The sequence below is a fragment of the Vicia villosa genome, unplaced genomic scaffold, assembly GCF_029867415.1.
Source record: "Vicia villosa cultivar HV-30 ecotype Madison, WI unplaced genomic scaffold, Vvil1.0 ctg.000894F_1_1, whole genome shotgun sequence".
NCBI classification, from domain to species: domain Eukaryota; kingdom Viridiplantae; phylum Streptophyta; class Magnoliopsida; order Fabales; family Fabaceae; genus Vicia; species Vicia villosa.
In genome coordinates this window covers 17,401-161,579 of record NW_026705403.1, presented here as the reverse complement: position 1 = coordinate 161,579, position 144,179 = coordinate 17,401, and the positions used below count along the sequence as shown (strand labels likewise).

The 144,179-nt window shown below is 33.8% G+C and overlaps 8 protein-coding genes and 3 pseudogenes across 17 annotated transcripts; 6 read left to right on the top strand and 5 right to left on the bottom strand.

Annotated features, from left to right (window-relative positions):
• The first annotated feature begins 31,644 nt into the window (after nt 1–31,644).
• LOC131632037 (uncharacterized) lies at nt 31,645–32,731 on the top strand. Its single transcript, XM_058902802.1, has 4 exons — nt 31,645–32,009; nt 32,100–32,220; nt 32,336–32,610; nt 32,704–32,731. The coding sequence occupies exons 1-4, from the start codon at nt 31,645–31,647 to the stop codon at nt 32,729–32,731; spliced, it is 789 nt and encodes a 262-aa protein (XP_058758785.1).
• An 18,449-nt stretch (nt 32,732–51,180) lies between these two features.
• LOC131632031 (putative disease resistance RPP13-like protein 1) lies at nt 51,181–56,168 on the top strand. The gene is made up of 3 exons (XM_058902799.1): nt 51,181–54,884; nt 54,988–55,059; nt 55,159–56,168. The coding sequence occupies exon 1, from the start codon at nt 51,287–51,289 to the stop codon at nt 54,872–54,874; it is 3,588 nt and encodes a 1,195-aa protein (XP_058758782.1). The 5' UTR covers nt 51,181–51,286; the 3' UTR covers nt 54,875–54,884; nt 54,988–55,059; nt 55,159–56,168.
• A 646-nt stretch (nt 56,169–56,814) lies between these two features.
• On the bottom strand, nt 56,815–57,490 carry LOC131632033 (toll/interleukin-1 receptor-like protein; annotated as a pseudogene).
• A 3,312-nt stretch (nt 57,491–60,802) lies between these two features.
• Nucleotides 60,803–67,840, top strand: LOC131632027 (putative disease resistance protein At3g14460). 6 transcript variants are annotated; one of them, XM_058902793.1, is made up of 6 exons: nt 60,803–63,486; nt 64,718–64,841; nt 65,333–65,492; nt 65,653–65,676; nt 65,781–66,089; nt 66,729–67,840. In XM_058902793.1, exon 1 carries the CDS (start codon nt 60,818–60,820, stop codon nt 62,330–62,332), a length of 1,515 nt encoding a protein of 504 aa, XP_058758776.1. In that variant the 5' UTR covers nt 60,803–60,817; the 3' UTR covers nt 62,333–63,486; nt 64,718–64,841; nt 65,333–65,492; nt 65,653–65,676; nt 65,781–66,089; nt 66,729–67,840. The 6 variants fall into 6 exon arrangements, with proteins under 6 accessions (XP_058758776.1, XP_058758773.1, XP_058758771.1 ...); XM_058902790.1 differs by having other exon boundaries at nt 60,803–62,343; nt 63,371–63,486; nt 65,653–66,089; nt 66,729–67,838; XM_058902788.1 differs by having other exon boundaries at nt 65,653–66,089; nt 66,729–67,839.
• A 6,752-nt stretch (nt 67,841–74,592) lies between these two features.
• On the top strand, nt 74,593–78,485 carry LOC131632025 (putative disease resistance protein At3g14460). Its single transcript, XM_058902787.1, has 2 exons — nt 74,593–78,221; nt 78,345–78,485. Exon 1 carries the CDS (start codon nt 74,653–74,655, stop codon nt 78,208–78,210), a length of 3,558 nt encoding a protein of 1,185 aa, XP_058758770.1. The 5' UTR covers nt 74,593–74,652; the 3' UTR covers nt 78,211–78,221; nt 78,345–78,485.
• A 6,322-nt stretch (nt 78,486–84,807) lies between these two features.
• Nucleotides 84,808–88,793, bottom strand: LOC131632026 (putative disease resistance RPP13-like protein 1; annotated as a pseudogene).
• A 679-nt stretch (nt 88,794–89,472) lies between these two features.
• LOC131632024 (putative disease resistance protein At3g14460) lies at nt 89,473–97,443 on the top strand. Of its 5 annotated transcripts, none has more exons than XR_009292892.1 (5): nt 89,473–93,363; nt 94,229–94,349; nt 94,555–95,320; nt 95,470–95,865; nt 96,537–97,437. XR_009292892.1 is itself a non-coding variant. In XM_058902786.1 (2 exons), the coding sequence occupies exon 1, from the start codon at nt 89,741–89,743 to the stop codon at nt 93,350–93,352; it is 3,612 nt and encodes a 1,203-aa protein (XP_058758769.1). In that variant the 5' UTR covers nt 89,473–89,740; the 3' UTR covers nt 93,353–93,363; nt 94,229–94,536. The 5 variants fall into 5 exon arrangements, 1 of the variants encoding a protein (XP_058758769.1); XR_009292893.1 differs by having other exon boundaries at nt 94,545–95,320; XR_009292891.1 differs by having other exon boundaries at nt 95,206–95,320; nt 96,537–97,434.
• Nucleotides 97,444–102,241: 4,798 nt separating this feature from the next.
• On the top strand, nt 102,242–107,511 carry LOC131632029 (putative disease resistance protein At3g14460). The gene is made up of 4 exons (XM_058902794.1): nt 102,242–105,818; nt 105,942–106,091; nt 106,541–106,656; nt 107,339–107,511. Exon 1 carries the CDS (start codon nt 102,250–102,252, stop codon nt 105,805–105,807), a length of 3,558 nt encoding a protein of 1,185 aa, XP_058758777.1. The 5' UTR covers nt 102,242–102,249; the 3' UTR covers nt 105,808–105,818; nt 105,942–106,091; nt 106,541–106,656; nt 107,339–107,511.
• A 6,334-nt stretch (nt 107,512–113,845) lies between these two features.
• Nucleotides 113,846–115,438, bottom strand: LOC131632032 (putative disease resistance protein At3g14460). The gene is made up of 3 exons (XM_058902800.1): nt 114,417–115,438; nt 114,076–114,137; nt 113,846–113,956 (listed from the first exon to the last, which is right to left on the bottom strand). Exon 1 carries the CDS (start codon nt 115,384–115,386, stop codon nt 114,430–114,432), a length of 957 nt encoding a protein of 318 aa, XP_058758783.1. The 5' UTR covers nt 115,387–115,438; the 3' UTR covers nt 113,846–113,956; nt 114,076–114,137; nt 114,417–114,429.
• Nucleotides 115,439–124,826: 9,388 nt separating this feature from the next.
• Nucleotides 124,827–126,536, bottom strand: LOC131632035 (putative disease resistance RPP13-like protein 1). Its single transcript, XM_058902801.1, has one exon. The coding sequence runs from the start codon at nt 126,534–126,536 to the stop codon at nt 124,827–124,829; it is 1,710 nt and encodes a 569-aa protein (XP_058758784.1).
• A 3,236-nt stretch (nt 126,537–129,772) lies between these two features.
• Nucleotides 129,773–133,462, bottom strand: LOC131632034 (putative disease resistance protein At3g14460; annotated as a pseudogene).
• Between the last annotated feature and the right edge of the window lie 10,717 nt (nt 133,463–144,179).

The following is a 144,179-nucleotide window of genomic DNA, read 5'->3' as shown; positions in this document are numbered from 1 at the left end:
CCTGGTAGAGTTAACTGGCTACAGGTTGAAAAACAAATCTCGCTTGTTACTGGTATTGAATCACATAAAACCGGTACATTAAGGGCGTTTTATCAAGTGTGGGCTGAAATTATTCTGGGTTCTCTCCATCACAGAAGGCAATCGTTCTCCTCCTCCTACATCAGTCCTGATCACAAATACACTCTCTTCTGCATTGGAAGAAGAATTGAACTCAACATCTCCAACATTCTCTTTCAGAATCTGAAGTTGGCTATTGAAGAGTCAAGGGATGAAGAACGTGAGAAGTATCCTCATCTTCAAAGAAATATTATTCCTTTCGCCAGAATGATCTCAGATATTCTGATAGAAAGTAATTTGATGGACTCCCTAAGGACTATTGGAACGCCTAGGTTCTTTGAAATTATTCAAGGTCCTGTCTTCAATGGTGTTGATTTGTTAAGGATGCAACTTATCAGAGATGTAACTTCTGCTCCTGCAAGCTTCCCATATATTATGTATAGAAGAACTCCTGCGGAAGGCTTTGCTACATTGTTCCAAGCATAACTTCACAAGGTCGTTAAGCGTTACTTGGAAGCTTCTGTTAGAACTCAATCTTCTGTTGATCCTGCGTGGATTCGTGGAAGAGTGCTTCCTTCTCAAGCTGATCTTCAGAAGAAGGCTCAGAGGAAGCAAGAAGCTAGGCTGAAGAGAAAGGCTGCAGAAGAAGATGCTAGAGAAGCTAAGAGGCAGAAGGTCACTTATGACCCTCTTAAAGTAGATTCTTTTGAAGCAATAAGAACGGGTAACTTCTCCAGGCAATTATATCAACCACCTCCTTCTGAACCTCAATCTTCTATCCAACCTCCTCCCTCTGAACCACAAAACACCTTTACCATACCAAATCCTCCTCCACCATCTCTTTCTACACCAGTTTTGAACCCCACTCCACTAAATGTTTATCCTTCCACACCTTCTGATATCCCATCATCATCATCAATCCTCCCCACTGACATACCATCCTCATCAACCATCTCCACAGATATTCCATCTTCTTCAACCACAGCACCTCCACCTTCTATATCCCATCTCCTTCCTACCAGAAAATCCAACCCATACTGCCTTCTCTACCCTGACTACAAATTCACCTTCAACCCTCCTGAACCTGAACCTCATATTTACCTGGAGTTGTTCAGAAATGAAGTTATCAGTAGGCTAGATCTCTTGAAGGATGCCTTCTTCAATAACCTTGATGATGTTTCTACTAGAAACCTCTGGAGAAGCTTTTGCCAGGTTTTTCAAGTTGGAGCTATGGCTGTTCAGAAGAGACTAGTGGCTGCTGCTCCTGGTTATGCTGGTTATCTTCTTGAGGTTCATAATGGTGTCTATTATCATCCCATCAGAAACAGGAGAGTTCTTGAGGAGAATATATTTGTTGATGAGCTTGTGGAAGCAAGGATTGCTGCGGCAATGGAAGCTAACCCTTGCAGGGAGATTGTGGTATGGAGACCTAAGTATCCAGTTCTGACTGGAGACTTCAAATCTTTGTTTGACTTTCTGAGGGAAAATCCTTCTGAGAAAGACCCCAATTTGGTCATTCCAGAAGTTGTTGACCCACCAGAAGTTGAAGGTCCTTCTGCCCCTAGGAATCTTGCTGCCATTCTTCAGGCTCTTGAGAATGGAGATTCTGATCTTCCTGCTGCAGAATATGAAGGAGATGCTTCTATGGAAGAAGCTGATGCTGAAGATCATCTTGCTGAGTCTGTTCCTGTTGAGGAAAATCAAGATGATGATCTGATTATGGAAGATGCAGTTCAGAATGCTGTCCCTCTGGACAGAAGTTGTGAAGCTTCATCTGATGAACCCTCTCTTCTGGTGAAGACTCTAGAGGTTATTCAGAAGAACCAAGCTGAGCTATCTTCTCGCATGGACGCGCAAGATACTACCAATGCTGAGTTCCGCACTTTCATGGAGAGGCAGACTGAGAGCAATGCTGTGGATTCATGACATGCTGGCAGAGATTATGTCTAAGCTAGGGTCGTCTTAGTCTTTGTGTCTTAGTAGTTTCTCTTTGTTTTTGCATCTGCTTCCTATGCATTCTCCTTGTACTTCTGACATTTATCCTTTTGCTAATCAATGAAAATTATCCTTCCTTCTCTCATATTGTTTGTTTTTCATCTGAATCTTTTATGTCTTTTTTGATGTTATGACAAAAAGGGGGAGAAAATGTGATAAATGATCTGATTTATATTATCAGTTGCTGGGAGAAAGTCTCCACATTTCTAACAAGAATTTGCAAGTTCTATGTCTTTGAGTGTTTTGCAGGAATTGAAGATATTCTTAAAAGCTCAACATGAGAAGCAAAGACATGGGAAAAAGCAATTTTGTATAGAATCAAGCTCATCGAATTTGAAGCAAGCTGAGTGCTGTAAAGCTTCAAGATCAGAAGCAAGAAGGAAGAATGTTCTGATATTCTGATGATAGAATATGCTCTAACACATTCTTATTCCTTATATGTTCTGATGCATGTTTTTAGTTCTAAAATATGCTCTGAAACATTATTGTTTGCTCTGATACATAATTATATGTTCTGATACATATTTTATGTTCTGATTCATTCATGCTCAGACTGTTGTCGTTTAGTTTGTTCTGTAACATTTCAGGATGTAGAGATGCTCTGATGATGCTCTGGTACATTCAACAATGTTCTGATACAATCTAGCATGCAATGATTCAAGAAGAAATTCAAGCTCTGAAGCTGTCCTATGGAAGCAAGAATCAGAAGCTGTGAATGTTCTGAAGATCTAAGCATATGTGATCGTCTCAACTGAAATGGAAAATACTCAGGGAAGTCCTTTATGTACAAATTTCTTCCAGTATTTATTTCAGGGGGAGATTATTTATCTCAGGGGGAGACATATTCACACACTATGTTTATATGCTTATGCTATAGCTGTGTAATTGTCTTTAGCCGTCTGATATTCTGATCGCAAATTCATATCATTTATATATGTTTTTGTCATCATCAAAAAGGGGGAGATTGTTAGAACAAGATTTGTTCTGATCAATATTCTTAGTTTTGATGATAACAATGTATATGAATTTTGTATGAGATAATGTGGTACTCTAATACTATGCAATTTCCATTTCAGGAATTATATAAAGAGTATGCACAAAATCAGCGCAAGAAGCACTGACTCAGAAGGTTCAGAATGCAACATCAGAACATGGTATGGCAAGACATCAGAAGATGGTCAAGCAGAATCAGAACATGGGTCTATGGAAGCATCAGAAGGACTTGAGATCAGAAGCAGAAGCACTGAAGTTCTCATGGTATCACGCTCAGAAGCACTTCAAGGTCAGAAGACAAGAAGATGCTCTGCACCAAGCTGTTTGACTCTGATGATATTCAAACGTTGTTCACACAAACATCAGATCAGAAGCAAGTACTAGCTGGCAGGCTACGCTGACTGACAAAAGGAACGTTGAAAGCTATGAAAGGCAATGTCAGTAGACACAGCGAAAGCAAGGCTCGAGGTAGTTGACAAAAGAGTGAAACATTAAATGCAATGTTGTACGGAATACGTAAAGCATTAAATGATCCCAACGGTCATCTTCTCAAACGCCTATAAATATGAAGTTCTGATGAGAAGCAAAAAAAAACGAACTCTGAACCAACTTGCTGAAACGCTGTTCAAATCAAAAGCTCTCAAACTTCATCATCAACCTCACTATATTGCTGTTGAATACTTTAGTGAGATTAAGCTTAAACTTAAGAGAAAATCACAGTTGTGATAATAGCTTTATAAGAAGCATTGTAACTCTTAGAATTTGTTTACATTAAGTTGTAAGAACTAGAGTGATCAGGTTGTTGATCAGTATACTCTAGAAAGTCTTAGAGGGTATCTAAGCAGATTGTTCCTAGAGTGATCAGGTTGTGATCAGTATACTCTAGAAGACTTAGAAGTTGTCTAAGTGGAAAACCATTGTAATCTCGTGTGATTAGTGGATTAAATCCTCAGGTGAGGTAAATCACTCCAAGGGGGTGGACTAGAGTAGTTTAGTTAACAACAAACCAGGATAAAAATAATTGTGCAAATTGTTTTTTATCTTACAAGTTTTAAAGCTACACTTATTCAAACCCCCCCCCCCTATCTAAGTGTTTTTCTATCCTTCAATAGCTAGATAAATAATTCTTCATTAATAAATTACATCGATAGCCTCACTAGATTCCCTCGATTATATGACTTTACATACCGATAATGTTTATTTAGCCGGACATTATTTTGATAGACTAATCAGAACAGATATAGTAGATATAAATTGATCCGGACATAAATTGATAAATTAACATAAACAGTAAATAATAATAAATGCTAATAAATAAACCTGAATTAAATTGCAGACTGAAAAATGTAATCTTGCAGCACTGGTTCTTGAATCCGGGACTTGAAATAAATTCTGGAATTAAATCTAATCCTAAAAACTGAAACTAAATTTGAAGCTTAAAAAGAAAATTGAATTTGCAATAGTGTTTCCGGTGTGGAAATCTATTGCAGAAGAATGGTTTGGAAATAGACTGAAATTGAAGATGCGGAGAATAAACTGACGACACTAGGGTAAAAGTTTGTAACCCTTTCAATTAGTCTTGAGGGGTATTTATAGAGCTGCTTCAGATTCTTTGTCTTGAATTTGTTTCGTCTCAGTAGCAGGTTTTACAGAGGAGAAAATGACGGAGAGAAACTGGACTTTGACGAACGTCTCTTCTGGGCGTGAGTGTGTGACTTACGTCACACACTAGAAAAATGGGGAGATGCCGACCGGAAGGGAGGGGGGCGTGACGGACGGCTGGGCCTCCTTTGCGCCAATCGTCACGTGCCTTCCTTCTTGTTCTTTTGGGCTTTGCTTGCAGCTTTGACTGTGGGCCTTTCCTTATTATTTGCACCCCCATTAATTAATTCAAGCATCCTTTTAGCATTTTCCACTTCATTTTGGCTCCTTTAATTGATTATTTCTTTTGCGAGCCCTAATTTAATAAATACCTGAAACAAATACAAAATACCGGCATAACACGAAATAAAGTAATAAAATTGAAATAAAATAAGATAATAATACATATAAATTAAGCTAAATATACGATATGTTTTCGTGTTATCAGAAATCAAAGACTGTAACCTCTGAAAAAAGTGATCAACATGGGTAAGTATCTATCATCACCTTATATCTTTGCAATTTATATTTATATATTAGAAACCCATTTTTGTAACAAACAGGTTATGCTTTAAACCACCCAACATTTCACTACTACCGAAATGAAATTGGCATGGCTAATGGTGATGCTTTAAGGTGGTTAGATAATATTACTGTGGAAAAGTGGATGAGGGAATTTGATGGAGGTCGGCGTTGGGGATACATGACAATAAACTGAGTTGAATCGATGAACTCAGTCTTCAAAGGCACGCGTAATCTACCCATTACAGTGTTGGTACGTGCAACATACTATAGGATGGGATCACTATTTGCTGAAAGGGGTGCTAAGTGGAGTGCAATTTTGAATTCTGGACAAACATTTACAGAAAGATGCATGAAGGTGATGAAAGAAGAAACAACAAAATCCAGCATGCATCAGGTAAGAATATTTGACTACAATCATAACACTTTCAGTGTGAAGGAGACAATGGACCATGGTGAGGGAAAGCCTATGGGATATTACAAGGTAAACCTAAGAGATATTTGGTGTGACTGTGGAAAGTATCAATCATACCGTGTTCCTTGTTCACACATTATTGCTGCATGTTCTGTGGTGCGCCAAGACGCATATGCTCTTTTGTCCGACGTTTACAGGGTCGCAAACTTATTCGGTGTTTACAACACAAGTTTTCCCGTTCTACCATTAGATGAGTATTGGCCATCTTTTGATGAAGATCAAATTTTCCATAACCCAATAATGCGGAGGAACAAGAAAGGCCGCCCAGTGAGCTCACGTATTAGAAAGGAAATGGACAGATATGATAAGATGGAGTGAAAATGTGCGTTGTGTCGTCTTCCTAGTCACAAGCAAACTCATTATCCAAAGGTTGGAACTAGTAATAACTAGTATTTTATTTTGGTGTTAAGCTTCTCAATTGTATGCACCATTACTAATTCAGTGTTTTACATAATTTAAGACCACAAAGATCTTTCGAATTTAATATAAATAACAATATTACAATTATGACAGAACGAACTACAACAAGGTAAAAAAACAACACATACAACATATATCAAAACATATACAAACACTTAACATCAACATTTAACCTCAACAACATTAACTGATCCAAACAAATATAATTACCAAACACAACAACATATCTAGGAGATTACAACCGTCAACACAATATCATCTGGTTCTAGCCTCATCATGAGGATACAAGCATCATTTGTCACAGGATTTCAGAAACGAGTTGCTCCATTTGGGCCGGACACTTTAACTTGCTTATCAATTCTCCTTATCTTTTCACCCTCTTGGATGTGCTCATCTAACCAGCGAAGAAAATGCCTTTGAAAATGCTCGAAGGTCTGCCTGTTCCAGAGTGTGATCTTCATCGGAGGCTTTACTGGCGAAATTATAACATGCGCATCTCTTTTCATCATTGGAAACATTATTGCAGAAAGAATTAAGACTGAAATGAAGAGATGAGTGGTAAGTGTTATGAGTACGAACTGAGGAAGGGAATCTTACTTATAAGGACAACATTAAAATATAAAAATAATAAAATAATCAAAGGCTCCGCCAATTGCAGTGGCGGATCTGAAATTAAATAATAAAATAATCAAAAGCTCTGCCAATTATAGTGGCGGATCTGAAATTAAATAATGAAATAATCAAAAACTCCGCCAATTACAGTGGCGTATCTGAAATTAAATAGTAAAATATTCAAAAACTCTGCCAATTGTAGCGACGAATCTGAAATTAAATAATAAAATATTCAAAAGCTCCGCCAATTGCAGTGACAAATCTGATCTTAAATAATAAAATCAACCAATGCACTTTGTCAATTGTAGTGATATACCTGTATTTAAATATTAAAGTTAATAATAAAACATTAATATATATATTAATATAAATATATTAAATTATCTAAATATTTATAAACATATTATAAAATTTAAATTATATATTATTATAACATTTTTAATATATATTAATGTTTTATTATTGATTATAATATTAAAATTTAATATTTATTATTGTTAAAAAAGGGGGGGAATAACACTACTCCACCCATTCATTGAGCGAATGTTCCATGGAAATTGAAGGCTCCACCCATTCAAAGGACGGAGGTACCATAATCAATTTTTTTTGAAAAGATGATATATTGAGAATATGGGTGAAAGGTGTGGTATATCGTGTAATATTTTCTAAAAAGATGGTACATTGGTAAAAGAATTCAAAAATGATTACTAAAAACATTTCTCTTCTTCTTTCTGAGGCGCCACCACCATTTTCAGTCTCATAACTTTCTCCTTTATTTCTTCTTTTCTCCACTCATCATCACCATCACCCAAACAACTTCTCCTTTAAATTCTATTTTCCATCATTATTAATATTTGATTTTAGTGTTTCTATATACCTCTTCTTATATATACATAATCAATATTTAAATATTTTCATTACTTCTTCCCTCTCATTCTCTGGTTTTGTGTGTGGCTTTGTTTCACAACCGAGTTATTAGAACCGTTCAAACCGTCAATCGACGAATTGACCACCTGACCTAACCGCAGAAGAAAACGGTCGAAATTGAGTTTTTGTTAACCAATCACGGTTGTCCATCGGATTGGAATTTTCAAATCGAAGCCGACCGAAGCCGATCCGTGTCCACCCCTAGTAGATGTTGTAGAAATTTGACCACCACTATAACTCGATCATCTCTTCTCAGAATAAGAACCATTGAACCTGCAAAATAATAAGTCATTACGTAAACCCGAGGTGTGTAAGTACACTGTTCTTAAGGATTTATCCGCCTCATAAGCGCAAATCCCCCAGAATTCAACAGGTTCTTCTCAGATTCTTAATAAGACTCCGAGGCATCAAAACAACAAGAAATATTATTTGCCATGAGATGTAACCAAAAAAACAAAGAAGAAAGGGAAGACAAAATGTCTTTTTACGTTCTATTTTTCTGTTTTTCTGTCTCATTTTTGTAAATGGTAGGTGACTTTATATAAGAAAGAGAAAGTTGGAGTAATGAATTTGACTCATTCAAATCAAACTTATTAAATTATTTGACCAATTTAAAATCATCATAAAACAAAATTAATAATAAAAATATTTTTTTATATTTATCAGTTAAAGATGAGATTAAATTATTTAAAACTTTTGAAATATATTCAAAATTTACAACAGTAGATACCACCAAGTCACTCTCATGTTAAATTCATAAATATTCACCATCCACTACAATAAACTGCATCTCTCACCACGAGTAACCACCTCAATGGAAGTTGGCTTTAACCAATATCTTTATTTTTGTAAATAATATATATAAAACTTTAATTCATATTTTCAACACTATTAGTAACATTTACCATCTATTATCTCTCAATCATTTTCTTTATGTTATGTAGATTGATTCTTCACTATTTCTTTCTTTGATTATCCAAATTGCATTTTCAACACAACTAAAAAACATCTATTGTTCTTAGTATGTTTACCATATATTATTTATAACATTTTTGTAATTGTTGATGTGCAGTTTCACTCTTCAGTTTTTTATTTTTAATTTTCGATGTGCAGGTTCATTCTCCACTTTGTTTTATAATATTATGATTGTAAAACTCTCTTTTATAATTATATATTTTTCTTTTTCTTTTCATTGTTTTTCTATTCACTTCTCCATGTTGATTTTCTCTATGTAACAATTTTGATGTGTTGTTTTTGCGTTTCTTTGTTAGTATTATTTACTTTTATGATGTTTTTTATATTTTGATCAAATTGCATATTTTTTTTCTCGATTTTTCATAAATATAAATTGAATTTAATTGGAGTGCACTAACAGTATAAAGATTTTACACTGTTAATGAATAGTAACCGTCAGATCTTAAATTATGTTCGACTTTTATTTTAAATATATTTAAAGCAATGATTATGAATGAATGTGAAGGATTGATTGCGTAAATTTTTTTACGTTGATAGTGCATAACAATTAATCTCATATAAATATATAATAATAATGATTTGGAGGTTGAGGATTTATATTATTTGTTATTTTTACTTTATTTTTATTATTCAATATTATAGTATTTTGGTTTACAAAATAACTACTTATTATGGTTTACAATAAATAACTAAGTTGTAGCTTATTATTTTCAATTGTGGGTTATGAACTGTAATACATATTAAATCTGTTCCAGAATTCATTTAGAGGTTAAAGGTAGTGCACGTAAAATCACTACAAAAAAACTCCTCCCCAGCGACATAGGTAGCGACGTGGTTAACACGTGGGTAGTTGCGACGTGTTTCCCACGTCACAACAAACTTTTATAATTAAAAAATCAATCCAACGTTATAATCAGACGTGTCAGAGGTTGCTTTTTTTAAAAAAATGTTGCGACATGTGAAACACGTCGCTAATAAAAAGTAAAAAATAAAAAAATACAAACTTTAACGTTGTAGTTGGTGGGAGATTTGAAATTTTTTGAATTTTAGTAGTGACGTTACTCCCACGTCGCAACGTATTACTTGGGAATATAACTCTGTCACTTTTACAGATGTGTCATTATTATTATGACCGTTTAAGTGTAGCGACGTGGGAACCACCTGGCAAAGTAGCGACGTGGTCATCACGTCGCTGATGTCCTTATATATTTTTTCACAAAACCAAAACCCTTGCGTTCCAGATTCAGAAACAGAAACAGAATAGAAAGCAAAAGCCTTCCTCCCCTTTCTTCTTCCTCCACTCCACGCATCTCCCCTTTCTTCCTCCCTCCATTGCTCCAACTCCCCCTCCCCTTTTCTTCCCCATTGTTGTCTTAACTCTCTCTCAAATATCAATCAAAGGTAACTAATTTTATTTTTTATTTGTATAATTTTATTTTTTTAGAACTTTTAAATTTCTGAATTTAATTTAGAGTTTTTTTTGAAGGATTGAAGTTTGAAGATTGAAGAATTGTGAAGAAGAGGTACTACAAGAGTGAAGGAGATTTGAAGAAGAGGTATTTTAGTAATTTTTTATATTTTATTTTTATTGTGATATACTGAAATAAATTTATTTTGTATATTTGTGAATTTATATGTGTGGAATAAATCTGTGAATAAATTTATATGTGTGGAATAAATTTATTTTGTATATTTGTGAATGTATATTTGTGAATTTATACTGAAATAAATTTTATTTCACAATATCTAAGTTTAATATATATATATATATATATATATATATATATATATATATATATATATATATATATATATATATATATATATATATATATTCTGTTTTTTATAACTAAATAAATTTATTTGGTCTAAGTTTAATAAATTAAATTTGTATATATTCTGTTTTTTGTCTAAATATATTCTAAGTTTATATATTTTAAGTTTAATTTTTATATATACGAAAATGTATAAATATATAAATAAAAAACAGAATTATGAAAATTATGAAAATATTTTTAAAACAGAATTATTTTTGCATATATAGAAATTAAATTTTTTATGTTTATAATAAAAAGATAATATATTTATATTATGAATTATGAAAATAAAATATTAAAAAGAGAATATTTTTATACATATAAGTTATAAATGTTTTATGTTTATATAAAATAAGTTATTTTTTTGAAAAATAGAAATATAAACAAACTACAATTAAAAGTATATAGAAAATATTTTTAAAACAGAATTATTTTTGCATATATAGAAATTAAATTTTTTATGTTTATAATAAAAAGATAATATATTTATATTATAATGAAAATAAAATATTAAAAAGAGAATATTTTTATACATATAAGTTTTGAATTTTTTATGTTTATATAAAATAAGTTATTTTTTGAAAAATAGAAATATAAACAAACTACAATTAAAAGTACATTATTGTTGTATATATTTGATAAAAATAGTTTTATTAAAAAAAATCTAATAGACTATGTTTTATATGTAATATATATTATTGTTTTTTAAAATAGAAATTATTACTAAAAATAAGATACATATTAATCTTAATGAATGTATAGAAGTTATGTTTGAAAAATATTATTAATATTTAAAAATTAAAAATAAAATATTATAAATTTACATTTTGTATATAATATTTATTATATATTTAATAAAAAATTATATTTATCATCTTTATGAACTATGGTGTTACATGAGTAGTACTTTTTAGTAGATAATATTTATTTATCTGGTACATGTTTAATAGTTGAATCAAAAATAATATTTTTAATAATAGTAAATATTTATTAGTAGTATTTTTATTAAATAATATTTTTAATATATGTAGTTAATAAAAAAGTAATTTTATGGTTAACATAGGTTCAATATAACATGTGTAGTTAAAAATATTAGTAGTATTGTTATTAAATAATATTTTTAAGAATAGTAAATATTAACTAGTATACGTCTAAGAATAATATTAACTTGTATAATATTACTAACTCAAAATGACAATGATTGTATAAATGTGCAGTATGGAATATTATCGGTATTATCGTAGTTGGATGTACGATAGAACATTTCCAGGAAGAATGGGACTTAAACCCAATTTTATAGTAGGAGTTGAAGGGTTTATCAGTTGGGCGTTTGCTCAGGAATTATGTTGAAGCGAAGGAGGAGTTAGGTGTCCCTGTCTTAAATGTGAATGTAGACCAATAATTAGTGACCCACAGGAAATAACAGCTCATTTGCATAGAAGGGGTTTCATAGCAAATTATTGGGTTTGGACGTTTAACGGTGAAGAACTGCCTAGTAACGTACCAGAGACTAGCAACTCTCATGCTTCAAGTAGTCGGCCGCCTGTGGAATATGAGGAAAACTTTAATCTGATTGGTGACATGGTTGAGGATGCTTTTGGTGTGAACGTGACTTATGATGAGCCTGAAGATTTTGGTGGGGAAGAGATGCCGAATGAGGAAGCGCAGAAATTTTATCAGTTGTTGAATGAGATGAATACGCCGTTGTTTGATGGATCGTCTGACTCAAAGTTATCAATGTGTGTGAGATTGTTGGCCGCCAAGGCAAATTGGAATGTTCCTGATAAGTGTTTGGAATTCTTCGTAAAGATGATGTTGGACTCAACTGCAATGAAAGACAACTTGCCAACAACATTTTATGAAGCAAAGAAGTTGGTGTCGAAGTTGGGCTTAAGAGTAAGAAAGATTGATTGTTGCATTAATGGCTGTATGTTGTTCTACGACAATGAGTTTGGTACTCAAGATGGGTTGTTGGAGGAATGTAAGTTTTGTATGAGTCCAAGATATAAAGTTCCAAGTAGAGCCGTTAACACTAATCAAGACCGTGTAGCAGTAAAGTCCATGTTTTATCTTCCGATAATACCAAGGTTAAAAAGAATGTTTGCTTCAATGCACAATGCAAGTCAAATGACATGGCATCACACAAATAACACAAGTCCAGGCACTATGCGGCATCCATCTGATGGCGAGGCATGGAAGCACTTTGATCGGATGCATCCTGATTTTGCCGCAGAACCTAGAAATGTCAGGTTGGGATTATGCTCTGATGGATTTACTCCATATGTCCAAGGGTCGGGAACTGCATATTCTTGTTGGCCAGTTATTGTAACCCCTTACAACCTCCCTCCTGAGATGTGCATGACAAAACCATACATGTTTTTGACGTGCGTCATTCCAGGACCTTCGAGTCCAAAAGCAGGAATTGATGTGTATTTACAACCTTTAATTGATGATTTGAAGAGATTGTGGATTGGAGAATGGACTTATGATATATCACGTAAAGAAAACTTTACAATGCGAGCTTCATTGATGTGGACCATCAACGACTTTCCAGCATATGGCATGTTGTCTGGTTGGGGTACGCATGGCAAAATGGGTTGTCCGCATTGCATGGGAAACAACAAAGGGTTCACGTTGGATAAAGGTGGGAAAAGCTCGTGGTTTGACTGTCACCGCAGATTCCTACCACGAAATCACTCCTATAGAAGAAACATGACAAACTTTAAAAAAGATGTACGAGTGAAAGATGCGCCTCCGCCTCGATTGTCACCATGGGCTATATGGGAACAAGTTAGTGAGCTACCAAAATTTACAGATACTGGCAAAGAATGCCGAATTGAAGGATACGGAGTCACGCACAATTGGACAAAAAGAAGTATATTTTGGGACCTCCCGTATTGGAAGGATAACTTGTTGCGCCATAATCTAGATGTTATGCATATTGAGAAGAATTTTTTTGATAATGTATTTAACACAGTGATGGATGTGAAAGGCAAAACGAAAGATAATGAAAAGGCCAGACAAGACATGGAAAAATGGTGTAACAGAAGAGAGTTGGAGTTGAGGCCTCTACCGAATGGAAAGTTATTAAAACCCAAGGCTTGTTTCACTCTGACTTCCCAAGAAGCTAAAGCTGTTTGTCGATGGCTAAAAGATTTGAGAATGCCCGATGGCTATTCATCAAATTTATCAAGGTGTGCTGACCCTAACACTGGGAAGTTGCATGGAATGAAAAGTCACGATTGTCACATTTTCATGGAACAATTGTTACCAATTGCATTTGGCTCGCTACCCAAACATGTTCTTGATCCACTAACTGAAATTAGTCAGTTTTTTAGAGATATTTGTGCGTCATCTTTAAAAGTGGAAGACATCATGAAGTTGGACCAAAACATTGCAATCATTCTTTGTAAGTTGGAACAAGTATTTCCGCCTGGTTTCTTTGACTCCATGGAACATTTACCTGTGCATCTTGCATATGAAGCTTTTCTTGGTGGACCAGTTCAATATAGGTGGATGTATCCGTTTGAAAGGTTCATGGGTGATTCAAAGCGATCAGTGAAGAATAAAGCAAGAGTTGAAGGTTCTATATGTGCACATTACCTGCATCGAGAAACATCACATTTTTGCAGTCATTATTTCAATCACTTGATGTTAACTCCTAGAACCATACGGAATCCGGTAAATGTCAACCAGAGGAGTCAATTCACCTTATCGGTATTCGGTCTTCCAGGTCGACCTTCTGGAAAGAAGAGTGTGCATTGGTTGACCCAGAAAGAAATGCAATCCGCACATGTCCATGTCTTGATCAACTGCGTTGAAGTTAAACAATACCTTGAGTAAGTTTACCCAATAGTTTTTTTACCTTTGTTGACAATGTCTGTATACCAAACTTATTTAACTTATGCTGTATATTTTGTAGGGAATTTAACAATGCCTATTTTCATAGTACCGGTGTACAGTCAACATCCGGCGTCATTCATGCTCAATTTCCCTTATGGTTCAAGCAAAGATTGTCTACCGTGTTTCCACCAACTCCAGAAATACTCCATTTGAGAAACTTAGCAGAAGGCCCTATCCAAAGCGCAAATGATTGGCACACATACTTCGTGAACGGATATAAGTTTCACACTGAGGCATGGACTGAAGGGAAAAAAACCATAAACAGTGGTGTATTTGTAAAAGGAGTTACAGATGGTGGTGAAGATGACTTTTATGGAGTTATTAAACATATCTACGAGTTGGTATACCATTACTTGGATTCAGAAAATAAAGTTGTCTTGTTTTATTGTGAATGGTATGATCCAAGTAGAGGCACCAAAATAGACAGGTCATACGGTACTGTTGAGATTCAAATGAACCGGAAATACAAAGAGTATGATCCTTTCATAATGTCAAATATTGTTAGGCAAGTTTATTATGTACCTTATCCTTCATTTGTGACACGTAAAAGAGGATGGTGTGTTGTAATAAAAACAAAACCCCAAGGTCATATTGAAAACGGAGATCAAGTAGAAGATGTTGCCTATCAAGTTGATGATGTTGATCAAATTAATGAAGTGGTTGCAGCTGAAGACATTACAAGTTTGAATGACACAACTGTTGAGGGACATCAAGTTGATGCATCTATATTGTTGGTTGAAAATAATGTGGATGAAGAGAATGATGAAGAGTTTGAATCCGATGACAATAATGAAGAGAATGATGAAGAGAATGATGAAGAGAATGACGAAGAGAATGACGAAGAGAATGATGAAGAGAATGATGAAGAGAATGATATGGATAGCGAAGATGAAGAATAACTAAACATTGAATGTAATATCTAATTATGTGTTAAGTAATATCTAATTATGTGTTAAAGAATAACTATTTATGTGTTAATGAATATCTATTTATGTGTTAATGAATATCTATTTATGTGTTAATGAATATATATTGATCTTAATGAATTTATTATCTTTGTTGGTGAATAATAAAATAGGTAACATGCCACCTAAGAGTAAAGATAGTGGTAGGAAGTCCCATCGTCCGAGGATAGTAGTATGTGACGCGCCTCACACAGCAGCGTGTCCCCGCCCTCAGAGTCATGTTGATCCTATGTCTCTAGCCAGTACTCAGGCTTTTACCCCATTACTCTCCTCCCACACATTCCCGTCTGGGGTACCTGCATCTTTCCAGTACTCAGCGGTACCTCCATCCTTCCAGCATCCTGGTGTGCCATCGTCCTTCCAGCAGGCAGCAGGACCTAGCTTTCCATTCACACATACTGGTGTGCCCCCTCCCAGCTTTCCATTCTCCCATACTGGCATGCCTTCATCCTTCCAGCAGACTGGAGGATCTGGTTTTTCATATCCCATCCTGATGACTTCATCCTTCCAGCAGACGGGAGGGTCCAGCAGTACATGTCCGACACAGGCTGGACGATCTCCTAGTCCACGCCCCACACAGGCTGGACAATCTCCCCGTCCACGTCCCACACAGGCTGGACGATCTCCTAGTCCACGCCCCACACAGGTTGGAGGCTCACGCACCCCACATCCCACACATGTACCAGCACGTGAGGTTGATGAGGCAGTTGATGAGATAGATGGAGCTGATCTTCGTGGGAGGGATGATCCTGATGAGATTCATGTGATTGACGGCAGATTTTGGATTCAGCCCGAAGGAAGCAAGTAAGTTTCCTATTTAAAGACTTTTATAGTATGTATACTTTTTCATTTTTTTTATAAATTTATATCTAACATTTTCATTTTTTGTTTCAGTTTTACGCCGAGTCGGACAGCTGCTAGGGTTGTTAGCTATATAATTCAGCAGATGTATAAATCAGCTTTTAAGAGCTATGGGGACGTCAAAAATAAAGATGAATGGTTTAGAATGTTTAAGGTATTGTTATTTATATATGTTATGCATTTAATTTATTGTTTTAGTTATAGTTATTTAAATAAAATTCTCATTATAATTACTTAACATTTTATTTTAATGTCATACATTATTGCAGGAGAAATGTGTGTGGGATCCTTTGAGTGAAAAAAGTGTTCAGAAAGTTTTCAACACCAGATGCTCTAAAAGAATGTCTGATATGCTGCGGCGAGTAAGGGAGAATCATGAGCTTCATGGCATCCGTCCTAACTGGATAGGCGAGGAGGTTTTTCATGATCTTGTTACATATTGGAGGAGTCCAGAATTCCGGGCTAAATCAGAAACTTTTAAGAAGATGAGGGCATCTGAAAAGGGCGGTTGTGTCAACACAGTTGGAAGTATTAGCACCGCCGAGCATGCCCGACGATTGGTAAAAATTTTAAATTTTTTAAGTTACATCTTTATTCATAATATATTTTACTAATTATTTTTAATTATATTATTTAGGCTAAGGAGTTGGGGAGAAAACCATTGATGCCCGAGCTGATTTCGAGGACCCGGACAAGGAGATCGGGAGGTTTTGTCGACGAGCGCACGAAGTTGTATCTTGTAAGTGAAATTTACGTTGTTTATTTTTTTTAAATTAATACAAAATTTGTGACGTGAATTTCATGTGGCAATTGATAAATTGCCACATTAAAATCATGTGGCAAATCATAAGTTGTGGCGTGAAAATCACGTGGCAACTTTTTAATATATTTTAATTGACTAATTAAATATGCATTTAAATATTTAACTTACATTTTTTATTGAATATCTGTGCAGGAAGATTATGATAGGCGACTTGCCATTTTTCTGGAAAATAATCCTCAATTCATGCCAGCAGAGGGGGAGCCGCTAAATGCGGATGTTGATCACTATATCTGGTGTGAGGTTATTAAAGAAAAAGGACCTAATGGTTGCTTTTTTGGTGCTGGAAATTTGGCGGCCAGCTATAGACGTGGTGACCGCAATCTGTTTCAAAGACTTCAGGATGGAGAGGGTGGATCGCGTCAACCAAATCTGACACAGGAACAAACTGAATTAGTAAGGCAATTGGCGAGACGCGAAAGTGAGGCCCAGATCGAGATGATGCGGAAGAAGCAGGCTGATATGGAGGAGCAGCATGCGCGACAGATGGAGGGCATTATGAAGAAGCAAGCTGAGATGGAGGAGCAGATGAGACGGTTTATGCAAGGAGGTGGAAATTACAGTAATGCTCCTCCTCAAGAGCCGGAGGATGACGGGGTGGCTGATGATTTTAATCCGGATAATTATTTTCCGGATGATGCCTCTTGAAAACATTTTGTATTTTATTTATTTTTAATTTATTTTTATGTAAAATATTCTACATTTTAATTCATTAAAGTATTAGTTTAAAATTTTTAGTTTTAATTAATTGAATTTATTATATAATGTTTATTATATGAATTTATTTTATACAAATTTATTATATAAATTAGTTTTTATAGATTTTAATATATAAATTTTATTTTATAGGTTTTATTATATAAATTTTATTTTATAAATTTTATTATATAAATTTTATTATATAAATTTTATTATATATATTTTATTATATATATTTTATTATATATATTTTATTATATATTAATTAATTATAAAAAATATATAAAACAAAACAACTAGCGTGAATAAATTTAAAAAAAAAAGCATTTAATGTAGCGATGTGGTAAACACGTCGCTACATTGGTCAGCAAACACACTGTCCCACACCTGCCACGCCTGTTGTGTGTGCAGATGGATGTTCCCCATGTTTCCTTGTTGCGACGTGGGAGTCACGTCGCTACTTTCTGACGTGGTCTCCACGTCGCTACAAGTTGCCACTTTGTCTCCTGCGACGTAGTGGCTCACGTCGCTACTTTTTTGTTGCCACGTGATATTTCATGTTGCGACGTGTTTCCCACGTCGCTGCAGAGCATATTTTTTGTAGTGAATAATTTTACACTGCCATCTAATTGAGTTTCATCTATCAGCCATGTCACATAATTTTTATAAAAATAATAGTGTGACTTAGCACTTAACATGATTGTGATTGGTTGACAGTGTAAATTTATCTTTTTAAACCAAAGAGGACAAAGCCCTTTAAATATTAGAAAGAAGAAATATGGCACAAAATGAAGGGGGCAAGAACTTGACCTCAAACAAAGCATCACTGTGGACAACATTCCACCAAGTAAAACTAGAAACCTTTAAACCTAACCCCAAATTTCAATTTATTTGTATAAAATCTCTTATTTAAAAATTTATATTAAATAATAATAATTAAAATAATAAAAAATTAATTAAAAGTTTTATTGAATAAAAAAATAACTTTCCATTAAAAAAAGGATAATACATATTCACCCCCTGCCAATAGGGCGAGTTTTGGATTCGCCCGCTATTAGATTTTTTTTAAAGATTCCCCCCTTATCACTCTCAGATTCCAATTCCACTCCCCCCTAAACTCATGTTTTGCTGACTAGGTAAGATGCAATCCTTGCTGGCAGCTTGTGAAACGTTGAGTTGGATTTAATTATTGCCAAGTCATTTTGAAATAAAAAAATAAACCAATTTTTAGGGTTACTACTTTAAACATTGCGTCCCCCCCCCCCCCCCCCCCCCCCCCCCCGTGAATGTTAGGGTTAGGATTTGGGGCAAGAGAAGATAGGTGGCAAAGACGATTCAGACGGTGACGATGGCTGAGAACGGTGGAGATGATGGCGATGTCACTCAGGTTAGCTTCTATATCCATTTATACTGGTTGTATTGCATGTAAATGTGCAAAATATTTCTTAGTTTCGTTATTCATTTCATCAACTGCAATCCTTCAATGTCATCTTCCACCATGGAGGCAAGTTTGTAAGGATGGCTAAGGGTGAAATTGTATACATGGGTGGTAGTTCAACAACTGTTTATAAGCAAGTAATGGATAACTGGAACATCAGTTTGATTCGTAGTCTGATTAATGAGTGGGGTTATGTAGATGGTTCCTATAGAGTGTGGACGAAAATCACTGACATAAATGATGATTTTTTTCAAATTAAAAATGATGATGATGCTTATGATTTTTCTGCTTATTCTACTGCTATGCAAACAAATGGGGATATGTATGTTGAACATATTGTAAGTGGTTTAGAATTAAGTGGTAGGACCCCTAGGTGTGTGAATGATTTTGCTGGGTTAGATGCAACTGATGAAGATGCAGTTGAAGGCTTTAATGATAGTGAGGATGAAAGGACCACTGCTATTGCAGATGGATTTGAAGAAATTGATGTGACTGTACCTATTAGGGAGGGTCTAGAAATAGCTGGTTTCTTGCCTTGTCCAAGTAAGAAGAAATTGGAAGATGAAGATTATGTTAGTGAGGATTTAAACAGTTCAGACCCAGATAAGTCTGAAGATGAAAAAGGGCCTAAGTTTGAGAAGTTTAGGAAAGAGCAATTTAATAAGAATTTTAAGTTTAAGTGGGGTATGCAATTCAATTCCCTAGACGACTTTATGTAACGCCCCAGATTGCTTTCGGGATGATCGACTGACCCTACGAACCAACACGGGTCTTTTCAGCATGTTTTGACTTCTCTCACACGCTTTATGGGAAACTTCCCAGAAGGTCACCCATCCCAATACTACTCCAAGTCAAGCATGCTTAACTGTGGAGTTCTTATGGAATGAGCTACCGAAAAGAAGATGCATCTTGTTGGTATAGGTAGTACCCATCAATCCTTATAAGCTTTCCTTCAACCATGCAGTCCCATACCTGCACGGCCTTAGGATCCCTCTCATTCCGATGTGGCGACCACTCCTTGCCATATTCGGCCTCGAGTGTTACATGCGGTGTAACTACCCCTCGCCTTTTTCGGCCTCGGGTGTTACACTTTAGGGAGGCAATTCGTGAGTGGACAGTATTAAATGGAAGGGAGATAACTTTTGTGAAAAATGAGGGGTATAGAGTAAGGGTAGAGTGCAAGGCTAAATGTGGGTTTTCCATGCTTTGCTCAAGGGGTTGGTAGCAGTTTTTGAAGAGATGTTTGAAAGAATTGAGCATAGGCTATGCTTGAGACACTTGTATGCCAACTTCAAGAAAAAGTTTGGAGGAGATGCATTGATAAGGGACATAATGATGGGAGCTGCCAAATCAACTTACCAACAAGGGTGGTTGCAAAAGATGAATGAGCTAAAGGGAGTAGATCCAAAGGCTTGGGCATGGCTCATGGCAGTACCTCCTAAGTGTTGGTGTAAGCATGCTTTCAGTTTCTATCCTAAGTGTGATGTATTAATGAATAACATTGTTGAGTCTTTTAATGCAACCATATTAGTAGCTAGAGACAAACCTATATTAACAATGTGTGAATGGATTAGAAAATACCTGATTAATAGGTGTAGCAGCTCTGCCTTGAAACTTGAAAAATGGCCCCATAAGATCATACCAATTCCTAGGAAGAGATTGGATACTGAGGTGGCTATGAGTGGACATTGGTTACCAAATTAGGCTATGGATGAAAAATTCCAAGTCACACATTCTTATAACAAACAACAATTTATTATTGATATAGCCAAAAAATCATGCACTTGTAACTTTTGGGAATTAGTAGGCATTCCATGTAGGCATGCTGTTGCTGCACTGAGTTTTAGACAACAAAATCCAGAAGAGTTTGTAGATGAGTCTGACCCAAGACTGTAGTGGATCTCAAAGTGGGAAGAAGGCTCCAAAGAAGGCCAAGAAGAAATCAATTTACAAACTTTAGGATTTCAATTAACTGTTATTTTGTAATGCACTTAACTGATATGTTGTGATGTCATTTTGATACTATTATGTGATGCACACTTTTGGTGCCTTTTTTGGTATGCCAATTGCACACTATTAGTGATATGCTGTAATGACAATTGCACAATTTTGGTGCTTATGATTATGAATATTAAGACTATTTGGTACCTACAAATTGTTTGACATAAAGTAGTATAATCTGATACAAACCATTACATTTTCTTCAACATTCAAAATACATTACATTAAGAATAATAAGAACATTACATGTACTTCAACATACAAGAGACCAATTGTTTGGTATAAACCATTTCATATACTTCAAAATACATAAGAACATTACATTAATATGTACATCAATGCAAAAAAAAAAAACCAACACAGAATAAGTGCCAACTTCATAATAAAATTTGTCTTCCTCTCAACTTCAACCTTCACTTTTGCTTTCTCTAATTTCTTCAAAACACTTTGTAGCTGCATTTCTGTCTTGTCACACAATATGCAGAACCCTTGAAAGTTGTCCTGTTTCTGATTTATTGAGTCACCATATTCATCATCCCATAGAAACAAGTCGCAACTATTTTCATTCTACAAACACAAATTACAAACTTTTTACCAAGAAGTTTGGGGTAGAAGGAAGAATATATGGGAAATTTTGGATATTCAACAACAAACTTACCCCAGCATTGCGACTTTCCAAAACTTGCGATTACGATTTAGAGCCGTGTTCGATACCCACATCTTCAAAGGACGCTCACATCCGCATCTGGGTGGACATGAATACAATTGGCTTGTACTGCTGCCTCCAATCGAGTTTTTAGCTGACATGGTTACTCGCGTGTGATGAGAAGTAGAAGAAAGAGCAGGAACGATGACGATGAACAATGGAGGGAAGAAAACGATAATTATGATTTCTGAATAATGAACCCTAATTTATAAATGAGTTGGCACTGGGTAAAATCCAACTCAACGTTTCACTAGCTGCCAGCAAGGATTGTGACTTACCCAGTCAGCAAAACATAAGTTTACAGGGGAGTGGAATTGGAATCTGAGATTGATAAGGGAGAAATCTTTAAAAAAAATCTAATAGGGGGCGAATCCAAAACACGCCCTATTGACAGGGGGTGAATATGTATTACCCCTTAAAAAAATAGAAAAGAAATAGCCACTTAAACTCACCTTTTGTTTAATTTTAATTTGTAATAGTTAATATAAGTCAAAGTTTATCATAAATAAAAATAACTATATAATGCCACAGTATATTATAAATAAAATCAAATAAATAAATAAATAAATAAATAATATAGAGCACATTTTTCCAATCAAAATGATTTCAAATCAAAATGATTTCAAATAGCTACATTATATCAAACTCAATCATAAATAATAATAATAATAATAATAATAATAAATAGATATATAAATAAATAAAATTAAATAGAACATATATTAACCTTCTATTACTAATTTTCTTTATAAAAATCTTTTATTACTAATTTAAAAATGTATTCTATAACTCTCCACTAACACACTTATAAAAATTAAGGATTGCATATTATTATTAAAATTTAGTTGATGTAATTAGATATTTTTTAAAAATATTTGTGCACATTTAATTTTAGTGTTTTGGGGACTAAGCCATTAAATGAAATAATCAAAAACTCCGCCAATTACAGTGGCGTATCTGAAATTAAATAGTAAAATATTCAAAAACTCTGCCAATTGTAGCGACGAATCTGAAATTAAATAATAAAATATTCAAAAGCTCCGCCAATTGCAGTGACAAATCTGATCTTAAATAATAAAATCAACCAATGCACTTTGTCAATTGTAGTGATATACCTGTATTTAAATATTAAAGTTAATAATAAAACATTAATATATATATTAATATAAATATATTAAATTATCTAAATATTTTAAATTATATATTATTATAACATTTTTAATATATATTAATGTTTTATTATTGATTATAATATTAAAATTTAATATTTATTATTGTTAAAAAAGGGGGGGAATAACACTACTCCACCCATTCATTGAGCGAATGTTCCATGGAAATTGAAGGCTCCACCCATTCAAAGGACGGAGGTACCATAATCAATTTTTTTTGAAAAGATGATATATTGAGAATATGGGTGAAAGGTGTGGTATATCGTGTAATATTTTCTAAAAAGATGGTACATTGGTAAAAGAATTCGAAAATGATTACTAAAAACATTTCTCTTCTTCTTTCTGAGGCGCCACCACCATTTTCAGTCTCATAACTTTCTCCTTTATTTCTTCTTTTCTCCACTCATCATCACCATCACCCAAACAACTTCTCCTTTAAATTCTATTTTCCATCATTATTAATATTTGATTTTAGTGTTTCTATATACCTCTTCTTATATATACATAATCAATATTTAAATATTTCCATTACTTCTTCCCTCTCATTCTCTGGTTTTGTGTGTGGCTTTGTTTCACAACCGAGTTATTAGAACCGTTCAAACCGTCAATCGACGAATTGACCACCTGACCTAACCGCAGAAGAAAACGGTCGAAATTGGGTTTTTGTTAACCAATCACGGTTGTCCATCGGATTGGAATTTTCAAATCGAAGCCGACCGAAGCCGATCCGTGTCCACCCCTAGTAGATGTTGTAGAAATTTGACCACCACTATAACTCGATCATCTCTTCTCAAAATAAGAACCATTGAACCTGCAAAATAATAAGTCATTACGTAAACCCGAGGTGTGTAAGTACACGTAAACCCGAGGTGTGTAAGTACACTGTTCTTAAGGATTTATCCGCCTCATAAGCGCAAATCCCCCAGAATTCAACATGTTCTTCTCAGATTCTTAATAAGACTCCGAGGCATCAAAACAACAAGAAATATTATTTGCCATGAGATGTAACCAAAAAAACAAAGAAGAAAGGGAAGACAAAATATTTTTTTACGTTCTATTTTTCTGTTTTTCTGTCTCATTTTTGTAAATGGTAGGTGACTTTATATAAGAAAGAGAAAGTTGGAGTAATGAATTTGACTCATTCAAATCAAACTTATTAAATTATTTGACCAATTTAAAACCATCACAAAACAAAATTAATAATAAAAATATTTTTTTATATTTATCAGTTAAAGATGAGATTAAATTATTTAAAACTTTTGAAATATATTCAAAATTTACAACAGTAGATACCACCAAGTCACTCTCATGTTAAATTCATAAATATTCACCATCCACTACAATAAACTGCATCTCTCACCACGAGTAACCACCTCAATGGAAGTTGGCTTTAACCAATATCTTTATTTTTGTAAATAATATATATAAAACTTTAATTCATATTTTCAACACTATTAGTAACATTTACCATCTATTATCTCTCAATCATTTTCTTTATGTTATGTAGATTGATTCTTCACTATTTCTTTCTTTGATTATCCAAATTGCATTTTCAACACAACTAAAAAACATCTATTGTTCTTAGTATGTTTACCATATATTATTTATAACATTTTTGTAATTGTTGATGTGCAGTTTCACTCTTCAGTTTTTTATTTTTAATTTTCGATGTGCAGGTTCATTCTCCACTTTGTTTTATAATATTATGATTGTAAAACTCTCTTTTATAATTATATATTTTTCTTTTTCTTTTCATTGTTTTTCTATTCACTTCTCCATGTTGATTTTCTCTATGTAACAATTTTGATGTGTTGTTTTTGCGTTTCTTTGTTAGTATTATTTACTTTTATGATGTTTTTTATATTTTGATCAAATTGCATATTTTTTTTCTCGATTTTTCATAAATATAAATTGAATTTAATTGGAGTGCACTAACAGTATAAAGATTTTACACTGTTAATGAATAGTAACCGTCAGATCTTAAATTATGTTCGACTTTTATTTTAAATATATTTAAAGCAATGATTATGAATGAATGTGAAGGATTGATTGCGTAAATTTTTTTACGTTGATAGTGCATAACAATTAATCTCATATAAATATATAATAATAATGATTTGGAGGTTGAGGATTTATATTATTTGTTATTTTTACTTTATTTTTATTATTCAATATTATAGTATTTTGGTTTACAAAATAACTACTTATTATGGTTTACAATAAATAACTAAGTTGTAGCTTATTATTTTCAATTGTGGGTTATGAACTGTAATACATATTAAATCTGTTCCAGAATTCATTTAGAGGTTAAAGGTAGTGCACGTAAAATCACTACAAAAAAACTCCTCCCCAGCGACATAGGTAGCGACGTGGTTAACACGTGGGTAGTTGCGACGTGTTTCCCACGTCACAACAAACTTTTATAATTAAAAAATCAATCCAACGTTATAATCAGACGTGTCAGAGGTTGCTTTTTTTAAAAAAATGTTGCGACATGTGAAACACGTCGCTAATAAAAAGTAAAAAATAAAAAAATACAAACTTTAACGTTGTAGTTGGTGGGAGATTTGAAATTTTTTGAATTTTAGTAGTGACGTTACTCCCACGTCGCAACGTATTACTTGGGAATATAACTCTGTCACTTTTACAGATGTGTCATTATTATTATGACCGTTTAAGTGTAGCGACGTGGGAACCACCTGGCAAAGTAGCGACGTGGTCATCACGTCGCTGATGTCCTTATATATTTTTTCACAAAACCAAAACCCTTGCGTTCCAGATTCAGAAACAGAAACAGAATAGAAAGCAAAAGCCTTCCTCCCCTTTCTTCTTCCTCCACTCCACGCATCTCCCCTTTCTTCCTCCCTCCATTGCTCCAACTCCCCCTCCCCTTTTCTTCCCCATTGTTGTCTTAACTCTCTCTCAAATATCAATCAAAGGTAACTAATTTTATTTTTTATTTGTATAATTTTATTTTTTTAGAACTTTTAAATTTCTGAATTTAATTTAGAGTTTTTTTTGAAGGATTGAAGTTTGAAGATTGAAGAATTGTGAAGAAGAGGTACTACAAGAGTGAAGGAGATTTGAAGAAGAGGTATTTTAGTAATTTTTTATATTTTATTTTTATTGTGATATACTGAAATAAATTTATTTTGTATATTTGTGAATTTATATGTGTGGAATAAATCTGTGAATAAATTTATATGTGTGGAATAAATTTATTTTGTATATTTGTGAATGTATATTTGTGAATTTATACTGAAATAAATTTTATTTCACAATATCTAAGTTTAATATATATATATATATATATATATATATATATATATATATATATATATATATATATATATATATATTCTGTTTTTTATAACTAAATAAATTTATTTGGTCTAAGTTTAATAAATTAAATTTGTATATATTCTGTTTTTTGTCTAAATATATTCTAAGTTTATATATTTTAAGTTTAATTTTTATATATACGAAAATGTATAAATATATAAATAAAAAACAGAATTATGAAAATTATGAAAATATTTTTAAAACAGAATTATTTTTGCATATATAGAAATTAAATTTTTTATGTTTATAATAAAAAGATAATATATTTATATTATGAATTATGAAAATAAAATATTAAAAAGAGAATATTTTTATACATATAAGTTATAAATGTTTTATGTTTATATAAAATAAGTTATTTTTTTGAAAAATAGAAATATAAACAAACTACAATTAAAAGTATATAGAAAATATTTTTAAAACAGAATTATTTTTGCATATATAGAAATTAAATTTTTTATGTTTATAATAAAAAGATAATATATTTATATTATAATGAAAATAAAATATTAAAAAGAGAATATTTTTATACATATAAGTTTTGAATTTTTTATGTTTATATAAAATAAGTTATTTTTTGAAAAATAGAAATATAAACAAACTATAATTAAAAGTACATTATTGTTGTATATATTTGATAAAAATAGTTTTATTAAAAAAAATCTAATAGACTATGTTTTATATGTAATATATATTATTGTTTTTTAAAATAGAAATTATTACTAAAAATAAGATACATATTAATCTTAATGAATGTATAGAAGTTATGTTTGAAAAATATTATTAATATTTAAAAATTAAAAATAAAATATTATAAATTTACATTTTGTATATAATATTTATTATATATTTAATAAAAAATTATATTTATCATCTTTATGAACTATGGTGTTACATGAGTAGTACTTTTTAATAGATAATATTTATTTATCTGGTACATGTTTAATAGTTGAATCAAAAATAATATTTTTAATAATAGTAAATATTTATTAGTAGTATTTTTATTAAATAATATTTTTAATATATGTAGTTAATAAAAAAGTAATTTTATGGTTAACATAGGTTCAATATAACATGTGTAGTTAAAAATATTAGTAGTATTGTTATTAAATAATATTTTTAAGAATAGTAAATATTAACTAGTATACGTCTAAGAATAATATTAACTTGTATAATATTACTAACTCAAAATGACAATGATTGTATAAATGTGCAGTATGGAATATTATCGGTATTATTGTAGTTGGATGTACGATAGAACATTTCCAAGAAGAATGGGACTTAAACCCAATTTTATAGTAGGAGTTGAAGGGTTTATCAGTTGGGCGTTTGCTCAGGAATTATGTTGAAGCGAAGGAGGAGTTAGGTGTCCCTGTCTTAAATGTGAATGTAGACCAATAATTAGTGACCCACAGGAAATAACAGCTCATTTGCATAGAAGGGGTTTCATAGCAAATTATTGGGTTTGGACGTTTAACGGTGAAGAACTGCCTAGTAACGTACCAGAGACTAGCAACTCTCATGCTTCAAGTAGTCGGCCGCCTGTGGAATATGAGGAAAACTTTAATCTGATTGGTGACATGGTTGAGGATGCTTTTGGTGTGAACGTGACTTATGATGAGCCTGAAGATTTTGGTGGGGAAGAGATGCCGAATGAGGAAGCGCAGAAATTTTATCAGTTGTTGAATGAGATGAATACGCCGTTGTTTGATGGATCGTCTGACTCAAAGTTATCAATGTGTGTGAGATTGTTGGCCGCCAAGGCAAATTGGAATGTTCCTGATAAGTGTTTGGAATTCTTCGTAAAGATGATGTTGGACTCAACTGCAATGAAAGACAACTTGCCAACAACATTTTATGAAGCAAAGAAGTTGGTGTCGAAGTTGGGCTTAAGAGTAAGAAAGATTGATTGTTGCATTAATGGCTGTATGTTGTTCTACGACAATGAGTTTGGTACTCAAGATGGGTTGTTGGAGGAATGTAAGTTTTGTATGAGTCCAAGATATAAAGTTCCAAGTAGAGCCGTTAACACTAATCAAGACCGTGTAGCAGTAAAGTCCATGTTTTATCTTCCGATAATACCAAGGTTAAAAAGAATGTTTGCTTCAATGCACAATGCAAGTCAAATGACATGGCATCACACAAATAACACAAGTCCAGGCACTATGCGGCATCCATCTGATGGCGAGGCATGGAAGCACTTTGATCGGATGCATCCTGATTTTGCCGCAGAACCTAGAAATGTCAGGTTGGGATTATGCTCTGATGGATTTACTCCATATGTCCAAGGGTCGGGAACTGCATATTCTTGTTGGCCAGTTATTGTAACCCCTTACAACCTCCCTCCTGAGATGTGCATGACAAAACCATACATGTTTTTGACGTGCGTCATTCCAGGACCTTCGAGTCCAAAAGCAGGAATTGATGTGTATTTACAACCTTTAATTGATGATTTGAAGAGATTGTGGATTGGAGAATGGACTTATGATATATCACGTAAAGAAAACTTTACAATGCGAGCTTCATTGATGTGGACCATCAACGACTTTCCAGCATATGGCATGTTGTCTGGTTGGGGTACGCATGGCAAAATGGGTTGTCCGCATTGCATGGGAAACAACAAAGGGTTCACGTTGGATAAAGGTGGGAAAAGCTCGTGGTTTGACTGTCACCGCAGATTCCTACCACGAAATCACTCCTATAGAAGAAACATGACAAACTTTAAAAAAGATGTACGAGTGAAAGATGCGCCTCCGCCTCGATTGTCACCATGGGCTATATGGGAACAAGTTAGTGAGCTACCAAAATTTACAGATACTGGCAAAGAATGCCGAATTGAAGGATACGGAGTCACGCACAATTGGACAAAAAGAAGTATATTTTGGGACCTCCCGTATTGGAAGGATAACTTGTTGCGCCATAATCTAGATGTTATGCATATTGAGAAGAATTTTTTTGATAATGTATTTAACACAGTGATGGATGTGAAAGGCAAAACGAAAGATAATGAAAAGGCCAGACAAGACATGGAAAAATGGTGTAACAGAAGAGAGTTGGAGTTGAGGCCTCTACCGAATGGAAAGTTATTAAAACCCAAGGCTTGTTTCACTCTGACTTCCCAAGAAGCTAAAGCTGTTTGTCGATGGCTAAAAGATTTGAGAATGCCCGATGGCTATTCATCAAATTTATCAAGGTGTGCTGACCCTAACACTGGGAAGTTGCATGGAATGAAAAGTCACGATTGTCACATTTTCATGGAACAATTGTTACCAATTGCATTTGGCTCGCTACCCAAACATGTTCTTGATCCACTAACTGAAATTAGTCAGTTTTTTAGAGATATTTGTGCGTCATCTTTAAAAGTGGAAGACATCATGAAGTTGGACCAAAACATTGCAATCATTCTTTGTAAGTTGGAACAAGTATTTCCGCCTGGTTTCTTTGACTCCATGGAACATTTACCTGTGCATCTTGCATATGAAGCTTTTCTTGGTGGACCAGTTCAATATAGGTGGATGTATCCGTTTGAAAGGTTCATGGGTGATTCAAAGCGATCAGTGAAGAATAAAGCAAGAGTTGAAGGTTCTATATGTGCACATTACCTGCATCGAGAAACATCACATTTTTGCAGTCATTATTTCAATCACTTGATGTTAACTCCTAGAACCATACGGAATCCGGTAAATGTCAACCAGAGGAGTCAATTCACCTTATCGGTATTCGGTCTTCCAGGTCGACCTTCTGGAAAGAAGAGTGTGCATTGGTTGACCCAGAAAGAAATGCAATCCGCACATGTCCATGTCTTGATCAACTGCGTTGAAGTTAAACAATACCTTGAGTAAGTTTACCCAATAGTTTTTTTACCTTTGTTGACAATGTCTGTATACCAAACTTATTTAACTTATGCTGTATATTTTGTAGGGAATTTAACAATGCCTATTTTCATAGTACCGGTGTACAGTCAACATTCGGCGTCATTCATGCTCAATTTCCCTTATGGTTCAAGCAAAGATTGTCTACCGTGTTTCCACCAACTCCAGAAATACTCCATTTGAGAAACTTAGCAGAAGGCCCTATCCAAAGCGCAAATGATTGGCACACATACTTCGTGAACGGATATAAGTTTCACACTGAGGCATGGACTGAAGGGAAAAAAACCATAAACAGTGGTGTATTTGTAAAAGGAGTTACAGATGGTGGTGAAGATGACTTTTATGGAGTTATTAAACATATCTACGAGTTGGTATACCATTACTTGGATTCAGAAAATAAAGTTGTCTTGTTTTATTGTGAATGGTATGATCCAAGTAGAGGCACCAAAATAGACAGGTCATACGGTACTGTTGAGATTCAAATGAACCGGAAATACAAAGAGTATGATCCTTTCATAATGTCAAATATTGTTAGGCAAGTTTATTATGTACCTTATCCTTCATTTGTGACACGTAAAAGAGGATGGTGTGTTGTAATAAAAACAAAACCCCAAGGTCATATTGAAAACAGAGATCAAGTAGAAGATGTTGCCTATCAAGTTGATGATGTTGATCAAATTAATGAAGTGGTTGCAGCTGAAGACATTACAAGTTTGAATGACACAACTGTTGAGGGACATCAAGTTGATGCATCTATATTGTTGGTTGAAAATAATGTGGATGAAGAGAATGATGAAGAGTTTGAATCCGATGACAATAATGAAGAGAATGATGAAGAGAATGATGAAGAGAATGACGAAGAGAATGACGAAGAGAATGATGAAGAGAATGATGAAGAGAATGATATGGATAGCGAAGATGAAGAATAACTAAACATTGAATGTAATATCTAATTATGTGTTAAGTAATATCTAATTATGTGTTAAAGAATAACTATTTATGTGTTAATGAATATCTATTTATGTGTTAATGAATATCTATTTATGTGTTAATGAATATATATTGATCTTAATGAATTTATTATCTTTGTTGGTGAGTAATAAAATAGGTAACATGCCACCTAAGAGTAAAGATAGTGGTAGGAAGTCCCAACGTCCGAGGATAGTAGTATGTGACGCGCCTCACACAGCAGCGTGTCCCCGCCCTCAGAGTCATGTTGATCCTATGTCTCTAGCCAGTACTCAGGCTTTTACCCCATTACTCTCCTCCCACACATTCCCGTCTGGGGTACCTGCATCTTTCCAGTACTCAGCGGTACCTCCATCCTTCCAGCATCCTGGTGTGCCATCGTCCTTCCAGCAGGCAGCAGGACCTAGCTTTCCATTCACACATACTGGTGTGCCCCCTCCCAGCTTTCCATTCTCCCATACTGGCATGCCTTCATCCTTCCAGCAGACTGGAGGATCTGGTTTTTCATATCCCATCCTGATGACTTCATCCTTCCAGCAGACGGGAGGGTCCAGCAGTACATGTCCGACACAGGCTGGACGATCTCCTAGTCCACGCCCCACACAGGCTGGACAATCTCCCCGTCCACGTCCCACACAGGCTGGACGATCTCCTAGTCCACGCCCCACACAGGTTGGAGGCTCACGCACCCCACATCCCACACATGTACCAGCACGTGAGGTTGATGAGGCAGTTGATGAGATAGATGGAGCTGATCTTCGTGGGAGGGATGATCCTGATGAGATTCATGTGATTGACGGCAGATTTTGGATTCAGCCCGAAGGAAGCAAGTAAGTTTCCTATTTAAAAACTTTTATAGTATGTATACTTTTTCATTTTTTTTATAAATTTATATCTAACATTTTCATTTTTTGTTTCAGTTTTACGCCGAGTCGGACAGCTGCTAGGGTTGTTAGCTATATAATTCAGCAGATGTATAAATCAGCTTTTAAGAGCTATGGGGACGTCAAAAATAAAGATGAATGGTTTAGAATGTTTAAGGTATTGTTATTTATATATGTTATGCATTTAATTTATTGTTTTAGTTATAGTTATTTAAATAAAATTCTCATTATAATTACTTAACATTTTATTTTAATGTCATACATTATTGCAGGAGAAATGTGTGTGGGATCCTTTGAGTGAAAAAAGTGTTCAGAAAGTTTTCAACACCAGATGCTCTAAAAGAATGTCTGATATGCTGCGGCGAGTAAGGGAGAATCATGAGCTTCATGGCATCCGTCCTAACTGGATAGGCGAGGAGGTTTTTCATGATCTTGTTACATATTGGAGGAGTCCAGAATTCCGGGCTAAATCAGAAACTTTTAAGAAGATGAGGGCATCTGAAAAGGGCGGTTGTGTCAACACAGTTGGAAGTATTAGCACCGCCGAGCATGCCCGACGATTGGTAAAAATTTTAAATTTTTTAAGTTACATCTTTATTCATAATATATTTTACTAATTATTTTTAATTATATTATTTAGGCTAAGGAGTTGGGGAGAAAACCATTAATGCCCGAGCTGATTTCGAGGACCCGGACAAGGAGATCGGGAGGTTTTGTCGACGAGCGCACGAAGTTGTATCTTGTAAGTGAAATTTACGTTGTTTATTTTTTTTAAATTAATACAAAATTTGTGACGTGAATTTCATGTGGCAATTGATAAATTGCCACATTAAAATCATGTGGCAAATCATAAGTTGTGGCGTGAAAATCACGTGGCAACTTTTTAATATATTTTAATTGACTAATTAAATATGCATTTAAATATTTAACTTACATTTTTTATTGAATATCTGTGCAGGAAGATTATGATAGGCGACTTGCCATTTTTCTGGAAAATAATCCTCAATTCATGCCAGCAGAGGGGGAGCCGCTAAATGCGGATGTTGATCACTATATCTGGTGTGAGGTTATTAAAGAAAAAGGACCTAATGGTTGCTTTTTTGGTGCTGGAAATTTGGCGGCCAGCTATAGACGTGGTGACCGCAATCTGTTTCAAAGACTTCAGGATGGAGAGGGTGGATCGCGTCAACCAAATCTGACACAGGAACAAACTGAATTAGTAAGGCAATTGGCGAGACGCGAAAGTGAGGCCCAGATCGAGATGATGCGGAAGAAGCAGGCTGATATGGAGGAGCAGCATGCGCGACAGATGGAGGGCATTATGAAGAAGCAAGCTGAGATGGAGGAGCAGATGAGACGGTTTATGCAAGGAGGTGGAAATTACAGTAATGCTCCTCCTCAAGAGCCGGAGGATGACGGGGTGGCTGATGATTTTAATCCGGATAATTATTTTCCGGATGATGCCTCTTGAAAACATTTTGTATTTTATTTATTTTTAATTTATTTTTATGTAAAATATTCTACATTTTAATTCATTAAAGTATTAGTTTAAAATTTTTAGTTTTAATTAATTGAATTTATTATATAATGTTTATTATATGAATTTATTTTATACAAATTTATTATATAAATTAGTTTTTATAGATTTTAATATATAAATTTTATTTTATAGGTTTTATTATATAAATTTTATTTTATAAATTTTATTATATAAATTTTATTATATAAATTTTATTATATATATTTTATTATATATATTTTATTATATATATTTTATTATATATTAATTAATTATAAAAAATATATAAAACAAAACAACTAGCGTGAATAAATTTAAAAAAAAAAAAGCATTTAATGTAGCGATGTGGTAAACACGTCGCTACATTGGTCAGCAAACACACTGTCCCACACCTGCCACGCCTGTTGTGTGTGCAGATGGATGTTCCCCATGTTTCCTTGTTGCGACGTGGGAGTCACGTCGCTACTTTCTGACGTGGTCTCCACGTCGCTACAAGTTGCCACTTTGTCTCCTGCGACGTAGTGGCTCACGTCGCTACTTTTTTGTTGCCACGTGATATTTCATGTTGCGACGTGTTTCCCACGTCGCTGCAGAGCATATTTTTTGTAGTGAATAATTTTACACTGCCATCTAATTGAGTTTCATCTATCAGCCATGTCACATAATTTTTATAAAAATAATAGTGTGACTTAGCACTTAACATGATTGTGATTGGTTGACAGTGTAAATTTATCTTTTTAAACCAAAGAGGACAAAGCCCTTTAAATATTAGAAAGAAGAAATATGGCACAAAATGAAGGGGGCAAGAACTTGACCTCAAACAAAGCATCACTGTGGACAACATTCCACCAAGTAAAACTAGAAACCTTTAAACCTAACCCCAAATTTCAATTTATTTGTATAAAATCTCTTATTTAAAAATTTATATTAAATAATAATAATTAAAATAATAAAAAATTAATTAAAAGTTTTATTGAATAAAAAAATAACTTTCCATTAAAAAAAGGATAATACATATTCACCCCCTGCCAATAGGGCGAGTTTTGGATTCGCCCGCTATTAGATTTTTTTTAAAGATTCCCCCCTTATCACTCTCAGATTCCAATTCCACTCCCCCCTAAACTCATGTTTTGCTGACTAGGTAAGATGCAATCCTTGCTGGCAGCTTGTGAAACGTTGAGTTGGATTTAATTATTGCCAAGTCATTTTGAAATAAAAAAATAAACCAATTTTTAGGGTTACTACTTTAAACATTGCGTCCCCCCCCCCCCCCCCCCCCCCCCCCCCGTGAATGTTAGGGTTAGGATTTGGGGCAAGAGAAGATATGTGGCAAAGACGATTCAGACGGTGACGATGGCTGAGAACGGTGGAGATGATGGCGATGTCACTCAGGTTAGCTTCTATATCCATTTATACTGGTTGTATTGCATGTAAATGTGCAAAATATTTCTTAGTTTCGTTATTCATTTCATCAACTGCAATCCTTCAATGTCATCTTCCACCATGGAGGCAAGTTTGTAAGGATGGCTAAGGGTGAAATTGTATACATGGGTGGTAGTTCAACAACTGTTTATAAGCAAGTAATGGATAACTGGAACATCAGTTTGATTCGTAGTCTGATTAATGAGTGGGGTTATGTAGATGGTTCCTATAGAGTGTGGACGAAAATCACTGACATAAATGATGATTTTTTTCAAATTAAAAATGATGATGATGCTTATGATTTTTCTGCTTATTCTACTGCTATGCAAACAAATGGGGATATGTATGTTGAACATATTGTAAGTGGTTTAGAATTAAGTGGTAGGACCCCTAGGTGTGTGAATGATTTTGCTGGGTTAGATGCAACTGATGAAGATGCAGTTGAAGGCTTTAATGATAGTGAGGATGAAAGGACCACTGCTATTGCAGATGGATTTGAAGAAATTGATGTGACTGTACCTATTAGGGAGGGTCTAGAAATAGCTGGTTTCTTGCCTTGTCCAAGTAAGAAGAAATTGGAAGATGAAGATTATGTTAGTGAGGATTTAAACAGTTCAGACCCAGATAAGTCTGAAGATGAAAAAGGGCCTAAGTTTGAGAAGTTTAGGAAAGAGCAATTTAATAAGAATTTTAAGTTTAAGTGGGGTATGCAATTCAATTCCCTAGACGACTTTATGTAACGCCCCAGATTGCTTTCGGGATGATCGACTGACCCTACGAACCAACACGGGTCTTTTCAGCATGTTTTGACTTCTCTCACACGCTTTATGGGAAACTTCCCAGAAGGTCACCCATCCCAATACTACTCCAAGTCAAGCATGCTTAACTGTGGAGTTCTTATGGAATGAGCTACCGAAAAGAAGATGCATCTTGTTGGTATAGGTAGTACCCATCAATCCTTATAAGCTTTCCTTCAACCATGCAGTCCCATACCTGCACGGCCTTAGGATCCCTCTCATTCCGATGTGGCGACCACTCCTTGCCATATTCGGCCTCGAGTGTTACATGCGGTGTAACTACCCCTCGCCTTTTTCGGCCTCGGGTGTTACACTTTAGGGAGGCAATTCGTGAGTGGACAGTATTAAATGGAAGGGAGATAACTTTTGTGAAAAATGAGGGGTATAGAGTAAGGGTAGAGTGCAAGGCTAAATGTGGGTTTTCCATGCTTTGCTCAAGGGGTTGGTAGCAGTTTTTGAAGAGATGTTTGAAAGAATTGAGCATAGGCTATGCTTGAGACACTTGTATGCCAACTTCAAGAAAAAGTTTGGAGGAGATGCATTGATAAGGGACATAATGATGGGAGCTGCCAAATCAACTTACCAACAAGGGTGGTTGCAAAAGATGAATGAGCTAAAGGGAGTAGATCCAAAGGCTTGGGCATGGCTCATGGCAGTACCTCCTAAGTGTTGGTGTAAGCATGCTTTCAGTTTCTATCCTAAGTGTGATGTATTAATGAATAACATTGTTGAGTCTTTTAATGCAACCATATTAGTAGCTAGAGACAAACCTATATTAACAATGTGTGAATGGATTAGAAAATACCTGATTAATAGGTGTAGCAGCTCTGCCTTGAAACTTGAAAAATGGCCCCATAAGATCATACCAATTCCTAGGAAGAGATTGGATACTGAGGTGGCTATGAGTGGACATTGGTTACCAAATTAGGCTATGGATGAAAAATTCCAAGTCACACATTCTTATAACAAACAACAATTTATTATTGATATAGCCAAAAAATCATGCACTTGTAACTTTTGGGAATTAGTAGGCATTCCATGTAGGCATGCTGTTGCTGCACTGAGTTTTAGACAACAAAATCCAGAAGAGTTTGTAGATGAGTCTGACCCAAGACTGTAGTGGATCTCAAAGTGGGAATAAGGCTCCAAAGAAGGCCAAGAAGAAATCAATTTACAAACTTTAGGATTTCAATTAACTGTTATTTTGTAATGCACTTAACTGATATGTTGTGATGTCATTTTGATACTATTATGTGATGCACACTTTTGGTGCCTTTTTTGGTATGCCAATTGCACACTATTAGTGATATGCTGTAATGACAATTGCACAATTTTGGTGCTTATGATTATGAATATTAAGACTATTTGGTACCTACAAATTGTTTGACATAAAGTAGTATAATCTGATACAAACCATTACATTTTCTTCAACATTCAAAATACATTACATTAAGAATAATAAGAACATTACATGTACTTCAACATACAAGAGACCAATTGTTTGGTATAAACCATTTCATATACTTCAAAATACATAAGAACATTACATTAATATGTACATCAATGCAAAAAAAAAAAACCAAGACAGAATAAGTGCCAACTTCATAATAAAATTTGTCTTCCTCTCAACTTCAACCTTCACTTTTGCTTTCTCTAATTTCTTCAAAACACTTTGTAGCTGCATTTCTGTCTTGTCACACAATATGCAGAACCCTTGAAAGTTGTCCTGTTTCTGATTTATTGAGTCACCATATTCATCATCCCATAGAAACAAGTCGCAACTATTTTCATTCTACAAACACAAATTACAAACTTTTTACCAAGAAGTTTGGGGTAGAAGGAAGAATATATGGGAAATTTTGGATATTCAACAACAAACTTACCCCAGCATTGCGACTTTCCAAAACTTGCGATTACGATTTAGAGCCGTGTTCGATACCCACATCTTCAAAGGACGCTCACATCCGCATCTGGGTGGACATGAATACAATTGGCTTGTACTGCTGCCTCCAATCGAGTTTTTAGCTGACATGGTTACTCGCGTGTGATGAGAAGTAGAAGAAAGAGCAGGAACGATGACGATGAACAATGGAGGGAAGAAAACGATAATTATGATTTCTGAATAATGAACCCTAATTTATAAATGAGTTGGCACTGGGTAAAATCCAACTCAACGTTTCACTAGCTGCCAGCAAGGATTGTGACTTACCCAGTCAGCAAAACATAAGTTTACAGGGGAGTGGAATTGGAATCTGAGATTGATAAGGGAGAAATCTTTAAAAAAAATCTAATAGGGGGCGAATCCAAAACACGCCCTATTGACAGGGGGTGAATATGTATTACCCCTTAAAAAAATAGAAAAGAAATAGCCACTTAAACTCACCTTTTGTTTAATTTTAATTTGTAATAGTTAATATAAGTCAAAGTTTATCATAAATAAAAATAACTATATAATGCCACAGTATATTATAAATAAAATCAAATAAATAAATAAATAAATAAATAATATAGAGCACATTTTTCCAATCAAAATGATTTCAAATAAAAATGATTTCAAATAGCTACATTATATCAAACTCAATCATAAATAATAATAATAATAATAATAATAATAATAATAAATAGATATATAAATAAATAAAATTAAATAGAACATATATTAACCTTCTATTACTAATTTTCTTTATAAAAATCTTTTATTACTAATTTAAAAATGTATTCTATAACTCTCCACTAACACACTTATAAAAATTAAGGATTGCATATTATTATTAAAATTTAGTTGATGTAATTAGATATTTTTTAAAAATATTTGTGCACATTTAATTTTAGTGTTTTGGGGACTAAGCCATTAAATGAAATAATCAAAAACTCCGCCAATTACAGTGGCGTATCTGAAATTAAATAGTAAAATATTCAAAAACTCTGCCAATTGTAGCGACGAATCTGAAATTAAATAATAAAATATTCAAAAGCTCCGCCAATTGCAGTGACAAATCTGATCTTAAATAATAAAATCAACCAATGCACTTTGTCAATTGTAGTGATATACCTGTATTTAAATATTAAAGTTAATAATAAAACATTAATATATATATATTAATATAAATATATTAAATTATCTAAATATTTATAAACATATTATAAAATTTAAATTATATATTATTATAACATTTTTAATATATATTAATGTTTTATTATTGATTATAATATTAAAATTTAATATTTATTATTGTTAAAAAAGGGGGGGAATAACACTACTCCACCCATTCATTGAGCGAATGTTCCATGGAAATTGAAGGCTCCACCCATTCAAAGGACGGAGGTACCATAATCAATTTTTTTTGAAAAGATGATATATTGAGAATATGGGTGACAGGTGTGGTATATCGTGTAATATTTTCTAAAAAGATGGTACATTGGTAAAAGAATTCGAAAATGATTACTAAAAACATTTCTCTTCTTCTTTCTGAGGCGCCACCACCATTTTCAGTCTCATAACTTTCTCCTTTATTTCTTCTTTTCTCCACTCATCATCACCATCACCCAAACAACTTCTCCTTTAAATTCTATTTTCCATCATTATTAATATTTGATTTTAGTGTTTCTATATACCTCTTCTTATATATACATAATCAATATTTAAATATTTCCATTACTTCTTCCCTCTCATTCTCTGGTTTTGTGTGTGGCTTTGTTTCACAACCGAGTTATTAGAACCGTTCAAACCGTCAATCGACGAATTGACCACCTGACCTAACCGCAGAAGAAAACGGTCGAAATTGGGTTTTTGTTAACCAATCACGGTTGTCCATCGGATTGGAATTTTCAAATCGAAGCCGACCAAAGCCGATCCGTGTCCACCCCTAGTAGATGTTGTAGAAATTTGACCACCACTATAACTCGATCATCTCTTCTCAAAATAAGAACCATTGAACCTGCAAAATAATAAGTCATTACGTAAACCCGAGGTGTGTAAGTACACGTAAACCCGAGGTGTGTAAGTACACTGTTCTTGAGGATTTATCCGCCTCATAAGCGCAAATCCCCCAGAATTCAACATGTTCTTCTCAGATTCTTAATAAGACTCCGAGGCATCAAAACAACAAGAAATATTATTTGCCATGAGATGTAACCAAAAAAACAAAGAAGAAAGGGAAGACAAAATATTTTTTTACGTTCTATTTTTCTGTTTTTCTGTCTCATTTTTGTAAATGGTAGGTGACTTTATATAAGAAAGAGAAAGTTGGAGTAATGAATTTGACTCATTCAAATCAAACTTATTAAATTATTTGACCAATTTAAAACCATCACAAAACAAAATTAATAATAAAAATATTTTTTTATATTTATCAGTTAAAGATGAGATTAAATTATTTAAAACTTTTGAAATATATTCAAAATTTACAACAGTAGATACCACCAAGTCACTCTCATGTTAAATTCATAAATATTCACCATCCACTACAATAAACTGCATCTCTCACCACGAGTAACCACCTCAATGGAAGTTGGCTTTAACCAATATCTTTATTTTTGTAAATAATATATATAAAACTTTAATTCATATTTTCAACACTATTAGTAACATTTACCATCTATTATCTCTCAATCATTTTCTTTATGTTATGTAGATTGATTCTTCACTATTTCTTTCTTTGATTATCCAAATTGCATTTTCAACACAACTAAAAAACATCTATTGTTCTTAGTATGTTTACCATATATTATTTATAACATTTTTGTAATTGTTGATGTGCAGTTTCACTCTTCAGTTTTTTATTTTTAATTTTCGATGTGCAGGTTCATTCTCCACTTTGTTTTATAATATTATGATTGTAAAACTCTCTTTTATAATTATATATTTTTCTTTTTCTTTTCATTGTTTTTCTATTCACTTCTCCATGTTGATTTTCTCTATGTAACAATTTTGATGTGTTGTTTTTGCGTTTCTTTGTTAGTATTATTTACTTTTATGATGTTTTTTATATTTTGATCAAATTGCATATTTTTTTCTCGATTTTTCATAAATATAAATTGAATTTAATTGGAGTGCACTAACAGTATAAAGATTTTACACTGTTAATGAATAGTAACCGTCAGATCTTAAATTATGTTTGACTTTTATTTTAAATATATTTAAAGCAATGATTATGAATGAATGTGAAGGATTGATTGCGTAAATTTTTTTACGTTGAGGACAGTGCATAACAATTAATCTCATATAAATATATAATAATAATGATTTGGAGGTTGAGGATTTATATTATTTGTTATTTTTACTTTATTTTTATTATTCAATATTATAATATTTTGGTTTACAAAATAACTACATATTATGGTTTATAATAAATAACTAAGTTGTAGCTTATTATTTTCAATTGTGGGTTATGTACTGTAATACATATTAAATCTGTTCCAGAATTCATTTAGAGGTTAAAGGTAGTGCACGTAAAATAATTTTACACTGCCATCTATAAATGAGTTGGCACTGGGTAAAATCCAACTCAACGTTTCACTAGCTGCCAGCAAGGATTGTGACTTACCCAGTCAGCAAAACATAAGTTTACGGGGGAGTGGAATTGGAATCTGAGATTGATAAGGGAGAAATCTTTAAAAAAAATCTAATAGGGGGCGAATCCAAAACACGCCCTATTGACAGGGGTGAATATGTATTACCCCTTAAAAAAATAGAAAAGAAATAGCCACTTAAACTCACCTTTTGTTTAATTTTAATTTGTAATAGTTATATAAGTCAAAGTTTATCATAAATAAAAATAACTATATAATGCCACAGTATATTATAAATATAATTAAATAAATAAATAAATAAATAATATAGAGCACATTTTTCAAATCAAAATGATTTCAAATCAAAATGATTTCAAATAGCTACATTATATCAAACTCAATCATAAATAATAATAATAATAATAATAATAATAATAATAATAATAATAAATAGATATATAAATAAATAAAATTAAATAGAACATATATTAACCTTCTATTACTAATTTTCTTTATAAAAATCTTTTATTACTAATTTAAAAATGTATTCTATAACTCTCCACTAACACACTTATAAAAATTAAGGATGGCATATTATTATTAAAATTTAGTTGATGTAATTAGATATTTTTTAAAAATATTTGTGCACATTTAATTTTAGTGTTTTGTGCACATTTATTTTTTAAAAATATTTGTGCACATTTAATTTTTAAAAATTTAGTTGATGTAATTAGATATTTGGGGACTAAGCCTTCCAAATGTAGAAGAAACATGAAGAAATAATACACACTAGTAGTTGGTTAAAAGTTTTTTATTTACATTTCTTTGATTTGCTTATACATATGAATTTTGCATTAAAAAGCCACCTTACTTGTACTTTGCAGTGCAGTCAGATGCGAGCCAATGAAGCCAATGAAGGCAAAAAATGAAGCAGGTAAAGATATGCAAAAGGAATTGGAAGATTTTAAACAAAGATGTAAAAAAATTGAAATTGAAGGTTTGTGCTTGGATTTGATTCCCTCCTCTATTAGTGTTTTTGCCTATATTTTTATTTGGTTGTAATTCATCATACCATGTGTTGATGACTTTTTTGATCAATTTTTGTAGACATTGATGGAAGGTGAACTAGAAAATACCAAACTCTTTCAATATACAAGGAAACTTTACAAGAAGGTTCACTATTCGTGTAGATCCCTCAATAAGGAAGATTAGAAGATTAGAGAATATTGTTGGGATGTATAGTTTTTTTTATGTGAAACTGATTTACTTTTTCAAAATTGCAGGAGGATATCCATTAAATGTTTTAAACGCATGGAATGGCACAAAGTGGAATGGAATTAAAAGAGAAATATATAGTTTGCTTCTATATCCTTAGAACTGCATTATATGTTCTGAAATTTAATCAATCTATGTATCAATCCATCTTAAGTTGATGGAACAAATAATTCTCGATTTTCTGAATTGTTGAATTGTTGAGAAATACGAGGGATTTAAATCGATTTCTTTCATTTAATGAGAGATTTTGCAAATATTTTGTTTCCTTTTACATTTAATTGAAAATGAAAATATAATCTATTTTTCTGATTTTATGGATATATTTGACTTTTTTGTTTTCATTGCTATTAAAATATCTTTTTAATTTTTCAATTGAAATTTAATTTTTCGTTGTTCAATGCAATTAATTTGAAGGGAGGTCATGTATAAAGTTCACTGTTGAATGCAATTAATTTGAAAGATTGAAAGGTCACAAGGGAGATAAAAAGTTTTTTTAATTAATTTTTACAATTAATTTGAAAATTAAGTTAAAAGGTTGAGAAGATAAAAAGTTTTTTTTAATAAAGATACGGGACATCTTAAGTTGATGGAACAAATAATTCTCGATTTTCTGAATTGTTGAGAAATACGAGGGATTGACATCTTAAGTTGATGGAACAAATAATTCTCGATTTTCTGAATTGTTGAGAAATACGAGGGATTTAAATCGATTTTGAGAGCGATGAAGATTTTGATGTTCAGTTTTTTTTCTTTCATTTAATGAGAGATTTTGCGAATATTTTGTTTCCTTTTACATTTAATTGAAAATGAAAATATAATCTATTTTTCTGATTTTATGGATATATTTGATTTTTTTGTTTTCATTGCTATTAAAATATCTTTTTAATTTTTCAATTGAAATTTAATTTTTCGTTGTTCAGTGCAATTAATTTGAAGGGAGGTCATGTATAAAGTTCACTGTTGAATGCAATTAATTTGAAATATTGAAATGTCACAAGGGAGATAAAAAGTTTTTTTAATTAATTTTTACAATTAATTTGAAAATTAAGTTAAAAGGTTGAGAAGATAAAAAGTTTTTTTTAATAAAGATACGGGATACCAGTTGTTTAGTTTGAAATTCAATTTTGTTAATTATTTAGTTTTTCAGGAAAAAGTTAATAAAAAAACAAAATCAATAGAGATATTTGTAATTTTTTTTTAAACTTATAAATTACTAAAATAAATAATTTTATAAATTCAAATATTAATACAATTTTTTTAGCATGAATTAGTTAAAATATTTTTAACATGAAAAGTTGTTTTAAATGCATACACGTGAATGTAATTTTTTAAGCTTTAAATTCAATTTTTTGATTTCCTTAAATATTTTAGGTAATTAAATGATAATTACAATAATGTCAAATTATCATTTAACCTATACTTTATGAAATTTAATTATTTAGTGAAATCATTATTATTGAATTACAAATTATCATTCTAAAAATATAAGAATAAAAATTATTTTATAATTAGTTAGTTCCTTATTTAAAATAAAATATATTTTAAAATTATTTAAATTTTTATAGAAATGGTAATCAAATAAAATAAAATCAATTGAAATTTAGTAATTATTTTAGACTTATGAAATAACTAAAATATGTAAGAATTTTTACAAATTAACTTTATAATTGTTATCATGATAAAAAATGTTAAATAGTATTCATAAAAATTTAATGATAAATGTTAATCATAAAACTTTAATGATAATAGCTAGAAACTTATGAGACACATATTTACCACTATTGAATAAATAAATTTAAGATGATACGATAAATATTTATTTTCACAATTATTTTTATTAGAAACATAAATAACTTACAAATATGTTTATAAACGGTAAAAATTCAACTATTTATTCAATTATTTTTAACAAGAATAAGTTAAAACTATATTTATAAATAGTCACACGAGTTCAAATCACTTACGAGAAAAATTGCATGTGTTGATATAATTATTCGTAGAATTAAAAATAAGTTAGAATAACTTTTATAAATAAGAATAAGTTACAAATATTTGTATAAACGAAAAAAAAAATTCAACTATTGATGCATTTGTTTTCAACATGAATAAGTTAAAATATTTTTTATAAATTGTCATAGTTTCGAGACACTTATAAACGAGAACATATCTAAATATTGATATAATTACTCTTACAAACGAAAGTAAGTTACAATAATTTTTATAAACTCATGATTATATATTATAAGTATACGTATGTTAACCAAATGAATGCATGAAATATAATTACTCTTACAAACGAAAGTAAGTTACAATAATTTTTATAAACTCATGATTATATATTATAAGTATGCGTATGTTAACCAAATGAATGCATGAAATGAATTAACGGGTATATGTGACCGCATCTATGAGATAGCAGTTGCAGACTGTTCATTTTAATGTCCATCTGTTAAATCTTTCTTTTGCTACTATTTTATATAATTGAAGTTAGAGAATCAATTGTACGGTTTATTATATACTGATCAATGCTTAAAAGTTGGTGCATGTTATTAACCTATATTTCGTAATTAATGAAGCTCATCTCGACTTTTTTTGGTTAATATACTATTTATATCAGATTTTAATACATTTTAATTGTTTGTTATTATCTTAATATTGACATAAGATAGAACTATACGAAACATTATTAGATCATGCGGTATGAGAACCATACGAGACCCGTGCGACAACAAGGGTTTGTTACTAGCTTATAACTTCATACTCTTCCTTGGTCCAGTTGATTCACAAATTAAAATAACGTTGATACAGTTGATTTTATAAACCGGAATAAATTACAAATATTTGCATAAACGGGAATAGTCAACTATTGATACAATTGATATAATAAACGGGAATAAGTTACAAATATTTTTATAAACAAAAATAGTCTATTGTTGATACAATTTATTGACATTTATTGAGCCACCATTTAATTTCTTTTTTCAAATTTAAATTATTCTTAGCCACCATTTAATTGAGCCATTCTAAATTATACTACAATCAATGTGAAAAATTGAGCCACTATTTAGTTGAGCCATTCTAAATTACACTACAAATAAATTGTCAAATTAAATAAATTAAATAAAGAAGAAATAATAAAATATTATTAAGAATAAAAACTTAGTAATCAATAAAAACGATTTGACTCTCTCTTTTCTTTCATTTTCTCTTTCGATATTCTTAGATCTACTTTGTGATTTTTCTACTAATATCTACAATAATAAATGTTAAATTATTATCTAATATTATAATTTATTTCTTGACATTCTTATATATAAATTTTTATTTTTTTCGTATTGATATCTACAATAATAAATATTATACTATTATTTAATAATGTAATTTTTTATTATCTATAATAAATTTATATTAAAGCAAAACTGAATGTATTATTAAAATTATTATTAAATATTATAATTTATTTTTTGACATTCTTATATCTAATTTTTTATTTTTTCGTACTGATATCTACAATAATAAATATTATATTATTATTTAATAAGGTAATTTTTTATATCTATAATAAATTTATATTAAAGCAAAACTAAATGTATTATTAAAATTATTATTCTCCAATATTAATCATAATTTCACAATAAATAAATGTATTCCCAAATTAAAATAATGTTGATACAAATGATTTTATAAACCGGAATAAATTACAAATATTTGCATGAATGGGAAGAGTCAATTATTGATACAATGATATTTTTATAAACCAAAATAGTGTATTGTTGATACAATTTATTGACATTTATTGAGCCACCATTTAATTTATTTTTTCAAATTCAAATTATTCTGACATTTATTGAGCCACCAATTAATTGAGTCATTCTAAATTACACTACAATCAATGTAAAAAATTGAGCCACTATTTAGTTGAGCCATTCTAAATTACACTACAAATAAATTGTCAAATTAAATAAATTAAATAAAGAAGAAATAATAAAAATATTATTAAGAATAAAAACTTAGTAATCAATAAAAACGATTTGACTCTCTCTTTTCTTTCGTTTTCTCTTTTGATATTCTTAGATCTACTTTGTTATTTTTCTACTAATATCTACAATAATAAATGTTAAATTATTATTTAATATTATAATTTATTTTTTAACATTCTTATATCTAATTTTTTATTTTTTCGTACTGGTATCTACAATAATAAATATTATACTATTATTTAATAATGTAATTTTTTATTATCTATAATAAATTTATATTAAAGCAAAACTGAATGTATTATTAAAATTAATATTTAATATTATAATTTATTTTTTGTCATTCTTATATCTAATTTTTTATTTTTTTCGTAATGATATCTACAATAATAAATATTATATTATTATTTAATAATATAGTTTTTTATTATCTATAATAAATTTATATTAAAGCAAAACTGAATGTATTATTAAAATTATTATTCTCCAATATTAAATAATAATTTCTCAATAGATAAATGTATTCACAAATTAAAATAATGTTGATACAGTTGATTTTGTAAACCGGAATAAATTACAAATATTTGCATAAATGGGAATAGTCAATTATTGATACAATTGATGATAAACGGGAATAAGTTACAAATATTTTTATAAACCAAAATAGTGTATTGTTGATACAATTTATTGACATTTATTGAGCCACCATTTAATTTATTGACAAATATGCTCCCGATTTCTTGCATAAAAGATATTCAGCGTGTCCAACGAAATTTCATATGGGGGGACACAAGTACAAAGAAGAAGATGCATATGGTGAATTGGGATACGATTACGAATCCGAAAGATCGTGGTGGCCTAGGTTTGAGGAAGCTTGAAATTATGAATAAAGCTTGTCTCATGAAACTTAATAATGGTCTGCTTAATAATTCTAATGAATTATGGTGTAAGGTGCTTAGAGGTATTTATCTTGGTAATGATAAGCAAGATATGAGTAAGTATAAAAGTCAGGACTCAAGCCTCTGGAGGGCTTTGTATAATTTAATGCCAGAGATTATCGATACTGGTATGTGGTGTTTGGGATCAGGAGAGAAGGTTGATGCCTGGGATGATAGTTGGTTAGCTCCGGGGTTGCGTATAACTGACATGGTGAGCTCGATACCTGAAGAGTTGCAGGGCATGAAAGTTAATCAGTTGGTGCACACTGTGGGTGAGTGGGACTGGTCCAGGCTGAATGGGTGGCTGCCAGATGACATAGTCAACAGAATGAAGGCTATCATGCCGCCGTCGCAGGATGGTGGGGAAGACAAGTTTATGATTGCTGGCTCCGGTGAGGGTGTGTTTTCGGTTAAAGAAATGTACCAGGCGCTTGCAGGGATAACAAGTGGGAGAGATGACAATCAATGGGAGCATATTTGGAAGTTGAGAGTTCCTGAAAGAATAAGGAGTTTTTTATGGTTGGGCTACCATGAGAAGCTGCTGACTAATATGCTTAAGCATAGTCGAGGGTTAGGTACTGCAGCTTGTATTTTGTGTGGGAATGCTCTTGAGAGTAATATGCATGTTCTTAGAGATTGTTGGAAGGCTCGTCAGGTTTGGAGTAGTTTGAAGCCTACTGAGTATGTTAGGAATTTTTACTTACAGCAAGACTTTAAGGCGTGGATTGAAGTTAATCTCAAGATGGACCGAAAGCATCACAATCTTTGGTCTCAGATTTTTGCTACAGGTTGTTATTTCATTTGGATGTGGAGAAACTTGGAGGTGCATGGTGGTAATGGTAACCGGCCTTATGATCCTGGCGTTTTCATTGCTCAAAAGGTTCAGGAGTACGAGGAAGCTAGTGAAATGAGGACTTGCGGTTTTGGTAATATGAATAGCGCGAGGAACTCCCCTTGGTGCCCACCGAGAAAAGACTGGGTGAAGATGAATTCTGATGGTGCTTGTAGGGGTAATTCGGTGGCTGGCTGCGGAGGTGTTATTCGGAATTATCTTGGAGATTGGTTGGGAGGTTTCTCAAAAAGTTTGGGAATCTGTAACCCTTTTATAGCAGAGTTATGGGGTGTGTTTGAGGGTCTTAAACTCGCTATAGATCTTGGCTACTGTAATGTGGAAATCAATGTTGATTCAATTTTGGTGGTAGAAGCTGTTGATAAAGGCAGTGCGAATCATATTGGGAGCCTTGTGATTCTCGACAAGATCAAATTACTTATGGCCAAGCTGGATGGTGTTTGCATTGCTCACTCGGTTAGAGAAACGAATAAGTGTGCTGACACTCTTGCCTCTATTGGGTGTAACCAAGATTCGGAGATGATGATTTATAGTTCGCCTCCTACTTGTATTTCTAGTTTTTTAGCTGAGGATGCCCTTGGGCTTTCTCCTGCTAGGCACTCTCCTTCTTAGTCTTTTTCCTCTTTTGGGCCTTTGGCCCTCTGTGTAATCAAAAAAAAAAAAAAAAAAAAAAATTATTCTGACATTTATTGAGTCACCATTTAATTGAGTCATTCTAAATTACACTACAATCAATGTAAAAAATTGAGCCACTATTTAGTAGAGCCATTCTAAATTACACTACAAATAAATTGTCAAATTAAATAAATTAAATAAAGAAGAAATAATAAAAATATTATTAAGAATAAAAACTTAGTAATCAATAAAAACGATTTGACTCTCTCTTTTCTTTCGTTTTCTCTTTTGATATTCTTAGATCTACTTTGTGATTTTTCTACTAATATCTACAATAATAAATGTTAAATTATTATTTAATATTATAATTTATTTTTTGACATTCTTATATCTAATTTTTTATTTTTTTCGTACTGATATCTACAATAATAAATATTATACTATTATTTAATAATGTAATTTTTTTTTTATCTATAATAAATTTATATTAAAGCAAAACTGAATGTATTATTAAAATTAATATTTAATATTATAATTTATTTTTTGTCATTCTTATATCTAATTTTTTATTTTTTTCGTAATGATATCTACAATAGTAAATATTATATTATTATTTAATAATATAGTTTTTTATTATCTATAATAAATTTATATTAAAGCAAAATTGAATGTATTATTAAAATTATTATTCTCCAATATTAAATAATAATTTCTCAATAGATAAATGTATTCACAAATTAAAATAATGTTGATACAGTTGATTTTGTAAACCGGAATAAATTACAAATATTTGCATAAACGAGAATAATCATCTATAGATACAATTGATGTAATAAACGGGAATAAGTTACAAATATTTTTATAAACAAAAATAGTCTATTGTTGATACAAGTTTTTTTTATAAACGAAAAAAAGACTATTGTTGATACAATTATTTTTATAAATGAAAATAAATATCAAATAACTTTATAAACTGGAAAAGTCTACTATTAATACAATATATTTATTAACGTGAATAAGTTAAAAATATTTTTATAAATGCGAAAAAGTATATTGGTGATACAATTATTTTTATAAACGAAAACAAGTTACAAATATTTTAATAAACAAGTAAAATCTACTAATTATTTTTATAAAATTATTTTACCCAGCGTTGGATCAAATAAGTGTTTTATAAACGGGTTCTAAGTATTTTTATATTGGATCAAATAAGTATAGTGTTGTTATATTACTTTAATCAATGCATAAAGGTTGCTACATATTTTTTGTTTATATTTGTGATTATGTGAATGTTTATAACCCGTAAAACAAATTTAAAAACTGACAAATGACATATTGCGACGTGTAATTATTGTTTTAGTTAAGGAGCTAAAATTTGGATGTATTATTAGCTCTTAGATCGTTAACTATTATTTAACATACTAGCACGGGTATCCCGCTAGTTTTCTTTATAAAAATCTTTTATTACTAATTTAAAAATGTATTCTATAACTCTCCACTAACACACTTATAAAAATTAAGGATTGCATATTATTATTAAAATTTAGTTGATGTAATTAGATATTTTTTAAAAATATTTGTGCACATTTAATTTTAGTGTATTCGATCAATCCAACCCAAATTAATCTGTTGTTTCTCGGTTTGGTTCAGTTTGGGTTTTATCACAAAAATGTGCAAATGCAATTCAAACAAATTCATATATTTTTTATCGATTTAGACATCAGATTCTTTCAAAACCGAACCAAACCGGCCCGGAAACACCCAAAATTAATAGAGTCAGTGATGATCACATAAGGAAAACAAAAATCTTTTATAGGTTTCTTCTCTCTATTTTTCTAGGGAGATGCTAACCAGTGTCCTTAGATCACTATTTAAGATATTAAAATGGTAAGTTTTTTTTTTAAATGTGTGTATTTAATGCATTGGAAATTGAAATATTGACTTTTATAAAAACTATTTTCTTTATTTAGTATGCTTAAAGAGTGTCCCGAGGAAATGCATACTTCCATGAATTAACAACTTAAAATCTTTGCAAGACTAAAGGAAATGCATACATAGTGCAGATGCCATACGGTGTAAAAAAAATGGTGTCATCATATTCATTGCATAGTTCTATATTTATTTATTAGACATGGCTCGAAAGCATGGGTTGAATAATAATGAAAAGCTCCCGCATAAGAAAACACAAATGTCGTTATCTTATTGTAACTTGTTCTAATATTTTATTACCAACACTACCACGTTTGACCTGCGAAAGCGAAGACTTGCAACCAAAAGAGAAAGAATTTTGTTGTGATTTCTTTCTGAACTAACAAACTAATGGAGGCTATTCAAATTCAGAGAGAAAAACTCTTGTCACTCTCAACTTTTGTGAAGGTGTTGTTAGAAAACAAAGTTTTCACTTTGTTGGTCGATAAGTTCAGTAAGCCCGAGCTTTTGAAAAATATGAAGAAAACACTGTCTGATCTTCAAGGTGTACTACTTTCTCATGATCTGGAAAAACTCATCCCTAATCCAGATGTCAACCAATCACTGGATTTGCTCAGACATGCTGTCTTTCACGTTGCTTTTGCCTTCAAGGAACTCAATTTTTCATGGTATGGTACCTCAAGTTTAGAATATTGCATTTATGTGATTGATTCCAATACAATAAATTTATTTGAAATATTACAAGGCATCAGTTCAAATTCTAGTACTGTTGATTCCCATGAAACTCCTCCAACTAGTTCTTCTATTTTGGATGCTGAATCTTCTATTTATGGAAGAGATGCTGATATTCAGAAACTTAAACATCTTTTGTTGTCTAGTGATAGTGATGGTGATAGTAAAATTAGAATGATTTCTATTGTTGGTATGGGAGGGGTTGGTAAAACAGCCCTTGCTAAACACCTTTACAATCATCCTCAAGTTAACCACAAATTTGAGTCAAGAGTGTGGATAGATTTCTCCCTAGATATTATTAATGATTTGAGTGTTTTCGAAAACATTCTTGGATCTATCACTTCACAAACAACCACTAATGATACAACTCACATCAATACCATTTACCCAAGTTTTTTGCTGGTATTGGATGGTGTGTGGGATGCAAGATCTGTCAATTGGACATTACTCATGGATATCTTTAATGCTGCAGGGGAAACTCAAAGTAAGGTCATCGTCACAACACGAGATGAAAGAGTTGCACTATCCATGCAAACCTTTCTTTCTCTCCACTATCTCAGACCCTTGAAAGTTGAAGATTGTTGGTCTATAGTTGCCAATCATGCATTTGGAGATCCTAGCTACCAACGATACAATCGAGAAAAAATTGGCAGGAAACTTGCTAAGAAGTGTGATGGACTACCATTAGCTGCAATAGCACATGGGGCTCTTCTTCGCATGTTATTCTTCCCAAGCAACTTGAATCATGTGCTAGAAAGTCATGTTCGGGAAAGAGCTTATCAGGTGCTAGCTTCTCTCAAATTGAGCTACAATTTTCTTTCTGATCCTTTAAAACGATGTTTTGAGTATTGTTCAATTTTTCCAAAGAAGTCCATCTTAGAAAAAAAGATGGTAGTTCATTTGTGGATTGCAACAGGCTTAGTAGAATCATCATCATCCACATATCAAGAAAAAGTTGGAGAAGAATACTTTGATGAGCTTGTGTCAAGGTCGTTGATACATCGGCGATCTATTGGAGATGATGAGGAAAGAAATTTTGAAATGCACAACTTAATCCATGATGTGGCTAGAGAGGTTTCATCTCCATACTGTATCAATATGGACAAACATAACCTACATGATAGGGTGCATACCTTATCATACAATAGAGAGGCATATGATTCAAATGATAAATTTTATAAATTATACAAATTAAACGGCCTGCGTACTTTTGTAGCATTACCATTACAAGAACAATTGCCTCTTTGTTTGCTATCAAATAAGGTACTACATGACTTGCTGCCAACAATGATACAATTACGCGTGTTGTCTTTGTCAAGCTACAAAAGTATCACCAAGGTTCCTGACTCTATTGGAAATTTGTTATACATGCAGTACTTAAATCTTTCTCACACTAATATTGAAAGGTTGCCTTCTGATATATGCAAGCTTTACCGTCTGCAGTTCTTGTTGTTGGTAGGCTGTAAAAGGTTCACCGAATTGCCGAAGGACATGGGAAAATTGATTAATCTGCACTACCTTGACGTTAGTAACACCGCTTTGAGGGAGATGCCCGTACAAATAGCCAAACTAGTAAATCTCCACACTTTGTCTGACTTTGTTATCAGCAAACATAATGGTGGATTGAATATTGCACATCTAGGAAAATTTCTCCACCTACATGGAAAACTTTCAATCTCACAGCTACAAAATGTTAATGAACCCTTTGAAGTAGATCGAGCCAATATAAAGATGAAAGAACAAATAGACGAGTTAGCTTTGGAATGGGATTGTGATAGTACTACTTTAGATTCACAAATTCAAAGTGTTGTGCTTGAAAAGTTGCGACCCTCAACAAATTTGAAAAGTCTTACCATCAAAGGCTATGGTGGAATCAGCTTTCCGAATTGGTTGGGTGATTCTTTATTTCGCAACATGGTGTATTTAAGGATCTCGAATTGTAATGATTGTTTATGGCTTCCACCCCTTGGAAAATTGGGAAATTTGAAAGAACTCGTTATTGAAGGGATGCACTCAGTGGAGACAATTGGCATTGAGTTCTATGGAAGTGGTGATTCTTCGTTTCAACCATTTCCGTCTTTGGAGAGTTTACACTTTGAGAATATGCAAGAGTGGGAGGAATGGGACTTGATTGGAGGTACAGCTACAATGTTTCCTAGTCTAAAAACTTTATTGCTAAGTAAGTGCCCGAAACTGACAGTAGGAAACCTAACTGACAAATTTTCTTCCTTAACTAAACTTGAGTTAAGAGAATGTCCTTTACTGGTTCAATCAATGCCATTATTTGATCATGTATTCAGGCAATTGACGCTCCCTTTGAACTCTCTCCAACAGCTGACCTTAAACGGCATTTCATCCTCATTGTCTTTTCCAAGAGACGGTCTAGCAAAAACCTTGAAATTTCTCATAATAACTAATTGTGAAAATCTAGAGTTCCTTCCTCATGAATACTTGTCCAATTACACATCGCTTGAGGAACTGAAAATATCTTATAGCTGCAATTCAATGATATCATTTACCTTGGGTGCTCTCCCTATCCTCAAGAGTCTGTTTATTGAAGGTTGTAAAAATTTGAAATCAATATTAACTGCAGAAGATGCGTCACTAAAGAGTCTCTCATTTCTTAAAAGCATCAAAATATGGGATTGTAGCGAATTGGAGTCATTTACCCTAGGTGGATTGGCCACTCCAAATCTTCGCTATATTGCAATATGGAAGTGTGAGAAGCTTCATTCACTGCCAGAAGCAATGAACAATCTAGCCGGCCTTCAAGAAATGGAAATTGATAATCTACCAAATCTTCAATCTTTTGTCATAGATGAGTTGCCTGGTAGTTTACAGAAACTGTCTGTTGGCTCTGTTGGTGGGATTATGTGGAATACTGAGCCAAGTTGGGAACATCTCACTTGTCTCTCGGTGTTGCGAATTAACGGTGATGATATGGTGAGCACATTGATGAGGCCATTGCTACCTACATCGCTTGTGACACTATGCATTTGTGGTCTTAATGATACAAGCATTGATGAGAAGTGGTTTCAACGTCTAACTTCTCTCCAAAACCTTGAGATTATTAATGCTCCAAAACTCAAGTCATTGCCAAAGAAAGGATTTCCTTCCTCTCTCTCAGTGCTTAGTGTGACTTGCTGTCCATTACTGGAAGCAAGTTTGCAGAAAAAACGGGGGAAAGAGTGGCGTAAGATTGCTCACATTCCCTCCATAGTTATTAATGACGAATTGATCACATGATCTTGTTCGGGTGAGTCTTTGAAATGCTTCTCTTTTTGTTTCTTTCATATTATTATTATTATTTTCTCTTCTTGTTTGGGACTATAAGTTTAGTTTACTGCTTCATTTATCAGATCTGCAGATCAACCAGGGGGCTCAAAGGGGCACGGTTGACTGGAACCAAGATGGAAGCAGTGGCATCTGAGGTATAAATTTCCTCTTTGATGACTTTTAACAATACTTATTTAGATTCATATTTCTATGTTACTATTATTTACTCCTATATCTCTTCTGGTTTTATTCAGGATTCAGTAAAGGAGATGATTACTGGAGTAACTACGCCGAGCAGCTATTATCCGTCAGAGTTGATTTCCGCAACTGCTTTGATGATCCATACTCATAAAAATCAAAGAGGAGCAGTGTTTTTCTTTTAGACTGCATTTTGTTGTGATTTCTAATGCTATTCCTATTCATTCAAACTAAACAACGTCGGGTGACTTTTGTGCCAAAAACACTTTCATGTTATAACTTTTACAATTCATTGTTCATGACTCATGAGTTGTACTTGTATGTGCATATTTTGATTTGAGAGACATGATGCTACTACTTTCATTCCTAAATCTACCTTCTTCCTGTTTTTTGTAAATAACATTGATGTAACATTGTATACCATAGTGATTCTCAAGACAGATTTGATCCTAAGAACTGTTTTCTATTTTGTAAATAAACATTTGATGTGAGTTATCTGTTTGAAATCAGTCGCAAATAGTTGTTTTATGAAGATGAGCAAATGGGGCCCCAACAATTTTGTAAGCCACTAGCTTAGCTTAGCATTTGGTGTGACATTAATTAGTGATGTTGGTAGTCTGCAGTTTGCTTTATACCTTTTGTACTCCAAATTTAGATATCAGATGAACACTGCCCTTAAGAAAAAGTATTGAAAACATAATAGTATCTATAATGATTTTTTAGATATATGAAAATTTCTTTACATCATTTCACAGACAATCGAAATATCATACATGGAGCGATAGCCGACAACATATATTCTCTGTTTTGGCCATGTCCATGCTAACAATGTTTATATGTTAGAATTTTATGGCACTTTAAAATTTTGGTGAATTTGATGTTAAAATCTATCAAAAGCTTGAAGGAAATGACATATTCGAATCGAGAAGAAATTGGGAAGGAAGACGATTCCTACTATTTTGAAAACATGTTATTTTAGGCATTGTGCTTTTTCTCTCTAGGTTTCTACAAATAATATATATCCAATTAAACTTGTTAATACGTGAACAAAAAATAGTGGTAATTATCATCAATGTGTTAACCAAATTTTTCTTCAATTTTTTTTGTCAGCAAACTTCTCTGATTGATCATCTGCTTGGTAATAAGCAGATGCATATGTTTACTGTATTTATAAGCTTGAGTTCATTATAAGAAAATAGGTTGAGACAAAGGAGTACTATTTTCTCTTTGAATTCAACTTCATGGGAGGCTGGACTATCTTCTTTTTTGAGGATATAATAAACTTTTAACAGAGTGAATTTTCTGTTTGAAATCAGTTGCAAATAATTTCTACTCATTTGCCTGACTTGTAACGAAAATTAATAGCTATGCTTGTTATAATAATTAATAACCGTGGATGGATATGTTTGTTCTTTCACTCAAAGTTAATTAATATATGTTTGTTATATTCATTAGAAATTGCATAGATGCATAGTATAAAAGTCCATAAAGATTCAAACACAAAGAAAAAAGAAGGAAAACACTTGAAACCAGTTGTGTTGACATCATTGAACTTGAATCATAATGCTGCTGGAACAAGAAGAAAAGAAAACTACTACATCACCATTTTCGCATCCATGACAATTAATCCATGCATTGTTGTTCAAACACAAAACACAAGTATACAAATTTTACAAGAAAAAACTTTCATGTCAAGTGACAAATCTATGCCTTTTCATCAACATGTGATTTTATGATTGTCTGCACTATTGTGAATGTTCATCATTATCAACTGCTTTTCTTTCTTTTGTTTACAAAGAAGGATCGGTGAATTGAATATCCTCCATGCTACTTTTGTGCGTGAACACGTGAATTCCGCTTTTTATACGAAGGGAATTCACAATTGAACCTTCAAGGGACTCTTTTCTATTTAACGGCTGTACTTGATATTTACTATAAATTCTGTGACATTCTAGCAAATGTTGGTCTCCATGTTATTTTGAAACCTGCCTTCCAGCTCATCCAATCCTTCACCATAGCTTCCAGTCTGATGACGCACGTGAGAAGGATCCACGCCATAGAATACAGGTAAAACCAAACGACCCTTCCTATTGACAAACTCATTGATATGGACAAGTTCATCTAAGCAAAATGAAGAAGAAGCATAGTTGGTAGAGAACATGGGAATATGACAATCCTTGATTCTTCAACTGCCTTCACAAGTGAGGGAGTTATTTCTTTCCCTCTTTGAAGCTCCCTGTCATCGATGAAGGTGCGGATTCCCTTGTCAGTGAGAGCTTTGTAGAGATTGCCAGTAAAGGCTAAACGGGTATCAACACCTGTGAAACTGAGGAACACATGATAGGTGAATTTATATGAAAAAAAAGAAGGTGGTGATTGCATAGCCATAAAAAGTATCTGGAGTATAAATCTAAAATGAAACAAGAGATGAAACTGATACAAATGGCATCATTGTTACATTTCCTAGGATCCGTTGACCAAGGTGAAACCAACTCTTCCTATTTCCTATACTGCATGGGACAGTCAGTACACAAGAATATAAAAACAGTACCACTGTTCCATTTGACTACTTCTACTTCTTTGTTGTTCAACTTTTCTTTATTAAAAACACAAGTGGAAATAAAAGACTTGCCAAAATAAAAGACTTTTCTTTGTTGTACAATATTTAATTACTACCACTAGGCGTTTGACCTGCGAAATGAAAGACTTGCCAAAATAATCAAAGAGAGAGAATCAGATTTTTGTTGTGATTTCTTTCTTCTCAAGCTATTCTTTTTCTTCTTACAAACTAAGAAACTAATGGAGGGTATTCAATTTCAGAGAGAAAATCTGCTGTTCCTCTCAAATTCTGTGAAGCTGTTGTTAGAAAACCATCTTTTTACTGACTTCGCCGATAACTCCAGGTATGACTTTTCATTTTTGAAGAAAACACTGTTGGATGTTCAAGATGTTCTACTTTCTCATGATCTGGAGAAACTCATCCCTATTCCAGCTGTCAACCTATCGCTGGATTCGCTCAGATATGCTGTCTTTCATCTTTCTACTTTCTTTGACAAATTTGATTTTTCATTGAGCTATGATACCCCAATTAATATTAATCTGCTCAAAAATCTTGTTCGATTAAATCATGAAATTGATGTGATTAATTATAAAACGAAAAGATTAATTGAAATATCACTGGGCTGGAGTTCAGGAGAACAACTAGCTGAATTAAGTCTTTCCAATTCTATTTTGGATGCTGAATCTTGTATTTATGGAAGAGACGCTGATATTCAGAAACTTAAACACCTTTTGTTGTCTAGTGATGATGGTTATGGTAAAATAAGAGTCATTTCCATTGTTGGTATGGGAGGGATTGGTAAAACAGCCCTTGCTAAACACCTTTACAATCTTCCTCAAGTTAAGGCCAAATTTGAGTTCAGCGATCTATTGGTGATGATGAGGAAAGAGACTTTGAAATGCACAACTTAATCCATGATGTGGCTGCAGAGGTTTCATCTCCATACTGTATCAATATGGACAAACATAATCTACATGATAGGGTGCATACCTTATCATACAACAGAGAGGCATATGATTCATATGATAAATTTTATAAATTATACGAATTAAAAGGCCTGCGTACTTTTGTAGCATTACCATTACAAGAACAATTGCCTCTTTGTTTGCTATCAAATAAGGTAGTGCATGACTTGCTGCCAACAATGAAAAAATTACGCGTGTTGTCTCTGTCAAGCTACAGAAGTATCACCAAGGTTCCCAACTCTATTGGAAATTTGTTATACATGCGATACTTATGAATACAAGATCACACTCACAAAGATGTTTTTGATTCATGGCAAACTCAACAAGCATTCAAGCAACAAGGTACAAGCAGAAGAACTCAAAGAAAAGCAAGTTTTGGTCTCTCATAACAGCGCAGGTCGACCCACTATGCGGACAGGTCGACTCAACACAAGCAAAATAAGAGGAACTCAGAAAATCAGCAGTTAGGTCGACCTACTCCCAACACAGGTCGACCTAAAATGAAGAAATTTACATATCATTCTGCTAGGCCGACCTACACAACAACTAGGTCGACCTAATCTGTGAAAAATTCCCCAAAACGCATCTGAAGTGGATTCTGGTCGACCTACTTCTTTGACAGGTCGACCTAACTGGGAACAAATGACATCCAAAAGACATGCAGCTCTGTTAGGTCGACCCAGCCCTAAATTAGGTCGACCTATCTGATCAAAACTGACTTCCAAAGGATATACAGCTCTGTTAGGTCGACCCAGCCCTAAATTAGGTCGACCTATCTGATCAAAACTGTCAAAAATTCTGGTTTTCTCTGCATCAACTGAAAAGCTCTCATATATATCATCAAAGGTTCAATTATTGAAAAAAACACCAAAGACTGAAAGATACACAAAAGCTTCTCATCTTCGTTCTTCGTCATCTCCAACACAATTACACATAATCATTCTTGCGTTGAGGGTTAGTGATCGAGTTCGATAACGTCCATGGAACGGAATTGAAGATTCCTAGTGGGTGAAGATTTGTGGGGTTTTTGGTGAATAAAATCCGAGGGTTTTGTCCTCCAAGATAGGTGTTTCTTGGGGGTTTTTATCAAGAGTTTTCATCAAGGATTCGGCTGAGTGTGACGATTGAGGAACAAGGGTTCAAGCAATTCAAGACACTGCAGAAAGGAATCAAAGTGAAACTCTTGGATCACCTTGATCTTGTTCAAGATTAAGGGGGAAGAAGATTCAAAGGATCGACATAATTGGTTTATCGTTTATCGCTTTGTTTTCTTCTTTGTATATACTACTTTCAACATTAATGGAAGATTTCCCAATTTCAATTTGGAATTGGGGGCAGACGTAGTCGTAGCGAGGACGATCGACGAACTGCCTGAACAAATATCGTGTTCTTGTCGCTTTTACCTTTTCATTTACAGTCTGTTCATAATTGGTTATAATTGCAAAATTGATTAACGATTCAAGTGTTAGAATTGTGAATTAAAGTTCTGCATAAACATCACAATTCACCACATCTTGAATCACCATCAATTTGATCATTATCACCAAGTGTTTGTGTTTTTGCTTATTTCACTATTGCTGCATTGCAAACGTCGTTCATCATATAAGAAGTTAATTGATTTTCAATAGAGCGACGTCTTGATTCTATAGTGTATTCTCTTATCGTTTATCTCAAGCTGGTTAGTGGTTTTAACACATATACAATCGTTTCAATAGTGGTTCGGAATAGACGCGAGTCGATTCAGAATCACTTCCGCTTAAAGTTCAATTAATTCTGCAAAACTGTGTAAGATCTATTCACCCCCCCTCTAGATCCTAAGGCCAGCGTCTAACAATACTTAACTCTTTCTCACACTAATATCGAGAGTCTGCCTTCAAAAATATGCAAGTTTTACAATCTGCAGTTCTTGTTGTTGGCAGACTGTAAAAGGCTCACTGAATTGCCGGAGGACATGGGCAAATTGGTTAACCTGCGCTACCTTGACGTTAGTAACACTGCATTGAGGGAGATGCCTTACAAATAGCAAAACTAAAAAATCTCCACACTTTGTCTGACTTTGTTGTCAGCAAACATAATGGTGGATTGAATATTGGAGAGCTAGGAAAATTTCTCCACCTACATGGAAAACTTTCAATCTCGCAGCTACAAAATGTTAATGACTCCTTCGAAGTAGATCAAGCCAATATAAAGATGAAAGAACAAATAGATGAGTTAGCTTTGGAATGGGATTGTGATGGTACTACTTTAGATTCACAAATTCAAAGTGTTGTGCTTGAAAAGTTGCGACCCTCAACAAATTTGAAAAGTCTCACCATCAAAAGCTATGGTGGAATCAACTTCCCTAATTGGTTAGGTGATTCTTTATTTAGCAACATGGTTCATTTAAGGATCTTGAATTGTAATGATTGTTTATGGCTTCCATCCCTTGGAAAATTGGGTAATCTGAAAGAACTCGTTATTGAAGGGATGCAATCAGTGGATACAATTGGTATTGAGTTCTATGGAAGTGGTGATTCTTCGTTTCAACCATTTCCTTCTTTGGAGAGTCTACACTTTGGGAATATGCAAGAGTGGAAGCAATGGGACTTGATTGGAGATACGGCTACAACGTTTCCTAATCTAAAAACTTTATCACTAAGAAAGTGCCCGAAACTGATAGCCGGAAACATAACTGAAATATTTCCTTTCTTAACCGAACTTGAATTAAGAGAATGTCCTTTATTGGTGCAATCAATTTCATTATCTGATCATGTATTTGGGCAACTGATGTTCCCTCTGAATTCTCTTCAACAGCTGACCATAGACGGTTTTCCATATCTGATGTCGTTCCCAACAGACGGTCTACCAAAAACCTTGAAACTTCTCATAATCAGTAACTGTGAGAATCTAGAATTCCTTCCTCACGATAACTTGCATAATTATACATCGCTTGAGGAATTGAAAATATCTTATAGCTGTAATTCAATGATATCATTTACCTTAGGCACTCTCCCTGTCCTCAAGAGTCTGTTTATTGAAGGTTGTATAAATTTGAAGTCAATATTAATTGCCGAAGACGAGTCAGAAAAGAGTCTCACATTTCTTAGAAGCATCAAAATATGGGATTGTAATGAATTGGAGTCATTTACTCCAGTTGGATTGGCCGCTCCAAATCTTCGCTATATTGCAATGTGGAAGTGTGAGAAGCTTCATTCACTACCAGAAGCAATGAACAGTCTGGCTGGCCTTCGAGAAATGGAAATTGATAATCTACCAAACCTTCAATCTTTTGTCATAGTTGAGTTACCTAGTAGTTTACAGAAACTGTCTGTTGGCTCTGTTGGTGGGATTATATGGAATACCGAGCCAACTTGGGAACATCTCACTTGTCTTTCAGTTTTGCGAATTAACGGTGATGATACGGTGAACACCTTGATGGGGCCATTGCTACCTACATCGCTTGTAAAACTGTGCATTTGTTGTCTTAATGATACAAGCATTGATGAGAAGTGGCTTCAGCATCTCACTTATCTCCAAAACCTTGAGATTATTAACGCTCCCAAACTCAAGTCGTTGCCAAAGAAAGGATTTCCTTCCTCACTTTCAGTACTAAGTGTGACTCGCTCTCCATTACTAGAAGCAAGTTTGCGGAAAAAGCGGGGGAAAGAGTGGCGTAAGATTGCTCACATTTCCTCAGTAGTTATTAATGACGAATTGATCACATGAGTCTTGTTCGAGTGAGTTTTTCAAATACTTCTCTTTTTGTTTCTTTCATATTATTTTATCATCAATTATTGTGAATTTCAATAGTAAGATCAAAATACAATACTATAGCACTAGCACTAACTCATTTATTTTAATCATAGAACTACATTTTGTGTCACCCCTGCATCTTCCCATTGTTGGTATTGTAAGAAAGCAAATTCACCTGGAAACCTGCCACCAAGTCCTGTAATTGCTTTTCTGTTCAGCAAATTCTGACTCCAAATATGTTGGGTGTTTTTTTTGTCTATATGATATATTTTAATGACTGTATCAAGCTTTTTTAACATGGTTTAAGTTTTTCTCTATTCTATTAGTCTAATACAAATCATTTCTTTATGCATTTCCATATTTTTGTGTTTATCCAACTGTCTTGACTTGATATTTTTTCTTTATGTTAGTGAATTAGAACTTTTTCCCCGTCATGTATAACAGTTAAAGCCATAAATTCTTATTTTAACCTTTGTCAGTTTTTTAAAAAATATGTGATTTTGGCATGTCTTGTATTGGGAAGGATATTTCAAAGGATGTTGGCTTATACCTATAGTTAATGCCGTGGACCATCAAAATTGTTTGAGTATTGAATTTGTCCCATTTGTCACATGAATAATAGAGTTCTTATATGGTGTGTGTATGTTTACTCTATTTATCAGCTTGAGTCTATTACAAGAAAATAGCCCGTTTGACACGTTGCCGTAGCATAGATCATTGTAATGCAGCTATTCTTGCTAATGGTCAGTCAATTAGGATTTTATCGCGCGTCATCCATATGCAATATGCACCTATAGAAAAATATCATCATGCAGTTCTAATCATTTGGAGCTATTTTAGGTTTTATTTGCCCTCAAAGCACTTGTCAGTGTGTTAAATCTAATCCAAGCCTAACTCTATTGCTTCTGGTTTTATTCGGAAACTATATGTGTAGTATTTTACCAGCTTATCTACCAGATTTGGTGGCTTAGTCTAACTCTTTAAATTATTTTATCTCTACATTGTTTGCAGATCTACCAAGGGCTTCAAGGGTAATTGATGGCTTGCACGAAGATGGCAGCAGCGACATCTCTTTCTGTCAGGAGCAGATGAGAAGGAGAAATACCAATATTGGCTTGAACAGAGAGGTACTTTATCTGTACTTAATCTATGTTAGCTCTTTCATGCAAGGGACTTTTGTTGAAGCCTGAAGTCCCTTTCTTCTTAGCACAACGATGGTGCTTTTCTCCCTCCCTCAGTTTAATTTTATATAGTTTTTGTTCATGAGTTGTCTCTCCTATAGACAGGGCCGGTCCTTTGAATTTGGGTGCCTTGGGCGAATAAAAAGAGTGGTGCCCCTATAATTTTTTTTAACAATAAATACATAAAGATAAGAGAAATAGTTGGATAAAACACACATTTTCATTTGACATTGTGCAAAGAATACAAATATGAATCTTTGAATCAATGTTTATACTATATCAAAACGTAAACCACTGTAAAGAGAGTTATTCTTCTTCTTCTTGATTTATTAATTTTTCCTATAAAAAGTTGACCAAACCATTAAAATTATTTAAATATCATGCTCTTAGCTTTTTTTTTTGGTTGCAAAATCATTAATAATTTGGTCATCATCAAGGTTCTTCAAAATATTATTTTCAATTCAAATCAACGTAAGACTATTTAATCTATCTTGTGACATACTAGATCTCAAATAAGATTTTAATAATTTTAATTTAGAAAAACTTCTTTCAACAAATGCAACACTGATAGGAATAGTCAATATTATTCTATATGTTATGCATGCATTAGGAAAACAATTAAAAATCTTTAAAGAACTCAATATCATATAATTTGATTTTGATTCAATTGTTAAAACTTCTCTAATAACTTTTAATTCTTCAAACAAAATTCCACCATCAAGATCAACAACTTAATCCAAAATTGACACGGTCAGAAGATTTCTAACTTGTCAAATAACATTATCAATAATATAAAATATTTTCTATATATTATTTTAATTTTAGTGCCTCAGTTAAATTCTTTAGTTACTAAAATTATGGATTTATTAATTGATTTTATTTTAGGGAAATTAATTGATTTCATTCTACTATATATTTTATTAATGGGAAATTATATTCTTTTATTAATTTTGACTCTATAGTGCCCCTATAATTTTCTTAGCCAGTATTTTAAAAATAAAATTCTAACAAATTTCCTTATAATAGAAAATTTTCTAGGGTAAAAAAAAATTTTTGGTGCCCCTAAAATTATGGGGCCCTGGGCTCCCGCCCCGCGAGCCCATGCTCAGGGCCACCCCTGCCTATAGATTTATATGTTGTTATTGTTTACTCTAGTCTCTTTTCAAGTATCATGCAGGATTTAGAAATCTGCTGTTTTAGCAAAACTAGTGATTTTGGCATCAATTGTGTTGGAAGGAGCTTGTTAATGATGCCACTCAAAATTGCTTCAGTTAATGCTGTGGACTATCAAACTTAATTTAGTGAGCTTTTTATGTCCCTCTTTGGCACTTGAATTTCAAATAAATTTGTAGCCACCTTGGAAATCTTAGTTTCGTATTTTTGGTTATAGTTTTAATTGGTTATCTTACAGTTCTAATATAGATAAATCACCAGTTTCATCAATGGCTTGTAACTGATCCTAAATCATACATTTACTTGTTGTGAACTATGTTAATTTACAATGACTCCTACTGGGCCTTGAGTTTCTTCTTTTTGACCCTCATGGCAACACCAAAAGGAAGTGTAAAACTAGTGTATGTTGTATGCAATTCATGACATGCTTTCTATTATGTTCATGTTCTTTATGCATGTATTAAATTAATTTATGCTACTGTAAAGATAAAATATTTTATTTTAGTATCACAGGGTTAAAAGGAGTCCAGGATATGTTTTCTAAAATAAATTCAAATAAGTTATAAAATAAATTTGTGTATGAAAATTATTCTAATGCATTATTATTTGTTTTCACCAGCTTCTAAATCGCAATCATGAAGTCAATCTAATAGTGGATTTCACTGCTGCTACCAGATTCAGAACATGCAGAAATGATCGAACTTGTGGCCTAACTCGATATGAAGATTGACTTGTGTGTTAACATTACTGCCATTTTTTCTTGAAAGTCAGTTAATAGGGTGAGTTTTAGTCATTTAGAATTTAATGTGTTTTATTCTCCTTTCAATTCTACATATATCAACAAACATTGATTATCTACATTGTTATTGCTTTGATCTATTATAAATGAAAACCACAAGGCATGACAGTGTCTCTAATTATCTATTGTGTTTATGTTAGGTTTGTATTTGCTCAACTGGAGAGGTAGAATTGTCCAACAGTTTTCTTCACAAAGTAGAAGATTATGAAATGCACCGTGACACGTAGATGTGGGTTTATAACATTGAAGTTTGTGTGGTTTTGTTTAGATATTTCCTGTTTGTTGTGATACAATAATAAAACTAAAGGAAGCAACAGCAGGGATGGTGGTGAGTTGCTTAGTTTGGATGATGGAAGCGGAAGAGGAGTAGGAGAGAAGAAGAAGTTGAAGAACTTAAGACAAGATTTTGAAATGTATCATATGGCAAGTTAGGAGAATGAAAATCCATAAGGCGACTTTTAAACAAACAAGTCAGAAGTTTAAGTCTCAAATATGGCGACTTTCAAACAGCAATAACTGTCTTCAATAGCTCCAATCTTAGCTGAGATGTCAACGCAAGCAAATCACTCTCCTAGAGGTAAGCAAAACCTGTTAAGTGTTAACTACTACAGTAATGCGTTTTAATTTGTTAAATAGTACAAGTTTTTAAGATAGAGATTGCAAATGGATGTTTGAGCAAACACTTTCTGTCTGCGAGTGTCCCTATGATTTGACTGCAATGTATGCCTTTGTAATTATCTGTTTATAATAGAATTAGAGTTTGATCTAACTCATCCCTACAAAACCAACTTAATATAAAAAGTGACTTTCTATATAAACTTTTTTTTATTTCTATATATAATTAACGTGAAGCTTGAGATTTTCCTAATACACCTCTCACCTCGGTACTATTGTTTGAAGGCCCTTTTCCCATGGCATTGCCATAAGGAAGGCTGCAAATTGGTTTCTGGCTAGTGTTTGAAAATGTATATGAAAGCATCAATCCATCTAGCATTTTAGATACCTTTAGAACAGTAGTTGAATGATTTAGAATAAAGATATATTTAGAACAGGCAACAATTATTGTTGTGGTGTATCATGCTGAGCAGATTAGTTTATATGTCAGTGTTATCCATATCATGTAGTTCGCCTGACGTTTTGCACTAACATCTTTTCTTAAAATCTAATAGTCAAATGATAATCATAACGGAATTTTGTCTACTCCAACAATATGCAGGTATCCTCAACAACATTAACAATGTTGTAGCACGGTGCTTTTAGCAATAATATCTGATCATCAATACTGGCCAAAACATGTGGAACAACAACGTTAATAATATGCACCTTATTTGTCTGCAGCAGCTTTCGGTCCCGTAACTAGTTCAATGAAAAAAATTGGCCCTACAGGGTAAAGTGATTTGAAATGGTGTGTGCTCGACTTGAGTGACTAGCAAGATCATATTGTCAGAAGTCAATTCCCAGTATTGTTATGTTTTCATTCAAGTCTACTCGGTTTAATATCACCTCACCATGCAAAACCAACTTTCTTCAAAAGCAAAGGCTTCTGGAGACCAATAAGGTGCATATGAGGATGAGCAAATGGCGTTTGATCTGCCCAACAATCTTGTAAGCCACTAGCTTGGCTTAGCATTTAATGTGACATTAGTGAGGAAGGTAGAGTTCAGTTTGCTTTATACCTTTTGTACTCAAAGTTTAGATATCAGATGCACACTGCCCTTAAGAAAAAGTATTGAAAACATAATAGTATCGATAATGATTTTTTATATATATGGAATTTTTTTACATCATTGCACAGACAATCGAAATATCATACATGGAGCGATAGCCGACAACATATATTCTCTGTTTTGGCCATGCCCATGTTGACAATGTTTACATGTTAAAATTTTATGGCACTTTAAAATGATGGTTTTGGTGAATTTGATGTTAAAATCTATCAAAAGCTTGAAAGAAATGGACCTATTTGAATCGAGAAGGAAATTGAGAAGGAAGAAGATTCCTACTATTTTGATAACATATTGTTAAGGTGGGACGAGTTTAACTAGTAACAATAAATCATTGCTAAGTTTTTAATTGATAAAGACAACTTGACAAGCAATGGTTATGACCTACTTACACTATAAAGATGAAAAAGAGTGTTACACTCGCTTGTGTTGGTTGGATCAAAAATTTGAAGAGAAGTTTGGTGTTGGTTTAAGATGGTTCTTCGGATTACTTTTTTGTTGGACTATTTGGAAATGTAGGAATGATGTTATTTTTAATGGCTTAGTTGTAGACTCTTTTGATGATTTATTGGTTATGAAATCTTTGTCTTGGGATTGGATGGGAACTTATTTTAGGAACTTTTGTAATGACTCGAAGGAGGATTGGTTCCGAGACCCGAGAGCTTTCTTTGTGTAGAGTGGTGGGTTGGTTTTGGGTTGGTTTCTTTAGTCTTTTGTTCTCTTTGGGTTAAGCACCCCTAGTACTTTTTAATCCATTTTTCTTATAAAAAAGAAATAGGAAATGGATACTAGCTGTGATTCATGGATATTTCTTTTTCAGTTGCCTTCTACTTTAGTGTGATTAGTACAATGTGAAGAATATTTGTGCGATAGTTTCTTCTTCCACCCTTTCAATTTTTTCAAAGTCACTCGTTTTGAAATGAAAATATGAAATGTGTTTTCTCAAACTATGAGATTCAAGAATCCAAATATCATATGGTAGGGAATTTCTTAACGCACCCAGCTATATTTCTAATGCCCACTGTGAAATTTCGAAAAATGTATTTATAAACGCATCCGAAAATATCCAAAATAAATGCGTAAATAAATTACACCTTCATTTTTGTAAAATATATAGTCCAAAAATATATTTCTGAAATCTAGAAATACATTTATGGAAATTGGAGTCAATCTACTATTCTTGACCATAGATCCAAGTCCACTATTCTTAATGATAAAGGTAGTATATGTTAAAGGTAGTGGAAACCTTGACAACAAAATTGTCCGGAAATGTCAGACTAATTTTTTTTTACAAAATGAAGGTGTGAGTCACTTACACATGTATTTTCGGGTGAATTTGAAAAATGCATTTTTAGAAATTAGAGACTATTTTTATTTTTATTTTTTAAATTTAAACTTGTTTTTACTATTTTTCATTTTCAATTTCGGTTTGGTTCGATTTCAATTTTGATTAAGTTCATTTGTCATATGGTTCAGTTCTGGAATCATTAGTACAATATGGTTAACCAAATATAATGGTTCGATTATTTTAACTTCAGCTTGATTTGATTCGATGGTTCAATTCAATTAAGAGTTTTTTGAACACCCCTACCAGTTATCTTTCCAATTCACAATTCACTGTGTTTCTGATAAAAAGTTTAATAGGCCCATTAGAACTACTAAAAAGCCTAGTTGGCAGCAAGACATTATTATGCATTAGAGTTATTTTCTTTTAAAAAGTCTCAGTTTTATTTTCTTTCTTTTAAGTGGGTTGTGACCCAGAGTTTTAGGCCCATTAGAATTTATGTATTTAAGTGTTGGTTGCACTTTGAATTATTATGCAAAAAATTAAATGTTTATTTCTTCCTTGTTTTGTGTTTTGTTCCTCTATGTTAAACCAAAATTTCTTAGTAGTAGAACCCACCTACCATTGGTGCTTTCATCTCTGAAATTAATGTCCCCTCCTAAACCTACCCAACCTTCACCTAAAGATATTATGGAAGAAGTAGTTCAAACAACCCACATTCATCTTGACAATGCCCTCAACCAGACCCAATAACAAATGGATGAGAGATTTGACAAAGCAAATGCAGATCTGGAACAGATCCAAACCAAAATGCACAATGAGAAGCATATTTCTGACTCAAGATATGAATCCATCATGAACATCCTCGCAGAGCTTGAAGCTCAAAGTGAAAAGTAACATGCTACCATGACAACTTCCACCTCACAAAACAGATTTATTTCAGGTATATCATTTTTACCCTCACACACGTCAAGTTCTAAAAGTGTGATTTTATCCACCTCATTTCCCCTTATGCATATCCCTTTACCATCTTCCTCACCTCACACAGGATCAAGCTCAAACACTACTCAACTTTGTTCACCATTACCATCTCCACCTATATATTTTTCCCAATCACAACCTAGCACACAATTTGTTCACCCCACCTTTATAACTGTCCAACTAACCCCTCCAACACCACTTGTCCTCGTTTGTCCCCAATCCCAACACACTTTCCACTCTGGTCATTCTATTTTCACAGCCACCCCAACCAATCTTTTTCCTCCACAATACACTCTCCAACAGCAAATGTGATATTCTGGCACTTACAATACAGATGTCAACACTAATGTTCTAACACCACACAATGTCAAGACAAAATGTTATGACATCTGCTAGCTGAGAGAAAAAATATATCAAAATTGAAATAAACTGCAGAATGATAAATAACATAAGTAATTGTTAACCTAGTTCAGTGAAATCACCTAATCTAGGGGTGACCAAGCCTGGAAGGAAATCCACTATAATAGTATTAGTTAAAAGCCTAAACAGTCCCAGTTTAAAATTTTTCTCCGATTCACTACCTCGTGCAACTTCTACCTAGAAATCAACATCTAGATATGAGAAATTTCATCTCACCTCCAATCACCGTAGTGTTAAAAACAGTCACAAACCTTGTGACCAGAGGAACCAAATAGAAAGATTATACTTTCAAATAAACAATAATTGATCTTGCTTAAAAGCTTCAATCAAGAACAATATTCAACTATTTTGCTTAAAAGCTTCAAGAGTGAGTACAAATAGTCCATCTCAATGTATCAAAAGATACATGAGTGACACACAAACAAAACACACGAAAAACCTTAAAGGACTCCCAAAACATCAACCCTTACTTGTACTCACAGTTTCTATTTGTGAATGCTTGCTATGCTAGGTTTAACAAGTCCTTATTTATATACTCTTGCAATATGGGCTTTGAATCTAAAACAAATCCAATCATCTCCTTTTTAAATCAGCTGCAATATCTTCATAAAAAATAGGAACAAATTAAATCAAATCAAATCTTAGTTTCCTAAAAAAGTCTCAATGATTCTTTTTCTAAAACCAAATCAAATATGCATTTGTCCTAAAAAAAACTCCTTGATTAGATGTGCCTATCAGAATCTTCCAAAATCTCATATTTTTCAATCAAATCTTCAAGGATTAAAATCAGTCTGAACTGTCATGATGTTCTGGTATAGGATATATTATAACATCAGGAAGAACACATGTCAAAACTCATGACAGCAAAACCTGTCATGACAGTTGATCAAAACATCTTGTTCAACATTAGTTAAGAACCATGTTTTAGCAAAATTAATGTCAATCTAAAAACCACGGAACTAACAATCTCCCCATTTGAGAAATTTTGGATAAAACAACCAAATCATAGTTAAGTCCTGGAGAAAGGAATAAAATCACACAAATCTACGTGATAGCATGTAAACCATATATATATATATATATATATATATATATATATATATATATATATATATATATATATATATATATATATATATATATATATATATATATATATATATATATATATATATATGAGATGCACATCAGTTACGCATAGGTATTCTTCTTCAAAGCTCTTCAGTAGTCAGATGTTCAGACATGTGGTCTGATATCATATCAAAATAACTTTTTGGAGCTTGTACAATCAAATAGGTCCATTACCCCCTATCATACAGAACCAGTACTTCCACTCAAAAGGAGAATCAAATATGAACTATCCAAGCTCACACATTAGAGGCATATGCAGCAGAAGATAATAAAAGCCTCACATCAAGCAAGATGTTATAACATCAGATAAGACATCATGCACACAAGTCTCTGTTGGTGATTTTAGTATCATCAATGTATTTTGGTAGTAATGTGATTTACTATAGGCTGATGCAATTATGCATTAAGCTTGAAACGAGTTAGGGTAGTGCGGAGTGCACGCTCGTCGAGCCAAACTTGTAATTGAATACGAATAATTGAAATGGGGTTCCAAGGGGCGAAGCCCCTGGTGGGGTGCGGGCAGCGCCCCGTTTGAAAATTTTTCTGAACAGTTGTACCCTTTCCCAACAGACATGACCGTTTTCTGAACAGTTGTGTCTTTTCGGTTTCTGTTATTGATCTCCTATATAAGGAGTCATTTGGCCTCGGTTTTGGTTACACGAAAAACCATACTTTCTCTCTACATTCCTGATTAGTTTTCTTTTTCCAGAAACAGATTGTTCTTCGAAAATTATCGCCACAAAGATTTCGTGAACCCAGACAAGAATATGGTCGAAATACTTTGTTCGGAAAGTGTACGAACACGATTCTTCGAAGTTATTCAGGATTATCATACCCGAATTTCTAATAGTCTCTAATCTCTAGTAGCAACAGTAGCACAATACAATCAAGCATGACAGACTATCATGCTCCTCTAAATGTACATAATTAAGTATATTAACATATGTTTTAATTAAGGTAAGATATTGCATCATAATTAAGGTATTACTAAACATATTATTTATTTTAAGTATATTAACATATGTTTTAATTTTTTGTTTATTATATTAATTAAAATAATTAGTTAAAAATATTTAAAATATATAAAATGAAAAAAAGAAAAAAAGACAGTGCCTTTCAATGGACGAGAGTCTTCTAAATAGAATGGAACGATTAAAAATTGGATATTTTGGATTTTCTTCGTTTTTTCAAAATGGAGGGCATTATGTTGGTGGGAAACAGGCAGTCAAAAAGTGGAATAATTGATATATGTGTGGCCCTATACAAATTGGTCATAAATAGTGGTAGCCACTTAACACCTCTTTTCTACATCCACTCTTCATTTTGTTATTTCTTTCTCAATCCATTCTTCATCTTCTTCTTCTTACAAACAAATCTGAATGAGACTTTCTTGCCTAAACACACCAGTTCAGGACTTCCTTGCTCAACCAAATCTGAATGAGACTTTCTTGCCTAAACACACCAGTTCAGGACTTCCTTGCTCAACCAAATCTGAATGAGACTTTCTTGTCTAAACACACCAGTTTAGGACTTTCTTGCTCAAACACTCCGTTTGAGACTACAAATTTTAAACAAAATGTTTAGGATTACAACAAAATGTACTTGATATACAACCAGAGGTACACAGAATACATCACAAGCCAACACTCTATTACTTGATATTTTTAAGATATACAAGGGTAAGAAATCTCAATACTATGTGGGATACAACAACTATGTAAGAAAGCTTAGAGAGAAAAACAATTATTGTTCTTTGTTGTCATATCTTGTTGTATGTTGGTGTGCATTGGTGTATCTTCCTTTGGATCTTCAACTCCTTATATATAGGGAACAAAAGAGACGTTGGAAGCAACTTGCACAAGTATTTTTGTTGAAGAAGTAATTTACAAGAGAGGGACATTGGAGTTGGTACCGTTAGGATCTTCAACTTATGAATAAACTCTTTGTGCATTGGTGTGTCTTTCTCAAGTGATGCTGGAGTAGACTAAATAAGTTGTGTCAAACAGCCTTGAGCCTTGCGATAGAACCCCTAGTTGACTTTCTCCATAATCTGATAGTTAACAAGATGGAGCTGCTTTAAACAGAGTATGGACTAGATTCGTTTGTACTATGTTTTTAGCTCATTAAAACCCGAGTCACCAGACGCTGAGGTTCTACATGAAATCAAATTATGATATATTATAATTTGAGTCAAATACTTCTTATTTATAAGTTATTTAATTGGGTCAGAACCAAGTTAATTACTCGCTTAATGATCCTGCACACTTAAACAAATGTTAGTATACCCTATTGTTCTTTAAATACTTTGTTATTATCAAAACCCAAAGAGTATGAACTGATTTTATTCCAGACATAATAGTTTGGTAAAAGGACACTCTTGCACTTGACTTTGACTTCCATTTGTTAACCATGCCCTAAGGACATTAAGCTTACTAAACATAGATCCTTAATCCCACTGAATATATTAACATATGTTTTAATTAAGGTAAGGTATTGCATCATAATTAAGGTATTACTAAACATATTATTTATTTTAAGTATATTAACATATGTTTTAATTTTTTTTATTATATTAATTAAAATAACTAGTTTAAAATATTTAAAATATATAAAATGAAAAAAAAAAGACGGTGCCTTTCAATGGACGAGTGTCTTCTAAAGAGAATGGGACAATTTCTCATCCCACCCTTAACCGAATTGACCAAATTACCTTATTTTAGAGTCTTTAACATATTTTATTTCTTTTTTTAGAGGTGCTTCCAAAAAAAAGAGGTGCTTCCATCTACTAAAACTTTGCAGATGTTCTTCACTAAACTTATTTTCATCATACAACACATGGTAATTTGTTGGCCGACTATTCTCTGGGAGAGTTCAGTTATCTTATATAACGTCAACGAAGTTATGTTTTACTATTGATGTTGGCTAGGCTTTTTTGGGACCTTATTTTGTTTGAATATGAATTAGAACTACTAGTTTTATCAGTCTCAATTTGAGACACTTTTGATGTCTGTATTCTTATTAGATTGATATAATTTTACTTTTATTATGCTTGAGACTATTTGTAAGATTTATAAGATGTTTTCTCTTCGTGTAATATATATAATATTACATTTACATTACACTTTCATGATTCTTAATTGTTTCAAGCAAATGAATACACTATTAGAAGCGAAATTTCAGCACGAGCTCGATTCTTTAAAAAGTTTTTAAAATTTATCAGTAATTCTTCCGTAGATGCATCTACGGAAGGAAACACATTTTCTTCCAAAATCAGGATGCTTTCGAAAGTGCATTTTTAAAAGTTGAAGGCAAAATTGGAATTTCGCACCGTATGTAAGATATCTATGGGGTGCATTGAGATATTGTCTAAAATGGAATGATTAAAAATTGGATATTTTGGATTTTCTTTTTTTTTTAAATGGAGGGCTTTATGTTGGTGGGAAACAGGCAGTCAAAAAGTAGAATAAATGATAGCCACTTAACTTAACACCTCTTTTCTACATCCACAGCGGAAAGGAAAGTGTTGCAATAATCATTCTTCATTTTGTTATTTCTTTCTCAATCCGTTCTTCATCTTCTTCTTACAAACAAAGTAACTAATGGAGGCCATTCAGACAGAACTCTCAAATTATGTGAAGGTGTTGTTGGAAAAGATTGTTTCTGTTTTAAGCTTGGACAACTGCGGGTACATGATGAGTAGCAGCGTTTCACTCTTGAAAAAGATGGAGAAAACACTGGTGGATCTTCACGGTGTTCTTTACCATCCTAACAACAAACTCATCCCCACTCAAGCTAACAACAGATCGCTGCGTTTGCTGAGACATCTTGTTTTTCATCTTGCCAGTTTGCTTGACAAAAATGATTTTTTATGGTATGCCAACCATTCTCGTTTATCTTTTTCCATTGCAGCGATTAAGTCTAAAACGGACACTTTAAAACAAATATTACAACTTGCTGATCATGATGAATCTTCTATTTATGGAAGAGACCCTGATGTTGAGAAACTTATACATCTTTTGTTGTCTAGTAGTAGTGATGATGATAGTAAAATTAGAGTGATTTCCATTCTTGGTATGGGAGGGATTGGTAAAACAGCCCTTGCTAAACACCTTTTCAATCATCCTCAAGTTAACCACAAATTTGAGTTCAAATTGTGGGCAGATTTCTCAGATGATGTTGATGATTCCAGTGTTTTTGAAAACATACTTGAATCTATTACTTCAAAAACAACCATTAATGGAGTTTACCCAAAACTTTTGCTGGTATTAGATGGTGTGTGGGATGCAAGATCTGTCAATTGGACATTGCTGATGAATATCTTAAATGCTGGGGTATCAGGAAATAGGGTCATCGTCACAACACGAGATGAAAGAATTGCAATATCCATGCATACCTTTCTTTCTGTCCATTATCTCAGACCCTTGAAAGTTGAAGATTGTTGGGCTTTACTAACCGAACATGCATTTGGAGCACACAACTACCATCAACGATACTATCTAGAAGAAATTAGCGCATCTAACAAAGAAATGCGAGAAAAGATTGGCCGAAAAATTGCAAAAAAGTGTGATGGATTACCATTAGCTGCTGTAGAACATGGGGCTATTCTTGGCATCTCATTGGACCCAGATTTTTGGAATTATGTGCTACAAAGCCACGCTCGCAATACAGCTTATGAGGTGCTAGCTTCTCTCAAATTGAGCTACAATTTTCTCTCTGATCCTTTAAAACAGTGTTTTCAATATTGTTCAATTTTTCCAAAAAAGTCCATCTTAGAAAAAAAGATGGTAGTTCATTTGTGGATTGCAGCAGGCTTACTAGAATCATCCTCCACAAATCAAGAAAAAGTTGGAGAAGAATACTTTGATGAACTAGTGTCAAGGTCGTTGATACATCGGCGATCTATTAGTGACGAGGAAGGAAACTTTGGAATGCACAACTTCATCCATGATTTAGCTAGAGACGTTTCATTTCTAGAGATTTCATCTTCATACTGTATCGATATGGACAAACATAACCTACTTGATTGGATGCAGAATTTCTCATACAACAGAGGGACATATGATTCATATGACAAATTTTATATGTTATATGGAGTAAAAGGATTAAAAGGTCTGCGTACCTTTCTAGCATTCCCATTACAAGAACAATTGCCTCTTTCTTTGCTATCAAACAAGGTACTATATGACTTGCTGCCAAAAATGAAACAATTACGCATGTTGTCTCTGTCAAGCTACAAGAGTATTACCAAAGTTCCCAACTCTATTGGAAATTTGTTCTCCATGAAGTACTTAAATCTTTCTCAGACTAATATTGAAAGGTTGCCTTCTGAAATATGCGAGCTTTACCATCTGCAGTTCTTGTTGTTGGCAGGCTGTAAAAGGCTCACTGAATTACCGGAGGACATGGGAAAATTGATTAGTTTGCGCTACCTTGACGTTAGTAACACCGCATTGAGGGAAATGCCCGTACAATTAGCCAAACTAGAAAATCTCCACACTTTGTCTGACTTTGTTGTCAGCAAACATAATGGTGGATTGAATATTGCGGAGCTAGGAAAACTTCCCCACCTACATGGAAAACTTTCAATCTCACAGCTACAGAATGTTAATGACCCCTTTGAAGTAGATCGAGCCAATATAAAGATGAAAGAACAAATAGACGAGTTAGCTTTGGAATGGGATCTTGATAGTACTTTTTTAGATTCACAAATTCAAAGTGTTGTACTTGAAAAGTTGCGACCCTCAACAAATTTGAAAAGTCTCACCATCAAAGGCTATGGTGGAATCAACTTCCCCAATTGGTTAGGTGATTCTTTATTTAGCAACATGGTGCATTTAAGGATCTCGAATTGTAATGATTGTTTAGGGCTTCCATCCCTTGGAAAATTGGGTAATCTGAAAGAACTCGTTATTGAAGGGATGCAATCAGTGGAGACAATTGGTATTGAGTTCTATGGAAGTGGTGATTCTTCATTTCAACCATTTCCCTCTTTGGAGAGTCTACACTTTGAGAATATGCAAGAGTGGAAGGAATGGGACTTGATTGGAGATACGGCTACAACGTTTCCTAATCTAAAAACTTTATCGCTAAGAAAGTGCTCGAAACTGATTGCTGGAAACATAATTGAAAAATTTCCTTTCTTAACTGAACTTGAGTTAAAAGAATGTCCTTTACTGGTACAATCAATGCCATTATCTGATCATGTATTCAGGCAACTGATGTTCCCTTTGAATCTTCTTCAACAGCTGACCATAGACGGCATTCCATCTTCAATGTCTTTTCCAACAAATGGTCTACCAAAAACCTTGAAATTTCTGATAATCAGTAACTGTGAAAATCTAGAGTTCCTTCCTCGTGAATACTTGTCCAATTACACATCGCTTGAAGAATTGAAAATATCTTATAGCTGCAATTCAATGACATCATTTACCTTGGGTGCTCTCCCTGTCCTCAAGAGTTTGTTTATTGAGGGTTGTAACAATCTGAAATCAATATCAATTGCAGAAGATGTGTCACTAAAGAGTCTCTCATTTCTTAGAAGCATCAAAATATGGGATTGTAGTGAATTGGAGTCATTTACCCTAGGTGGATTGGCCACTCCAAATCTTCTCTATATTGCAATGTGGAAGTGTGAGAAGCTTCATTCACTACCAGAAGCAATGAACAGTCTAGCCGGCCTTCGAGAAATGGAAATTGATAATCTACCAAACCTTCAATCTTTAGTCATAGATGAGTTGCCTAGTAGTTTACAAAAACTGTCTGTTGGCTATGTTGGTGGGATTATGTGGAATACTGAGCCAAGTTGGGAACATCTCACTTGTCTTTCAGTGTTGCGAATTAACGGTGATGATACGGTGAACATGTTGATGGGGCCACTGCTACCTACATCGCTTGTGAAATTGTGCATTTGTGGTCTTAATGATACAAGCATTGATGAGAAGTGGCTTCAGCATCTCACTTCTCTTCAAAACCTTGAGATTATTAACGCTCCCAAACTCAAGTCGTTGCCAAAGAAAGGATTTCCTTCCTCACTTTCAGTACTAAGTGTGACTCGCTGTCCATTACTAGAAGCAAGTTTGTGGAAAAAGCGGGGGAAAGAGTGGCGTAAGATTGCTCACATTCCCTCCATAGTTATTAATGACGAATTGATCACATGAGTCTTGTTCGGGTGAGTCTTTCAAATATTTCTCTTTTTGTTTCTTTTATATTAATTTATCATCAATTATTGTGAATTTCAATAGTAACATCAAAATACAATATTATAACACTAACTCATTTATTTTAATCATAGAACTACATTTTGTGTCACCCCTGCTTCTTCCCTATCTTGCTGTTGTAAGAAGCCAGATTCACCTCAAAACCTGCCACCAGGTCCAGTAATTGCTTTTCTGTCCAGGAACAGATGAAAAGGAGAAAGCACCACTGACTCCAAATATGTTAGGTATTCTTTTTATCTATATATAGGTTATTGTGTTGTCTGTATCAAACTTCTTAACCATGGTTTAAATTCTTCACTATTCTATTATTCTAATACATATCATTAATTCATGCATTTTCACATTTTTGTGTTTATCTAACTGTCTTTAACTGGTGTTTTTCCCTTATGTTAGTCAATTAGAACTTTTTCCCTGTCATGTAGTTAAAGACATAGCTTCTTATTGTAACCTTTCGGTTTTGTTTAAAATATATTTTATTTTGGCATGTCTTGTGTTGCGAAGGATATTTCAAAAGATGTTGGCTTATTACTATAATTAATGTCGTCGACCATCTAAATTATTTGAGTCTTAAATTTGTCCCATTTTATCACATGACTAATGTTTTTCTGATATGGTGTTCATATGTTAACTCTGTTTATCATTTTATCTCTACATCGTTTGTAGATCTAGTAAGGGCTTCAAGTGTAATTGATGACTTGCACAAAGATAGCAGCAACGATATCTCTTTCTGTCAGGAGCGGATGGGAAGGAGAAATAGCAATGTTGGCTAAAACAGAGAGGTACTCTTTCTGTCATGCAAGGGACTTAGTTTCGTTGAATCCTGAAGTGCTTTTCTTCCTAACACAACTACTGTGTTTTTCTCCCTCCTTAAGTTTTATTTTATGTAGTTTTTGTTTATGGTGTTGTATCTCCTGTGGATTTATACAGTGTTTATGCGTTAATGATGCTACTCATAATTGCTTCAGTTAATGCTGTGGACTATCAAACTTAATTTAGTGAGCTTTTTATGTCCCTCTCTGACACATGAATTTCAAATAAATTTGTAGCGGCCTTGGAAATCTTCGTAGTTTCATATCTTTGGTTATAGTTTCTAACTGGTTAGCTTGTAATTGAACCTAAATCATACATTTACTCGGTAAACTATTTTCATTTACAATGACTCCTACTAGGCCTTTCAAAATGCAGTGTATTCCTTGAGTTTCTTCTTTTTTGAGCCTCATGGCATCACCAAAAGGAAGTGAGAAAATTGTTTTTTTATGCAGATTGAAAGTATATTACCCATCAAGCATGCTAGATAGTTGATGTGTTTTCATTTTTGCTCATTTTTTACATATATGGTTGAAACTAGTGTATGTTGTATGCAATTCATGACATGTTTTCTATTCTGTTCATGTTCTTTCTGCATGTATTAAATTACTCTATGCTGCTATAAAGATAAAATATTTTATTTAAGCATCACAGGGTTACTAGAAGTCCAGGATACAGGATTTCACTGCAGCTACCACATTCAGAACATGCAGAAATTATCAAACTGTGGCCTAACTCGCTATGAAGATTGAATTGTGTGTTACCGTTGCTGCCATTTTTTCTTGGAAGTCAGTTAGGCTGATACGGTGAGTTTTAGTCATTGAGCAAACACTGTAGTCCCTTAGCAAACATTGATTATCTCCACTGTTAATGCTTTGTTCTGTTATAAATGAAAGCCACAAGGCTTGACAGTGTCTCTATTACATTTATTTTAGGTTTGTATTTGCTTAGCTGGAGAGGTAGATTTGTCCGACAGTGATTTCAACAAATCTGAACTATGTCAGAATAACAGACTCTAGTTTGTAAAATTGCTATCTTTTCTCATACCGAAGATTCATATCACTTGGTTTTGATTTCTGACTCTAGCATTATAGTGCTCATATTTCTAAAGAATGCATCTGGTAGTGGCTTTGTATTCTCACAAATGTGTGAATTGGAGGTTTTAGGCATTATTAGTAATGATGATTGGGGTGGGTGCTTAGGCACTAGAAGAACCATTTCAGATTATTTCTTCTTCTTTGATAATTCTCATTAAAAGTTACTCCTACCAAAGAACATCTATGCAATTAGAAGTTAGAGAGCACAGAAGTGTCCCCCATCAAAGTAGAAACACATTTAGTCAAAAGTGAGAAAGCTGTAGAGTATTGAAGGAAAATTTTGGATACCTCTAAATTTTCATCAAACTTTATGAATGTTATTTTGTGCATAAAATCAAGAGAGTAGAGATAATTGTAAAAATAAAATAAAAGTGATTGGAATTTGTACCAAGCTCAACCAAATCTCCAAATTGTTCAATACTTATATTGTTTATATTGTGCAAGATATAGAAACTGTGTGGAGAGACTTAGAAATTTAAGAGACAAGATTGTATTTCTTAAAATGATAGATGATTTATATATTAGACTGTTGGTCATAATATAAGTCATGCGACATAACAATAGAGAGAATATTCTAAAAACAAGAAATTGCCAACTCAGTAATGGCCAAAAAGAAGTGAAAATTATATAACAGTCTAATAAAATATTGTAAAACTCCTTCATCTTGATTTTGAACCACTTAGCAATGACATTATTACTGTGATATATTTTTACTAATTAAACTCATGTCCTCTTTATAGGTCAATAAAATGATTCAAACTTTGAGTGTGTTTTTGAAATCAATGAAAAGATGATTCTACTGCAATGTCTGCAACAGAACTGGATATAGTGTTGCTATGCTCAACTGAACTCTTGCCTGCATGGCTCTCTACTCCTCATGGTCAGGATGCTACTTTTCTAAAATATTGGACGAATGTGCCATTGATTTTGTCAAGGACCTCTCAACGAAGGCATGCATATTCCCCAGACATCATTGGATTGGTGGAGAAAAGCATTTGACGACATTCTACCTCCAGTGAGCAAATACAAACCTGACATTAAAATAAGTATGTATATCATGTCAAATTTGATGGTGTTCATTTTATAATAATAGAACACATGAAGCCAATTGCATCGACCATGTCATGATCGGCACTGATGCATAGCATAGCATAGCAGGAATAAGTAATTTTGCAAATGCAAAACTAACACGATACAACCAAATAACATGATGAAAAAATAGGAGTAAAAATGAAAATGTACATACACCAACTGTGAGTAAAATAAAGAGTTAAGATCATACATGTAAAATATGAGTAAAAAATAAAATATACATACACTTGATAGTATCCTGCTAAGTTTCATTCCTGCTAAGAGATCTCGATCCTGACCATACCGACAACAAAAAACGATCTTGTTCCGATGGCAGCATGCTCTGGCAGCTGTGACAAATAGGATCGTATGATCCTATGACCCAACACTTGATTTTGACTATAGTGCTTGATACAACCAAATTTTGCAAATTCCTTTTGGAGTCACACCACAAGCCGTACATGAATCTACCACTTTATCTACTTCAGAACTGTAAGAAAACATGTTAAAAACAACAACCATATAAGACATGCCAAAATATCACATATTTTTCAGAAAACAGAAGACATATTTAAAACTCCTTTTCTGAATCTGCCATTGTAACATCTATTAATCTATTTACAATATATAATCTCATGTTGTTCTGTTAAAGTCCGATTGCTTAATTGGGACAGGTTAATCAAACTCCAAGTGGTTTTTGGTCAAATTAAAAGCTGTTGGAACCAAATGCTTTATCTAGTTTACAACTGTAAGATAATAACCAGTTAGAAACTATAATCATAGATGAGAAACTAAGAAGATACTGAAGGTGGCCCAAAAATGTATTTGGAATTCATATGCCAAAGAGGGACAAGAGAAAACTCACACAGTTAATTTTGAAACGCGACATTAACTAGCAATTTGAGCAGCAAGCTCCACCCCAACACAAATGATCTCAAAATCACTTCCTTTTATAAAACAAAAGATTTGTAACTCATTTTTTCTAAATCCTGCAAGATACTTGAAGAGAAAATAGAGTAAATTACAACAGCACATAAATCTATACTAGAAACAACTAATGAACAAAAACTTATTAAATTTAAAGTGAAGGAGGAAAAAAAATACTGATATTAATTCTATACTGTTATTTAGTAGTGTTTAAATTGTATGCTGATTTAAAGGCCAATCCCCTTTAATCAATGTATTAAAACCAACTTGAGGAAAAAACATTAAGTCCAGACGTTTATATAAACAAAAGAATGTGTAAATGCATAATTGATATTTATCATACTAATACATTGGAGACAAATTTAACCCATGTTACCAAAGTTTGATATAGTCAATGCATTAAAACCAATTCACTAAAATATATATGAAGTCATATATACAAAAAGAATACCTGACATGTTTCCAGTTTGTTGTTGTTTCTCCTTTTCGTATGTTCATGATCGGTAAAACATTTACTGGACTTCGGTGCAGGTTGAGAGTACAAATTTGGTTTCTTGCAGCAGCAAGATTAGCTACAGAACTTAATTCTATAATTAAAAAAATAAGTTAGTGTTTGTGTTATAATATTTTATTTATTGAAGAAAGAACCAAAAAAGAAGTATGTCAGTGACTCACCCAGACAGACAGGAAACTCATGTGATCATTTTGTCATTGATGATTATGAAGGGAATGCGAGCAATCTTACGCCATTCTTTCCCTCGCTTCCTCTGCAAACTTGCTTCCAGTAACGGACAACAAGTGATATTTAGTACATACAGAGAGGAGGGCAATCCCTCTTTTGGCAATGACTTCATCATTAAGATCATAGATGCATAGAGTCAAAAGCGATGCAGGTAGAAAAGGACCCATCAGCATGTTCACCGAATCATTGCTGTTAATTCGCAACACTTCAAGACAGGTGAGATGTTTCCAAGTTGGCCCAGTACTCCGCATAATCCATCCAACAGAACCAACGGTCAGTTCTTGTAAACTTCTAGGCAAATCATCTATACGTGAGTTTAATTGGTAACAACAAATCATTGCTAAGTGGCTCAAAAACATGATAAAGAAATGACAGGCATATGTGATCTGAGTACCCTGACAGGCTCAAAAATCATTCCTACGCTATAAAGATCGAAATTGGAAAATTCCTTTGCACATTATTGTTGATAATTAATTGAAATAGAAAACTGAAACAAGTTATGATTAGCGAATGTTTCATTTTCACTTGCCTTACTTTTAGCCTACAATAGTTGTGCCATAGCTTCTTTTTCCATCACTTATATCTCTTTAAAGCCACTAGTTTTCACAAAAATGATCTTTAGATTATACAATCTAGGACGTGTGTTCAAAATTCTAGGATTCTAAAATCTGAACAATATCAATATACTTCATGTGAAGAAATAGAAATTCATACTCACCATATTTTTTCCATCCTTTTTTAAACCCAACCAAAATCTATTCAAAAATACAAAATCTATAACTTACTATTCTAGTATTTGTAAAGGTGCACAAATACAGTACATGATAAAGCCTAACTAACTACCAACAAGAAAAACTACATGTCCAGCCTGGCCAATTGCATTGACTGTATCATGGTCGACACCGATGCCTAGCAGAAATAAGTAAGTTTGGCGATGCAAAAATAACACGATACAAACCAAAACGAAATGTGATCACACCAAATAACATGAGCAAAATATAGGCATAAAAATGAAATAGTACATACACTTAATGGTGAGTGAAAATGAGAGTTAAGACCATACATGTAAGATGTGAGTAAAAAAGAAAATGTACATACAATTTATAGTATCCTGCTAAGTTACGATTCAGCTTCAATATCTCGATCCTGACCACGCCAGCAACAGAAAACAGTCTTGCTCTGAACGTAGCATGCTTCGGAAGCCATGGCACGTAGCATCGTATGATCCTACGACCGAGCACTCGATCTTGATTAAGTTGCTTGATACAAGAAACTTTGTAAATTCCTTTTGCTGATGCCATGGAAAGAACATAAAGAGAAAATCCCAAGGAAGATACTAATTTTTGAAAAGCCTTGGAGTCATCTCTTGTATCAAGTTTTATATAGTTTTCACCGGTAATCACAAGCAGTGCATGAATCTATCACTTTATCTACTTTAGAGCTGTAAGAAAACAAGTTCAAAACAACAACAGTAGATAAGAAACTAACAAGATTCCCAAGGTGGCTACAAACTTATTTGAGATTCATCTATATGATTTTGCTTGTCCACAATATTACCTATATGATTTTGTGCAGCATTTATGACATGCATCTTTCCAATACAAGACAAGCCAAAACACACATATTTTCAGAAAACAAAAGACTTGTTTATACCTCCTTTTCTGAATCTGCAATAAACCACAAGAGTGGCCGAAGTAAACAAATGTAGATGGAAAGAAAGATGAGCATTAGAACATGCATGCAGTAAAATGAGTAATGTTAAAGCCTGTCGAAGAGGAATTCATACCTGAGATGCCACTGCCACTATCTCGGAGCAAGTCATCAATCACAGTTGAAGCCCTTGTAGATCTGCAAACAAGATAGAGATCAAAGACCGGTAAACAACTAAACATAGAGTCTCAAAAGAACATAATTCAGGATAAAATATAACTTCATTAAGAGTCATAATAATGACTTTTAATTATGAATCCACAAACACAAAATATAAAGGCTAATAGAAGAGGAGCATGAGTAACAATAGTGAATGCAATAGTGAGTTCCAAAACATAGGACCAAAGTTTAGGCTTTGGATAATACAAAAACATATGTAGTATAATCGGATATTTATAAAAGAAGTTAGTGACTCACCTAGACAGGAAATTCATGTGATCACTTTGTCATTGATGATTATGAAGGGGATTTGAGCAATCTTACGCCATTCTCTTCCTCGCTTCCTTCTCAAACTTGCTTCCAGTAATGGACAACAAGTGATACTTAGTAGAGAAAGAGAGGAAGGCAATCCCTCTTTTGGCAACGACTTGAGTTTGGGAGCATTAACAATTTCAAGTTTTTGGAGAGAGTTCAGATGTTCAAACCATTTCCCATCAATGACTATATCCTTAAGGTCATAGATGCATAGTGTCACAAGTGATGCAGGTAGAAAATGCCCCATCAGCTGTTATCATCGCCGTTAATTCGCAACACTGAAAGACAGGTGAAATGTTCCCAAGCTGGCCTGTAATTCTGCATAATCCCTCCAACAGAACCAATAGTCAGTTCTTGTAAGCTGCTAGGAAAATCATCTATGACAAATGCTTGAAGATTTGGTAGATTATCAATTGCCATTTCTTGAAGACCAGTTAGAGCGTGCATTCTTTCTGGTAGTAAATGAAGCTTCTCACACTTCCACACGGAAAAATGAACGAGGTATGGAGTGGCCAATCCACCAGGGGGAAATACCTCAAGTTCATTACAATCCCATATTTTGATGCTTCTAAGAAATGAGAGACTCTTTTGCGACACGTCTTCTGCAATTAATATTGATTTCAGATATATACAACCCTCAATAAACAAACTCTTGAGGACAGGGAAAGCACCCAAGCTAAATGATGTCATTGAATAACAGCTATAAGATATTTTCAATTCCTCGAGCGATGTGTAATTCTGCATGTATTCATGAGGTAGAAACTCTAGATTCTCACAATTACTGATTATGAGAAATTTCAAGGTTTTTGGTAGGCCTTCTGTTGGGAAAGACGTTAGAGATGGAAAGTCGTCTATAGTCAACTGTTGAAGAGAATTGAGAGGGAGCATCAATCTGTTGAATACATCTAACATTGGAATTATATTTATGATATTATTATTATCATCTGAATGTCTTGACTCCACCAGTAAAGGGCATCCTTTTAACTCAAGTTCAGTTAAGGAAGGAAGTTTGTGAGGTATGTCTACATGCAGTTTAGGACATTTACTTAGCAACAAATGTTTGAGACTAGGAAAATTCATAGTCGGACCACCAATCATGTTCCATTCCTCCCACTCAGGCATATCTTCAAAGCGGAGAGTCTCCAAGGAGGGAAATGGTTGAAATGAAGCAGAACCATCACTTCCATAGAACTCTTTACCGACACTTTTTATTGAAAGCATCGAATCAATATTGAGTTCTTTCAAATTACCCCATTGTCCAAGGGGTGGAAGCCAAATACAGTTATCACAATTCGAGATCCTTAAATACACCATACTATCATATAAAGAATCACCCAACCAATTTGGAATGCCGACTCCACCATAGCCTTTGATGGTGAGACTTTTCAAATTTGTTGAGGGTTGCAAGTGTTCTAGTACAATACGATGATTTCGTCGATCTGAAAAAGCAGTACCATAATCCCATTCCAAAGCCAATTTGTCTATTCGTTCTTTCATCTTCATATTAGCTTTAAAAGCTTCATTGGGGTCATTAACATTTTGTAGCTGAGATATGGAAAGTTTTTCAAGTAGGTTGGGAAATTTTCCCAGATCTGCAACCTTCAATCCTTCATTATGTTTGCTGACAACAAAGTCGGACAGAGTTTTGAGATTTCGTAGTTTGGCTATTTGAATCGGCATCTCCCTCAATGCAGTGTCACTAACATCAAGGTGGCGTAGATTAACCAATTTTCCCATGTCCTCCGGCATCTCCTTCAATGCGGTGTTACTAACGTCAAGGTAGTATAGATTAACCAATTTTCCAATGTCCTTCGGCAATTCAGTGAACCTTTTACAGCCCGCCAACAACAAGAATTGCAGATTGTAAAGCTTGCATGTTTCAGAAGACAACCTTTCAATCATAGTGTAAGAAAGATTTAAGTACCGCAGGTCTATCAAATTTGCAATAGACTTGGGAACCTTGGTGATACTCTTGTAGCTTGACAGAGACAGCATGCGTAATTGTTTCATTGTTGGCAGCAAGTCATGCACTACCTTGTTTGATAGCAATCCAAGAGGCAACTGTTCTTGTAATGGGAATGCTAGAAAGGTACGCAGGCCTTTTACTCCGTATAATTTATCAAATTTGTCATATGAATCATATGTCCCTCTATTGTATGAGAAATTTTGCATCCTATCATCTAGGTTATGTTTGTCCATACTGATACAGTATGAAGAAGAAACCTCCAGAGATGAAACCTCTGTAGCTAAATCATGGATGAAGTTGTGCATTCCAAAGTTTGTTTCCTCAACACCAATAGACCGCCGATGTATCAACGACCTTGACACTAGTTCATCAAAGTATTCTTCTCCAACTTTTTCTTGATTTGTGGACGATGATTCTAGTAAGCCTGCTGGAATCCACAACTGAACTACCATCTTTTTTTCTAAAATGGACTTCTTGGGAAAATTTGAACAATATTGAAAACACTGTTTTAAAGGATCAGAAAGGCTAGCACATCGTAAGGTGTTTTCTGAAGGTGACTTTCTAGCACATAATTCCATTCATATGGGTTCAATGATGAAATACGAAGAATAGCCCCATGTTCCACAGCAGCTAGTGGTAATCCATCACACTTTTTTGCAATTTTTCGGCCAATTTTGTCTCGCATTTCTTTTTTAAATGTGCCAATTACTTCTTGATAGGATAGTCGATCAAAGTGATGTCCTCCAAATGTGAGTTCGACAAGTAAAGACCAGCAATCTTGAGCTTCCAAGGGTCTGAGATAGTGGAGAGAAAGAAAGGTTTTCATGGATATTGCAACTCTTTCATCTCGTGTTGTGACAATGATTCTACTCCAAGTTTTCCCAGCATTAAAGATATCCATGAGTAATGTCCAATTGACAAATCTTTCATCCCACACACCATCCAGTACTAGCAAAAAACTTGGGTAAACAGTATTCATATCAGTTGTATCATTAATGGTTGTTTGTGAAGTAATAGATTGAAGAATATTTTCAAAAACACTGAAATCATCAACATCATTTGAGAAATCTGCCCGCAATTTTAACTCAAATTTATCCTTAACTTCAGGATGATTGTATAGGTGTTTGGCAAGGACTGTTTTACCAACCCCTCCCATACCAACAATGGAAATGACTCTTATTTTACAATCACTAGACAACAAAAGATGTTTAAGTTTCTCAACATCAGAGTCTCTTCCATAAATACTAAATAGAAGACTCATCATCACCAAGTTGTTCTCCTGAACTTGAGCCATGTAATATTTGAATTAAATATTCAGTTTTAGATTTAATCACTGTGATGAGAAAAGGCAAGCAAGAATGAATTTCGAGCAGTTTAGCCGTAATTGCTGGATACCATAAAAAGTGGCTTTCGTCAAGCAAATAAGCAACTTCAAAATAAGACGTCTCAAGAAATTGAGCGATTTGTTGTTAGCTTGACAGGGGATGAGTTTGTTGTTAACATGATAAAGTAGATCTTCAAGATCCACCAGTGTTTTATGCACCTTTTCCAAAAGTGAAACGTCGAGATTCATCATCTCGATGTTGTGCACGAGCTCCGTAGAAACAATCTTTCCTAACAAAAGCTTCACAGAATTTGAGAGTGACAAAAGTGTTTCTTTCTGAATACCATCCATTACTTACTTTGTAAGACGAAGAAGAAGAAGAATAGCTTTGGAAAGAAATTTGAACAGAACTCTTTGATTTTTGTAAGTCTACGTTGACCCGTGAAACAAGAGACGGTTAAGTATGTTATCAAGTGGATCATAAAATTCTCGGGAAGGGATTGGCTGCATTTCACTTCTTGAATTCTTTTCAATTTAATACTTAAAAATAATAAATAATGGTTATCTCTTCACATTGAATTATACTGCATGGGACAGTCAGTACACAAGAATATAAAAATAGAAACCAACTCTCCCTATTTCCTATACTGCATGGGACAGTACACAAGAATAAAAAAATAGAACCACTGTTCCACTTGACTACTTGCTACTTCTTTATTGTTCAACTTTTCTTTATTAAAAACACAAGTAGGAATAAAAAATAGTGTTGCAGGTGTCAAAATGGACAAAATGGTGATCAAGAATTCTTGTATGGAAAGAAAATTATGATTTTCATTGACTGAACAAAATGGTGATCAAGAATTCTTGTATGGAAAGAAAATTATGATTTTCATTGACTGAACAAAATGGTGATACTGTCAATAATTCTTGGCTTGATACTTTTCTCATTATTATTTCTCGTGTATATAAAGGTTACAGGGCTATATCGGTAATTTCACTAAATAATTACATTTAAACTAATTCTTATTCAAATATACACATGTATTTATAGAATAAAATGAACGAAAAAAGCTAGTAACTAACCTTGTTAGAGAGTTTAAGCATGGCATAACAGAAGTGGAGGAAAGTGGAAACAAATTCAAAGTACTAAAAGTGATAACAGGGCTTTTTGGTGGAAAGTGGAAACTAGGCGTGTATGTTCCAACAGAACTTTGTTGTAATATTTAATTACTACCACTACGCGTTTGACCTGCCAAAAGGAAAGACTTGCCAAAATAATCGTCGAGAGAGAATCAGTGTTTTGTTGTGATTTCTTTCTCAAGCTATTCTTTTTCTTACAAACTAAGAAACTAATGGAGGGTATTCAATTTCAGAGAGAAAATCTGCTATTCCTCTCAAATTCTGTGAAGCTGTTGTTACAAAACCGTGTTTTTACTGAGTTCGCCGATAACTCCAGGAGGCCCAGGTATGATTTTTCACTTTTGAAGAAAAGACTGTTGGATCTTCAAGATGTATTGCTTTGTCATGATCTGGAGGCACTCATCCCCATTCCAGCTATCAACCTATCGCTGGATTCGCTCAGATATGATGTCTTTCATCTTACTACTTTCTTCGACAAAATCAATTTTTCATTGAGGTATGATCCCCTTAATATTAAGCTGCTCAAAAATCTTACTCGTTTAAATCATGCAACTGATGTGATTAATTATAAAACGAAAAGATTAATTGAAATATCATTGAGCTTGAGTTCAGGAGAACAACTAGCTGAATTAAGTCTTTCCAATTTTAGTTTGGATGATGAATCTTCTATTTATGGAAGAGACGCTGATATTCAGAAACTTAAACACCTTTTGTTGTCTAGTGATGATGATGATGGTAAAATAAGAGTGATTTCCATTGTTGGTATGGGAGGGATTGGTAAAACAACCCTTGCTAAACACCTTTACAATCATCCTCAAGTTAAGGCCAAATTTCAGGTAAAAGTATGGGCAGATTTCTCAGAGCATGTTGATGATTTCTCAAATTATGGGCAGATTTTTAAAACCATTCGTGAATCTATTACTTCACAAACAACCAGAAATGAAACAACTGACATCAATACCATTTACTCAAAACTTTTGCTAGTACTTGATGGTGTTTGGAACCCAATATCTGTCAATTTGACAACCTTACTGATGGATATCTTCAGTGCTGGGGAAACAGGAAGTAAGGTCATTGTCACCACTCGAGATGAAAGAATTGCAATATCCATGAATACCTTTTTTTCTGTCCACTATCTGAAACCGTTGGAAGTTCAAGATTGCTGGTCCTTATTTTCCAAATATGCATTTGGACCATTTCACAACCGACAACTATTCCATCTTGAAGATATCGGTAGGGAAATTTCTAAAAAGTGTGATGGATTACCATTAGCTGCAGTAGCATATGGGGCTCTTCTTCGCATCTTATTGTTCTCAAAGGACTGGAATTATATGCTGGAAAGTAATGTTCGGGATGTAGTTTATGAGGTGCACGCTTCTCTCGAATTGAGCTACAATTTTCTTTCAGATCCATTAAAACGGTGTTTTCGATATTGTTCAATTTTTCCAAAGAAGTCCATCTTAGAAAAAAAGACGGTAGTTCAGTTGTGGATTGCAGAAGACTTACTTCCAACATCGTCCAAAGATCAGGAAAAAATTGGAGAAGAATATTTTGATGAACTAGTATCAAGGTCATTGATACATCGGCGATCTATTGGTGACAAGGAAAGAAACTTTGAAATGCACAACTTAATCCATGATGTGGCTACAGTGGTTTCATCTCCATATTGTATCAATATGAACATACATAACCTACATGATAGGGTGCATACCTTATCATACAATAGAGAGGCATATGATTCATATGATAAATTTTATAAATTATACAAATTAAACGGCCTGCGTACTTTTGTAGCATTACCATTACAAGAACAATTGCCTCTTTGTTTGCTATCAAATAAGGTAGTACATGACTTGCTGCCAACAATGATACAATTACGCGCGTTGTCTCTGTCAAGCTACAAAAGTATCACCAAGGTTCCTGACTCTATTGGAAATTTGTTATACATGCAGTACTTAAATCTTTCTCACACTAATATTGAAAGGTTGCCTTCTGAAATATGCAAGCTTTACCGTCTGCAGTTCTTGTTGTTGGCAGGCTGTAAAAGGTTCACTGAATTGCCGAAGGACATGGGAAAATTGATTAATCTGCGCTACCTTGACGTTAGTAACACCGCATTGAGGGAGATGCCCGTACAAATAGCCACATTAGTAAATATCCACACTTTGTCTGACTTTGTTATCAGCAAACATAATGGTGGATTGAATATTGCACATCTAGGAAAATTTCTCCACCTACATGGAAAACTTTCAATCTCACAGCTACAAAATGTTAATGAACCCTTTGAAGTAGATCGAGCCAATATAAAGATGAAAGAACAAATAGACGAGTTAGCTTTGGAATGGGATTGTGATAGTACTACTTTAGATTCACAAATTCAAATTGTTGTGCTTGAAAAGTTGCGACCCTCAACAAATTTGAAAAGTCTTACCATCAAAGGCTATGGTGGAATCAGCTTTCCGAATTGGTTGGGTGATTCTTTATTTAGCAACATGGTGTATTTAAGGATCTCGAACTGTAATGATTGTTTATGGCTTCCACCCCTTGGAAAATTGGGAAATTTGAAAGAACTCGTTATTGAAGGGATGCACTCAGTGGAGACAATTGGTATTGAGTTCTATGGAAGTGGTGATTCTTTATTTCAACCATTTCCCTCTTTGGGGAGTTTACACTTTGAGAATATGCAAGAGTGGGAGGAATGGGACTTGATTGGATGTATGCCTACAATGTTTCCTAGTCTAAAAACTTTATTGCTAAGTAAGTGCCCGAAACTGACAGTAGGAAACCTAACTGACAAATTTTCTTCCTTAACTAAACTTGAGTTAAGAGAATGTCCTTTACTGGTTCAATCAATGCCATTATTTGATCATGTATTCAGGCAATTGATGCTGCCTTTGAACTCTCTTCAACAGCTGACCTTAGACGGCATTTCATCTTCATTGTCTTTTCCAAGAGACGGTCTAGCAAAAACCTTGAAATTTCTCATAATAACTAATTGTGAAAATCTAGAGTTCCTTCCTCATGCATACTTGTCCAATTACACATCGCTTGAAGAATTGAAAATATCTTATAGCTGCAATTCAATGACATCATTTACCTTGGGTGCTCTCCCTGTCCTCAAGAGTCTGTTTATTGAGGGTTGTAACAATCTGAAATCAATATCAATTGCAGAAGATGTGTCACTAAAGAGTCTCTCATTTCTTAGAAGCATCAAAATATGGGATTGTAATGAATTGGAGTCATTTACCCCAGGTGGATTGGCCACTCCAAATCTTCTCTACATTGCAATATGGAAGTGTGAGAAGCTTCATTCACTGCCAGAAGCAATGAACAATCTAGCCGGCCTTCAAGAAATGGAAATTGATAATCTACCAAATCTTCAATCTTTTGTCATAGATGAGTTGCCTGGTAGTTTACAGAAACTGTCTGTTGGCTCTGTTGGTGGGATTATATGGAATACCGAGCCAACTTGGGAACATCTCACTTGTCTTTCAGGTTTGCGAATTAACGGTGATGATACGGTGAACACGTTGATGGGGCCATTGCTACCTACATCACTTGTAAAACTGTGCATTTGTTGTCTTAATGATACAAGCATTGATGAGAAGTGGCTTCAGCATCTCACTTCTCTCCAAAACCTTGAGATTATTAACGCTCCCAAACTCAAGTCGTTGCCAAAGAAAGGATTTCCTTCCTCACTTTCAGTACTAAGTGTGACTCGCTGTCCATTACTAGAAGCAAGTTTGCGGAAAAAGCGGGGGAAAGAATGGCGTAAGATTGCTCACATTTCCTCAGTAGTTATTAATGACGAATTGATCACATGAGTCTTGTTCGAGTGAGTCTTTCAAATACTTCTCTTTTTGTTTCTTTCATATTATTTTATCATCAATTATTGTGAATTTCAATAGTAAGATCAAAATACAATACTATAGCACTAGCACTAACTCATTTATTTTAATCATAGAACTACATTTTGTGTCACCCCTGCATCTTCCCATTCTTGGTATTGTAAGAAAGCAAATTCACCTGGAAACCTGCCACCAAGTCCTGTAATTGCTTTTCTGTTCAGCAAATTCTGACTCCAAATATGTTGGGTGTTCTTTTTGTCTATATGATATATTTTAATGACTGTATCAAGCTTTTTTAACATGGTTTAAGTTTTTCTCTATTCTATTAGTCTAATACAAATCGTTTCTTTATGCATTTCCATATTTTTGTGTTTATCCAACTGTCTTGACTTGATATTTTTTCTTTATGTTAGTGAATTAGAACTTTTTCCCCGTCATGTATAACAGTTAAAGACATAAATTCTTATTTTAACCTTTGTCAGTTTTTTAAAAAATATGTGATTTTGGCATGTCTTGTATTGGGAAGGATATTTCAAAGGATGTTGGCTTATACCTATAGTTAATGCCGTGGACCATCAAAATTGTTTGAGTATTGAATTTGTCCCATTTGTCACATGAATAATAGAGTTCTTATATGGTGTGTGTATGTTTACTCTATTTATCAGCTTGAGTCTATTTTAGGTTTTATTTGCCCTCAAAGCACTTGTCAGTGTGTTAAATCTAATCCAAGCCTAACTCTATTGCTTCTGGTTTTATTCGGAAACTATATGTGTAGTATTTTACCAGCTTATCTACCAGATTTGGTGGCTTAGTCTAACTCTTTAAATTATTTTATCTCTACATTGTTTGCAGATCTACCAAGGGCTTCAAGGGTAATTGATGGCTTGCACGAAGATGGCAGCAGCGACATAACATCTCTTTCTGTCAGGAGCAGATGAGAAGGAGAAATACCAATATTGGCTTGAACAGAGAGGTACTTTATCTGTACTTAATCTATGTTAGCTCTTTCATGCAAGGGACTTTTGTTGAAGCCTGAAGTCCCTTTCTTCTTAGCACAACGATGGTGCTTTTCTCCCTCCCTCAGTTTAATTTTATATAGTTTTTGTTCATGAGTTGTCTCTCCTATAGATTTATATGCTGTTATTGTTTACTCTAGTCTCTTTTCAAGTATCATGCAGGATTTAGAAATCTGCTGTTTTAGCAAAACTAGTGATTTTGGCATCAATTGTGTTGGAAGGAGCTTGTTAATGATGCCACTCAAAATTGCTTCAGTTAATGCTGTGGACTATCAAACTTAATTTAGTCCCTCTCTGACACATGAATTTCAAATAAATTTGTAGCCACCTTGGAAATCTTAGTTTCGTATTTTTGGTTATAGTTTTAATTGGTTATCTTACAGTTCTAATATAGATAAATCACTAGTTTCATCAATGGCTTGTAATTGAACCTAAATCATACATTTACTCGTGGTGAACTATGTTAATTTTCAATGACTCCTACTGGGCCTTGAGTTTCTTCTTTTTGACCCTCATGGCATCACCAAAAGGAAGTGTAAAACTAGTGTATGTTGTATGCAATTCATGACATGCTTTCTATTCTGTTCATGTTCTTTCTGTATGTATGAAATTACTTTATGCTACTATAAAGATAAAATATTTTATTTTAGCATCACAGGGTTAAAAGCAGTCCAGAATATGTTTTCTAAAATAAATTCAAATAAGTTATAAAATAAATTTGTGTATGGAATTTATTCTAATGCATTATAATTATTTGTTTTCACCAGCTTTTAAATCACAATTATAAAGTCTAATAGTTGGATTTCACTGCAGCTACCACATTCAGAACATGCAGAAATGATCAAACTGTGGCCTAACTCAATATGAAGATTGACTTGTGTGTTAACATTACTGCCATTTTTTCTTGAAAGTCAGTTAGGCTGATAGGGTGAGTCTTAGTCATTAAGAATTTAATGTGTTTTATTTTCCTTTCAATTCTAGATATATTAACAAACATTGATTATCTACATTGTTACTGCTTTGATCTATTATAAGTGAAAACCACAAGGCTTGACAGTGTCTCTAATTGTCCAACAGTTTTCTCCACAAAGTAGAAGATTCTGAAATGCACCGTGACACGTAGATGTGGGTTTATAACATTGAAGTTTGTGTGGTTTTGTTTAGATATTTCCTGTTTGTTGTGATACAATAATAAAACTAAAGGAAGCAACAGCAGGGATGGTGGTGAGTTGCTTAGTTTGGATGATGGAAGCGGAAGAGGAGTAGGAGAGAAGAAGAAGTTGAAGAACTTAAGATAAGATTTTGAAATGTATCATATGGCAAGTTAGGAGAATCAAAATCCATATGGCAAATTTCAAACAAACAAGTCAGAAGTTTAAGACTCCAATATGGCGACTTTCAAACAGCTATAACTGTCTTCAATAGCTCCAATCTTAACCGAGATGTCAAGGCAAGCAAATCATTTTCCTAGAGGTCAGCAAAACCTGTTAAACTACTATAGTAGTGCGGTTTTAATTTGTCAAATAGTACAAATTTTTAAGATAGAGATTGCAAATAAATGTTTGAGCCAACACTTTCTGTCTGTGTCCCTATGGTTTGACTGCAATGGATGCCTTTGTAATTATCTGTATATAATAGAATTAGAGTTCGATCTAACTCATTCTTACAAAACTAACTTAATAGTAAAAAGTGACATTCTATATAAACTTTTTTTTTTTACTTCCTATATATAATTAACGTGAAGCTTGAGATTTTCCTAATACACTATACACCTCTCACTACGGTGCTATCGAGGATACTTTTTAGGTAATTGGGCATTTAAAAAGATATCTTCCTGGAGTCTTACATTTGAAGGCCCTTTTCCCATGGCATTGCCATAAGGAAGGCTGCAAATCGGTTTCTAGCTAGTGTTTGAATATGTATATGAAAGCATTTTTGATACCTTTAGAACAATAGTTGAGTGATATATTTAGAATAGGCAACAATTATTGATGTGGTTTGTCATGCTAAGCAGATTAGTTTTTATGTCAACGTTGTCCATATCATGTAGTTCACTTTACATTTTGCACTAGCATTTTTTTCTTAAAATCTAATAGTCAAATGATAATCATATTGGAAATTTTGCCTGCTCCAACAATATGCAGGTATCCTCAACAACATCAACAATATTGTAGCACCTAGACTAGGGTGAGGAGCTTGCAGCAATATCTGATCGTCAACAGGCCACGACATGCAATGCAACAACGTCACTAATTTACACCTTATTTGTCTGCAGCAGCTTTCGGTTCCGCAGCTTGTTCAGTGATAAAAGTTGGCCCAACATGGAATGGTGTGCACTCGACTTGGGTGACTAGCATAATCACATAGTCAGAAGTCAATTCCCAGTACTATTAACCTGAGTCCCGATTTGATGACATGTTGACGGATTTGAAGGCAATAATGACAGTATTAACGATCTAATGTTCGATAATGTAAAATCGCTGTCCAAGAGCTCCTCATTCAAGTTTACTCGGTTTAATATACCTCACCATGAAAAACCAACTTTCTTCATCGGTACAAAAGCAAAGGCTTTCGTAGACCAATAAGGTGCATGTTGGTGCATATGAGGATGAGCAAATGGCGTTTGATCTGCCCCAACAATCTTGTAAGCCACTAGCTTAGCTTAGCATTTGATGTGACATTAGTGATGTAGGTAGTCTGCAGTTTGTTTTATACCTTTTGTACTCAAAATTTAGATATCAGATGCACACTGCCCTTAAGAAAAAGTATTGAAAACATAATAGTATCGATAATGATTTTTTATATATATGAAATTTTTTTACATCATTGCACAGACAATCGAAATATCATACATGGAGCGATAGCCGACAACATATATTCTCTGTTTTGGCCATGTCCATGTTGACAATGTTTACATGTTAAAATTTTATGGCACTTTAAAATGATGATTTTGGTGAATTTGATGTTAAAATCTATCAAAAGCTTGAAGGAAATGGACCTATTTGAATCGAGAAGGAAGAAAATTCCTACTCTTTTGAAAACATATTGTTAAGGTGGGATGAGTTTAACTAGTAACAATAAATCATTGCTAAGTTTTTAATTGATAAAGACAACTTGACAAGCAATGGTTATGACCTACTTACACTATAAAGATGAAAAAAAGTGTTACATTATTATTGATAATAGAAATAGGAAATGGATACTAGCTGTGATTCATGGATATTTCTTTTTCAGTTGCCTTCTACTTTAGTGTGATTAGTACAATGTGAAGAATATTTGTGCGATAGTTTCTTCTTCCACCCTTTCAATCTTTTCAAAGTCACTCGTTTTGAAATGAAAATATGAAATGTGTTTTCTCAAACTATGAGATTCAAGAATCCAAATATCATATTGTAGGGAATTTCTTAATGCACCCAGCTATATTTCTAATGCCCACTGTGAAATTTCGAAAAATGTATTTATGAATGCATCCGAAAATATCCAAAGTAAATGCGTAAATAAATTACACCATCATTTTGTAAAAAATATAGTCCAAAAATATATTTCTGAAATTTAGAAATACATTTATGGAAATTGGAGTCAATCTACTATTCTTGACCATGGATCCAAGTCCTCTATTCTTAATGATAAAGGTAGTATATGTTAAAGGTAGTGGAAACCTTGATGACAAAATTGTCCGGAAATATCGGACTATTTTTTTTACAAAATGAAGGTATCATTCACTTACACATGTATTTTCGGGTGAATTTGAAAAATGCGATTTTAGAAATTAGAAACTATTTTTTAATTTTTTTAAAAAAAATTTAAACTTGTTTTTACTATTTTTCATTTTCAATTTCGGTTTGGTTCGATTTCAATTTTGATTCAGTTCATTTGTCATATGGTTCAGTTGTAGAACCATTAGTACAATATGGTTAACCAAATATAATGGTTCAATTATTTTAACTTCAGCTTGATTTGATTCGACGGTTCAATTCGATTCAGAGTTTTTTGAACACCCCTACCAGTTACCTTTCCAATTCACAATTCACTGTGTTTCTGATAAAAAGTTTAATAGGCCCATTAGAATTACTAAAAAGCCTAGTTGGCAGCAAGACATTATTATGCATTAGAGTTATTTTCTTTTAAAAAGTCTCAATTTTATTTTATTTCTTTTAAGTGGGTTGTGACCCAAAGTTTTAGGCCCATTAGAATTTATGTATTTAAGTGTTGGTTGCACTTTGAATTATTATGCAAAAAATTAAATGTTTATTTCTTCCTTGTTTTGTGTTTTGTTCCTCTTTGTTAAACCAAAATTTCTTAGTAGTAGAACCCACCTACCATTGGTGCTTTCATCTCTGAAATTAATGTTCCCTCCTAAACCTACCCAACCTTCACCTAAAGATATTATGAAAGAAGTTGTTCAAACAACCCACATTCATCTTGACAATGCCCTCAACCAGACCCAATAATAAATGTATGAGAGATTTGACAAAGCAAATGCAGATCTGGAACAGATCCAAACCAAAATGGACAATGAGAAGCATATTTCTGACTCAAGATATGAATCCATCATGAACATCCTCGCAGAGCTTGCAGCTCAAAGTGAAAAGTAACATGCTACCATGACAACTTCCACCTCACAAAACAGATTTATTTCAGGTATATCATTTTTACCCTCACACACGTCAAGTTCTAAAAGTGTGATTCCTCACACACGTCAAGTTCTAAAAGTGTGATTTTATCCACCTCATTTCCCCTTATGCATATCCCTTTACCATATTCCTCACCTCACACAGGATCAAGCTCAAACACTACTCAACTTTGTTCACCATTACCATCTCCACCTATATATTTTTCCCAATCACAACCTAGCACACAATTTGTTCACCCCACCTTTATAACTGTCCAACTAACCCCTCCAACACCACTTGTCCTCGTTTGTCCCCAATCCCAACACACTTTCCACTCTGGTCATTCTATTTTCACAGCCACCCCAACCAATCTTTTTCCTCCACAATACACTCTCCAACAGCAAATGTGATATTCTGGCACTTACAATACAGATGTCAACACTAATGTCCTAACACCACACAATGTCAAGACAAAATGTTATGACATCTGCTAGCTGAGAGAAAAAATATATCAAAATTGAAATAAACTGCAGAATGATAAATAACATAAGTAATTGTTAACCTAGTTCAGTGAAATCACCTAATCTAAGGGTGACCAAGCCTGGAAGGAAATCCACTATAATAGTATTAGTTAAAAGCCTAAACAGTCCCAGTTTAAAATTTTTCTCCGATTCACTACCTCGTGCAACTTCTACCTAGAAATCAACATCTAGATATGAGAAATCTCATCTCACCTCCAATCACCGCAGTGTTAAAAACAGTCACAAACCTTGTGACCAGAGGAACCAAATAGAAAGATTATACTTTCAAATAAACAATAATTGATCTTGCTTAAAAGCTCCAATCAAGAGCAATACTCAACTATTTTGCTTAAAAGCTTCAAGAGTGAGTACAAATAGTCCATCTCAATGTATCAAAAGATACATGAGTGACACACAAACAAAACACACGAAAAACCTTAAAGGACTCCCAAAACATCAACCCTTACTTGTACTCACAGTTTCTATTTGTGAATGCTTGCTATGCTAGGTTTAACAAGTCCTTGTTTATATACTCTTGCAATATGGGCTTTGAATCCAAAACAAATCCAATCATCTCCTTTTTAAATCAGCTGCAAGATCTTCATAAAAAATAGGAACAAATTAAATCAAATCAAATCTTAGTTTCCTAAAAAAGTCTCAATGATTCTTTTTCTAAAACCAAATCAAATATGCATTTGTCCTAAAAAAACTCCTTGATTAGATGTGCCTATCAGAATCTTCCAAAATCTCATATTTTTCAATCAAATCTTCAAGGATTAAAATCAGTCTGAACTGTCATGATGTTCTGGTATAGGATATATTATAACATCTGGAAGAACACATGTCAAAACTCATGACAGCAAAACCTGTCATGACAGTTGATCAAAACATCTTGTTCAACATTAGTTAAGAACCATGTTTTAGCAAAATTAATGTCAATCTAAAAACCACGGAACTAACAATCTCCCCATTTGAGAAATTTTGGATAAAACAACCAAATCATAGTTAAGTCCTGGTGAAAGGAATAAAATCACACAAATCTACGTGATAGCATGTAAACCATATATATATATATATATATATATATATATATATATATATATATATATATATATATATATATATATATATATATATATATATATGAGATGCACATCAGTTACGCATAGGTATTCTTCTTCAAAGCTCTTCAGTAGTCAGATGTTCAGACATGTGGTCTGATATCATATCAAAATAACTTTTTGGAGCTTGTACAATCAAATAGGTCCATTACCCCCTATCATACAGAACCAGTACTTCCACTCAAAAGGAGAATCAAATATGAACTATCCAAGCTCACACATTAGAGGCATATGCAGCAGAAGATAATAAAAGCCTCACATCAAGCAAGATGTTATAACATCAGATAAGACATCATGCACACAAGTCTCTGTTGGTGATTTTAGTATCATCAATGTATTTTGGTAGTAATGTGATTTACTATAGGCTGATGCAATTATGCATTAAGCTTGAAACGAGTTAGGGTAGTGCGGAGTGCACGCTCGTCAAGCCAAACGTGTAATTGAATACGAATAATTGAAATGGGGTTCTAAGGGGCGAAGCCCCTGGTGGGGTGTGGGCAGCGCCCCGTTCGAAAAATTTTCTGAACAGTTGTACCCTTTCCCAACAGACATGACCGTTTTCTGAACAGTTGTGTCTTTTCGGTTTCTGTTATTGATCTCCTATATAAGGAGTCATTTGGCCTCGGTTTTGGTTACACGAAAAACCATACTTTCTCTCTACATTCCTGATTAGTTTTCTTTTGCCAGAAACAGATTGTTCTTCGAGAATTATCCCCACAAAGATTCGTGAACCCAGGCAAGAATATGGTCGAAATACTTTGTTCGGAAAGTGTACGAACACGATTCTTCGAAGTTATTCAGGATTATCATACCCGAATTTCTAACAGTCTCTAATCTCTAGTAGCAACAGTAGCACAATACAATCAAGCATGACAGACTATCATGCCCCTCTAAATGTACATAATTAAGTATATTAACATATGTTTTAATTAAGGTAAGATATTGCATCATAATTAAGGTATTACTAAACATATTATTTATTTTAAGTATATTAACATATGTTTTAATTTTTTGTTTATTATATTAATTAAAATAATTAGTTAAAAATATTTAAAATATATAAAATGAAAAAAAGAAAAAAAAGACAGTGCCTTTCAATGGACGAGAGTCTTCTAAATAGAATGGAACGATTAAAAATTGGATATTTTGGATTTTCTTCGTTTTTTCAAATGAGAGATGAGAGGAAGAAATATCAATCATTGGATTCATCAAGAGAGAATGTTATTACATTAATGAGGCTATTAATTTCTCTCTTTTGATGAATCTAATGGTTGATATTTCTTCCTCTCATTTCTCATTTAAAAATACTCTCATTTAATATGCTCTATATATATATATATATATATATATATATATATATATATATATATATATATATATATATATATATATATATATATATATATATATATAAAAAAGAGAAATCATTCTTCATTTTGTTATTTCTTTCTCAACCCATTATTCTTCATCTTCTTCTTAAAATAACTATTTGCGTAAATAATTTGAAATGTTGATTATTTAAAAAAAGTAATCGCATTATGTTGGTGGGAAACAGGCAGTCAAAAAGTGGAATAAATGATAGCCACTTAAACAAAGTAACTAATGGAGGCCATTCAGACAGAACTCTCAAATTATGTGAAGGTGTTGTTAGAAAAGATTGTTTCTGTTTTAAGCTTGGACAACTGCGGGTACATGATGAGTAGCAGCGTTTCACTCTTGAAAAAGATGGAGAAAACACTGGTGGATCTTCACGGTGTTCTTTACCATCCTAACAACAAACTCATCCCCACTCAAGCTAACAACAGATCGCTGCGTTTGCTGAGACATCTTGTTTTTCATCTTGCCAGTTTGCTTGACAAAAATGATTTTTTATGGTATGCCAACCATTCTCGTTTATCTTTTTCCATTGCAGCGATTAAGTCTAAAACGGACACTTTAAAACAAATATTACAACTTGCTGATCATGATGAATCTTCTATTTATGGAAGAGACCCTGATGTTGAGAAACTTATACATCTTTTGTTGTCTAGTAGTAGTGATGATGATAGTAAAATTAGAGTGATTTCCATTCTTGGTATGGGAGGGATTGGTAAAACAGCCCTTGCTAAACACCTTTTCAATCATCCTCAAGTTAACCACAAATTTGAGTTCAAATTGTGGGCAGATTTCTCAGATGATGTTGATGATTCCAGTGTTTTTGAAAACATACTTGAATCTATTACTTCAAAAACAACCATTAATGGAGTTTACCCAAAACTTTTGCTGGTATTAGATGGTGTGTGGGATGCAAGATCTGTCAATTGGACATTGCTGATGAATATCTTAAATGCTGGGGTATCAGGAAATAGGGTCATCGTCACAACACGAGATGAAAGAATTGCAATATCCATGCATACCTTTCTTTCTGTCCATTATCTCAGACCCTTGAAAGTTGAAGATTGTTGGGCTTTACTAACCGAACATGCATTTGGAGCACACAACTACCATCAACGATACTATCTAGAAGAAATTAGCGCATCTAACAAAGAAATGCGAGAAAAGATTGGCCGAAAAATTGCAAAAAAGTGTGATGGATTACCATTAGCTGCTGTAGAACATGGGGCTATTCTTGGCATCTCATTGGACCCAGATTTTTGGAATTATGTGCTACAAAGCCACGCTCGCAATACAGCTTATGAGGTGCTAGCTTCTCTCAAATTGAGCTACAATTTTCTCTCTGATCCTTTAAAACAGTGTTTTCAATATTGTTCAATTTTTCCCAAAAAGTCCATCTTAGAAAAAAAGATGGTAGTTCATTTGTGGATTGCAGCCGGCTTACTAGAATCATCCTCCACAAATCAAGAAAAAGTTGGAGAAGAATACTTTGATGAACTAGTGTCAAGGTCGTTGATACATCGGCGATCTATTAGTGACGAGGAAGGAAACTTTGGAATGCACAACTTCATCCATGATTTAGCTAGAGACGTTTCATTTCTAGAGATTTCATCTTCATACTGTATCGATATGGACAAACATAACCTACTTGATTGGATGCAGAATTTCTCATACAACAGAGGGACATATGATTCATATGACAAATTTTATATGTTATATGGAGTAAAAGGATTAAAAGGTCTGCGTACCTTTCTAGCATTCCCATTACAAGAACAATTGCCTCTTTCTTTGCTATCAAACAAGGTACTATATGACTTGCTGCCAAAAATGAAACAATTACGCATGTTGTCTCTGTCAAGCTACAAGAGTATTACCAAAGTTCCCAACTCTATTGGAAATTTGTTCTACATGAAGTACTTAAATCTTTCTCAGACTAATATTGAAAGGTTGCCTTCTGAAATATGCGAGCTTTACCATCTGCAGTTCTTGTTGTTGGCAGGCTGTAAAAGGCTCACTGAATTACCGGAGGACATGGGAAAATTGATTAGTTTGCGCTACCTTGACGTTAGTAACACCGCATTGAGGGAAATGCCCGTACAATTAGCCAAACTAGAAAATCTCCACACTTTGTCTGACTTTGTTGTCAGCAAACATAATGGTGGATTGAATATTGCGGAGCTAGGAAAATTTCCCCACCTACATGGAAAACTTTCAATCTCACAGCTACAGAATGTTAATGACCCCTTTGAAGTAGATCGAGCCAATATAAAGATGAAAGAACAAATAGACGAGTTAGCTTTGGAATGGGATCTTGATAGTACTTTTTTAGATTCACAAATTCAAAGTGTTGTACTTGAAAAGTTGCGACCCTCAACAAATTTGAAAAGTCTCACCATCAAAGGCTATGGTGGAATCAACTTCCCCAATTGGTTAGGTGATTCTTTATTTAGCAACATGGTGCATTTAAGGATCTCGAATTGTAATGATTGTTTAGGGCTTCCATCCCTTGGAAAATTGGGTAATCTGAAAGAACTCGTTATTGAAGGGATGCAATCAGTGGAGACAATTGGTATTGAGTTCTATGGAAGTGGTGATTCTTCATTTCAACCATTTCCCTCTTTGGAGAGTCTACACTTTGAGAATATGCAAGAGTGGAAGGAATGGGACTTGATTGGAGATACGGCTACAACGTTTCCTAATCTAAAAACTTTATCGCTAAGAAAGTGCCCGAAACTGATTGCTGGAAACATAACTGAAAAATTTCCTTTCTTAACTGAACTTGAGTTAAAAGAATGTCCTTTACTGGTACAATCAATGCCATTATCTGATCATGTATTCAGGCAACTGATGTTCCCTTTGAATCTTCTTCAACAGCTGACCATAGACGGCATTCCATCTTCAATGTCTTTTCCAACAAATGGTCTACCAAAAACCTTGAAATTTCTGATAATCAGTAACTGTGAAAATCTAGAGTTCCTTCCTCGTGAATACTTGTCCAATTACACATCGCTTGAAGAATTGAAAATATCTTATAGCTGCAATTCAATGACATCATTTACCTTGGGTGCTCTCCCTGTCCTCAAGAGTCTGTTTATTGAGGGTTGTAACAATCTGAAATCAATATCAATTGCAGAAGATGTGTCACTAAAGAGTCTCTCATTTCTTAGAAGCATCAAAATATGGGATTGTAATGAATTGGAGTCATTTACCCTAGGTGGATTGGCCACTCCAAATCTTCTCTATATTGCAATGTGGAAGTGTGAGAAGCTTCATTCACTACCAGAAGCAATGAACAGTCTAGCCGGCCTTCGAGAAATGGAAATTGATAATCTACCAAACCTTCAATCTTTAGTCATAGATGAGTTGCCTAGTAGTTTACAAAAACTGTCTGTTGGCTATGTTGGTGGGATTATGTGGAATACTGAGCCAAGTTGGGAACATCTCACTTGTCTTTCAGTGTTGCGAATTAACGGTGATGATACGGTGAACATGTTGATGGGGCCACTGCTACCTACATCGCTTGTGAAATTGTGCATTTGTGGTCTTAATGATACAAGCATTGATGAGAAGTGGCTTCAGCATCTCACTTCTCTTCAAAACCTTGAGATTATTAACGCTCCCAAACTCAAGTCGTTGCCAAAGAAAGGATTTCCTTCCTCACTTTCAGTACTAAGTGTGACTCGCTGTCCATTACTAGAAGCAAGTTTGTGGAAAAAGCGGGGGAAAGAGTGGCGTAAGATTGCTCACATTCCCTCCATAGTTATTAATGACGAATTGATCACATGAGTCTTGTTCGGGTGAGTCTTTCAAATATTTCTCTTTTTGTTTCTTTTATATTAATTTATCATCAATTATTGTGAATTTCAATAGTAACATCAAAATACAATATTATAACACTAACTCATTTATTTTAATCATAGAACTACATTTTGTGTCACCCCTGCTTCTTCCCTATCTTGCTGTTGTAAGAAGCCAAATTCACCTCAAAACCTGCCACCAGGTCCAGTAATTGCTTTTCTGTCCAGGAACAGATGAAAAGGAGAAAGCACCACTGACTCCAAATATGTTAGGTATTATTTTTATCTATATGACTTCATATATAGGTTATTGTGTTGTCTGTATCAAACTTCTTAACCATGGTTTAAATTCTTCACTATTCTATTATTCTAATACATATCATTAATTTATGCATTTTCACATTTTTGTGTTTATCTAACTGTCTTTAACTGGTGTTTTTCCCTTATGTTAGTCAATTAGAACTTTTTCCCTGTCATGTAGTTAAAGACATAGCTTCTTATTGTAACCTTTCGGTTTTGTTTAAAATATATTTTATTTTGGCATGTCTTGTGTTGCGAAGGATATTTCAAAAGATGTTGGCTTATTACTATAATTAATGTCGTCGACCATCTAAATTATTTGAGTCTTAAATTTGTCCCATTTTATCACATGACTGATGTTTTTCTGATATGGTGTTCATATGTTAACTCTGTTTATCATTTTATCTCTACATCGTTTGTAGATCTAGTAAGGGCTTCAAGTGTAATTGATGACTTGCACAAAGATAGCAGCAACGATATCTCTTTCTGTCAGGAGCGGATGGGAAGGAGAAATATCAATGTTGGCTAAAACAGAGAGGTACTCTTTCTGTCATGCAAGGGACTTAGTTTCGTTGAATCCTGAAGTGCTTTTCTTCCTAACACAACTACTGTGTTTTTCTCCCTCCTTAAGTTTTATTTTATGTAGTTTTTGTTTATGGTGTTGTATCTCCTGTGGATTTATACAGTGTTTATGCGTTAATGATGCTACTCATAATTGCTTCAGTTAATGCTGTGGACTATCAAACTTAATTTAGTGAGCTTTTTATGTCCCTCTCTGACACATGAATTTCAAATAAATTTGTAGCGGTCTTGGAAATCTTCGTAGTTTCATATCTTTGGTTATAGTTTCTAACTGGTTAGCTTGTAATTGAACCTAAATCATACATTTACTCGGTAAACTATTTTCATTTACAATGACTCCTACTAGGCCTTTCAAAATGCAGTGTATTCCTTGAGTTTCTTCTTTTTTGAGCCTCATGGCATCACCAAAAGGAAGTGAGAAAATTGTTTTTTTATGCAGATTGAAAGTATATTACCCATCAAGCATGCTAGATAGTTGATGTGTTTTCATTTTTGTTCATTTTTTACATATATGGTTGAAACTAGTGTTTGTTGTATGCAATTCATGACATGCTTTCTATTCTATTCATGTTGTTTCTGCATGTATTAAATTACTTTATGCTGCTATAAAGATAAAATATTTTATTTAAGCATCACAGGGTTACTAGGAGTCCAGGATACAGGATTTCACTGCAGCTACCACATTCAGAACATGCAGAAATTATCAAATTGTGGCCTAACTCGCTATGAAGATTGAATTGTGTGTTATCGTTGCTGCCATTTTTTCTTGGAAGTCAGTTAGGCTGATACGGTGAGTTTTAGTCATTGAGCAAACATTGTAGTCCCTTAGCAAACATTGATTATCTCCATTGTTAATGCTTTGTTATGTTATAAATGAAAACAACAAGGCGTGACAATGTCTCTATTAGGTAGATTTGTCCGACAGTGATCTCAACAAATCTGAACTATGTCAGAATAACAGACTCTAGTTTGTAAAATTGCTATCGTTTCTCACACAGAAGATTCATATCACTTGGTTTTGATTTCTGACTCTAGCATGGATAATTGTAAACCTACAAGCACTACATTGGATCTTTTCATCAAGCTCCATCTAGATGATAGTCCAATTTTTGAAAATATAGTTTCTTATTGTTTTTTGTGGGTATATTACTTTATCTCACCTTATTATTAGACCATGTACAGCCTTTGCCATTTAGTGGTTGAGTCAACTCATGTCTGATCCTACTAATAATCACCACAAAGTTGCCATTATAGTGCTCATATTTCAAAAGAATGCTTCTGGTTGTGGATTTGTATTCTCACAAAAGTGTGAATAAGGTGTAAATGAGATTGAAGAATAATATAGAGATTTGAATGAAATTGATTTTATAATAAGGTGTAAAGAGATAAGAAAATATCATAACTTGTAAAAATTGATGAAGAATGCAAGAGTAGTAGTAGTGGTACATGGAAATGAGTCACAAATTTAAGAGTAAGAATTGTTCCCATTTTCTCATGTAAAACAACTTTCCTTTCTACTCGTGTAAAAACTGAATGAGGTTTATTTGATGAAAAGTGCTCTTAGGCATATAGTTGCAGGTTTAGTGTATCAGAAGTTAACAAAAACAACACTAAACCCATGGTTTCTTCTTTCAATAATTCAATAACCATTGTGTATTAGAATAGAATTTGGTGCAAGATATAGAAACTGTATGGAGAGATTTAGAATTTTAAGAGACAAGATTGTATTTCTTAAAATGATAGACGATTTTACAATAGAGAGAATATTCTAAAAACAAGAAATTGCCAACTAAGTAATGGCCAAAAAGAAGTGAAAATTATATAACAGTCTAATAAAATATTGTAAAACTCCTTAATCTTGATTTTGAACCACTTAGCAATGACATTATTACTGTGATATATTTTTACTAATTAAACTCATGTCCTCTTTATAGGTCAATAGAATGGTTCAAACTTTGAGTGTGTTTTTGAAATCAATTAAAAGATGACTCTGCTGTAATGTCTGCAACAGAACTGGATATCGTGTTGCTATGCTCAACTGAACTCTTGCCTGCATGGCTCTCTACTCCTCATGGTCTGGATGCTACTTTTCTAAAATATAGGACGAATGTGCCATTGATTTTATCAAGGACCTCTCAACGAAGGCCTGCATATTCCCCAGACATCATTGGATTGGATCGAGTGAGCAAATACAAACCTGACATTAAATTAAGTATGTATATCATGTCAAGTTTGATGGTGATCATTTTATAATAATAGAACACATGAAGCCAATTGCATCGACAATATCATGATCGACACTGATGCATAGCAGTAAGTAATTTTGCAAATGCAAAACTAACAAGATACAACCAAATAACTCGATGCAAGAATAGGAGTAAAAATGAAAATGTACATACGCTTAACTGTGAGTAAAAGAAAGAGTTGAGATCATACATGTAAAATATGAGTAAAAAAGAAAATATACATACACTTGATAGTATCCTGCTAAGAGATCTCGATCCTGACCACACCGACAACAAAAAACGATCTTGTTCCGATTGCAGCATGCTCTGGCAGCTGTGACAAATAGGATCGTATGATCCTATGACCCAACACTTGATTTTGACTATAACGCTTGATACAACCAATTTTTGCAAATTCCTTTTGGAGTCACACCACAAGCCGTGCATGAATCTACCACTTTATCTACTTCAAGAAAACATGTTAAAAACAACAACCATATAAGACATGTCAAAATCACACATATTTTCAGAAAATAGAAGACATATTTAAAACTCCTTTTCTGAATCTGCCATTGTAACATCTATTAATCTATTTATAATATATAATCTCATGTTGTTCTGTTAAAGTCGATCGCATAATTGAGACAGGTTAATCAAACTCCAAATGGTTTTTGTAGATTAACATTATTTTATTAATCTTATGTTTCAGAAATTGAACAAGTGGCATAAGAAATCCTGTTTGGACTGAAAACTAATCTTCCCACTTACTTTCAGCGATGCCATGATGGGGGCCCCAAAGATGAAATATCAAGGAAGATAATGGATTTGGAAAGGTCTATGATTCATTTTGAATTGAAATAGTCTATCCCAAGCAAATGTTTGATTTTGGTCAAATTAAAAGCTGTTGGAACCAATGCTTTATCTACTTTACAACTGTAAGATAATAACCAGTTAGAAACTATAATCATAGATGAGATACTCAAGGTGGCCCAAAAATGTATTTGGAATTCGTATGCCAAAGAGGGACAAGAGAAAACTCACACAGTTAATTTTGAAACGCGACATTAACTAGCAATTTGAGCAGCAAGCTCCACCCCAACACAAATGATCTCAAAATCACTCCTTTTCATAAAACAAAAGATTTGTAACTCATTTTTCTAAATCCTGCACGATACTTCAAGAGAGAGTAGAATAAATTATAATAACACATAAATCTATACTAGAAACAACTCATGAACAAAAACTTATTAAATTTAAAGTGAAGGAGGAAAAAAACAAAATACTGATGTTATTTAGTAGTGTTTAAATTGTATGCTGATTTAAAACCAAGTTGAGGAAAAAACATTAAGTCCAGACGTTTATATAAACAAAAGAATGTGTAAATGCATAATTGATATTTATCATACTAATACATTGGAGACAAATTTAACCCATGTTACCAAAGTTTGATATAGTCAATGCATTAAAACTAGGGGTGACAATTGGATCCATTAAACTAAAATCCATCCAATCCATCCACCAAATAAAAAAATAAGTTAATGGATGGATCAAATCCATCCATTTATATACATGGAAGGATCCAATCCATCCAACACATTTTGTATTATTTTTATTTTGTACTTTAAATGGTTTAAATTATTTTTTTTAAAAATAATAAAATATGAAAATACAAAAAATCAAGTTTCTTCAGGAAATTGAAAAATCGAGTTTTTTCTAAAAAAACAAAAAATCGTGTTTTTACGAAAAACGAAAAAATCCAGTTTTTTCGGGAAAACAAAAAAAATCTAGTTTTTTCGAATAAACAAAAAATCGTGTTTTTTCAGGAAACACGAAAAAATCAAGTTTTTTTCCGAAAAACGAAAAAATCGTGTTTTTCCGAAAAACGAAAAAAATCAGGTTTTTCCGGAAAAACAATAAAGTCGAGTTTTTTTTGTTCAGAAAAACAAAAATCGAGTTTTTTTCGAGAAAACGAAAAAATCGAGTTTTTTTTGTGGAAAACGAAAAAAGTCGAGTTTTTTTTGGGAAAACGAAAATATCAAGTTTTTTTCCGGAAGAACGAAAAAAGTCGAGTTTTTTGTCAGAAAAACTAAAAAAATCGAGTTTTTTTTTAAAAACGAAAAAATCGAGTTTTTTTTTGGAAAACGAAAAAAGTCGAGTTATTTTCCGGAAAAACGAAAAAAGTCGAGATTTTTTTTTTCGGAAAAACGAAAAATCGAGTTTTTTCCGGAAAAACGAAAAAATCGAGTTTTTTTTCCGGATAAACGAAAAAAAAATTGAGTTTTTTCCGGAAAAACGAAAAATCGAGTTTTTTTCGAAAAACGTAAAAAGTCGAGTTATTTTCCGGAAAAACGAAAAAAGTCGAGTTTTTTTTTAAAGACGAAAAAATCGAGTTTTTTTTTCGAAAGACGAAAAATCGAGTTTTTTTCGAAAAACGAAAAAAGTCGAGTTTTTTTTCCGGAAAAACGAAAAAAGCCAATTTTTTTTTCGAAAAAACGAAAAAATCGAGTTTTTTTTTCGGAAAAACAAAAAAAGTCGAGTTTTTTTTCGAAGAACGAAAAAATCGAGTTTTTTTCGAAAAACGAAAAAATAAAGTTTTTTTTTCGAAAAAGGAAATTCGAGTTTTTTTCGGAAGAACGGAAAATGAATTATTTTTCAGAAAAACAAAAAAACTATTTTAAAATACTTAAATTATTATTTTTATGAAATTTTTTTAAAAATAAAATATTTTTAATTGTCTTTTGGATGGATGGATGGATATCCATCCATTAGAAATTTGTTAATGGATGGATTGGATGGATTTTATTTCTTAATGGATGGATTGGATTGGATTGGATTTTTATTTAGAGAATTTAATGGATTGTAATGGATTAATGGATTGGTTTGATCCATCCATTAAGGATCCAATCCATATCCATCCAATCCATCCATTTTGCCACCCCTAATTAAAACCAATTCACTAAAATATATATGAAGTCATATAGACAAAAAGAATACCTGACCTTTACTGGACTTTGGTGCAGGTTGAGAGTACAAATTTGGTTTCTCGCAGCAACAAGATTAGGAACAGAACATAATTCTATAATTAAAAAAATGAGTTAGTGTTTGTGTTATAATGTTCTATTTATTGAAGAAAGAACCAAAAAAGAAGTATGTCAGTGACTCACCCAGACAGACAGGAAACTCATGTGATCATTTTGTCATTGATGATTATGAAGGGAATGCGAGCAATCTTACGCCATTCTTTCCCTCGCTTCCTCTGCAAACTTGCTTCCAGTAACGGACAACAAGTGATATTTAGTACATACAGAGAGGAGGGCAATCCCTCTTTTGGCAATGACTTCATCATTAAGATCATAGATGCATAGAGTCAAAAGCGATGCAGGTAGAAAAGGACCCATCAGCATGTTCACCGAATCATTGCTGTTAATTCGCAACACTTCAAGACAGGTGAGATGTTTCCAAGTTGGCCCAGTATTCCGCATAATCCATCCAACAGAACCAACGGTCAATTCTTATAAACTTCTAGGCAAATCATCTATACATGTAGGTCTGAAAATAGTTGGTTAATGATTTGTTTGTTAATAATCTTTTAAGAGAGTGAATGATAAAGCTTAATGACAATGTTTATAGGTCTTAACTCTTAAGGGATACTGTTCCAATAATTTGTCATTTAGTTTCTATACAGTTTTGAAAAGTTTGACCCCTTTACTTCAATTGTTAAGGTGACATGAGCTTAATTGGTAACAACAAATCATTGCTAAGTGGCTCAAAAACAGGATAAAGAAATGACAGGCATATGTGATCTGAGTACCCTGACAGGCTCAAAAATCATTCCTACGCTATAAAGATCGAAATTGGAAAGATTCCTTTGCACATTATTGTTGATAATTAATTGAAATAGATAACTGAAACAAGTTATGATTAGCGAATGTATCATTTTCACTTGCCTTACTTTTAGCCTACAATAGTTGTGCCATAGCTTCTTTTTCCATCACTTAAATCTCTTTAAAGCCACTAGTTTTCACAAAAATGATCTTTAGATTATACAATCTAGGACGTGTGTTCAAAATTCTAGGATTCTAAAATCTGAACAATATCAATATACTTCATGTGAAGAAATAGAAATTCATACTCACCATATTTTTTCCATCCTTTTTTAAACCCAACCAAAATCTCTTCAAAAATACAAAATCTATAACTTACTATTCTAGTATTTGTAAAGGTGCACAAATACAGTACATGATAAAGCCTAACTAACTACCAACAAGAAAAACTACATGTCCAGCCTGGCCAATTGCATTGACTGTATCATGGTCGACACCGATGCCTAGCAGAACTAAGTAAGTTTGGTGATGCAAAAATAACACGATACAAACCAAAACAAAATGTGATCACACTAAATAACATGAACAAAATATAGGCATAAAAATGAAATAGTACATACACTTAATGGTGAGTGAAAATGAGAGTTAAGACCATACATGTAAGATGTGAGTAAAAAAGAAAATGTACATACAATTTATAGTATCCTGCTAAGTTACGATTCAGCTTCAATATCTCGATCCTGACCACGCCAGCAACAGAAAACAGTCTTGCTCTGAACGTAGCATGCTCCGGAAGCCGTGGCACGTAGAATTGTATGATCCTACGGCCAAGCACACGATCTTGATTATGTTGCTTGATAAAACAAACATTGTAAATTCCTTTTTGAAATGTCGTGGAGTCATCTCATGTATCAAGATCAAAATATTTTTCACATGTAACCACGAGCAGGGCCTGAATCTATCACTTTATCTACTTTAGAGCTGTAAGAAAACAAGTTCAAAACAACAACAGTAGATAAGAAACTAACAAGATTCCCAAGGTGGCAACAAACTTATTTGAGATTCATCTATATCATTTTGCTTGTCCATAATATTACCTATATGATTTTGTGCAGCATCTATGACATGCATCTTTCCAATACAAGACAAGCCAAAACACACACATTTTCAGAAAACAGAAGACTTGTTTATACCTCCTTTTCTGAATCTGCAATAAACCACAAGAGTGACCGAAGTAAACAAATGTAGATGGAAAGAAAGATGAGCATTAGAACATGCATGTAGTAAAATGAGTAATGTTAAAGCCTATCGAAGAGGAATTCATACCTGAGATGCCACTGCCGCTATCTCGGAGCAAGCCATCAATCACAGTTGAAGCCCTTGTAGATCTGCAAACAAGATAAAGATCAAAGACCGGTAAACAACTAAACATAGAGTCTCAAAAGAACATAATTCAGGATAAAATATAACTTCATTAAGCGTCATAATAATGACTTTTAATTATGAATCCACAAACACAAAATATGAAGGCTAATAGAAGAGGAGCATGAGTAACAATAGTGAATGCAATAGTGAGTTCCAAAAGATAGGACCAAAGTTTAGGCTTTGGATAATACAAAAACATATGTAGTATAATCGGATATTTATAAAAGAAGTTAGTGACTCACCTAGACAGGAAATTCATGTGATCATTTTGTCATTGATGATTATGAAGGGGATTTGAGCAATCTTACGCCAATCTCTCCCTCGCTTCCTTCTCAAACTTGCTTCCAGTAATGGACAACAAGTGATACTTAGTAGAGAAAGAGAGGAAGGCAATCCCTCTTTTGGCAACGACTTGAGTTTGGGAGCATTAACAATTTCAAGTTTTTGGAGAGAGTTCAGATGTTGAAACCATTTCCTATTAATGACTTTATCCTTAAGATCATAGATGCATAGTGTCATAAGTGATGCAGGTAGAGAATGCCCCATCAACATGTTATCATCGCCGTTAATTCGCAACACTGAAAGACAGGTGAAATGTTCCCAAGCTGGCCTGTAATTCTGCATAATCCCTCCAACAGAACCAATAGTCAGTTCTTGTAAGCTGCTAGGAAAATCATCTATGACAAATGCTTGAAGATTTGGTAGATTATCAATTGCCATTTCTTGAAGACCAGTTAGAGCGTGCATTCTTTCTGGTAGTAAAGGAAGCTTCTCACACTTCCACACGGAAAAATGAACGAGGTATGGAGTGGCCAATCCACCAGGGGGAAATACCTCAAGTTCATTACAATCCCATATTTTGATGCTTCTAAGAAATGAGAGACTCTTTTGCGACACGTCTTCTGCAATTAATATTGATTTCAGATTTATACAACCCTCAATTAACAAACTCTTGAGGACAGGGAAAGCACCCAAGCTAAATGATGTCATTGAATTACAGCTATAAGAAATTTTCAATTCCTCGAGCGATGTGTAATTGTGCATGTATTCATGAGGTAGAAACTCTAGATTCTCACAATTACTGATTATGAGAAATTTCAAGGTTTTTGGTAGGCCTTCTGTTGGGAAAGACGTTAGAGATGGAAAGTCGTCTATGGTCAACTGTTGAAGAGAATTGAGAGGGAGCATCAATCTGTTGAATACATCTAACATTGGAATTATATTTATGATATTGTTATTATCATCTGAATGTCTTGACTCCACCAGTAAAAGGATTTTGTGAGGTATGTCTACATGCAGTTTAGGACATTTACTTAGCAACAAATGTTTGAGACTAGGAAAATTCATAGTCGGACCACCAATCATGTTCCATTCCTCCCACTCAGGCATATCCTCAAAGCGTAGAGTCTCCAAGGAGGGAAATGGTTGAAATGAAGCAGAACCATCACTTCCATAGAACTCTATACCGACACTTTTTATTGAAAGCATCGAATCAATATTGAGTTCTTTCAAATTACCCAATTGTCCAAGGGGTGGAAGCCAAATACAGTTATCACAATTCGAGATCCTTAAATACACCATACTATCATATAAAGAATCACCCAACCAATTTGGAATGCCGACTCCACCATAGCCTTTGATGGTGAGACTTTTCAAATTTGTTGAGGGTTGCAAGTGTTCTAGTACAATACGATGATTTCGTCGTTCTGAAAAAGCAGTACCATAATCCCATTCCAAAGTCAATTTGTCTATTCGTTCTTTCATCTTCATATTAGCTTTAAAAGCTTCATTGGGGTCATTAACATTTTGTAGCTGAGATATGGAAAGTTTTTCATGTAGGTTGGGAAATTTTCCCAGATCTGCAACCTTCAATCCTTCATTATGTTTGCTGACAACAAAGTCGGACAGAGTTTTGAGATTTCGTAGTTTGGCTATTTGAATCGGCATCTCCCTCAATGCAGTGTCACTAACGTCAAGGTGGCGTAGATTAACCAATTTTCCCATGTCCTCCGGCATCTCCTTCAATGCGGTGTTACTAACGTCAAGGTAGTATAGATTAACCAATTTTCCAATGTCCTTCGGCAATTCAGTGAACCTTTTACAGCCCGCCAACAACAAGAATTGCAGATTGTAAAGCTTGCATGTTTCAGAAGACAACCTTTCAATCATAGTGTGAGAAAGATTTAAGTACCGCAGGTCTATTAAATTTGCAATAGACTTGGGAACCTTGGTGATACTTGTTGGTGATTTTAGTATCATCAATGTATTTTGGAAGTAATGTGATTTACTATAGGCCAATGCAATTATGCGTTAAGTTTGAAACGAGTTAGGGTAGTGCGGAGTGCACGCTCGTCGAGCCAAACGTGTAATTGAATATGAATAATAGAAACGGGGTTCCAAGGGGCGTAGCCCCTGGCGGGGTGCGTGGCAGCGCCCCGTTTGAAAAATTCGTTTGAATAGTTGCACCATTTCCAAACGGACATAACAATTCGTTTGAATAGTTGCACCCGTTCCAACAGACATAACTGTTTTTCCGAAAAGGTGTGTCTGTTCGTTTCTATTATTGGTCTCCTATATAAGGAGTCTTTTGGTCTCGATTTGGAATACGAAATTACATACTTCCTCTCTACATTCTGATCTGTTCTCTATTGTCAGAAACAGATTGTTCTTCAAGAATTATCCCCGCAAAGATTTCGTGAACCCAGACAAGAATAGGGTCGAAATACTTTGTTCGGAAAATGAACAAACACGATTCTTGAAGATATCCAGGATTATCATACCAAATATCTAACAAACGAACAAAGTATTCTTTCTGATAATCATGGCTGGAGGAGGAAGCACCGTCAAGGAGATGACTAAAAGTTTCGGAAAATTGGACAAGTTTCAAAGACAATTTACATATGGTGAACACACGAAAAATTTACATCAAGTATTCGGGTACGTGTTTATTGATTAAGATCCTAAATTGAAATTTTTTATTTTGGGTCATTTATTTTAATATGCGTTTCTGAATGAACATGCATGGTTTTGTTATTCGTATTATTGTTTGTCTGAGGAAATTTTGAAAAGGCATATACGTAATTGGAACGAAGCACATGTGCTGTTTGGCAATATATGTGTGGTTTGACAGAAGATTGTATTATATAAAATATATAGTTTTTTATGTGGTACAGTATTCATATTAAATTAATGCAATAAATTTGAAAAGGATAAGTAATTAAAACTTTTGTTGCAATGCCGTAATTGGATTGTTGGCGTAAGCAGAATTATATATTTTGCTTAGTTTCATTACATATTGAAATTGAAACATTACTGAGAGTAATCATAATGGTACATGAGTATTATATATTATATATATATATATATATACATAAAACTGGTAATAAGTAACTAGTGCATGGTATTTTAAAAATAACAATTCTCATGATTATGAATAAACATTGGCTCTGTATGTGTGTGAATAAAATTGCATGAACGATTGTGCGGCATCGACGAATGGCATGGTTGGAGATGCAAAGTCACACACAGCAATATGTGTAACTGCGGATTTGATTTGAATAAAAAAAAGTATAGAGAAAACCAATGCCATTGGACCATTGCATCATACGATTTAGGATTTGAACGAAAAGGTATATTTTACATTGACAGGAGTACTTGGATAGAGACATTGGGTTCCAACCTTTTCCAAGATTTGTTATTTAATGAAGAGATTGGTTCTATCATGGAAAATAATACTTGGGTATTATCTGATTTACCACCAGGCTGCAAACCATTGGGTTGCAAATGGATCTTCAAAAAGAAGATGAAAGTCGATGGTACAATTGAAAAGTTTAAAGCTAGATTAGTTATCCAAGGCTTCAGACAAAAAGAAGGGATTGATTATTTCGATACCTATGCTCCAGTTGCCCGTATCACTACGATTAGATTGTTGATTGCCTTGGCGGCTATTCATAATCTAGTGATTCATCAAATGGATGTCAAAACAGCATTTCTGAATGGTGATTTGGAAGAAGAAGTGTATATGAAGCAACCTGAAGGTTTTGTAATGCCTGGTAATGAGCATAAAGTGTGTAAGCTAGTTAAGTCGTTGTATGGGCTGAAACAAGCTCCGAAGCAGTGGCATCAAAAGTTTGATGAGGTTGTTTTGTCTAATGGTTACATTCTAAACCAAGCTGACAAATGTGTATATAGCAAATTTGATACATCCGGTAAAGGAGTTTTCATTTGTCTATATGTTGATGACATGTTGATCTTTGGCACCGACCAAAATCAAGTTGATAAAACAAAGAATTTCTTGTCATCAAAGTTCTCCATGAAAGATATGGGAGAAGCGGACGTTATTCTTGGTATTAAGATTAAACGGGAGAATAAGGGGATTGTAATTACGCAATCTCATTACATTGAGAAAATACTCAAGAAGTTCAATTGTGAAAATTGTTCTCCAGTAAGTACTCCCATGGATCCAGGAGAAAAGCTTATGCCAAATACAGGTAAACCTGTGGATCAACTCGAATACTCAAGAGCTATAGGCTCTTTGATGTATGCTATGATTAGCACTAGACCGGATATTGCTTATGCGGTTGGAAAGTTGAGCAGATTTACTAGTAATCCTAGTAGACATCATTGGCATGCGATAACTAGGGTATTCAAGTACTTGAAGGGTACTATGAATTATGGATTGTCATATATGGGATTTCCTTCGGTGTTAAAGGGTTATTCGGATGCTAGTTGGATAAATAATGTTGAAGATTCATCCTCTACAAGCGGATGGGTGTTCTTGCTTGGGGGAGGTGCCATCTCATGGGTTTCCAAGAAGCAAACATGTATAACTAGTTCCACAATGGAATCTGAGTTTGTAGCATTAGCTGCTGCTGGTAAAGAAGCAGAATGGCTAAGGAACTTGGTATATGAGATTCCGATATGGCCTAAACCGATATCACCAATTTCTATCCGTTGTGATAGTAGTGCCACACTGGCTAAAGCATATAGTCAAATATACAATGGAAAGTCTAGACATTTGGGTATTAGACATAGTATGATTATGGAATTAATCATGAATGGGGTGATATCTATTGAGTTTGTTCGGTCGCAACAAAACTTAGCTGACCACTTGACGAAGGGGTTAGCAAGAGACTTAGAGAAGAAGTCGGTAATTGGGATGAGATTAAGGTCCATTTAAATCTATTAGTTATGGTATACCCAATTCCCTTCTAATACAACGTTAGAAGCAGAATTCAATGGGGAAAGATCATAGTTAAAGATTGGAGCAATTGTGTTTATCTTTCCAAGGTATGTGCTCAGACCTGCAAGTGATGGCTAGGTTGAAGTATATCTTCTTAATGGTTCTTTTGAAAAATTGCTAATGCAGGTGCAAGATTAAAAGGATCACCTATGTGAGCATGAAGTTTTGCCGCTTCAAGAAGCTTGGACTTGGCTTCCTATATGCTTATTAATGGATAAGGACACATGGCTTGTAAAGTGTCAAGTATGAATAGTAGAGTATTGTAAGAAACATATGTGTACTATATCTTTAGATATTCAAATGGATTGACGGGTTCAATCATTACGACACCCCGATTTTCGAATATTTGGAATGTGTATTTGTACTAAGATGAAAATTCAATCGTAAGATATTTTCTTCTATGCATTTGTTTGATCGTTATACCTGTAAGTAAATCAAGGATTATACTAAAATGGGGGGAGTTTGTTGGTGGTTTTAGTATCATCAATGTATTTTGGTAGTGTTGCACCCCAAAATTTGCCCACATATTTATTCCTAACTTGCTTAGACTTCTCATTTCATATGCATCTCTCCATTAGGGCATCAACATAACGTCATGCCTCATTAATCAATAACTTTGCATTGGATCAAGGATCTTGGAAGCTACGGTTTTATATGGTCGTTCATTGTGGGCTTCTTTCTCCTAAAGCTACAAGGTTTTCCTCTATGAAGATTCACCAAGGGCAAGAGGAATATGAGTTTCATATGTGGTGTCTGCAATCATTAATTCGACTGAGATTCATCGAATTTCATGTCGATATGTTCTTATGCGCTTCAATTCTTATCTTCTTCAAGAATTCCTCAAGGCATTACTGTTGTGGTGGGTTGAAATACAAGGGTAATGGCAGGAGAGGTTGACTTGTTCATTTATCTTGATCAACACAACTTTTGGCTCGCATCATGTACTTAGTACTTCAATTGCGGGTTAATTGAGATTCCGAGAATTAATGATTCATGACTTGCCGTTGAAATTTGGAAGTGAAGGTTTATTAAGTGGACTTGAGATTATTCATTAAAACTTGAAGCGGATTTGCGTAAATAAATAAAAGAGTAATCGAAAGTGCTTGGTATTCCCATTACAAGACTAAGGCGTGCATGATTATTCATCAAAAAGATTTGTTAAGCATTGGTGCAATTCTATTCAAATTCATTCAACCATTCGTTCAAGATCCATACATTTTTCTGCTCATTATCATCCAATTTTCAAGCCTAAGTCACGTGAACACCAATCATCATTCAAGTGTTTGAATCATACTATCAAATCCCAATTCATACATCCATTCAAATACTCATTACAAAATGTCCAAGTTCAAGTGTTCTACATCAAAAAGAAAACCCTTTACAAAATTCAAAAACCAATCTCAAAATACAAATACATTCACCCATTCCAATCCCACCAAAGTATCATTACATCTTCACAAAAATTGAAATTTAAAGACATAATGTTGGAAGCCTATTCTAAACCATGTCTTTTGTTCAGGACCATCTTCAGTTTCATCATTCCTATCCACACCATATATCCGATGTCCAAATCATTTTCAAACCAATTCAGCCGCATCGAACCAGCCCTGTACCAACACAAAGACTCAGTGTCATGCAGTAAAAAAATAAACATTCAAGAGCAAAGAGCAGTGCATTTTCAAGCTTTTCCATTTCGAAAACAAAACAAATCATACAAAATCCCAATCCAATACATACAGCTCATACATCCATCCAACTAAACCTCATACAAGCCCAGAGAGAAAAAACCACGAAACAGTTCCAAAAGAATCAATATATTCTACATGAGTTCACAAAAAAAACCATAACAGTTACTACCCCATATCTAACCAAAATCCAATTTGACTCCACAAAAAAACAAATAAATCAAGGCCTGCATCTTTCTACAAGAGACTTGCATACATATCAAAATTCAACAAGTGATTCACAAGTTCAGCCTATTCCATTCACAACACTGCCTAAATTTCAGAACTGCTATCCCATACATTCACTAACCAACTAACAACTACTTTGTAACCAACCCTAGCAGTTTCTAACAGTTTGTAACAAACTCAATAACAGAACTTCAGTCTAACTTGCTTCCCCAACTGCACTAACAGAATCCATACACACATAACAGAATTTAACTACCAACCTATTCAATTCTAACTACCAAAAAAATCAGTTTATTGATCTCCACCCAACATGTAACAAACCTCTAACCCCCTATAACTGACTCAACTGATTCCTAACTACCTATCAACCGACAAAACAGATTATAACAGAAAAACCAGAAGAGAAAAAAGAGAGGATTCAGTGATAACAGAAAAGAGAAAAAAACTTAGAACCTGTAACTAACCTCTAACTGAATTTCTTCCTTCAACCTATATAACAGAATCTTCATCCACTTCACATTCTTCAATCTTCAACTTCACTCGCCCTCATCATTCTCCTCCACCTTCTTCACCATCTTCTTCACCACCATTCTCCTCCACCATTTCTTCCAATCTTCACTCCATTATCACCTTCAATCCCTTTCAATCACCAGAGAATTTTCTTCAATCTCCCACTGATTACTCTCTGAAATCCCTTAATAACCTTCAATCTTCATCGTTCTCTCATCATCTTCATCACCATACACCAACCTAAAACAAATTCAGTACGCAACCACGCATCGCATCAGAAAATTCAAAACAAAAAATAGAAGAAGACAGAAGAAATCAAGAAGAAGAAGAAGAAGAAGAAAAGGCAACAAAAATATTGAAGGCGTTTACCTGATGAGTTTGTTAGGTCCGAATCGGAGAAACGCGAGAGAATCGAGATGAGTGCGAGAGAGGAAGAACGTGTTGAGGCAGAGAAATGAAGATGAAACGAACCGAGAGAGAGAGGATCAATTGAGACGGAGACTTGAGTGTTTGACCAGAGACGGAGATGATGCCACCGTCGCCGTCGCGTCTGTGAGAAAGAGAGAAGTGGCGTCGTCGCACTGATTGTCAGAGGGAGATGAGGAGAGCTTGACCGAAGAGACGAAACATTGCTCGTTTCTTGTTTATGGTTGCCGGAATCTCGCCGGAGAAGGAGGAAGGTCCACTGCCGTTCTAGTTCGCGAGTGAGAGAGGAAGGAGAATTCTAATCGCCACTCATGTAAACCCTATCTCCCCCTTTTCTTTTCTTTTTTTAATTATTAATTGTTGATTATTTGAAAATATGATGTTAGAATTGGATATGAAAATCTGAATAACACAAAAATCACTTGGGCCGAATTTCTGATTGCACCTCCTTCTGAGGCCCAGGCGCCATTTTTGGCATTTCCCAAAAAAATCTGTGACAAAAACTCTGTTTGGGCTATTGCTTTGGGCCTGCGCCCAGGATTGCTTTCTATACCATATTTTCAATATCGCACCCCCTGTTTCCATATTTTCCTTTTTAGATGTAGATTTTTGACATAATTTTTGTTCTATTTTTTAGGTAATAAAGAGTTCCCTTAGCAACATAAAAAGAATAAAAACATGTAAATAGTTTGACATATCTTTGATTATAGTTGTGTTGATAATAAATGACATAGAAAACGATAAAAATACTAGTTTAGGCTTATTAGAATTTAGGTTCTTTAAGTGCAATTTAGACTTGAACTAGAATTCCCTTAACACCAATAAAACTCATAAAAATAGTAGTATTTTTTAGGTTAACTTTGTACTAATGCTTGAATTGTTTTTGTACTATTTCCATGCTATTTTTTGTATAATTGTTGTGTGATTTTGTTACTTGTTTTTGGCCATATTTCTGGCCTACTTTGTTAATACCATTTTAATGCTCCTTTTAGAATTTAGTCACCATGTTAACACTAGATTTAGAATTATAATAACAATTAGATTAGAAAATAGGTTAGTTCCCCTTTTTCGTTCTTTTTCTTTTCAACATTAAAACATTAACAAATAGAGATGCGAATCACATTAAGAAAGTGATAGAGAAATGAGTGGGATTCATTCCCTAATTTGTTTCTCAATCACTTAGTGGCATAGAAATGAGTGGGATTTATTCCCTAATCTGTTTCTCGGTCACTACTTAATGGGAGAGAAATGAGTGGGATTCATTCCCTAATCTGTTTCTCGAACATTAATTAATGGGATAGAAATGAGTGGGATTCATTCCCTAATCTGTTTCTTGAACATTATATAATGGGATAGAAGTGAGTGGGATTCATTCCCTAATCTGCTTCTCGATCATTATACATTTTTATGTGATTCTAATCGCAAAGTAAACTCCCTTAAAAAATACCCAACCAAAAACACTTAAAACACTTAATAAAGGCTCAAATTAAAACAAAGTGATGAAGTGGTGCGAAACCTTGTATTGGGTTTTGTTCATCATGTAGTTACATAAAAAACACAAACCCAAGATTCTTTTCTCCTTAAGAACATGTTGAGTCCATTCCAGAATTAGGCGTATAAGTCTCCAAAGGTCGAGCATCGTGGATTGTGACCTTAACCTCTGTTCAACTAAAAAACACAAAACAAATGGAAACTATGGAGCCGAACCACGGTAGCTCTGATTCCTTGTAAGGGATACGTAGGCATTGGGTCGCGGGGCCTAAGCGAGCACACTTGTAAATAATTCCTTCTTTTCCCCGTATTTCTTTTGCATGCATTCGCATTTAGGTTTTAGACATTAGACACCCTTTAGATAGAAACAAACATAGGTGGATACCATCGAGTACGATGGGCGTGAGGGGTGCTAACACCTTCCCCTTGCGTAACCGACTCCCGTGCCCTGTTCTCTGGTCGAAAGACCTTGTCCTTGTTTCGAGTTAGGTTTTCTGATATTCCTTTCCCGCGATGGGATGAATATATTAGTGGCGACTCTGATTCCATTTTTCGCGGTAGCGACAGGTAGTAATGTGATTTACTATAGGGCAATGCAATTATGCGTTAAGTTTGAAACGAGTTAGGGTAGTGCGGAGTGCACGCTCGTCGAGCCAAACGTATAATTGAATATGAATAATAGAAACGGAGTTCCAAGGGGCGTAGCCCCTGGCGGGGTGCGGGGCAGCGCCCCGTTCGAAAAATTCGTTTGAATAGTTGCACCATTTCCAAACGGACATAACAATTCATTTGAATAGTTGCACCCGTTCCAACAGACATAACTGTTTTTCCGAAAAGGTGTGTCTGTTCGTTTCTATTATTGGTCTCCTATATAAGGAGTCTTTTGGTCTCGATTTGGAATACGAAATTACATACTTCCTCTCTACATTCTGATCTGTTCTCTATTGTCAGAAACAGATTGTTCTTCAAGAATTATCCCCGCAAAGATTTCGTGAACCCAGACAAGAATAGGGTCGAAATACTTTGTTCGGAAAGTGAACAAACACGATTCTTAAAGATATCCAGGATTATCATACCAATTTTCTAACAATACTCTTGTAGCTGGACAGAGACAGCATGCGTAATTGTTTCATTGTTGGCAGCAAGTCATGCACTACCTTGTTTGATAGCAAACCAAGAGGCAACTGTTCTTGTAATGGGAATGCTAGAAAGGTACGCAGACCTTTTACTCTGTATAATTTATCAAATTTGTCATATGAATCATATGTCCCTCTATTGTATGAGAAATTTTGCATCCTATCATCTAGGTTATGTCTGTGCATATTGATATGGTATGAAGAAGAAACCTCTGGAGAAGAAACCTCTGTAGCTAAATCATGGATGAAGTTGTGCATTCCAAAGTTTCTTTCCTCAACACCATTAGATCGCCGATGTATCAATGACCTTGAAACTAGTTCATCAAAGTATTCTTCTCCAACTTTTTCTTGATTTGTGGATGATGATTCTAGTAAACCCGCTGCAATCCACAACTGAACTACCATCTTTTTTTCTAAGATGGACTTCTTTGGAAAAATTGAACAATATTGAAAACACTGTTTTAAAGGATCAGAAAGAAAATTGTAGCTCAATTTGAGAGAAGCTAGCACCTCATAAGCTGTTTCCCGAGCGTGGCTTTCTTGCACATAATTACAAACATCTGCGTCGAATGAGATACAAAGAATATCCCCATGTTCTACAGCAGCTAATGGTAATCCTTCACACTTTTTTGCCATTCTTCTACAAAATTCTACTTGCATTCCTTTTTTTAATCTGTCAATTACTTCTAGATAGAATCTTCGTCCGTGGTAGTAATGCTCTTTAAATGCGTGTTTGGCAAGTAAAGACAAGCAATCTTCAACTTTCAAGGGTCTCATATAGTGAACAGAAACAAATGTTTGCATGGACATTGCAACTCTGTCATCTCGTGTTGTGATGATGACCCTACTTCCTGTTTCCCTAGCATTAAAGAGATCCATGAGTAATGTCCAATTGATAAATCTTGCATCCCACACACCATCTAATACCAGCAAAAAATTTGGGTAGACGGTGTTGATGTCACTTGTAGTATTACTCTTTGTTTGTGAAGTAATAGATCTAAGAATGTTTTCAAAAATACTCAAATCATCAACATCATTTGAGAAATCTGCCCACAATTTTAACTCAAATTTGGCCTTAACTTGAGGAAGATTGTAAAGGAGTTTAGCAAGGGCTGTTTTACCAATCCCTCCCATACCAACAATGGAAATAACTCTAATTTTACCATCACCATCACTACTATTAGACAACAAAAGATGTTTCAGTTTCTGAATATCATAGTCTCTTCCATAAATAGAAGAATCATCATCACCAACTGAACTTAAGCCATGAAATATTTGATTTAAATTATCCGTTTTAGACTTAATCAGTGCAGTGAAAAAACTTAAACGAGAATTATTTTTGAGCTGGTTAGGAGTAAGTGCGGCATCATACCCTGAAATTTGGTTTTCGTGAAGCAAATTGGAAACTTGAAAAACAGCACGTCTCAGCATATCCAGCGAATTGTTGATAGCTTGACTGAGGATGAGTTTGTTCTTAGCATAACGAAGTAGATATTGAAGATCCACCAGTGTTTTCTCCAAGAGTGGAAGGTCAGCTTTCTTGCTCCAGATGTAATCCTCTTGCTCATCAGAAAATATGGACTCTAACAACAGGTTCACAGAGTTTGAGAGTGAGGCGAATTTTTCTCTCTGAATAGAATCCATTAGTTAATTTGTTTGTAACAAGAAGAAGAATAGCTTGCGAAAGAAATGACAACAGAATGAAGAAAATCTTTTATTAGCTTATATTAGTCTTCCAATAGTTTAATGCCAACTAAGATTAAGTCTTATTATCCACTTAAGTCTTATAGTGTGACATGTGTATAGATAGTATGATAGATGGTATAATAGTATTTATTAGTATTATTATTAATATTATTATTATTGGGCTCTAATAGTATTTGGGCTTTTAGTTTTATTATCCATTTTGGATGTTATATAATGTAGTGTCTTTGACACATTTAGAATATCAATGAAAAGAAATGAAGTTTAATTTTTATAGTTTAGTTTTATCTTTCTCTTAGTTTTCCAGCTTTTCATAGTTTTATTAGGTTTAGGGTTCTAGCATCCTAACATTGGTGCTCTCATTCTTGCACTCAACCTCTCCCATGGCATATTCTTACTACAACCATCCATTTTCTCCTCCATGCACTCACTCACATTATTCCACTACAACAACAATTTTTACCCCACCATTCATAAACCCATTTCCTGCATATTATTATCCAACCTCATATCCTCAATTTCACCATCAACAACAACCCGTAGTTTCTGCTCCACCTCAACAACTATCCTCATCTCCAGATTTCTTTTCACAGCCAGAAACACTTCACCAGCTAGAAATTATTAAACAATATATAACAGAGACTCATGAAATCGCAAACAGATCTAGAGAGGAGTTGAAAGAACAAATTCAGAATATTTGTGATTCATTCAGAAAAACACAAGAAAAATATGTTCTGAGTATTGTGAAAAAACAGATGGAGGAAGAAAAAGAAGATATAAAAAAAGTTTCTGTTTCAATAAAATCAACTCCGGCGAGCACTCCGGTAGCATCTCCAGCAAGAACTCCGACAGTATCTCCGACATCCATTTCGAAAAAAAAAGATCCACTGTTAAAAAAGAGAACATTGCCATCAGAAAAATCAGATTTGTCATTAGAAAACAACACAATTTCATCGGCAAAAACAACACCATCATCGCCAAAAACAACAATGCTGCCAAAATCACTAAATTCATTATCTTTTTCATACCCACTATGTACCTGTTCTCGGCCGCGACCACCGCCTGAACCGCCACCGAAACTATCGAATTTATATTTTCATAATTTTAATATTTCTCATAGTTTCTACTTTTTTGTTTGAAAAAAAAAAGAAGAAAAAAATCTGAAGGAGAAAGAAACGGATGATTCAGTATGGTAGTAGTGGTAGTGAGAGATGAAGGGAAAGGTGAAGTTGAAATTGTTAACTCAATACTCATCGTTAGATCATCACGTTTTGATCTCAACCGCCCGCAAGAAGCACAATCCGTGTGAGACCTCAACCTCCAATATTTTATCAACACGTGGCCTAGGTTAATTCATCCTCCTTTTCTATTTTCTTGCTATGTGGTTATTTTTTCCATCCTCTCTCTACTGAAACATACAACGTGGCACTAGGTCCAAGTTATCACCTTCACATTTAAAAACCTGCCATCCATTTAGTAGTAGTAACCACTCATTCCTTTTTTATTTGCTGTTTGTTTTTCTAATTAAAAAAAAAAAAAACTCATCTATTGCTATTATTTTGAGGGTTAATGTTAGAACCTTGAGGACAAGGTTCAAGTGAACCCGGCGGCAATGATAGATGGTATAATAGTATTTATTAGTATTATTATTAATATTATTATTATTGGGCTCTAATAGTATTTGGGCTTTTAGTTTTATTATCCATTTTGGATGTTATATAATGTAGTGTCTTTGACACATTTAGAATATCAATGAAAAGAAATGAAGTTTAATTTTTATAGTTTAGTTTTATCTTTCTCTTAGTTTTCCAGCTTTTCATAGTTTTATTAGGTTTAGGGTTCTAGCATCCTAACATAGTACAAGCTATATTAGCCTCTAGTTTATCAGCTCAAGTAGCTTGAATATAAACTCTATTTGTAAATTTTCTTTCAATCAATGAATAATTAGTTCATTCTTTTACTTCAACTTGTAACAAACTTCATCTTTCTGTTACAACTGATTCCATTATCTTCCTGAGTTTATCACCATTAACATGGTATCAGAGCTTAAAAAGCTTTGGTAGCCATTGTTCTTCTCCGATTGCCATGATATACATACTTATTTTTATGTCAGGTTTGTTTGTATTTGCACAACTGGAGGGGTTTGGTACAGTGGAGAGTCCAAAATGAATTTGATAACATTTCCATTGCTATTAATTATAAACTAAATGACAATTATTTGCAAATGATTTCAAACAGAAAATTCACTCTGTCAAAAGTTTATTATATCCCAAAAAAGAAGATAGTCCAGCCTCCTATGAAGTTGAATTCAAAGAGAAAATAGTACTCCTCTGTCTCATGTGAAAATAACAGCTTATATTTCCTTGCAAATTCAAGCTTAATGGTATTAGAGCAAATTCAGATAAAAATGCTATTGTAGGCTGTAGCTACAAATTAGTTTCTGAATAACTAGGAAGAAGGCATATTTAAGAATGAAAGTAGTAGCATCATGTCTCTCACATCAAAATATGCACATACAAGTACAACTCATGAGTCATGAACAATGAATTGTAAAAATTATAACATGATTTTTCAAACAACACCTCCACATAAGCTGGAAAAATTGTTTTTGGCACAAAAGTCACCCGAGTATGGATCATCAAAGCAGTTGCGGAAATCAACTCTGACAGATAATAGCTGCTCGTCGTAGTTACTCCGGTAATCATCTCTACTGAATCCTGAATAAAACCAGAAAAGAGTATATAATAGTCACATAGAAATGTGAAGCTAAATGAGTAATGTTAAAAGTTATCAAAGAGATATTGCTGCTCCCATCTTTGTGCAAGCCATCAATTACACTTGAAGCCCTTATTAGATCTGCAAACAAGGTAGAGATAAAGTAAGCCACCAAATCTGGTAGATAAACTGGTAAGCAACTAAATATATAGAATCCGAAAAACAAAATTTAGGATAAAAACCCCCCATAGAGATACTGTGTCAAACTTGATGGTATACGATAGCAAGTTTGGGAAGAAGCAAGGGAGGCACAAAATACAATTCTATGATTAAATAAATGAGTTAGTACTAAGCTAAGCTATAATATTGTATTTTGAAGTTACTACAGATATTCACAATAATTGATGATAACATAATATTAAAGAAACAAAAAGAGAAGTATTCCAAGACTCACTCGAACAAGACTCATGTGATCAATTCTTCATCAATAACTATGGAGGAAATTTGAGCAATCTTACGCCACTCTTTCCCCCGCTTTTTCCGCAAACTTGTTTCCAGTAATGGACAGCGAGTCACACATAGTACTGAAAGAGATGAAGGAAATCCTTTCTTTGGTATCTACTTGAGTTTGGGAGCGTTAATAATCTCAAGGTTTTGGAGAGAAGTGAGATATTGAAGCCACCTCTCATCAATGCTTGTACCATTAAGACCACAAATGCATAGTTTCACAAGCGTTTTAGGTAGCAATGGCTCCATCAGCGTGTTCACCATATCATCGCCGTTAATTCGCAACTCCGAGAGACAAGTGAGATGTTCCCAAGTTGGCTCATTATTCCACATAATCCCACCAACAAAGCCAACAGACAGTTTTTGTAAACTGCTAGGTAACTCATCTATGGCAAAAGATTGAAGATTTGGTAGATTATCAATTTCCATTTCTTGAAGTCCAGCTAGATTGTTCATTGCTTCAGGCAATGAAAGAAGTTTCTCACACTTCCACAGTGCAATATAAACAAGGTTTGGAGTTGCCAATTCACCTGGGGGAAATGACTCCAATTCATTACAATCCCATATTTTGATGCTTCTAAGAAATGAGAGATTCTTTTCCGACTCGTCTTCTGCACTTAATATCGATTTCAAATTTATAGAACCTTCAATAAGCAGACTCTTGAGGACAGGGAGAGTGCCTAAGGTAAATGATATCATTGAATTACAGCTATAAGATATTTTCAATTCCTCAAGCGATGCATAATTATGCAAGTTATCATGAGGAAGGAATTCTAGATTCTCACAGTTACTGATTATGAGAAGTTTCAAGGTTTTTGGTAGACCGTTTGTTGGGAACGACATCAGAGATGGAAAACCGTCTATAGTCAGTTGTTGAAGAGAATTCAGAGGGAACATCAGTTGCCCAAATACATGATCAGATAATGGAATTGATTGCACCAATAAAGGACATTCTCTTAACTCAAGTTCAGTTAAGAAAGGAAAATTTTCAGTTATGTTTCCGACTATCAGTTTCGGGCACTTTCTTAGAGATAACATTTCTAAATTAGGAAACGTTGTAGTCATACCTCCAATCAAGTCCCATTTCTTCCACTCTTGCATATTCTCAAAGTGTAGACTCTCCAAAGAGGGAAATGGTTGAAATGAAGAGCCACCACTTCCATAGAACTCAATACCAATTGTCTCCACTGATTGCATCCCTTCAATAATGAGTTCTTTCAAATTACCCAATTTTCCAACGGGTGGAAGCCATAAACAATCATTACAATTCGAGATTCTTAAATACACCATGTTGCCAAATAAAGAATCACCCAACCAATTTGGAAAGTTGATTCCACCATAGCCTTTGATGGTGAGACTTTTCAAATTTGTTGAAGGTTGCAACTTTTCAAGTACAAGAATTTGTGAATCTAAAAAAGTACTACCAAGATCCCATTCCAAAGATAACCCGTCTATTTGTTCTTTCATCTTTATATTGGCTCGATCTACTTCAATGGGGTCATTAACATTTTGTAGCTGGGAGATTGAAAGTTTTCCACGTAGGTGGGGAAGTTTTCCTAGCTCTACAATATTCAATCCACCATTATGTTTGCAGACAACAAAGTCGGACAAAGTGTGGAGATTTTCTAGTTTGGCTATTTGTACGGGCATCTCTCTCAATGCGGTGTTACTAACGTCAAGGTACCGCAGATTAATCAATTTTCCCATGTCCTCCGGCAATTCAAAGAACCTTGTACAACCTGCCAACAACAAGAACTGCAGATGGTAAAGCTTGCATGTTTCAGAAGGGAGCCTTTCAATATTCGTGTGAGAAAGATTTAAGTACCGCAGGTCTAACAAATTTCCAATAGACTTGGGAACCTTGGTGATACTCTTGTAGCTTGACAGAGACAGCATGCGTAATTGTTTCATTCTTGGCAGCAAGTCATGCACTACCTTGTTTGATAGCAAACCAAGAGGCAGTTGTTCTTGTAATGGGAATGCTAGAAAGGTACGCAGACCTTTTACTCCGTATAATTTATCAAATTTATCATATGAATCATATGTCCCTCTACTGTATGAGAAATTTTGCATCCTATCGTCTAGGTTATGTTTGTCCATACCGATACAGTATGAAGAAGAAACCTCTGTAGCTAAATCATGGACGAAGTTGTGCATTCCAAAGTTTCTTTCCTCATCACCAATAGATCGCCGATGTATCAATGACCTATAAACTAGTTCATCAAAGTATTCTTCTCCAACTTTTTCTTGATTTGTGGACGATGATTCTAGTAAACCGGCTGCAATCCACAACTGAACTACCATCTTTTTTTCTAAGATGGACTTCTTTGGAAAAATTGAACAATATTGAAGACACTCTTTTAAAGGATCAGAAAGGCAATGGTAGCTCAATTTGAGAGAAGCTAGCACATCATAAGCTGTTTTCTGAAGGTGACTTTGTAGCACATAATTTCTATCAGATGGGTTCAATGAAATGCGAAGAAGAGCCCCATGTTCTACAGCAGCTAATGGTAAACCATCACACTTTTTTGCAACTTCTCTGCCAATTGTTTCTCGCATTTCTTTTTCAAATGTGCCAATTTCTTCTAGATAGTGTTGTTGATGGTAGTCATTTTCTCCAAATGCATGTTCGGCAAGTAAAGTCCAACAATCTTCAGCTTTTAAGGGTCTCAAATAGTGGACAGAAAGAAAGGTTTTCATGGATATTGCAACTCTTTCATCTCGTGTTGTGACAATGATTCTACTTTGTGTTTCCCCGGCATTAAAGATATTAATCAATAATGCCCAATTGACAGATCTTGCATCCCATACACCATCCAATACCAGCAAAAAATTTGGGTAAATGGCATTACTGGTAGTTGTTGTTTTTGAAGTAATAGATTCAAGAATGTTTTCAAAAACCCTCCAATCATTAACAACATTTGAGACATCTGCCCACACTTGTAACTCAAAATTTTCCTTGACTTGTGGATCATTGTAAAGGTACTTAGCAAGGGATGTTTTACCAATCCCTCCCATACCAACAATGGAAATGACTCTTATTTTACTATCACTAGACAACAAAAGATGTTTAAGTTTCTTAACATCAGAGTCTCTTCCATAAATAGAACATTCATCATCACCAAGTTGTTTTCCTGAACCTAAGCCTTGTAATATTTGAATTAAATTTTCCGTTTTAGACTTAATCAGTGCAATGAAAAAACTTAAACGAGAATTAATTTTGTTCTGCTTATCGGTATGATCATACCGTAAAAAATGGCTTTCGTCAAGGAAATAGGCAACTTCGAAAACAACATGTCTTAAGATTCACAAAAAGTATGATTTAAAATGACAATAATTTCCATTTTATAGTTTCATATATATATATATATATATATATATATATATATATATATATATATATATATATATATATATATATATATATATATATATATATATATATATATATATATATATATATATATATATATATATATATATATATATATATATATATATATATATATATATATATATATATATATATATATGGTTGGTAGCACATACCCTTCAGCTGAATCAAAGGGTCGATGATTACAATGAGAGAGGTCCTTTATTATATTAGTAATTAGTAATAGTGGGAATAGAGTATCCAATTCCATTGTGTATTCACAATTTATGTCAAAACTCATGCATGGGTTTACAAAACTCATTTTTAGATAGGACACATTCTATGATCATATGTGAAACTCTTTTAAAGTGTTATCTGTTGGACTTGTTTCGGTTTTGCTCCTTTTGTTAGAGTTTTCTTTTTGGGAAGTATACACCTAACCTAGAATAATTAAAAGATCAGCCGGCAATGATATTCTTGTTTTTCATTAAATCTGTTTTTATTAAATGAGACAAAATAATAAAGTTTAAGGGTGGCAAAACGAGTCTGACCCGTTGGGCATGCCCGTTTTGTTGGCACTTTTGTGCGGGACGGGCCAAAGTTTTAAGCCCTCGTCCTCTAATGTGACCGTCTCGCTCCGCCCTATTTTTTATGCGGGCTTTTGCGGGTATGCGTAATAACATAAATTTTTCATTTTTGACTTAAAAAGTGCAGTGCCCGCGGATTTAGCCCGCCCCTCCTTCAGTTTTCTACGGGGAGGGCCAAGATTTTAGGCTTGCATTCTCAACTATGACCGCCCTGCCCCGTCTTATTTTTTTGCGGGACGGGTCTAAACGAGGCGGGCATGTCCGTTTTCCACCCCTAATAAAGTTCAAAGTTTAGATGTTTTAATTTATTATTTAAATTCACAAATGGACACGAGACAGGTAAAAGAAGAATAAAATTGGAGTCCCTTTACTAAAAAAAAAAAAAGTTTTTGAAGATAGGCTTTAGAGAATTATAGACTTTTTAGATTTATTTTAAAATATTGTTTAAAATTAAGATTTTGAATTTTATTATTTTTAAAATTTCAATGTAGTTTTATAGATTTTTAAGATTTGAAAAAATTCAATTATTTTTTTATCAAATCAAAAAGTAAGGAGGGTTTACACATCAATCACTGCTGAAACTTCTTTTATGGGATTAGATCGAGGTTGCTTCAAAGATCAAAGAAATATTAAATTGTGATTGAAAAATCTGCTGTGAACACTCTTAAACTCCCTATAATCTAACTCCTTAAGAACACCAACAAACTCAAAATAGCTCTATGTGTCTGCATTTATTTTCAAGTCCAAAATTTCTCCTCCTTCATACTGACTATTGTCACTATCAACAAATTCACCACTATGGTGAATTGTTAGATACAAAAACTCATCCATTACACATGAATTAGAACAAACCCTAAATAAGAATCATGCTTTAAAAACCCTATATCAGGACGAACCCTAAAAAAACTATTTCGTAACAATCCCTGATTTAACATACGAAGAAATCCTAGATGCCAACGAACCCTAAAAAAAGCCCTAAAAAACGCACACCATAATCAGGAATCCGAACCATCTAGGGTTATAAATGACAACATGTGATTCTTTAGTGGTCTCAATCTTCGCTCGTCCGATTGCAGTCTTCAAATGGTGTTAACCCAGAGCTTCGCCTTTGATACTCCTCACCTTTTCGTCTTCAATTGATGATAAAGGTGAAAATGATACTTGTGTTTTGAGTTGTGCCAAGACATATAAACGTGTATTACCCACATCAGCATTGAAACAAGCCACGTAGTTAATAAAAGCATAAAACAACTAACGGAACCAAACAGAAGGATAAACGTGATACCATTTTTATAGATAAGGGAGTTATTTGAATTTTTTAAAAATGAAGGGACCAAACTGGACCCCGAGTGAAAGTTAAAGGACAAAAAAGAGTATTTTGCCTAAATTAATCATGAGATTGGACAAAATAGATGACTAGAGACTAGACAAAAACATGAATTCTTGTACTCATTAAACCATGAGACAACATTTTGTCCCAAGCACACACAAATTATCAAAAAATATACCATTTTTTAAAACACTCTCTCTCTCTCTCTCTCATACACACACATAATCATGTTTATGTTTATTCTTAGTAAATAATCATAGAAATAAATATGATAATGAAAAATAAAAAAGTTAATAAAATATTATATATTATGAAGCAAAACGATAGAGAAAAAAGCGAGGAAAACAAAAAAAAAAGTGAACAAAAAAATAAAAAATAAATATAATGTACTATAAGTTGTGGTGATAGAAAAAAAATTCTTTAGAGTTTGGAAAAGTGCTCCAGGACCACAAGAGACGGAGACACCACATCTCAATCCAAAATCTTAAGATGTTGGGTAAATGAGTCATCTCTCTTATAAATTTAACATTTCATCCATTCATAGGCAATGTGGTACTTTAACCTTACACTTGCACCTAACATTCTCCGTAACAAGTGTGAGTCCTCTACATCCTATAATAGGATCCAACACTGGATCCAGCTCCTGCTCTCCCACCAAGCTGAACCACGGCTCTAATACCACTGTTGGGGAATTCGGGGGAAGTCGGGAGCATCAATGGGATCAATGCTCCAAGACCACAAGAGAGAGACACCACATCTCAATCCAAAACTTTAAGGTGTTAGTGATCGGTCTGTTTATAGAGTCTAAAAATTTGACTGCAATTGCACAGCCTATCGAAGTAATACAAAGGATTATCGAACCACAGAGATCAATCGTCAATTTATCAACTCTATTATTAAGATGCTTATCTAAGGGAGATCGATTTAATTGAGGGAATATAATGCAAGGAAAATAAATAGATGAAAGTAAATTCAGATAAAAAACAAGGCTCAAATGTAAGTCACATCAGTCGAATAACATTTCAATTGTGTTTAATAGAACTACTTATGGGGTAATATTTTCTACTCTTGAAAAGAAACTATTTAACGGGAACTTGTTGCTTTCGCTAACTAAGAACCGAGTTTACTCTCTAATCAAACCCTCTATTGTCACTTATAAAAGGTGCTTCCAGCGTTAAAGTAGCAAACCTATTTTTAAGAAATCAGTCTCTCAACTTAGTAAAAAAGTGGTTTTAACTTGGAATGATTTGACTTAAAAGAGATTCAAGGCTTTTACTCAAGAATCGGATTTCAAACCTATAACTGGGTCCGAAAACAGTTTCAAAATTATTTTCTAGTATCATCAAAAATTCCTAATCAACTTTTGAAAATAGGACGGATTTCGATCTTATCCCAACGATTGAATATAGAAAATTTGTGTTAAAAGTTAAAATAGCCCCTAAAGTGTTTCTACAAATAAGGTGTTTGAAATGCTATTAATGACTATGGTCTTTACATTCTAACCTTTTAAAAACTTAGCCAGACATGGAAATGAAAGTAAGCAATAATCATATAAAAGTTGAGCATATAAAGGAAATATAAATAAAGACAAGTAAGGTAATAAATCAATTCAAGCGAGTGCAAGACAAAAGAAATTAAATAAAAGTACGACTGTAATAAAGAATCTGCTCCAAACTGAGTCTTTAATCTTGTACAGAGGGAAAGTAAATGCAACTGGAAATGAAAATGAGATTAACTTCTACCAAAGTGCTCCAAACTCGATTACAGACTCTACCAATGGTGTGATAATTCTTCTATGTGAAGGGATTATCACTTACAAGATTCGACAGTATATGGCTTAAGTATGCAACTAATCTTGGATGAAGAGAAAGAGAAATGAAAACGCCTATTTATAGAAGTTTTGCAAGCTATGCTAAGATAGGAATGCCCCCCAACTCCTTTTGGGCGGGAGTCAGTTTTGTGAAGACCGCGGCCACGGAGGGGGGTCCGCGGGCGCAGAGTGTGAAAAAGGAGACATTATGGGGAACGTGGCAGTTATCCCCTGGGTGAAGTGGGACACGTCATGGCGTCTCCTACAGCGGCCGCCAAGCTGAACGCCATATCTAGAATTTCACAGAAAATCTCAATTTCTTGGCCTTTTCGCTTGGTTTCTTCAAGAAGGGCTCCAAATGGGCACAACGCCTGAAAACAAAACAAAACCAAGCATAACACAAAAAAACGAGCTAAAAACTATGAAGAACATGTGCTATTTGAGTCAAATGTGCAGTGCGATTAGGTGTTATCAGTTAGGTAAACGGGTGTTAACCCTGAATTTCGACCTCCCATTTTTGTAAGATTTAGAGGTATTTGAATCTATAAGGCGTAAGTAGATCCTTCAGTCGAAAGTAAATCCTTCAGTCGAAGAGCCTTTGACAAAATTGATATGTAGTTGAAGTCATGGGTTTCTCAGGCACTGTGCTTGGAAGAAAAAAGCTTAGAAATATTTTATTGTATTTTTAAGTTGGTCGAATTCGAAGGTAACAGATAAGATCAAACAGTTACTTCTGAGACACGTGGAAGCATGGTAGACGATGTTGCATGGCTTGGACACGTGGTGGCATGTGTTTAGTCGATCGTTAGGGAAGTTATTAGGCAGAATATCTATATAAGTAGCAATATTGGTAGTTTTTGGGGGTCCGCATTTTTACATTGTTAGAGGAAACTCTGAATCTCTGTGTCAAAAGTGAGAAACAAGTGTTATTTATGAGAATGTACGTATGCGTACCATTTCTTTCCATGCAATGTATCTACTTTATATCAAAGTTAAAATTACTTTTAAGTTCTGCATTTTCTTTATGTTATTTTCTTGAATTCCAAGTCATTTCTTTTTCAACGGTTCGTCTCATTTTTCATTTAATACAAGCAAAGATTACAGTACAACACATTATAGGACAATAAAAGTTCTAGGATTTACTAGTTGATCCTGTAGAGTAACCTTTAATAAGAAACTAGCGGTTGTTTACCAAAATTTTGGGTAAACAACGGGTCATCTCTCTTATAAATCCAATATTTCACCCCCTCATAGATAATATGAGACTTTAACCACTCACACTTACACCCAACCAATTGTTTATATGCTTATTTTTTTACTTATAAAGTCTTTCAAGATTATTACATTGAAGAATTCATTAAAGGAGAAGTAAGGTCAAACAATATTTAGAAAAAGCTCCTCGTAAAAAATATATATAAAATATTTTATTATGTTTAAAAGTATAAAGAAAAATCAGTATTTTCACTCGCAACTATTTGACATCAAACGCGGTATTAAATTTAGACAAAAAATTATATTTTATTATATTCTAACTTTTTAGATTACTTCATATATATATATATATAAATATTTGGTTTAAAAATAATTTGAAATTGAAAAATTATAAATATTACCAAACAACTTTAACTTTATTTATAAATATTACCAAAAAAACTCCTATAACAAATATATCAGAGCTTGGTTCGGGAAAATGATTGAGTCAACGACGGTATAAGTGTGAGGGGGAGTATTGTAAGTGTTAAAATAATAATGCAAGTGTGAGTAAGTGGGAAAATAGTTCTATATTGGATAAGAATGTGGTGAGTTGAACATTTATAAGTGGGAGAACCCACTCACCTATCACCTTAAAATTTTAGGTAGATAAGTGGTGTGTCTATAACCAATGTGCATAATCCTACACTATGTATCAACGCTCTCTAGTGAAAAACCCCCTAAAAATTATTACACCAGTAATAAAAAATATCAATTTCATTAAATAAAAAAATTAAAAATCATTGACAATTAATATTCATAATCAAAAATTAAGAATTAGTTAAAAAACTAAACTGAACAAAATATAAATTAATAACATTGACTCAAGAGTTGAAAAATACAAAAAATTAAGTTGATTATTTTAATATAATATTCACCCTATATGTTAAACATATACTAATATATATATATATATATATATATATATATATATATATATATATATATATATATATATATATATATATATATATATATATATATATATATATATATATATATATATATATATATTGGGTATTTGTATATAATATATTTTCTGAAAGATGTAAAAAAATGTAGAAAATATTTTTAAGGCATAAACATTGAAATGTTAAACATCACGTGATCACTGCTGCCTGCCATTCTATATGTGTCTCTTACTCTATGACTAGCTAATACAGTAGTATATTATTTCACTTTTCAAGTTGTAGATAAAATTGCAAAAACCTCTCTCTCTCTCTCTGTGTGACTTGGATCCTCTCCTTCATTGTTATCTCCTTCCCTCTCTATCTCTCTCTTAATCTTACTCTCACTCGTCATTAAAAAACAAAATATAATAAAGAGAGAGAATGAAATTAAGAGAGAGATAGAGAGGATGGAGAGGGAAGGAGAGAAAAATGAAGGAGAGGATCCAAAGTGCTCTCTCTCAGTTTTCTTTTTCTTTTTCTTTTTTTAATATTTTCCTGTTTAATAATAAAATTAAAATAATTGACCCCAAATTTTGGAGCTCAGTGTTGTAACACAGTCTACACATGTAAACGGTCGGGCCTGTTTTTCATTCGGTAGCCTATTATAAGCCTTTGACTTGAAAGATGAAAATCTTTCCACCCTCCTAGGAGTTAGGTAGCTAGATTTTATTTTCACTATAAACTAATCACTAAGTTTAGGGTTGCTCTTGAAAATTAGCTACATTTAAATTTGGAGTTGAGGGTACTTGAGACATTGGTCAAATAAAAACAAAAATAAGATTCAAAAACATGATATTTTCAATTTTTTTATAGAAAAGAACAGGACCAAAAATAAGAAAAATTCTCTAGTATCCAATATGAAAGAAAGAGTGATATATAGGGAAGAAGATAACGGGAGGACCAAGAGGTACCTAACTCCAAGGTTTAAATAGATTTTCCAAAAATTATCCTACCCTAATATAAAGCCAAGATACAACCTTTAAAGTCCTCAAATGTGTTTGTTTAGATATGATTTGTTTGATTTTACATATAGCTTACAAATTCATTGATTTTTACTCTTATAAGTGATTGAGTGAGCACCCTTGCAGTTGAGTGCATAATAGTGAATAGAGAGACAAGTTGAGTACTCTTTATGGAAGAACTAATCTGAATTAGTTAAAGCAAGGCAGAGAACAAACGTCTCGATCAGCAAAAGCAAGTGACATTTAACTGGTAAGATTTGTAATTTATTTTTGACAAAGTTTCAGTGTGCAGACAGGTTACTTGAGGACAAGCAATAATTCAAGTTTGGGGTTGTGATGATGGGCTATTAGTGTACGTCGACCCCCTAATTTTTGGAGGCCATTGAAGCCATTGGAGAGCTTATTCTTCAAAGATTCTTCATGTTCTTCCAATTTACACTATTGGTATTGATTAATTTCAACATGAGTAGCTAGATTCCTCTTAGGTTAGGTTTTATTTGATGATGAACATGTTTTTACTTGATTATGACGTACGATCGAATGATGTTAATGTAATTGTTTTGAATCTTTGTTATTATTCAGTTATTGATTGTGCGCATTGCCTTTTATTTGTTACGATATTCAAATTGATCTTGATAATAGTGACTAATGACCCTAGGGCTATTTATCTCACATACTTTAACTGTTGAATTCTCTAATTGACTAAAGATAATATGATCATGAATTGTGACTCAGTGATTAACGAGCTATGTTATTTCCTAGTCTGACGTTACAATTGGCACGAGGGATCGGAGAATTAACGCTTAGGGTAGTGAGCTACACACCAAGGAATTGGGTGTAGTGGTAGTGCTAATCTGTCGTGTAACCATGTATTAACTCCATGTCTGTTAATGCACGTTTAATCAATCATGTAGAATTTGAGGATTCTAACAATAAAACCTGACCATTTTTCTCATCATTGTTATAAAACTATTTTCTTGCATTTTTCGACCAAAACAATCTAAAAAAACCCCCGTTTACTGTTTTCAAATTGCATTGTACAACGTACCTTATTTTAAGTTCGACATCCCTGTGAAAACATAATTATTTTTATTAGATAACAACACTAGTACACTTGCTAGTAAATTATCCATCAAATAATGTTCTATATGATTGAAGAATAGGAAACATAATCGGGCGGGCTAGGCGCCACTTATTCATTCACTCCTTATGGTCGCTTCAACCATATTTTGGAGGATGGATACTCATCCTGTTGAGTTTCCCGACGAGGGAAGTAACATTGAGCTCCATGGCTATGTCTTCTCTCCAATTTTTTTGGATAGCATGGTATATTCTCTTTGCTCCCTCTAGGATAGCATTGTCAGTTTTCAACGAAGCAACATCGTCTAGCATGGCTGCAAAGGGTCATCCCAATATACAATTGTACACACTCCTACAAAGAAGAATAAGAAATTGAGAATTTATCTCCCAGATGTCCTTTTCATTGCCAACAAAAACCATTAACTCCACACATCCACATGGGCAAGTAGTGCTTCCGTTGCATTCCTGGATATCAGATCCTTCGTATGGTAGCAAACTGCTTCGGTCCATCCCCATATTTTCGAATAACTCAGAGTACATGATAGCATATAAGCTGCCGCGATTGATAAGGATTCAAGATACGTCAAATTTTTCAACAATAACTATGGTCACAAGGGGAAATTTTATCTAGGAATGCCTCAGACCTTCTCTAAGTCCAAGAATCCCAAGATAGGACAGTCAATAACTTTTTTCGAAGTGATTCCTTTCTCTTCATGGTGCCTTTTGAAAGGAGTTTTTTTCTGAGGTGCTCCTTCGGGTATATCGGTGATGTAGAGGCGCATGCCTTTACTTGCCTCTTTTCTTTCTCCATTTTCCCCGATCCTTGTGGTATTCTAAGGAGATTTACCTTTTGGTGACTCCTCCATGTCCTACTTGTTCCCTTTGACATATTAATCTAGCCGACCTCTCTTTATCAGCTCTCCGATGGTATATTTCATTTGGACACAATCATATGTGTTGTGACAGTAACTTCTATGGAAGCGATAATATTTTAATGTTTTCGTCCAAGGTGTCTCTTTGATGGGGTAAGGAGGTCAAATTCCTGCTTTCCTAAATTCATTATTTACAAGTCTTGATAAACCTTCTCACAAGAGTCCTCTAGGGGAGTATACTTGTCATACTTTCCCAACATTCGTCAATCAGAGTCATATTGATGCTGATGAAAATTCTTTCCGACCGGGAGACTGGAGTGAGATTAGATGAAGACAGGGTTACCAAAATGGTGGTTAGCTTCTCATGCAGGATCATGTAAGGTCCGACCATGGTTAAAATTTTATGGATAGATTTTACCTTCCTCTTTCCTAAGTTTTGTTTGAAAGGGTGGTCTCTCAGAAGACCTTTCTCGAAGAATCAACACTCAGGACCTTATTGAGTTCCTTTTACCTTAATAGAGACCCTCTTGAATCGGTCTATATATGAGTACAAACTTTCTTTATTCCCCTGTATGATCCCGCTTAGGTAAGTTTCAGTTACAGGTCGTCGCTTCAGGGCTGTGACTTATGCAGAAAATCTCTTGCAAAACTCAGCCTATGAACCAATACATCTGTTCGGAAGGCCATTCAATTATAACTTAGCATGATTGATTAGGTTTAGAGCAAACATCTTGCACTTGGACGCATTGTCAGTGCTAAATTAACTCAGTCGTTCATCCATGAGCTTCATATGCTCGTCGGGATATCCTTCTGCTCAGCTTGGAAGACTTCTCTGTCAACTTTTAGATCTTACTCTCTAGTATTCTTATTTACAAGTTTCGGTTGCACCTTTTTTGGGTAAATTTCTACCTGAACTGGGGAGGGAGCATGACTTCCCCAATCCCCTTTGGTGATTTGAGAAGGAGTCTAATGCTTATCGCTTTTACTTCGACCTTTCTATTGAGGATGAGCTTCCTCTATTTTTGTACCGACTAGCTCTGGGATGGCAACACGAGTCTTTCCTGAAGCAAATTCTCGAACGGTATTTTTGTGAGAGGGAGCGTTATGAAGGCTTTCTTCCAGACGATGAAGCCTTTCTTTAAAGGCATATGAATTTTGCAGTAGAACAATGTTAAACATGTTGTTCAACAGTTCGTTAGCACCTTGCATGCTGAGGTTTGTTTAAAGAGTGTAGAGGCCACACAAGGCTTCAGGTTGCGTAGCCACAAGTGGAACATGAAACTCTACTAGATTAACTTGAATAGATCTGGCCAAATATGAAGCTCTAACCATATCTGGATGTAGCAAAACTATAGTTTTAGGATTTACAACATTTTATGGCGAAGGAAGAGGTGGTTGATTACTTGTTGCGAAAGCAGCAACAATAGTTTCTTGCGCCACGTCGGATATGGCCTTGGATCCAACCATCACCGATGAAAATAAGAATTAAAAATCTAGAAATTTGTGGAAAGGAGGCTGAGATAGTGCTAAATCAAAGTAAAACACAATTGATTCTCACATTTGATTGTGAATACTTGCTCTGGTGATGAAAAGAAGTTACGAACTGCGAAAGTTGGAGAATGAATGCGAACTCGTCGAAATCATAGGAATCAACAGTCGATTTTCACAGACAACGCCACTGTTTCATTATGGAACCAGAAACAAGAAGAAGAACGATAGTGATGGCGAATCGTATATTCTGACGCGGTGAGCGGGAAGACCTTGAAGTTTGACACTTCAATGCTCAAGTCAGTATGTGAGGAAGAAGAGTGAATTCAAATTATGTTTGAAATCTGTTACCTGATTTTGGCGTCATCTCATTATATATACTATAGATGAAATAACTAATTTGCTATTAATTAGGAGTGAATTGTGGAGAGCCGTTAGATACATTTGCAATTGAGATCTTTGGTGATCACTAGAATAATAATCTTCGAATATTAGGAAGATTCTTAAAAGAGTGAGATCTTTATCTGACTATTAGTCGAGATCAGTGTGGTCGACTAAAATCCAAATGGGATCGATCTGGTCGGTCCAAAATAATTTGCAATTTTAAATATCTTTTAAATTTGAAATGCATATTATTTGAAATAAATTAAAACAAACA

Excerpts from the sequence above, each read along its gene's own strand:
- LOC131632037 (XM_058902802.1), top strand. The coding sequence starts at position 31,645 with ATGCCTTCATCCTTCCAGCAGACTGGAGGATCTGGTTTTTCATATCCC. Across the intron at positions 32,221-32,335 it reads AATGGTTTAGAATGTTTAAG|GAGAAATGTGTGTGGGATCC; the intron begins GTATTGTTATTT and ends ACATTATTGCAG. Across the intron at positions 32,611-32,703 it reads GGAAGTATTAGCACCGCCGA|GCTAAGGAGTTGGGGAGAAA; the intron begins GCATGCCCGACG and ends TATATTATTTAG.
- LOC131632031 (XM_058902799.1), top strand. The coding sequence starts at position 51,287 with ATGGAGGCTATTCAAATTCAGAGAGAAAAACTCTTGTCACTCTCAACT.
- LOC131632027 (XM_058902793.1), top strand. The coding sequence starts at position 60,818 with ATGAAAGAACAAATAGATGAGTTAGCTTTGGAATGGGATTGTGATGGT.
- LOC131632025 (XM_058902787.1), top strand. The coding sequence starts at position 74,653 with ATGGAGGCCATTCAGACAGAACTCTCAAATTATGTGAAGGTGTTGTTG.
- LOC131632024 (XM_058902786.1), top strand. The coding sequence starts at position 89,741 with ATGGAGGGTATTCAATTTCAGAGAGAAAATCTGCTATTCCTCTCAAAT.
- LOC131632029 (XM_058902794.1), top strand. The coding sequence starts at position 102,250 with ATGGAGGCCATTCAGACAGAACTCTCAAATTATGTGAAGGTGTTGTTA.
- LOC131632032 (XM_058902800.1), bottom strand. The coding sequence starts at position 115,386 with ATGTTAGATGTATTCAACAGATTGATGCTCCCTCTCAATTCTCTTCAA.
- LOC131632035 (XM_058902801.1), bottom strand. The coding sequence starts at position 126,536 with ATGGATTCTATTCAGAGAGAAAAATTCGCCTCACTCTCAAACTCTGTG.